This window comes from Sturnira hondurensis, unplaced genomic scaffold (assembly GCF_014824575.4).
Source record: "Sturnira hondurensis isolate 20B ecotype Veracruz unplaced genomic scaffold, ASM1482457v3 Scaffold0006213, whole genome shotgun sequence".
Taxonomy (NCBI): Eukaryota; Metazoa; Chordata; class Mammalia; order Chiroptera; family Phyllostomidae; genus Sturnira; species Sturnira hondurensis.
The window spans coordinates 3,136,433-3,274,181 of NW_028078844.1; the positions used below are offsets into that span (position 1 = coordinate 3,136,433).

At 39.9% G+C, this 137,749-nt stretch overlaps 1 protein-coding gene across 4 annotated transcripts; it reads right to left on the reverse strand.

Moving 5' to 3' along the window:
* Positions 1 to 32,030: 32,030 nt before the first annotated feature.
* Positions 32,031 to 119,844, reverse strand: ELMOD1 (ELMO domain containing 1). Of its 4 annotated transcripts, none has more exons than XM_037047723.1 (12): positions 119,634 to 119,844; positions 79,944 to 80,045; positions 73,470 to 73,522; positions 68,976 to 69,159; positions 68,810 to 68,838; positions 67,786 to 67,883; positions 64,618 to 64,747; positions 52,124 to 52,257; positions 49,058 to 49,126; positions 45,292 to 45,342; positions 43,656 to 43,789; positions 32,031 to 33,431 (listed from the first exon to the last, which is right to left on the reverse strand). In XM_037047723.1, exons 4-12 carry the CDS (start codon positions 69,118 to 69,120, stop codon positions 33,259 to 33,261), a joined length of 963 nt encoding a protein of 320 aa, XP_036903618.1. In that variant the 5' UTR covers positions 69,121 to 69,159; positions 73,470 to 73,522; positions 79,944 to 80,045; positions 119,634 to 119,844; the 3' UTR covers positions 32,031 to 33,258. The 4 variants fall into 4 exon arrangements, with proteins under 4 accessions (XP_036903618.1, XP_036903617.1, XP_036903614.1 ...); XM_037047722.1 differs by having other exon boundaries at positions 68,976 to 69,121; positions 119,634 to 119,843; XM_037047719.1 differs by lacking the exon at positions 73,470 to 73,522 and having other exon boundaries at positions 32,032 to 33,431; positions 68,976 to 69,121; positions 119,634 to 119,842.
* Between the last annotated feature and the right edge of the window lie 17,905 nt (positions 119,845 to 137,749).

Genomic DNA, 137,749 nt, shown 5'->3' on the forward strand with positions numbered 1-137,749 from the left:
GTTTGTGTGTGTCTCTCCCACAATTGCTGCTTGTCTATGGGACTCTCTTCAATGCTAAATTTTAGTTCCTAGCTGGCCCATCATTAGATAAGTATCTATTAAACACGTCAATAAATGCTTGGCTACAATAGACATGAGTACGATAGAGTACAAATGAGTACAATAGACATGTACTCATTTCTTTTATTTTTTGGATTCACACCTGAGCATATATATTGATTGATTTGAGAAGGAGGAGAGGGAGGGAGAGAGAAAGAGAGAAAGGGAGAGAGAAACATCAATGTGATAGAGAAACCTGGGACAACGCTCCTACCGACTGAACAACCTGGCCAGGGCACAGGTACTCATTTCCATGATTGGGTACATGATCTGTGTTGACCACAGAATAATAAAGAGGGGACATGAAATCCATAGTTCTAGAACTTCTATTTCATTAATGAGCAAACCAAACCTTGCAAACTTTAGGTAGTATAAACAGCTTTCCTGAATGCCGTCTGCCTCTTTATAAAATATGCACAGTGCTGATGTATCTCTATCACCACCCTGAGAAGTCTGACAATGTTTATGAATGACTCACCAAAGCCCAATGTGTTGAGCATACTATTTAGTTCATTTACAAACAAGGTGATACTGGAGAAATTTCTATTTTTTAAGCAGTGTAAAGTTAGGATTAAAATTCTATTTATAAAAAGACTATTTAAGCCCTGGCTGGGTTGCTCAATTGTTTGGAGTGTTGTCCCATACACCGAAAGGTTGAGACTTTAATTCTCAGCCAGGGCACGTACCTAGAGGCACATACGTAGGTTGCATGGTTCGATCCCTAGTTGGGGCATGTAATGGAGGCAACCTTTTGATGTTTCTCTCTCACATTAATATTTGTCTCTCTCTCTCTCAAATCAATAAATGTATGCTCAGGTAAGAATTAAAAAAATACTTAAATGAACCTTATTGTATACTTACTGTGTGTTAGAAAATGATGTCATTTTATTCTCTTTAGTCTTTTGAAGTGTTTATTTTTATTCCTATCTTAAAAGTTGGAAGATTAGGGCTCAGAAAAGACAAATGACCAGCCCCAAAACACAGAGCTAGTGAGCGGCAGAGCTGAGAGGCAAAGGCATTCTTTCCAACTCAGAGCAGACAGAGCTCTTTCCAGTCTCAGAGGCTGCTCCTCTGTGCTATTAGGTAAGTGATTCTAGGGCGCAAGAATGTTCCTTTACTCTGGGCAGAAAATGCCAAGGATATGGTCTGCATCAGAGGCCTGCAGGCAAATAAATACTTTAGTCTCTTCACGACTCAATCATATGGGGTGTGCAGCTTGAACAATTCTGTCTCTCAGGAGTTTGAAACAAAGCCCTGGAATCATCTTTTCTTTGTTAGTCAACTGAGCAGTAATAAGAAGGGACGAGGATGCTGATGGCTGATGGTAATTAAGCTGCTTTCAATGTGTCAGTTTTATCTGAAGGGAGGAATTAAGCGGAAGTGACAGCTCCATCTACAGCTTTGGCTAGCTAGTTATACATGACTGCAGGAATTTGTCACATGGAGATGTTTTCATCTCACACTTCTTAGAACATTTTCAAATAAGGCATTGAAAAAAAGCAGAGGCTTTGAATTCATAGACTGTATTTTGCTTATTAATATGTAACCTCAGACAAGTTATTAAATTTTTGTGAATCACAATTTAATTCACTGTAAAAACAGAGAATTAGTCCTGGCCGGATGCTCAGTTGGTTGGAGTGTTGTTCTGTACACCAAAAAGTTGAGGTTGATTCCCAGTCAGGGCATGTATCTAGGTTACCAGTTTGATACCTGGTCAGGGCACGTAAAGGAAGCAACCAACCAACCAACCAATGTTTCTCTCTCACATCAATGTCTTTCCCTACCCACCCCACTTCCTGTCTCTCTAAATCAATAATCATTTCCTTGGGTGAGGATTTAAAAAAGAGAGAGAGAATAATACTTTCTGCATAGGAAGAAAGTTAGATAGTAGATAGTATTTAGATATCCTGTGTTTAATTACATAACAGTGTCTGGCAATTATAAATACTCAATAAATGGTAGTTAATATTACTATAACATAAATAAAGCATCTACAACTTCCAGCCAAGATGAAGGCATAGGTAGAAATACTGTACCTCCTCACACAACCAAATTTAAAAACAACAAAGATTTAGAAACAAAAACACAACCGAAACAGACAGAAACTTGAACTGTACCGAAGTCTGACAACAACGAACCATTCATCCAGACTGCTAAGAGGGGTGGAGTTGGTGGCCAGGGGAGAGGGGTCGTGGCAGGAAAAAGTGGTGGCTGCCAAACTGATCCAGGGGTGCAGGCAGTGGTTGGCAGATCCCAGGCATGGGGTGGCAATGGGCGGACCCAGTGGGGGTGTAAGGCAGCTGGTTGACTGTGGTCACACATCCACGGGCAGATAAACCAGGCAGAAAAATGGACAGTGAGACAGACTGCACAACCCAGAGCCCCAGTGACTAGAATTAAAGCCTAAAAGCATTGATTGGAAAAACTTTTGGGGTTTGAGATGTTGGGAGAGGCTCTCAGTCTCACAGGAGAGTTTGTTGGAGAGACCAACGGGGTCCTAGAATGTACACAAGCCCACCCACCTGGGAACCAGCACCAGAAGGGCCCAACTTGCCTGTGCGAAGCAGCAGAGGGGACCAAAATCCGAGAGAGAGCGGAACAAATGCCATTACTCCCTCTCTGACCCTGCCCCCACATACAGTGTCACAGCCAAGCAACGTGGGCTGCCCCACCCTGGTGAACACCTAAGGCTGTGCCCCTCGTACGTAATAGGCACAAACAGACCAAAATATGGCTCAAGCAGAAGAACAGCTCAAAGCCCCAGAGCCAATACTTCTAAGCAACCAAGAGATAGCCAACCTATCAGATGCACAGTTCAAAGCACTGGTGATCAGGATGCTCACAGAATTGGTTGAATTTGGTTGCAAATTAGATGAAAAAATGAAGGCTACACTAAGTGAAATTAAGGAAAATGTACAGGGAAGCAATAGTGATGGGAAGAAAACTGGGACTCAAATCAATGGAGTGGACCAGAAGGAAGAAAGAAACAACTAAACAGAAAAGAATGAAGAAATGAAAATTCAAAAAAATGAGGAGAGGCTTAGGAACCTCCAGAACATCTTTAAATGCTCCAACATCCGAATTATAGGGGTACCAGAAGGGGAGAAGGAACAGCCATGAGTGGAAAACTTATTTGAAGAAATAATAAAGGAGAACTTCCCCAATCTGGCAAAGGAAATAGACTTCTGGGAAATCCAGGAAGCTCAGAGAGTCCCAAAGAAGTTGGACCCAAGAAGGAACACACCAAGGCACATCATAATTACATTAGCCAAGATGAAAATGAAGGAGAGAATCCTAGAAGCAGTAAGGGATAAGGGGACAGTCACCTACAAAGGAGTTCCCATCAGGCTGTCAGCTGATTTTTCAAAAGAGACCCTACGGGCAAGAAGGGGCTGCAAAGAAGTATTCCAAGTCATGAAATCTAAAGACCTACATCCAAGATTACTCTACCCAGCAAAGCTTTCATTTAGAATGGAAGGACAGATAAAGTGCTTCTCAGATAAGGTCAAATTCAAGAAGTTCATCATCACCAAGCCCTTATTATATGAAATGTTAAAGGGACTTATCTAAGAAAAAGAAGATAAAAATATGAACAGTGAAAGGACAGCAAACTCACAGTGACTAACAACCACACCTAAAACAAAAGCAAACCAAAAGGACAGCTAGATCAGGAGCAGAACCATAGAAATGGAGATCACATGGAGGGTTAGCAACAGGGGAGTGGGAGGAGGAGAAGGGGGGAGAAGGTACAAATAACAAGTAGCATAGACGGTGGGGAGAAAATAGACAGGGGGAGGGCAAAATAGTATGGGAAATGTAGAAGCTAAAGAACTTGTGATACATGGACATGAATTAAAGGTGGGGAACGTGGGTGAGAGGGGGTGTGAAGGTTGGAGGGGAATGAAGTGGGGGAAATGGGACAACTGTAATGGCATAATCAATAAAACATATTTTTAAAAAGCATCTACAATGCTTAGAACATAACAGGTCCAAAAAAGTGCTAAGGATTGTAGGTAGGTAATGCTACTGCTGATATGTCAAAACTATCTCTTTAAAGAGGGAAAATAAAACACTGTGTAAGTTGGGAATTCCTCCTGCCCCCCCTTTTTTGAAAGCAGGCAAAAGGGATAGAAGAATCTCAGATTCATTTTCTCCTGAAGAGGAGATTGTATTTCTCAAAATGCAAGGACCACTTTGATCACGATATTTAAAACATTTGTTCAATTGCAGATTCCTGTACCAACTACAGACCTACTGAAATGGAATCTCTCTGAGAGTGGGGTCTGGCTTGCGACGTGGTAAACCAGCTCCCCTGATGATTCTTCTACTCACTGAAGTCTGAGAACTACTCACCCACAGCACCCCTCAGCACCAGCCCCAGGATTTGCATTTCTAACATTGTCAAGGATTCCGGCACAGGCTGGACTGAGTTGACATATTTCTACTTTCACAGAATTTTTACCCCTTCCTTTTGAACTACAGATTTACATTCTTCTGCTTTCCCATCTCTCCAAGGAAAGCCTCCTCGTACCCTCCCTGCTACCCCGGTTCCTGGTCAGTTTCCGCACTGGAACCTCATGTTCTCTCCCAAAGCAGACTGCTCTGATTACAAGCAGATTCAGACCTTACTGATAGCTATCCTTAATAATAGTTAATTTTCTTAAACCTGAGGTTATACGGTGTTATTAGTTTGTACCCAAGAGTTCTATTTTGATATAATTTGCACAGAAAGTGTTGGAACTGTCATTCAAATTTTGATAGCTTTAAGAACATTAAATATTAATAGACTTTTCCAAGTCGTGTTCCCATTTGACTCTCACCTTTCTCCTAGCAGCAGGACTGCATCCCAAGATTGAAAATCAGCCTAAAGCAGTCTTTACTTTAGACCTCATTTTAAAAAATTCAGAACGTGGCTACTTTCTCCCTAGGTAGGTGGTGAAAATGAGTGTTTGCAGCAGCGGGGTCTGCATGACATGATACGGGCTGGCAGTCAGGCTCCAGCCCATACAGTCTGACCCAGGTCCAGCTGTGCATTGCTTCTCTTCCAACCACTTAACCACTTTATACTCCTCTGCCATTGCCTCAAAGGGACCAGAAGAAAAAAAAAACTATTTTCAACACGTGCCGCGTCTCCAGCGGTGGCGAGCATCGTGATACCCACCACCCACGCACACATACACATCCTGCCAAGTCCCACGGTTAATTTGGCTTCACAATGGCAAACTTTTCAACTCTTCAGAGGTTTCATGTGATTATCTGACAAATTAACATGAAAGCTGCTCCTGTCCTTTGCTGCACCCTCGTTGAACTTCCTGTCTCCATCAAGAATGACAAGGCACTCCACGTACCTTAAAATTAATTTTGAGATGTCTTTTGCTTGGTACAGCGCCACTTGGAATCAGGCGACACTGCAGAGCCCCTCTTGCGAAGTGACCGCTCCCAGCCCGCGTGTCAGAGTGACTGGATCGCACTCATGCTGCAGACTAACAGAATCTCAGTGGGCACCTCGGCTTGTGAGATTTGATTTTCTCACATGCGATAACACCACCAAACCTTGATTTCAGAGATGAGAGAGAGCCATATGCCATTTGAACAACTGCCAACTTGAGATACATAATGTATTGCACCATATGTCACCGACTTTAACGATGGTTTTGGACTAGTTTATTTTGAATGTCACTTATGACAAATTAAAATCATATCCAGCATTTAGTACTATTAGACATACCCAGACGGGGATTTATCATACTCTCAATCCCCCTCTGGTTCCACTTTGTACTTTAGATGAAAGCCACAAAGACTCCGTCTCTTGGTCTTTGTGCAGAGGACCGAATGCTACTATTGCTTTTCTCCCCAAAAGTCCTTTTGTAGTAGAGAACTGGGGAGCTAATTGGGAAGTACTGGCCAAGTTTGGCACAACAATAGTTTCGGCTCTGCCCGAAGTCCCATATACTAATATGTGGTGGGAGGTGCCCAGTACTGGGGCACCTGTAATCAGAATTGTTTCTTCCAACCACACTAGTCCCTGGCATTACAACTCATGGAAAATGGGCTTGCCTTTTATTGCTAGAAAACGTCTGTATAAAAAAATTTTTTAGAGCCTCTATCAGAATGGCCCTCTAAAACAAGATTGAGTCACAGTTTGTACCTCTCACCCTTACTTGTTTTTGGCAACTCCAGGGACAGCTCAAGTCTTTTATAGTGAACCAGCAAAAATTTATTCTTTGCCTGTCCCTGCAGGCTCCATATATGCCAGCCGTCTTACTCATCTGAATATTACTCAGTTAAGCCTCACTACAGTTTTTATGGTTAGAAGACAAACTCAGATATGGGTGCCAGTTAATGCAACCAGAGAATGGGAAGATCCCCATGGCATAATAGCGCTTAACCATGCGCTGGCCTCTTTAAGAGTCTGACGGTTTGTTGGCACTGATCGCATTTATTGTTTCTGCTATAGTTGATGTGGCTACTGCAGCCACAGCAACCGCTGTCCTCATTGGGTCAGTTCAAACTGCTCATACTGTTGATGTTCTCTTAATCAATTCCACTTTAGAAATGCTTCAACAGGTCCAGAGTGATCCTGACTCGACTTTCTGCAGTTGAACCAGCGCTCAACTGGATCGGTGAACACCAGATGCACTAGTGAGCCGTCAGCAGCTGACCTGTGATCCTGGTTTCTCCAAACTGTGTGTCACCCCACTACAATAGAATTCCAGCCAATATTCCTGGAGTGATATTCAACATCATCTAAGAGGAGCTTTTTCCACTAATTTAAAGGGACAAATCAATAAATTGCAGCTGGAGTTACACCAACAGTTGTAGGACATTCAACACTTAACTAAGCAGGAGATTCTTCAAACCCTTAATGATCTCTGTCGTTAAAGCAAAAACACTGGTTTGATGGACTCAATCTGAGATTGTGGGTGACTGGAGCCATTGGTTGTTTACTGATTTTAGTAATGTTTTGTATATTATGATGCATTTACAAATTATTTGCCGAGGGTTGCAATAGAGACCAGCAAGTAGCAAGTCTTGTGGGATGTGTCACCACAACAGCCTTAACAAAAAGAAAAAAAAGGGGGAAATTGTAGGGGATTGGTTTGTTTTGGTCTGGCAAATGTGACTCAGCTCTGTATGGAAAACCTACAGAAGCAAGGTGGTGGGCAGGAGCCAGACCTTCAAACTGAGTTTTCCCATGGGACTCAGGCCTAGAAAATAATACAGACTGTTATGGCTTGCTCTTGCTAAAACTCCATCACCCTGGTCTAAAACAACAAACGTGTATTTTCTATCTTCAAGGTAATTTCTAAAGCCTGTGTAAATTTTCCCAAGGACAGAGCTAATCAGCTCATTGCCATTCCTCTCTGCATGTTATTTTTATTTCCTTGATTGTACCTAAAATGTGGGCAATAATGTTCTATGTAATAGATAATAACTCTTTCTCTGATGTAAGACCGGAGGAAAACAATAAAAGCCTGTCTAGGCAAGGGTCGGGGCGCTCCCCTCTTGAGGGAGTGTCTGAGGCACCCATAGGCACTCTGCCCTTGAGAGAGTAGTCGTGCCTGTTCCCTTTTTCCACACAGGATTGTTGTCGCCTGTGCATTCATTCTCGCTGTCAGCCACAACAGGTAGACTCTGCTGGCCAGGGTCCACCACAATTGATGACTCGTCACTGAGTCATTAAGCATTCTCTTCCTGAAAAAGATGTATATAGCAAAATATATATTTTCTTAATATCTCTGCATTTGGTTCCATGTTCTCTTTTTCCTCTTTTCCTAGTATTTTTAGTGTCCCAAACATGCTTATTCCAATACCATAATGATTAAAATAGACACTCAGTTGAGGCTATATTTAGTCTGTAAATTAACCCCCCAACGCAAAAAGACATTCTGACGGTAGTAAAAAAGTCAAGCAAGCCTGGAACTTCAGACCTGGCTGCACAGACCACATGACCACTCATCGTGGAGATTATTTTTTCTCTGCTGGGAACAAATACTGTAATAACACCTGATGGCAGGACGTATGTTTTGATAAGCACTACTTTCTATGTGCAATTCAGAACTGGCAACTGTTCTTTTGAGTATTAGGTATGATGACTTGAAAAAATACCAGAAGTTTTTTTCTATATCAGTACCAATCAAGACAGAACTCCACTCTAAACTGTACATTTTTATGGTATTGTACCACTTTAATTACAACTGATGATAACCCTTTATTATAATGTCTTATATTTTCCCTGAAGAGATACACTTATTCAAGTTTTGTTTGGCTGGAGTTCCCCTGAGGCAGTTAGAACCCTTTGGTAAAGTGAAATGAGGTTCTAGTCATGTACTGTTTTTCTTTCAGCAACAAGAGAACTACAGAATAGAGGGTGGAAGAAGGGAGTCACAGATACCAGCTATGACTACGCGGCCAGTTACAGAGAAGTGGCCTGTAATTTTCATGAGTATCCCTCTTTATTTTGTGATGGAAATGATTGAGTGTCCGTACACATATACAGACGCACAAGGCCTCTGTAGCTATGCACGCAGGGTGGGGCAAAGTAGGTTTACAGTTAGTGCTGGAAACATTGGGTTTACTCTTGTCTTATTATTTATTGATTATTGCACTGTTTTCCATGTAACTGTAGACCTCCTTTTGCCCTACTTACGAAATGTACACATCTTGTATGTATGTGCGAAATACACAGAGTCAGTATATCTTATGTCTCATGAGGAAATGAGAGGGAAGAAAACAAAGGTGTGTAAAATCATGTATCTCCTTATTAGATATATATTATGTATTTATTTTCTTCCCTCTCTTATTCCTTCATCTTGTGACATAAGATATATTAACTTATATTAAGATACATTAAGATATATCTCATATTAAGATATATTAATATATCTTATGTTAAGATATATTAAGATAACTTATATTAAGATATACATTAAGATATTAAGATATATATTAAGATATATGGTAGTATTTAAGTGCATGTATTGTTTATTTTTTTCTTTTAAATATATTTTATTGATTATGCCATTACAGTTGTCCCATTCCCCCCTCACTCCCCTCCACCCTGCACACCCCTCCCCCACCATTCCCCCCCTTTCATTCATGTCCATGGGTCACAAGTTCTTGAGATTCTGTATTTCCCATAGTATTCCTGCCCTCCCCCCTGTCTATTTTCTTCCTTCCGTCTATGCTACTTATTCTCTGTACCTTCTCCCCCCTTCTCCTCCTCCCACTCCCCTGTTGCTAACCCTCCATGTGTTCTTCATTTCTGTGGTTCTGTTCCTGTTCTAGTTGTTTGCTTAGTTTGCTTTTGTTAGGGGTGGTTGTTAATAACTGTGAGTTTGCTGTCCTTTCACTGTTCATACTTTTTATCTTCTTTTTCTTAGGTAAGTCCCTTTAGCATTTATATAATAAGGACTTGGTGATGATGAACTCCTTGAACTTGACCTTGTCGAGAAGCACTTTATCTGCCCTTCCATTCTAAATGAAAGCTTTGCTGGATAGAGCAATCTTGGATGTAGGTCTTTAGATTTCATGACTTGGAATACTTCTTTGCAGCCCCTTCTTGCCTGTAGGGTCTCTTTTGAAAAATCAGCTGACAGTCTGATGGGAACTCCTTTGTAGGTGACTGTCCCCTTATTTCTTGCTGCTTCTAGGATTCTCTCCTTCATTTTCATCTTGGCTAATGTAATTATGATGTGCCTTGGTGTGTTCCTTCTTGGGTCCAACTTCTTTGGGACTTTCTGAGTTTCCTGGACTTCCTGGAAGTCTATTTCCTTTGCCAGACTGGGGAAGTTCTCCTTTATTATTTGTTCAAATAAGTTTTCCACTCATAGCTATTCCTCTTCCCCTTCTGGTATCCCTGTAATTCGGATGTTGGAGCATTTAAAGATGTCCTGGAGGTTCCTAGGCCTCTCCTCATTGTTTTGAATTATTGTTTCTTCATTCTTTTCTGTTTAGTTGTTTCTTTCTTCCTTCTGGCCCACTCCCTTGATTTGAGTCCCAGTTTCCTTTCCATCACTATTGGTTTCCTCTGTATTTCCTTTCATTTCAATCAGTTTAGCCTTCATAGGTTCCTCTAATTTGTGACTAAAATCAACCAGTTCTGTGAGCATCCTGATCACCAGTATTTTGAACTGTGCATCTGAAAGGCTGGCTATTTCTTGGTCACTTAGAATTATAGGCTCTGGGGCTTTGAGCTTTTCTTGAGTCACAATGTTTGGTCTGTTGGCACCTGTTATGTATGAGGGGCAGAGCCTTAGGTGTTCACCAGGGCAGGGCGACCCAGTCACTGGGTTGTGACGCTGTATGTGGGAGTGGGGTCAGAGAGGGGAAAAAAATGGCGCTTTGCTCCGCTCTGTTCTCTCTCAGATTTCTACCCCCTCTGCAGCTTCCCACAAGAAAATTGGGCCACTCTGGTGCTGGTTCCCAGGTGTGTGGGCCCGTGTACTCTCCAGGACCCTGTGGGTCTCTCCAATGCACTCTCTGTGAGCCTGGGAGCCTCTCCCGGCCCCTTGACCCTGAGAAAGTCTTTCCAGTTGGTGCTTTCAGGCTCTAATTCCTTTTGCTGGGGCCCTAGCCTGAGCGGTCTGTCTCACTGTTCACTCCTTTGCTTGGTTTATCTGCGTGCGAATGTGTGACTGCAGTGAACCAGCCTCCCTGTGCCCTCACTGGGTCCGCTTGTCACCACCCGACCGACGCCTGGGATCCACCAACTGCCTCCACCTTCACTCCTGGGTGGGTGGGACCAAACAATCTTTCTAGCCCAACCCCATTCCGCCCCTGACTCCGCCCCTCTTACCAGTCTGGCTGAGTGGTTCGTTATTGTCAGACTTCCGTACAGTTCAATTTTCACTGTTTTGACTGCGTTTTTGTTACTAAAACTTTGCTGTCTTTAAATTTAGTTGTGGGAGGGGGCACAGTGTTTCCACCTACACCTCCATCTTGGCCAGAAATCCTGTATTGTTTATTTTCTATTGTATTTAAGTTGCTGGATATGAAGGAGAAGAGTAATCATCACTCCAGGACTTTACTTTCTCTTTTTGGGGATAAATGATTGGTTCTGTTACTCTGGAAAACCCTGACTGATGCAGACATATTTCATTACTTTTAGTTTTAATGTTTTATGTCTTCAAATGTTTCAGATCCAGGCCTCCGTAGCCATATCTGTGTGGTTAAGTTTCATGGAGTAATACAAGGAAAGAGGGGGCAAGGGGCAGCTCTCTATGTTTTCATGTAGTGAAAACCTTTGACATAGAAAACATGGAATCCTTTCAAATGAAAGCTTTACATTGGATGGCACCCAGAGATGGCACGTAAACTTGACCCCATGCTGCAGGCATAAGGTTCAACAGAGAGGGCGGGAGAGATCATCCTACAACAATTTGGAGCTGATTTCAGATGGAGGATGTAATCGTCTCTTCCATACCAGGCCTCCAATAAGGTTTCTGGAATGTTTCAGCTAGAGGGGACCTCAAAGATATAAGATTCAACAGTGAATTTTATAGAGGGAGATAGGCCCAGAAAAGTTAAGCAACTACTCATGATTTTTATTGGTAATGCCGGGGAGAGGAACCGGATACCCGGATGTTTAGGCCAACATTTTTCAACTGGCAACTCTGAATATGTGGATTCCTTTACTGGAACCTCTCTTCGTAGCTCTCAGATGAGGGAAAGGGGGAAAAGTCTAATTCTTTTAGGCTGTGGCCCAAAGAGTTTATTTTATTTCACATGTATACAACTGAATGTGTGTTGTTGTGTGGTTCTTGCTGTCCAGGTTTCTCTTGCTATAAGCTGCAAAATATGTTGGCACTTTATTTTGGATAGATTTCCAGGCCCCTCTGCTTAAGATTCAGCTTTCTAATAGTGCAATTATCTGTAAAAGAGGGTTCAGAGGTGCTGCAGTCAGAAGCCTGTGGAATCTCTCAGAATCCTTCTTATGCTTATTTAATGATGAACACTTTAGCCTTCGTTAAGGCTGAATGTAGAAAGAAAATTTCAGCGAGGGTTTAAATTTTAGCTGCGGGGAGGAATAAATAGCACCTGTGACCTCTGAGATTTCCTGCAGTATCATTGGATAGTTTCCTTGAGAACTTTCTTTACAACACTCAGATGCTAAAACCAGCTGCTTACAGATATCTTTCCCACTCTCAAGGAATATGATCTAAATGTGAATCATCACAGGCACAAAGATCTTGGCTAGAAAATCTTCCTGGTGACACAGTGTCTTATTCCCTGAGAGGTGCCAAAGGAATTCTTTCCACGGCGTCTTCCTCAGAAGAGAGGCGATGGGCATAGTGGAAAAAGCACTGGCTTTGGCAACAATAAGACTGAATCTTGACTCAACCATTTATTAACTGTTTGACCAATGACAAGTAAACTCTTTGAGCCACATTTTTATAATCTAAAATTGGAGATAATATTACCTCAGAAGGTGGTGGAAAAGGTAGGGTTAGTGCATATAAAGTATCTAATCATAGTGGATTCTAGATATATTATAACATGTAGTTACGATTTTTAGGTTGAGTCTGATGACTAGAGTGAAGCATTGCCATCTCTATCTACAAGGTAAATTTTGAGAGTTTAATGTCTCATCATATCTCACACACTGATCACGTATGTGTGTGTGGGGGTGGGGTCTGAATGAGAGTCAGCAAGAATAATTGGCATGAATACGGTCCTTTTTGTTATAAACATATTTATGACCTAAACAAGGTATAAAATCTGAGCCAAAATATTCTGTTTCTTCAGAAAACAATAACATGCTGCTGGCATCTATAAAACAAATGACCCCATGCACAGCGATGGGGAGGAGAGGGATGAAGAAGCTGAAATGAGCCTTTCTAGCTTTGTTTGGACTCAGCCTCACCCAGATGTGTGAAGACTCATACACAGCAGAGGGCGCTCCAGTGTAACACAAGATCCCAGGGCCCCTGGACCCCTGGAAGATAATTGGATGTGTACTCAGTTCTTATACATCTGGTGATATCTGTTCAGCACACATCTGGTGAGTGTTTACTATGTGCTAGGCACATATATGCATTAAACACTTCAGGCATAATGATCAATTTGGCTCAGTTTCTGCTCTCAAGAAACTTACACGTAGTCAAGTGTAGGAAGTGGGACAACGGAGAGGAAGAGTTGAAGCCAAGTTCATTGATGAAAGTCAATCTTCAATCTGAGCCATTATATCTCCAAGATAGTATTTTCTAGAAACTAAATTTTATTGTTTATAAAAGTAAAACTAGTTGTCATGGAAAATAGATTGATTTATTTATAAATTCCTCACCTGAAGATATATTCACTGATTTTAGAGGGTGGGGGGTGGGGGGAGAGAGGGAGAGAGAGAGAGGGAGAGAGAGAGACATCAAACACACCCCAAACAGGGATTGAACGCTCAACCTAGTTACGTGCCCTAACTGGGGATCAAACCTGCAACCTTTTTTGATACAGGACGATGCTCCAACCAGCCAGGGCTTGTATTCATTTATTTTATTTTTTATTTTTTTTAAAGATTTTATTTATTTATTTTTAGAGGGGAAGGAGAGAGGGAGAGAAACATCAATGTGTGGTTGCCTTTTGTGCATCCCCTGCTGGTAGTTAGCCTGCAAGGAACCGGCCTGCAACCCAGGCATGTGCCCTGACTGGGAATCGAACCTCGATCGTCTGGTTCGCAGGCCCACGCTCAATCCACTGAGCTATGCCAGCCAGGGCGGGCTTGTATTCATTTATTGAACAAACAGTTAAGGAGTGTCTCCTATGGACCAGTCACTATTCTAGGCACTAGGGATATAGTAAAACATAAAATGATACAAATTACCTCCCTCAAAGAGCTTGCATGAGGAAAAGGGAGGGAAAAAAGTAAGAAAAATCTCCCAGATCCTCCATCCAGCCCCAACCTGCCATTGTGGAGTATCTTCAATCTCTTTCTCCCTCCTTCTCCTGCTTTCTCTGTCTTCTCCTCTCACTATCTATTTGTAAGTGTCTGAATATATGTTATGTGTTTAGCAGCCTTTGATCACTAAATAAAGATACTGCTTTTCTCATTGTTTATTAAATTATAATATAAAATTTTTCTTCCCCACGTTAGTACTTATTTTTCTCATTGTTCATAGTAGTTGTGTTAATGAACCTAGGCAACCTCTGTGCCTCAGTTGTAGAAATAACATAACGATGATACCCCCCTCATACATAGCATTGTTGTGAGGGCTGTCGATACATTTAAAATGTGGACAACAGTCTATATTGCAGGGTAAGTACTTAATAAATTTAGCTATAAATATTATTTTTTCAATATTTTATTTTCATTAATATTTTAAAACATTATTATTTACCACTATACTGTTTTTAATTATTTGTATTGCTTTCATTTTAAAGTAACAATAAATGAACATCTCTTGTTATGCAGCTTTTTCTTTTTTTTCAGATTATATCCAGGGGACTGATTCCCAGAAGGTGAGTTACATGCTTAACCATTACAAATGGTTTTGGGGCTCAGTGGACTTCTGACTTGATGTTTTGGGGATGGCTGTCCACATAGAGTAAACTGACCCCTTACAAATTTCTGCATTACTCTGAGGAATCACAGAGATTCCGGCCTGACTCTCGGCAAAACTGAGGTGAAGATGAAAATTATTTAGTTTTGTTTCTATACCCTTTTCCTGCTCTTCTCTTCACTCGTTCAACTCTTTTGCAGAGAACTTGTGTAGTAGACACTGTGTGGGGTACTGGCAAGGTGAGAAAGTCCAGCTCCAGCTTTGAATGAGCTTGAAATTCAGAGGCACAATTACAGTTCAGTGAAAGCACGATGGCAGGACAGGACAGGACCTGAGCCCCCACAACCCGGATGTGTGGCTTCAAGGCTTTCTGGAGGAGATGAAACTAGAGTTGAGGCAGGCAGTAGGGTCAGTCAGAGACTGACATGAAATTGATTCTTCCATGTTACTTTGGTGCAACCCAAAGCAAGCTTTTAACTTCTCTGAGCCTGTTAGTTTCTGTATCTGTACAATAGGAATGATTGTGGCTACTTGATAAATTGTTGTGAAAGACATAGAGGATTTTTTTGTAAAGTACTTGGGTATATAATGACAATAGTAAACAGTTATATACCCTTTACCAGACATTATTCTTATTCAATGCATTACTGAATTTCTCAGGCAGTTACCCTCAGGCAATGTAACTCATTGATCCTCTTAACGACTCTCTGATGTGGATGCTTCTATTATATTCATTTTGCAAATGAAGAAGCTGAAGCCAAAAGTGTTAACAACCAGCTTGTTATATATTTTATAAGTGGATATGTAACAGGGCACAGCAAAGAGGGGGGCCCCAAAAAGGGATTTGGAATGGGGTCCAGAACTCAAAGTGTGTAGGAAATATTAGAAAGACATATAAGATGTCCTCAGCCCTTCCCCCACAACAGATGTGAGTTGGGGAAGGGACAAATGGAGCAGGGCCATCGAGAGATGTTTTGTACAGCAACAGCTTGGCAGCTAACCTCTGGCATGATCATTTTACTTATCTATAACCTTTAACTGGTTTCATAGATATGCTAAACAGCTGTGGCCAAGCTTTGAGCCAGGGAGAAGGGAGGGACTTCCACCCAAGATGTAACTGGGGGCAGGTCCCCCAGGTGACAGCGCCTGAGNCTGGACACCATTCTAAATCTTTTCTGGGCCCCCCCCCCTTAGCTGCACCCTGTATCAGAAAGACATATAAGATGTCCTCAGCCCTTCCCCCACAACAGATGTGAGTTGGGGAAGGGACAAATGGAGCAGGGCCATTGAGAGATGTTTTGTACAGCAACAGCTTGGCAGCTAACCTCTGGCATGATCATTTTACTTATCTATAACCTTTAACTGGTTTCATAGATATGCTAAACAGCTGTGGCCAAGCTTTGAGCCAGGGAGAAGGGAGGGACTTCCACCCAAGATGTAACTGGGGGCAGGTCCCCCAGGTGACAGCGCCTGAGTGAGAGCTTGGACAAGATTGGCTCCGTGACATGGGGCCACAGCTGCCCAATCTCACTATGGCACAGCCCGGTGGTAAAGCTGGAAGGATACGGGAGTCCTGGCAAGTGTAGCCGATTGTAGGAGGAGTCAGAAATGGGGCTGCAGAGGAGGATTGTTGCGAGGGTTTAAAGACTCAGCAGGGTTGAGGAGAGGACCATGCCACTGTGGCAGTGAAGAGAGAGAGAGCCACGTGGTCTGGGCAGAGTGCAGACCCCTGCAGCTGGGGTGGAGAGAAGCACCATATGGTTTTGGCCAGAGTGGGGACCCTTGCAGCTTTGATAGAAGAGGACTGTGTGGCTTTGGGGTGCTCCCTTTGGCTGCATGGCCTGGGAAGCAGGAGAGACTTTGCCTGGAAGAAGGCAAGTGAAAGAACTCTTGCCAGTAGGCTATAAGAAGGTGCCACGTGGCTTTGAACTAACTGGAGATCCTGCCTGGACGGCAACACAGCTGATGGTGCCAGCAACCTGAAACACAGACGCCTGCTTCTTTTCCGGAGTTACGGTACCCCGAATTAGGGCAGGGGGAGAAGGAAACTCTGTGGGTGTCTGTGGGTATCCAAAAGGACTTTGATATTTTGGTGAGGACGTTGGGTCACTACTTTAGGTCTGTATANCTTTGGCTGCATGGCCTGGGAAGCAGGAGAGACTTTGCCTGGAAGGAGGCAAGTGAAAGAACTCTTGCCAGTAGGCTATAAGAAGGTGCCACATGGCTTTGAACTAACTGGAGATCCTGCCTGGACGGCAACACAGCTGATGGTGCCAGCAACCTGAAACACAGACGCCTGCTTCTTTTCCGGAGTTACGGTACCCCGAATTAGGGCAGGGGGAGAAGGAAACTCTGTGGGTGTCTGTGGGTATCCCAAAGGACTTTGATATTTTGGTGAGGACGTTGGGTCACTACTTTAGGTCTGTATAGCATAAATAAACATTTCCTTTCCTTTTCACAAATTTCTGGCATTGAGAGATGTCTTTCCTGTCTGGTGGCGGACATGAAAGGGGTCCTTTCAGTAATAGTATACCACCCCCCCCTTGTGCCTGTATGTGTGTGTGTATCTGTTTGGTAACAGATAGACTGGAATTTTAACCTGTGCTTTAAACTGCTTCCCTATAGACTCTCCATAAAAAATGCAAAAAATACTCAATTATTATTTAAGGAGGAAGAGCACATGAGACAGAGGACAAAATATGTAAAGGGGCAGGAAGTAAGAGACAGTATAACACTGACTGACGTACAAGACTGGTTCTGGTGGAGCATAATTGTATCAGTCAGGATCCTCAGTTACTGACCACAGACACTGATTCGGAATAGCTTAATCTAAAGGGAATTTATTGGTAGGACGTCAGGGGGCTCACGTAGTAGATGAGAGGCTGAAGAACTGGCTTGGAGACATGTAGAATCGATGAAAACCCATGGAAATCTCAATAGTCATGTGGGGAAGGATGAGTTAAGTGGGCAACACTTGGAAGGAACAACACCCCACCCCTACCCAGCTGACTCAAATTCAAAGTCCTCAGAATGTGCCTTATTGGCTGAGCTCAGTAACCTGCACCACATTTGCCCCCACCCCCAGGGCCAGGGGGAAGGAGGATCTGAGTCCTTCATCTTCTATTATGAGAAATGGTTTCCAAGAATTTTCCTCTTTCCAAGACTACATGTGGGTCAGAGTTATTTTCCCACAAGAAAATTGGTGTGTGATTAGGTTGGGGGTGGGTGTTGGACGCTAAATAATGTGATCCCCTGCCAATGGTAAGAGAGCAATGACAGTTGATTTTAAGGTAGCATTCCTTACACCATCAGACACTGAGACATTTATTTGAATGCTGAGGCTTTGTGTTCCAAGGAGAGAAGCCACTTGATCATTTTCACACCTTTGGAAAGGTGGACAGAGGCCTCATTATACTTAGGAGACTCAAAACATTTCTGGAAAAAGATAGTAGCCAAAGATTATTCTTTTTCATTCTACATTTGAAGCCTGACATGTATCTCTCCCCCATTCTCAGCTTTTAAATGACTATTAGCTACCTTTTTCTCTTTTAGCTTCTTGGTGAAGAGCTGACTCTTGGACCAAAATTAATGTAGACAAACTATTTTAGAAATCAGTTTCTGTTTTTTAGTTGGGTACTTCTCTCATATAGAGTTGGAGACTTTTAGAAGAGAAGGAAATGTTAGAGATGACCTAATGTCTTCCTTTTATAAAAGATGAGGAAACTTAGATGCAAAGACATCCTGTGTCCTGCCCAAGGTCAAGCGGAAGAAAACCCATGTCCCCTGATTTCAACTCTGCTTTTCTCTTCTAACACATAGCCATTAGATAACTTTTCCAGATTAAAAAAAAATGGTTTGCAATGTGACTGCAATTTTGCAATGTAAATTTGAACTTCTAAACTTCTAGGGATTATATCCTTCTCATTTCATGGAAAAAGATGGCTCAGTTTTCTCCTTCAGTTTTTCTGCCCCCCAGTGCTGTCTCCCTCCTCCTGTTTCTCCCATGCTGAGCTCCTGCCCCTCTCCAGTGGGCACCTGGTCATATCACACGGATCATTACGCTCTGCTCATTTCTCCCAGGATGAGTCTCCTCTCCTCAGTTCCTTTATCTTTGCCCAAGGGTCCAGACCGTTGCATTACCTAATAGATTTCAATGAATGTGTGAATGGAAACTTGTAGGTTGATTGGTTTCATTCATCAGCCTCTGTTTTTTGCAACTTCTGCCTTTCCGTACTTCTTGCCTCTGCTCTCCAAGGCCTCAGGCTGCCAGCACGCCCACTGAGTAGCAACCTGAGTAGCAACCTACTCAGGCCGCAGTCATGTGTCCATCTCTTTCCTGTTATCTTCCTAACTACTCAGATTAGCCCATTAGTGTCTTGGGCTTTGTTGCCTTTGTTAACTTCAATGATCATATTAGACATAAATGAAGCAGGTGTGATATTGTGATTTATCAGAAACACATGTGGGTGTTATGTGATCAAAATATACTTCTCATGTGTATTTGGTTTTCCTCCACGATACCTGACTCCCAGTTCTGGGGACTCTTGGAATTTCCTAAGTGTTAAGAGTGAAAAATGTGTCTTTTGTTATGTTAATAAGGTGACTTTTGGAAAGCATCTAGGGATGGGAGCTTTTTGCCAAGGGAACCAACCAAGTGATTAAAGTTCAGTCCCACTCCTGACCCCCAGGGAGGTAAGGAGCCTCCATAACAAGCTGGGGGATGCATTTCAGAGAGCTTCCGGACTGGTGAAGGTGTGGGGAGTGTGAGGCACCTGGAGAGGGCGTAGAAGCTCTGTGCCCCTTTCCCCATACCTGGTCCTGTGCTCCTGTCCCATTCGGCTGTTCTTGAGTTACATACTTTAACAATAAACCAGTGATCTAGTGAGCAACATGCTTCTCAGAGGACTCTGAGTCTTTCTAGGAAATTAATCAAACCCAAGAAGGGGCCTGTGGGAACCTCTGATTTATGGCCAGCTGGTCAGAAACACAGGCACCCTGGGTTTGTGGCTGGCATCTGCAGTGTGTGTGTGTGTTCCAGGGGGGCAGTCTTGTGGGACTGAACCCAATCTGTGGAACTGATGCTGCCTCTGGGTAGTGTTGAAGTTAAGTGTCCAAGAATTGTTGGTTGGTGTTGGGTGAACACCCACCCATATTGAAATCAGGTACAGGAACCCTAATTTAGTCTCAGACACCTATTGCTAAATCATAAACCACCGAAGAACTCACTGGTTTAAAACAGCCATTTGTTATTTCTCATGAATCCATGTCTGGGTTGTTTTGCTGATCTGGCAGATCTTGGCTGGGCTTGTTCATGGATCTGCTGTTGACGGGCTGATCGCTTGGGTGGGCTGGTCCGGGACAGCTCACCTGGGACATCGGGACTTTCCTCCGCATTGTCCGCCAGGCTCGTGAAAGCTTGTTGTCCTGATGGTGGCGAAGTGAAAAGTGGGGAGGAGGCAACTCAAAGGTCTGCAAACCTCTGCTTGTGTTGAGTCTGATATTTTCTCACTGGCAAAAGCAAGGCCCAAGGCCAGGCCCAGTGTCAATGGGGAGGGCAGAGAGATCAGATTCAGGGAAATAAGAAAATTTGGGCTCCGAGTGCAATAAATCTAGGACAACATCCAACTTAAAGTAACATTGAAACCATCCATTCTGGTTGGTTGTTACATATATATTTATATATTTAACATATATGCAAATGTGTAGGGGTGTGTGTGTAGTTTTAATCCAAGGTAATAATGGTGATTGACAGAATGGTAACCAATGGAGGAAACACTGGCTGCTCTTTACTACCTTGCCGCTGTGTCCATTTCTCCTCCTTGCAAGAATACCTGCTTTTTCTGGGAGTGAATGACTCCTCCCCAGTTCCCTGTATATGCAGTTTTGGCAGAGAGGCACATGACCATGTCTAGTGAATCAAACACCACTTACCCTACTAACAGTGATGGGCGCATGTCTAAACTTGGGCTAGTTAAATACTCAGTATCTCGGTTTTTTGAAGCAGGCTCCCTCCTAAGTCCCTCCTTAGGTCCTGAATCTAAAAGTATACAGTGTGGGGGCTGGTTCAGTAACGGCCACTGGAGCCCAGAGACACAGACAAACTCGATCCCAGGGATGATTTCTGAGCTGCTGGATCCATCTGCAGCTGAAGCCAGATATATGACTCACTTTTTCATTTACAGGAGCCAATACTTCTTTTAAATGGATTAAAAGATTAACTCATATGAAGCGCTTAGATCAACATCTAGTAATAATAAGCACTCAACATATACTACTATTTGTTTATGACAGATTGAGGTAGATTTTCTGCCAATTGCAACAAAATAAAACTTAACTTGATGCAACCAATGAGAAAATATCATGTAAAACAAACCCCAATTTACAGTAAACAGGGAAATAGGAAACAAATCTCTATGTATAAACTTAGTCAGAAATAAGTGAGACCTATATGAAGGAAATTACAAAATGTTATTGAGGGGCCAGAAAAAGATTTGACTATTTGAAGAGAAACAACAAGAACCTGGATGGGAAGATTTCATATTTTAAATTGATAAAGTTTCCATAAAATAGTCTAGAAATTTTTGATTTATTGGTGCCTTCTTCTCCCACTCCCATACTCTGATACTCCCGTCCCAACTTTTCCAGACGCCACGCTCTCTTCCTCCTGTAATCAGGTACCGATCCCTTCTCATCTAATATGGGAAATAGTTTCTGAGTCTGTTTTCTCTTCTGATACCCACCCCACAACTTTACTTTGGTCCCCCCAAACGTGTCTGTTACCTGGCCCGCACTACCAGTCTCCCAGTAATCCTGCTGTCCTACTTTTGACTCCTCAAGTCCCAGCTCTTTAATAAAGCCTTTGTGGCCATTCCTATTCCCTGCCCACTGCTCTGTGACAACACCGATCTGCTTGTGACGCTCTCCCCAGACGGAACTCTTTTCACCTTCGTTCTCGTGCTTTGTTAGTGGCATCTCCCACAGCCCCTGAGACTTAGTGCCAACCATCAAACTCTCCCCGCTGTCGGGAGGTAGACTGTTTCCGTGTCTACCTCCTGACGAGACTTGCAGGCAAGGAGCAGGGCTTACTCTTCTTTGTATCCTGGCAGCTGCGCATGGACAGCAGGTTGTCAGTGAACATCTGCTGGTGAGTGGGTGAGTGAATGCCTGGTTCTCTAGCCCCCTACTGCATACAGAGGGAAAAAACATGTTTCTGAGGGGTATTCCACCTTAGTAACAGGACCACAAGCAAGCCCACTGCAGGGCGTGTGGAGCTGCTGAGTTGGAGGAAACAGAAACGGCACACTGAGGGCTGAGCAGTGAGAAAGAAGGAGACAAATACAGTCACTTGTGCTGGAACTGTCATTCCCTGCAGCAGTGATAATGAGACATAAATATTCATGGTGCCGTTGTTCAGAGTTACGAAGTGTTGGCAGAGGATGCGCCTTCTGGAATTTTTGCTTCAGTGCCTGAAATTATTACTGATATGAATTTTTTAAAAAGACAAACCAACAAAACTACTGGTCTCTGAGAACCAGTGAGATGATGAGAAACTCTAAGGTAATGGCCAAGCGAAATGAGGGTCATGGCCAGCACCCGCCCATAGAGCCGCTATCTGACAAGACCTTTATCGGGACGTCCACTAGGGCTGGCCCTCACTCCTCGGGGAGACCAGGCCTGATTATTCAAGACAAGCTCCTCTTTCCTGTCCCAGAACAGCTGTGAATTTAGACTCCCAAGGCCATTCTTTGGGTCTCATAGGGTGTTATTTTATTATTTAAATAAAAGCATTTATTATTTTCCTCAGATTATGCAGTAGATATCATGCACCCTCATGGGAGAAAATCTAGACACACAGGTATGTATAAAATAAAAATAACATAATTCTGCTACCCAAGGGTAACCATTTTGGCATATTTTCTTTTAGATTCTTTCCTGAAAAATATAGAACTTAAGGCCTGAACTGGTGGGATGGAGCACAGGGTTGTATGGTAGAGAGAACTGGGTCGTCTCCTGTGTCTTTTCCTCGTAAAGGCTCTAAATCCATTCCTGAGGGTTCTGCCCTCACCACCTCATCACCCTCAGTGGCCCCACCTTCTAATGACAAGCAGATTAGGGGGCAGGATTTCAATGTGTGATTTTGGGGGTCACAAACATCCAGTCCATACTAGCTCTCCAATTTTTGTTTGCCCCTCTGGGTGGATGACAACAGACCATGCTAGAAATGGCTACAGAGTCAAATTATACTGACAAAGTAAGCTGAGGGAAAACAAAGGAATGCTTGATTTATTTCTATACCGTTGGCAGCTGAAGCTAAACCTTATCAAGTTTCAGTGGAGGGACCAGATCAGTACCCTGCAGAGCACTGCTTCTCAGACTGTAATGTGCCCACGAATCATCTGGAGAGAGTGATGACACGGAGGTTCTCCTTCAGCAGGTCTGCGGTGGGGGCCGCAGTGATTCATTTCTAGCAATGTCGGGACACAAAGACCAGACCTAGAGCAGCAAGGCGGATTTACACGGTGAGGTCCGGGACAAAAGGACCCTGCCTCCTTCTCCATTTCATCCCCAGACTTGGCATGATGACTGGCACAAAAGTAGTTCTCAATAAATATTTGTTGAATTAAATTGATGAGGGATGTAGGCTACAAGGATGAATTTTGTAGCTGAATTTTCTATTAAAGATCATAGCCACACACCAAATGGATAAAAAAATCATAATCAAACATGTGTGTATCTAGTACTCTGGAGTTTCCTAAGTGCTTTGATTAGTGATTGCTGATTTGACTTTTACGCTTACAATAATCCTCTGAAGAGGAGCTGCTATTGTTACTCTTCCATTATGGACGGTAAAAGCAAAGTTGGAGAAGTCAAGTCACTGACTCAGGTGCGCTAGCAGCACGTACGCTGGAACATACGCCATCAGGCTGCTGGCCTCGCCCTGCCATACTCTAAAGAAGCAGTAAAAACCTGACCAAAAGTTATCTTTGCATCATGTAGCTTGAGGCCACTGATGTGCCTATTCCTCTGTAATTGCTACACACTCGGCGCAGAAAAGCTACTACCTCTAAAACGTAAGTGTATGGGTGTGATATGAGATTTGTCAAAAAATAACTCACAAGCTTTCTCTGGGCTGCTGGGGTAAGCCAGCTGTGTCTGAAGGCCCATTTCTAACCCTTCCCAGCGGAAGGGTTACACCCAAGCTCAGCTCCCCCGAGGACCAGAGATTTCCACCCCCATGGCAGCATCCCTCAGACCCCAAAATCTGCGGGGCAGGGCAGTGAAAGCTCCCATGGGGCTTCCAACCAGCAGGCAGCCAGATCCCGACTGCCTGGCTCCAGACTGGGCCCATCGGATCATCACCCCTCTGCTAAGCTTTCTTTCAGGCTTGCCCTAGAAGAAGGGAGAACAACAGTGGGCCGGGGCTCCCCCCTGACTCAGACCGTGTGTGTAGCCCAGCACCCAGGCCCGGGTGTGCCTTGGGACAAGGGCAAGCATTCACACCTTCTCTTCTCTTGCTGATCCTTGCTTTAGAAATTCCCCTAGTGAAGTCTCCTCCCAAACCCATGCCTTGTGATGCTGTGGAATTCATCTGGGCCCTTGCGTGGTAAGTGGCAATCCTGAAGGGATCTGCCTTGACTCACCTTGTATGATGGAGGAGGTTTGGCTGTGGTTTTACAGGTTTAATTTTAGCTTTCTCTTCTCTTTGGCACATTGTTTCAGTTGCCACAAACTTTTCTGCTGGGGTCTGTCTCCTAAGGCAGACCATGTTGGAGATTAAATACATAAGAGATAAAATAACAGAAAGGTACCGAGTCAGTATTTTATTTTCTGTAACCCTGTCCTGACTCCCCTTCTAACCATTTATCTGGGGTTCCTGGAGAGCACCCAGGCTGGTCCATGGATGGTACCCGGTCTGTGAGCAGCGGTGCCCTGGAGGCTCAGCCAGGCCGATGCGGCACGAAAACCTCAACCATGAAAGGGATGTTTTATTTAAGAGTTCACATGTCCAAAGTCCAACATATATCTCTTTCCACTGAAATGCCCTAAAGCTTCTTGCCTGAGAAGAACTCTAAACAGGCTCTTTACCTTGAGGTAAAGGCCCATTACCTTGAGGTTTCTCATAAGCCAGCGAGAAGAGGGAAGGCTGGGTCCCATGGGCAGCAGCTTAATTCTAGTGGGATCTTTCAACTGCTGGGGAGATCCCCCTGTGAAATGTGGGGTCTGAACCCCAAGCTGGGCTCCCCAGCCTACAGCACCAGTACTAGGGAAGGAACCTAAACAACATCAGGCTTTGAACAACAGCAGGGTTTATGTCTACCACAGACAGAAGACTAGAGATGCAGAAAGCCTCTTTAAAGGGCCAGTGTACAAACTCTTGTTTGTAGCTACTTACTCTGGGCTCTGGCAGAGGAAGGTAAGAGTGGACTAGAGATGCGTGTGGAGAGTCTGGGGTTGGTGGCTCTGAGGAGAGAGCTGAAGGGTCAGCCACGAGAATCTCTGTGCTGAGTCATTCCCCATACTGCAGAAGCCATCTTTCTCAGGTACTCCTCTCCAAATGGCATCAACCTGTAGGGTAGCAATAGCCCTGCCCACAGGAAACACTCTTGTCCCACCTTGTGGAGCTTAAGCCTGGCTGTTAAGGAGTAGAGCTGGAGGCTGTTCCAGAGACAAAGCCTAAAACAAAACCTTTGGGCAAAGGCAGATCTCTGGGAGCTTGGAGACTTTAGCTGACCCTCCCCTAGGCCTAGTGCTGGTAAAAGCAACCCTTGTTGCACAACCTGGTTCTTTCTGCACACACCAAGGCCCAGCAGAGGGAGCCACAAACTGTGGATCATTAATAGCTTCAAACAGGTTGCACAGGGTCAGTCACAGGCAGTGTCTGACATAAGTCTGAAGCAGTCTTTGAAGATCTACCTAATACATAGTAACAAACACAAAGAAGCAGCCAAAATTGGACGACAAAGAAACAAGCCCCAAATGAAAGAATTCTCCAGAAGAACTAAATGAAATGGAGGGGAGAAACTAATCAGATACAGAGTTTAGAGTAATGGTTATAAGGATACTCAACAGCCTGAAAAAAGACACAGAAACAGTAAAAAAAAAAAAAAAAGTCCAATCAGAAATAAAGAATGCTATACCTGAAATAAATAATACACTGGAAGGAACAAACAATAGGTTAGATGAAGCAGAGGATTGAATCAGCAGTTTGGAAGGCAAGATAGAAAAAAAAACATCCAAGCACAGCAGCAAAATGAAAAAATAGTTTAAAAAATGAGGAGAGCTTAAGAAATCTCTGGGACATCATGAAGTGTAACAACATCCACATAAGGGGATACCAGAAGGAGAGAGTGAGCAAGGGACTGAGAACCTATCTGAAGAAGTGACCAAAAACTTCCATAGTCTGCTGAAGGAAAAAGACATACAAATCCAAGAAGCTCAGAGAGTCACAAACAAGATGGACCCAAAGAGGCCTACAACAAGATACATCATAATTAAAATGACAAGGCTTAAAGACAAGGAGAGAATCCTAAAAGCTGCAAGAGAAAAGCAGGTAGTTACCTACAAGGGAGCTCCAGTTAGACTGTCATCTGATTTCTCAATGGAAACATTTTTGGCCAGAAGGAAGGGGCATAATACATTCAAGGTGATGAAAAGCAATGACCTACAACCAAGGCTACTTTACTCAGCAAGGCTATCATTTAAAACTGAAGGAGAAATAAGGGGCTTCTCAGACAAGAAAAAGCTAAAGGAGTTTGTTACCACAAAACCAGTATTGTAACGAATGTTAAAAGATTTGCTTTAAGAAGAAGAAAAAAATGAGGAAAACAGTTTAAAAATAAAATGGCAAAATAGGTATCTATCAATTATGAGCTCAAATGTAAATGGCTTAAATACTCCAACCAAAAGACACAGGATAGCTGAATAGGTAAGAAAACAAGACCAATATATATGCTGCCACCTCAGCTTGAAAGATAAAGACTAAAAATAAAGGGATGGAAAAAGATATTTCATGCAAATGTAAAGGACAAAAAGGCTTGGGTAGCGATACTTATATCCAAAAAATAGACTTTAAAACCATAGTAAGAGACATAGAAGGACACTACATAATGATAAAGGGAACGATCCAACAAGAGGACATAACTCTAGTAAACATTCATGCACCCAACATCGGAGCACCTGAACATACAAAGCAAATCTTGATGGACACAAGGGAGAGACTAACAGAAATAGTCAGAATTAGGTATTTGAACACCTGATTGGCTTCAATGGAGAGATCTTCCAGGAAGAAAACCAACAAGGAGACAGTGGCCTTAACACACTAGATCAGATGGATTTAATTGATGTCTTCAGAGCATTTTGCCCCAGAGCAGGAGAGTATACATATTTTTCAAGTGTAAATGAAACATCTTCTAGAATAAACCATATGTTAGTACACAAAACAAGTCTCAATAAATTTAAGAAGACTGAAATCATATCAGGCATTTTCTCTGATCACAGTGCTATGAAACTAGAAACCAACCACAAAAACACTGAAAAATACACAAAGACATGGAAGCTAAATAACATCTTATTAAATAATAAATGGGCCAACAATGAGGTCAAGGAATAAGTCAAAAGATACTTTGAGACAAATGAAAATGAGGACACAACCATCCAAAATCTGTGGGACACAGGGAAAGCAATCCTAAGAAGGAAATTCATAACATTACAGGCCTATCTCAAGAAACTAGGAAAAGGTCAAGTAAACAATCTAACTTTGCACTTAAAGGAACTTAAAAGAGAACAAACAAAGCCCAAAGTGAGTAGAAGGAAAGAAATAATAAAGATCAGAGCAGAAATAAACAAAATAGAATCTAAAAATAATACAAAAGATTGACTAATCTGAGCTGAGTCTTAGAAAAAATAAACAGGATTAACAAATCTTTAACCAGAGTCATAAAGAGAAAAAGAGAGGGGACACTCCCAAAAAATAAAGTCAGAAATGAAAGGTGAGAAATAACAACTAATATCAAAGAAATATAAAGGATTGTAAGAAACTATTATGATCAACTATATGCCAACAAACTGGACAACCTGGATGAAGCGGATAAATTCCTAAAATCATACAATCTTCCAAAACTAAACCAGGAAGAATCAGAGAACCTGAGTAGACAGATTACACCTAGTGAAATTGATACAGTAATCAAAAAAACTTCCAACAAACAAAAGCTTTGGCCTGGATGGCTTCATAGGAAAATTTTATCAAACAATCTGAGAAGAACTAACACTTCTGTTTTTCAAAGATTTCTTTTTTTTTCAAAGATTTCAACATATTCAGGAGGAGGGAAGATCCCCAAGCCCATTGTATAAATCTAGTGTTTTCCTAATTCCAAAACTAGATATAGACACACGCAAAAAAGAAAATCATAGGACAAAATCCCTGATGAACATAGATGCTAAAATTCTCAACAAAATATTTGCAAACCAAATACAGCAATACATCAAAAAGATCATACATGTGATCAAATGGGATTTATTCTGGGAATTCAAAGTTGGTACAACATTTGAAAATCAATAAAATGTGATTTGCCACATTTTAAACAAAATGAAGGCTATAAACCACATGATCATACCAATAGATGTAGAAAAAGCATTTGATAAAATCCAGCATCCATTTATGATTAAAAAGTCTCAGCTAAAGGGAACATACCTAAACATAATAAAGGCCATATATAACAAACCCACTGCCATCATCATACTCAACAGGCAAAAACTACAAGCACTCCCCTTCAGATCAGGAACAAGACAGGGATGCCACTTTCACCTCTCTTATTCAATATAGTACTGGAAGTCCTAGCCACAGCAATCAGACAAGAGGAAATAAAAGGCATTTGGAAAGAAGTAAAACCATCTTTATTTGCGTAAGACATGATTCCTTACATGAAGAACCCCAAAGATTCCACCAAGAAATTACTAGAAGTGATAAATGAATTCATCAAAGTAGCAGGATACAAAATTAATATCCAGAAATCAGTTGCATTTTTATATGCCAATAATGAACTAACAGAAAGGGAAATTATGAAAAAAGTGCCATTCACAATTGCTTCAAGAAGTACAAAATACCTAGGAATAAATCTAACCAAGGATGTAAAAGAAAATTATAAGACACTGAAGAAAGAAATTGAAGAAGATACAAACAAGCAGAAGCACATACCTGGACAGGAAGAAATTAACATAAACAAAATGTCCACACGACCCAAAGCAATCCATAGATTCGATGCAATTCCTATCAAGATTCCAATGACATATTTCAGGGTGCTAGAAAAAATAATCCAAAAATATATATGGAACCACAAAAGGCCCGGCATAGCAACAGAGAATCTGAGAAAGAAGGTGAAGGAATCACAGTACCTGGTATCAGACTGTAATACAAGTCCATGGTCATCAAAACAGAATGGTAGTGGCATAAAAGCAGACACGCAGATCAAAGGCACAGACTGCAGAACCCAGAAATAATACCATATCTTTACAGTCAATTAATATTTGACAGAGGAAGCAAGCACATACAATGGGCTAAAATATAGTTTACTCAATAAATGGTGTTGGGAAAATACATGCAGAAAAATGAAACTTAGACTATCTTCATATACCACACACAAGAATAAATTAAAAATGGATTAAAGACTTAAATGTTAGACCTGAAACTATAAAAATCCTAGAAGAAAACATGGGCAGTAAAATCTCAGGCATTACTTATAGTAGTATTTATCAGATATATCTCCCCAGGCCAGGGAAACAAGAAAAAATGGACAAATAAGACTACAAAAGACTAAAAAGTTTTTGCACAGTGAAGGAAATCATCAACAGAATAAAAAGACAACCCATGGGATGGGAGAACATTTGCTGATATATCTGATAAGGGGTTAATATAAAAAATTTATAAAGAATTTACAAAACTAAAAACAAACAAGCAAACAATCCAATTAAAGAATGGGAAAAGGACCTGAATAAACACTTTTCCAAAGAGGACATACAGAGGGCTCATACACATATGAAAAGATGCTCGACATCAATAATTATCAGAGAAATGAAAATGAAAACCACAGTGGGATATCACCTCACACATGTCAGAATGGCTACCATCAATAATCAACAACAAGTGCTGGTGAGGATGTGGGAAAGGGGAGCCCTTGTACACTGTTGGTGGGAATGCACACTGGTGTAGCCACTGTGGGAAGCAGTACAGAGATACCTCAGAAAATTAAAAATGGATCTCCCTTTTGATTCAGTGATCCCACTTCTGAGAATATGTCTGAAGAAATGCAAAACACTGATTTGAAAGAACATAATCACCCCTAAGTTCACTGAAGCATTATTTATAATCACCAAGATATGGAAGCAGCCCAAGAATCGATCAGTAGACGAGTGGATAAAACAACTATGGGACATTCACACAATAGAATACTACTCGGCTATAAAACCCTTTGCAACAGTATGGACAGCTCTGGAAAACATTATGCTAAGTGAAATAAGCCAGTCAGAGAAAGATAAATACCATATGATGTCACCCATATGTGGAATCTAATGAGTAAACTGAACAAGTAAAATAGAGACAGACTCATAGATAGAGAGCAGGATGATAGCTATGGGTGTGTGTGTGGGAGGGAGGGAAGGGGCTGGAGAGACTGAGCAAAAAGGAGAAAGGACTCGAGGACATGGACAACAGTTTGGTGATTTCAGGGGGAGGGAGGCATAAGAGGGCTAAATGGAATGGAAAAATACAAAATATTAGGAAAATATTTTGGGTAGTATCCTGGTTATCACAATGTCTATGTCCCTATGGTGTATGTACTTCTGCAGAGGTTAGAAAGTGAAGAAATTGGGTTGTGTTCACCTGAGTTGTGGGTAGGTTATCCCTACTTAAGTCTCTAGGTCTCTCTTAATCACCTAACATCTCAGTTTCCTCAAACTGTCCCAGTTTACCCTGCTGTCCTAAAGAAATTTTAATAACATCCTCTTCCTCTCCTAAGTGTTCCGATCTGGAAGATACATTGAAAGAGCATCCTAGCATTTGGAATCGGCATATACAGGGGTGTGCAAAAGCAGGTCTACAGTTTGAGTATGCAAAACACAGTTTATTCTTGTGTTATTATATATTACTTATTGTATTACTTGTATTACAACTGTAAACCTGCTTCTGCCCACCTCATATTTAAGCTTCTTTTCAAATAGAAAAGATGGTGGGTTATCAGACAAATGATAATTTTCAATACAATAACAAGACTGTAAGAAGGAAAGTCAGATTGAAGTCATAATTTTCAGAAATAATGGTGCTTCAGTGAGGTTTTTTCCTGTAGTGTGAACTGGAATGTGTGTGAATGGGAATGTGTTTTCATGGTAGCAAGCAGTGTTTTGGAAAACTTGGAAGAGGCTTGCTATATCATTTACATTTTAAGTGGTCAACTGTGGTTTAATGGAATACATAAAAGCAAGCTAAGAATGCTCAACACATCACACATTTTTAATGCTTTTTAAACCTTCTCCTTTACTTTTTCTCATCTCACTTCGTGTTACTAGTTAGAATGCATCTTCCACAAAGAGGTGTGAACAGATAATCTAATAATACTCTGAACTAGAAGGGACTGGCAGAGTTTTTTTTAATCCTAAAATTGTGCGGCCATGATCAGATACACAGATAGAAATCAGCCAAGGACCCGGAAGGGAGAACTCCCAGTGCCATCACTGCCAACTCCGTCTACACGAAAAGGAAAGGCATGTGCTGGTGTAGATGCTACACACTGTCAAGCTGTGTCAGTGACGAAGGGCCACAGCGGATAAAAAGAGACGACGTGTGCACACATGGCTGGCAAAGGCTGGCTGCACGTGGAACAACGCTCTCCTCTGTGGCAGTCACAGCTGCAGTAGAAATTCAGGGTTCCCAAGATGGGCCATTTACCTGGTTCACACGTTCTCACCTCCTCCAGAGAGGAACAGATATTCTTGTCATGACCCATGGTGCACATCACGAGAGAACCAACCCCTTCCCTGCTCCATTCTGAGGAGGGGCAGAGGGCTATAATGGAGGGGATGCAAAATGCTGCCGCCTGGTACAGAGCCAAGAGGGAAATGACAGCAAAATCCCCAGAGGAGCTAGAATGGACAAGGAAATGACAGGCAGAGTGTTTTCTTTGTCAGTTGTCTAGCAGCAGACAAACCAGTCTTTACAGGAAGCTACAAAGAAAAAGGTGGGTATTACTCTTTCGTTAAAGCAGCACCAGGCCTCAAGATCAGTTAAATAAAAGAAGTTTCTCAGACACGGCACAATCTAATTTATTCCTGATTGCTCTGAATGATGACACGATTTATATTCAGCCTTAGGTTGTCTGTCTTTGATAGTCTACCCACTCACATATTTGCATATTCAGAAGCTCTATTAACACTAAGATATTAAAATGAAATCCACTGCACATTAAGGGTAGAATGACATGTAATTTATTCATATAACTGACAGGCAGTACTCAAATTCATTTAAATAAGCAAGTGATTACACAAATATCTAATAATACTAAAAGTGATAGAAGGTATAAAATACCATGGGTATGAAATGCCATGGTAAATACTATTCAACAGACTACAATCATAATTCCAAACAAATCATGGTTTTTTAAATGATTTTCAGCAGTTTTGGAATGGTTTGGTCCTTTCCCTCTTCCAAGCAATTTACTTCTTCTATCAATACAAGACAAGGTCATTATTTCCAAGAAATATTGCAGAATGACATAGCTTAGATTTCTCTCTTGCAATACATTTTCTTACAAATTGTTTTTTTTTATTGCCTCTTGACAGAGAAAACAAACCAGTCAGCACTCAAGTTCCCCAAGCAAAGCTGCTTGGATCAGAACAGTGCCAGGGTGTAACTGTGTCAGCAAGAGGCAGGCAGTGAAAGTCCTTTTGCGGCTTTTGAAGTACGTATGCACACTTCTTTTCGGAGGCTTTAAACATCATAGGCATATTTAGGCATCCAAGCCTGTGAAATTACGGGAAAAAATAATTTGATGTCTAAATGACTATGACAGACTTGGGGGTAAGGTACAATATAATTCAAACAAACAAAAGGACATGTATCTAAATTTGCTCCTTATAAGCCTCGTTACATTTCCGTGAGGTGCAGCTATGTTTGCAGGAACGGTTTGGCTTATCATGTGTCTGTCTGTCTGTATTATTTTAAGTCTTACACATTATTGGAATGAGTCCCAAGCACGAACCTGGCTTGAAAAGCTAGCAGCAGTGGTCATGAAACATGTCAATAAATTAAAAGGCTTCCACAGAATAAAATTCAGATAAATCTCTTACATACAAAATACAGCTACAGAAATACAGTTCTTCAATGCTGAATTATGAGAGGGAGGAAAACAACCTAAAAAAATAGAAAACTCTCTCCACACCTGGTGTCGAGGCAGGATGGAACACTGCATAATGCCACAACGTGGGCAGTCACCGGCTGACGGGTATTCAGAAAGAGTAACATCTGGGGATCTGGTAAGTATGACTGAAAGATGAAAATACTGTACCAAAAGGCATGCATACAATCACCGTGTGCATTCAGTGTGTGAGCTGGGACAAAGCAGAGGTCTAACACGACAATGAGGCAGTGTTCCGGGGTATCCATTAAAATCAGTGTGGGCGACTACATGTTGATTAAACCTTCTGAGGCAGCAAAGTGTGGGCATAACGCCATGTCTGGGTTCTGCAGCTGTTTTACGATCCTCTTGCGGAATTTCTCCCGCACGCGATTAAATTCCATTATGTCTATGGGGTCCTCTTCAATCCAGAACTTATGAAACTCGTGCATCAAATAGCCTGGTAGAGATAAAACAGTGGTAAGAATGCAGGAGGAAAAAAAATTTTTAATCACATTCAAAATCACCTTGAATGGAGATTCACCAATGGTGATTCTTCTCACCTCAAAGAGAGGTGAGACCAAATAACACCCATATGGAGCTCAAAGGAGTGATCAGAGTATTTAAATAAAAGCATTTCACTCAAATACTACTGTCAAAATTTTTTCTTTGAAACCAGGGCAGTAGGAGCTACTAATTTGCAAGATTTTTGCAATTAGTCCTGGAATTATTCTCACTCCTTTGAAGCAGGAATACAAATCCATTCCGCGTGTCTTGAATATGAATCACATCTGGCACATATTCTGAAAGGCTGACAGCAATCACTTCATCCTTCCCTTTTGATTACATTAACATAATGGTCTAATTTTTCAAAATTACTCCACTCAGCCTTTTTTCTCTTGATATTTGACTTAAGTTTAAAATTACTCTCACAAATTAAACAAATACATTCTGACAATCTATTATGAGAAAATAAAAATTGTAAGTCAACTCTAAACAACACAGACTGGTCACTAAATTACATGAAATTGTTAATAAGACTTCCTTGCTCAGAAGCATAATTTCATATTCAAATACTTCTATGTTACTTCTAAATGTTATCTATGAATGATCTGCGTTGGGAAATTTAGGAATAAATGTTAAATGTTTTATATGAGAATCTATTCATTGTGCTGTTTCTCCACTGTGTTCTCTCCCTCTGCCCCATTCAGGATGGATACGTGAACAGCTTTTTAAAAAGACAGTAAGAAATATCTGTATGTAGTAAACCTATTGCACGGTCAAATGTCTCTATGTATTACAAAAACTATCTGAGGAAATAACCCTAGTTAAAAAAAGAAAACCCAACATCACACAAGCTTTTCTTTGTGCTAATATTAGAAGGCAGTAGAACATAGGAGCAAGGATTCTGGAACCAGAAACCTGGTTTGAATCCTAGCTTTTTCACCTCCGTGAGAAAGGAGTGGGCAGCAGAGATGACAGGGGGCATGGGAAGAGAATTTTGGAACAAACATACTTGAACAACAATAACAAATAATAATAAAATTAAATACATTTTGTTTTTCTGGTAACTACTTACAAGAAAACCTTTAACAGTTTCATAAGCAAAATTTTAAAAATCTTTCTTCATATCTTACTATAATATAAAATTAGAATTGGCCTTTGCTCCCATTTATCCCAATACACACTGCCAGATGTTGGTCCACTTTCACAAACTCACCCGATTACTCATTCATTACACTGTCAGATGTTTTCATATGTCTTTAAGCATATGGTCTCTCCACAACTATAGGAGGTAGGGCACTAAGGAGAGAATGAATTTACATTGCTTTTTGTTTTTTTTTTATTTTTATTTTTTAGATTTTATTTATTTATCTTTAGAGAGGAAGGGAAGGAAAGAAGTATTAATGTATGGTTGCCTCTCGTGAGTTCCCTGCTGGGAACTGGCCTGCAACCCAGGCATGTGCCCTGACTGGGAATCGAACCACAATCGTGTGGTTTGCAGGCCCAAGCTCAATCCACTGAGCTACACCAGCCAGGCTTTTGGGGGGTTTTGACTGCTCCATTTCTTTTTTTTTAAAAGATTTTATTTATTTATTTTTAGAGGGGAAGGGAAGGAGAGAGGGAGAGAAATATCAATGTATGGTTGCCTCTCATGTGTCCCCCTGCTGGGAACCGGCCTGCAACCCAGGCATGTGCCCTGACTGGGGATCGAACCGTGATACTCTGGTTCGCAGGCCCGTGCTTAATCCACTGAGCTAAACCAGCCAGGGCTTGACTGCTCCATTTCTTTTAGGATTGGACTGTCTTTGGCCCCTCTGCACATATTACTATGTTATGTTAATTAGTGTTAATTTAACATAACCATCTCTGACAACACTCATCCAAACGCCTCTGGGCTGCACAAGATGCTGTCATGAGAACCTGATGCCATCTGAGGAGACCCAGATCAGAGATGTCCTGAGGTGACCCCAAGACCTCTCCCGTCCATCCACCTCTCCTTCACCCGGTGCTTGGATTCACTGAGGTATCATCCAGCCTTGAACTCTTCTGGTGGCAACACTGACAGCAGTCTGTTCCACAGATGGAGAACCTGACTCTGTTTTTCTTTTTCCCAATGGATTTGAGAAATTTGTTTTCCGGAAAAAAGTTCAGATGAGAGTAAAGTTATTTGAAACCTACCAGTTCCATCTAGGTGTATTATCTCTCTCTGTGGGCCCTAAACAGGACCTCTGGGATGGATGTTTCTCTCGCTCTCTTTTTTCTTTCAAATTTATTAGGGTGACATTGGTTAATAAAATTACATAGGTTTCAGGTGTATAATTCTATAATACACCATCTGTATACTGTACTGTGTGTTCACCACCCCAAGTCAAGTCTCCTTCCGTCACCATTTATCCCCTCTATACCCTCTTCTACCTCTCCCCAACCCCCTTTCCCTCTGGTAATCACCATACTGTTGTCTGAGTTTTTTCTTAATCTCTTCACCTTTTTCACCCAGCCTCCCAATGCCTCCTGCCCTCTGACAGCTGTCAGTCTGTTCTCTATGCATCTGTTTCTATTTTGTTAGTTTATTTTGTTCATTAGATTCCACATATGAGTGAAATCATATAGTACTTGTCTTTCTCTGACTGGCTTATTTCACTTAGCATAATGTTCTCCGGGTCCATCCATGCTGTTGGAAAGGGTGAGATTTCCTTCTTTTTTAAGGCTGAGTGGTATTCTAAGAACTTGATTCTTTAAAGGCTCTTCTCATGGAGCCAAACTATGTTGCCTGTGTATATCTTGGAACAAATCCCATGAGTCTCCAATTCAAGTATTTGAAGTGCCCTTTATACCCTCTGCTTACTTCTTTTCCAGGTTAAGCATCCTTATTTCTCCTTACCATTTCTCACATGCTACAAGTTGGTGTCTGTTTACCATGGTGGTTGTTTCTGTGTACACCAACAAAAACTTGTTTCCTCTAATTTCAGTATCTTATTTGTCCCAAACAATGCAATCATTCATCCATCTCAGGGACTGGGTGAGTTCTTAAAGATATCCCAAGAATGGTATGAGGGTCCCTTTTAAAAATCTAGACCCTCCCGGATTCAACCAGACATCACAGTTCAGTAAGATGAGTCTCATTCATGTCACTCAAGTGTGAGAACCACTGGTCTAAAAAACACCCTTTTTCACAGTTCCCTTGGCTTTTTAAATAAATAAAATTTTTATGTTTCTAAATGAAATCTGTGATCATTTATAATTTCTTCTTTCCTTGCTATATAAAATAAACACATAATTTTCCTGACTTGACCTCTGAGCGCAAATAAAGACATCTGTGTTGTATATAGAGTCAGGTTTCCAGTATCATGAATTAAAATCATCCATGATGAATTGAAGGCATTTCATTAGCCCTGACTGGTGTGGCTCAGTGGACTGAGCATCAGCCTGTGGACCAAAGGATTGCTTGTTCGATTCCCAGTCACATCACATGCCTGGGTTGCAGGCCAGGTCCCCGGTAGGGGATGCTTGAGATGCAACCACACATTGATGTTTCTCTCCCTCTCCTTCTCCCTCCCTTCCTCCCTCTCTCTAAAAACAAGGTATTTCACTAGTATCTCATGAGTTCTATTCTTATTGACAATAATAAACAAGCACTGTGCAAAGTTATCTTTTAATGAAGGGTTCCGTTTTTCACAACGTACATACAAATTTCTATTCTTCCACAATGTGCAGGTAAACTGGCAACTCACTCTAAACATGATCTAGTGTAGCACAGAGTTTTAGAAGAATGTAGATCCATCTGGTTTCCCTGTTTTCCTACCTTACATGCAAAAATACACATACAGGAAAACCACTTGAAAAGGTTTAAAGACAGATGAGGGTAAGAGTAGAGGTGAGGGTGGTTAATAATCTGACTCCATTCTCAGGCTCCTTCCCCTCAGGCTACACAAGTCAAGCTGTAGGGCTTACAGACGGATTTCCTGGGACTCTGACCCATCAGGAAAATAATTAGAGACTGTATAACATGATTTTAATCAAATGCAGAAATCGTGGTATGGCTTCCAAGGTACATATTATAATCATAAACCTCCACTCATTTATATAATATTACAGACTGTTCATTAATCTGTTTGGTCATTTGGTCATTTGGCCCATCTTTCAATGAACAAATATTTAAAGATACAAGAACAAGATAGGATTTTTATGCTCCTCAATTCTTGGTCTTTCAGAGAGAGGGAGCCAGGTAGACAATTCCAGATCATTACTGATTAGTGAAGGAAGCTAACAAAATAGTGTGGAATGTAGAGGGAGGAAACAGGCCAGGCTGTTGTTTGTAGTCTCTTACTTAATTCTCTAAACAGTTTTATGGAGTGGGTAATGCTGATATATCTTCATTTTATAGATAATGATGCTTGCCTTAAAAACTACTTGGATGGGGCACAATGAAACGGTTATAGTTGGAGGCTGGGAGCCAGGACCTGACATCAGCTGGCTTTCCAGTTTATTCTCTTCCTCTGGTTCTCATTCCTACTGAATAGTTCCTTCTTTTGAAGGTCAAAGAAAAAGAATTCTTTTTCCTCTTCTGGCCATTATACTTTCCTTCTGCTCATTACACCTAACTTATTTCGTGTCAGTGAAGCTGTGTGTTCAGTGGGGCTTTAGATTAAATGCAGTCTTACAGAGCACTGCCTTGGCAGTGCAGTGTTCGATGAGTAACTGTAAAGACAGACAGAGCTATTATCTTCTTACATTCTTTCACCTGGACAAAATACCTGTTCTGAATACTAATCTGGCCTTCTAATCCAAGCCTGCAGCGTATTTGTCATTGCTTGAATGTGTCTTGGTTTTGCTTCCCTGCATTCAGTTAGTAGACAGCAGAGACATTAGCAAGGACACAGGTAATTGCAAGCACATCACAGAAGAAACAGGCAGAACTGATCATGTCTGAAGGAGAAACAATGAATTCAAAGCCCTGCCTTTTCCCACTACAAAGGTCTGAGTACCTCTGCCTACATCTCAATCTATTGGGGGATTTCTGCTCTTTCTAAAATCTGGTGAAGGCCTTGGGAAAAGTAATTTAATTCTGTCCATTTCATATTCTTCAAAGAGACTCTCCCAGAAACTTCTGACCTGCTAAGATCTAGATTTATTATTCTCAGACTATTGCATAGATTTCATCTTGAGCTTTCTCTTCACCTTCACCCTGAAGATTCTCTTCACTTCTCTTCGATGACATTTTATGCTTTCTGGATCTAATACATTTCTCTTAGGTTTACACTTTTGCTTTGTGGAAACATATTTTAGGACCTTCCTGATCAAGTTACAAGAGGGTAAAATGTTTTAAGACCTTGCATTAAAAATATGTCTTCATTATACTCCTATACTTAATTGGTATAGGAGTACACATATACTGGGTATACTGGTAAGTTAGACTGGGTATGGAATCCTAAATTGGAAATCATATTCCTTTAGGGTTTAAAAAACAGTCTCTTAAATATTTGAAGAAATTGTTTATTTCACTGTCTTATAGAATACAATGTGGCTGTTAGAAAGTCCAATGTCGTCTTGATTCTCAATTCTTTATATAGTAGTTTTGAAGATTTTTAAAATAATCTTTTTCCAGTGTCATAATTTTACAATGATATTGATCTTGGTGTGATATTTTAATCTATTATGTTGCTGCTTATTAGTTTAAATATAAAGGGTCATCCTTTACTTCTGAAAATTTTCTTTATTTCTTTGATTCCTACACTTTAGCTCCACTCCTCTTTTTCTGGCACCTCTATTATTCAGCTATAAGGCTTCTTAGACAGGTCCTTAAATTTTTCAACCCTTTTTTTCTATTTTTAAAGACATTATTTACTTATTTTTAGGCAGAGGGGAACAGAGGGACTGAGACAGGGGGAGAAACATCGATGTCTGGTTGCCTCTTGAAAGGCCCTCAACTGGAGACCGGGCCCCCAACCCAGGCATGTGTCCTGAGTGGGAGTTGAACTGGCAACCCACTGGTTTGCAGGCTGGTGCTCGACTGAGCCACACCAGCTAGGGCTCAACCTTTATCTTTTACTTTTTCATCTATACTGTTCTATTACATTCTAGGAATATTTTCAAATCCTTCCTGATGATTTCATTTCTGATATGTGAGTTTTCATTTTTAAAATTATTTATTTTTAATGATATTTTATTAATTATGCTATTATAGTTGTCCTGATTTCTCTGCCTTCGCACCCTCCCCCCAGCATGCCCTACACTCAGGCAATCCCCCCACCATTGTTCATGGCCATGGGTTATGTGTATAAGTTCTTTGGCTGCTCCATTTCCTATACTGTGCTTTACATCCCCATGGCACTTCTGTAACCACCTATTTGTACTTCTTAATCCTCTCACCTCTTCACCCATTTCACCACACACCCCTCCCATTTGGCAACCATTAAAACACTCACTGTATGCATGACTCTGACTCTGTTCTTGTTTGCTTAGTTTGTTTTTTTAGATTCAATTGTTGATAGACATGCATTTATTGGCATTTTATTGTTCATATTTTGATCTTTTTAAGTAAGTCCCTTTAACATTATATATAATAATGGTGAAGATGAACTCCTTTAATTTTTTCTTCTCTGGGAAGCTTTTTAATCTGCCTTTTGACTCTAAATGATAGCTTTCTCTAAATGTAAGTCCCTTTAACATTATATATAATAATGGTGAAGATGAACTCCTTTAATTTTTTCTTCTCTGGGAAGCTTTTTAATCTGCCTTTTGACTCTAAATGATAGCTTTGCTGGGTAGAGTAATCTTGGCTATAGATCCCTGCCTTTCATGACTTTGAATATTTCTTGCCAATCTCTTCTAGCCTGCGGTTTGAGAAATCAGCTGACAGTCTTATGAGAACTCCCTGTAGGTGACTAACTACTTTTCTGTTGCTGCTTTTAAGATTCTCTCTTCATCTCTACCTTTGGCATTTTAATTATGATGTGTCTTGGAGTTGGCCTCTTTACATCCATCTTGTTTGTAATTCTGTGCTTCCTGAACTTGCACTATCTATTTCCTTCACCAAATTAGGGAAGTTTTCTTCATTATTTTTAAAATGGATTTACAATTTTTTGCTCTTTCTTTTCTCCTTCTGGCACCCCTATGACGTAAATGTTATAAGGCCTGAAGTTTTCCCAAAGGCTGTTTATTCTAACCTCATTTTTTGAATTTTTTTTCTTGTTCTGATTGGTTGCTTTTAGCTTCCTTATGTTCCATGTCATTGATTTGATTCTTGGCTTCATCCACTCTATTGTTGTCTGCCTGTAAATTGTTCTTTATTTCAATTAATGTATCCTTTGTTTCTGACTGGATCTATTCAATGCTCTTGAATTCCTCATTAAGTTCCTCGAGCATCCTTATAACCAGTGTTTTGAATGCTGCATCTGATAGATTTTTTATTTTCATCCTGTTTAGTTCTTTTTCTGGAATTTTGATTTATTCTTTCATTTGGGCCATGTGTCTTTGTCTCCTTGTTTTGGCAGCCTCCCTGTGTTAGTTTCTATGTATTAGGTAGAGCTGCTTTGACTCTGTGTGTTGGTAGTGTGGCCTAATGTAGTAGGTGACTGTAGGGTCCAGTGGCACAGCCTCCCGTATCACCTAAGCTGGGTACTCAATGTGTGCCCTTCTTGTGGGCTGAGTACACCTTTCTCTTGTAGTTGAGCCTTGACTGCTGTTAATAGGTCAATGGGATGGATTTCCCCAGGCCAGTAAGCTGCAAGGATTGGCTGTGACCACTGGCCATCAACCTCTGCCCTCCATGGAGGATCAGCTATGTGGGAGCAGGGTGGTAGTGCTCTGACATGGTTGGTAGCTGCCACTGGATGGGAAGGCTCTGGGATTTTCTGGGTGGTACATGGCAAGGTCAATCCTACCTATGTTCTTCCCAGGGCCACCCTGCCTGAGCTATAAAGCAATCTGAAAAGGCTGTCTAGTCTTGGAGATTTCCAGGTGAAGCCAAGCTGTGAAATCTAGGCTGGTTGCTGCTGGTGCTATGCCTGGGACTCACTGAGGCCAGCGGTTGCTTGTTTGTGAGGATTTAGGAAGCTGTGGAGCATGAACCAAGACCAGCCTATTTGTATGGATTAGCAGCTTGGCTGGGCTGGTAAATTGGGTGGGGCTGAGTCTCTGGGGATCTTGAAGGTATGCCAAACAGTGTTAGCCAGGTTGATAGAATTTCATGTATGACACCAGCTTGCCGGCTCTGTGGCTCTGTAGGGTGAGGGTTCAGAAAAGGGACAATGGTTTATGCTTGCCTTGATGGCAGACACGTGAGTTTCTCCCTGTATATTACTGGTGACTTTCAAGCTGCTACCCTGGTGCTAGAGCTCAGAGGAAGTGAGTCTGAATAGGGGAGTCCTTATGTGGGTTCTTTAAGGGGAACTGCTTGGAGTTTCAGAAGTTTTTTCCACCAACTCAAGTTGTGGGGACTTATCTTCCTGGCATTTGATCCCTAAGATGGGGAGCCTGGTATGGTGCTGGGACTCCCTGCTCCTGAGATATCACTCCTGAATTTTCATCTACCACATGTGGGTATGGGACCAACCTGTTCCCCACCTCCACCTGTCCTACCAGTCTGGGTGAATGTGGTTTCTTTAATTCTGTAGTTATCAAACTTCCATTGAACTCGATTTCTGACAGTTCTGAGTGATGGCTGTTCTACACTTTAGTTCATTTTGATGTAGTTGTGTGAGGAGGTGAGCCAAGTCTGCTTACATCACCATCTTGACCAGCAGTCTCATGATTTTTAATTTCTAAGTGTGTCTTTTTTTCTTGGAATGTTCTTTCTATAGTATCTTGTTCTTGTTTCATAGTTACAATGTCTTATCACTTTGGAGATATTAATGATACAGATTTTTGCCTTTTTTTCTCCATGTATATTTTCTATTTCCTTCTAGTGGCTTTATTCCTGCTTGTTTTGTGCTCTCTTTCATGCTTGAAGTTTTCCTTACCATTCCTGTTTTCAAGTGCTGCTTAAGAAATTATTTCAAAATCCAATGTTTTAAAACAGCCATTTTAACATACTCATGAATTCAGTGGGTTAGGAATTCAGGAAGAGCATCAGAGGGGATCTTCCACAATGTCTGGAGACTCAGCTGGGGAGGCCTGAAGGTTGAGGTGACTTAACAACAAGATGGCAAGAACTATTTCGAGACATCTTTACTCACATGTCCCGTGGTAGATGCTGGGTATCAGTTGGGACCTCATCTGATGCTGTCAGTCAGATCACCTACATAGATTGCTCCACGCGTTGTGCCCTGGACTTCCTCACAAGAGGAATCAGATCCCTCTTACAGTGGCTCATGCCTCCATGCCTCCAAACGCAGCCCAGTCCCAGAGAACTGGGCAGAAGTCTTTTCTGATCCAGTCTCAGTTCTTCTATACGCTATTGGTTAACCAAGCAGTCAGCCCAGCACCAAGTAGTGAGAGGGACAAATAAACCTTACTTCTTAGTGGGAGGAGTGTTAAAGAAATTGAAGATATATGTTTAACCATCACACTCAAGCATCTGATAATCTCTGGCTGTCTATAAATATTTTTGACTGAATAAAAAGCTGGTCAGACTAGGAGCTGACTGGGAAGCTCTCGGCACACAGGTAAGGCTTGGCGACCACAAGCATGACTGTAGAGTGATACTGCTGGACAGTTTTACTGGGGAGACCCAGATCAGTATCACCCACTAAACCAATACTTCCTCTTTCTAATATTCACTGAACACTAACTATGGGGCTAGCTAAGGAAAATATTTCATCGATCATCTCATTTTATCCTCATAGCAGGTATATAAGGAAAAAACTCATTTTATAGATGAGATAACTGAGGCTCAGAGAGGTCAGTAAACATAGACCTAGGAGTCAACTCAATTTGTTGTCAAAGTCTGTACTTGAGTGCGAGGCCATGCTGGATCAAGGGGAGACACCCATAACGTCTCTAAGTCTAACCAGAAATAAATACATTGGGTATCATTCAAGGGCTGGGAAAGATGATAGATCCACAATGCCTGAAAGTATAAGTGTAGGCTTTCAAAGGAGAAAAACAACAAAAAATCAAAACCATAGGAGCACATTTAAAGTCCCCAAAGCAACTAAATCACAAAGATTTCTTAGCTTCAACACTTATCTAGAGTGTTCCATAGAAAACTACATTGATAAGTAAGCAACAGGACACTTACAGAATGTTTGCTGGAAGTGAGACAGTGTTGGAGCTTCTGGGGCGATGTTATAGAAATGAGTTTTTAGAGCTCCGCTCACCAGTAGATTATATGTCAGATCAGTTATATTGATGCCCACGATCGCAAAGGAGTACCTGTAAAGGGTAAACCACAAAACCAATTTTGTGTCACATATGGGAAACAAGATTTAAAAATACCATAATCTGATTTTTAATTACTAGATTATTAGAGTGGCAGGTTTCCCTTCCCTCTCTACCTTATTGAAACCCTGAATTTTGGAATTTATCAGAAAGAGAATTTAGGGTTCATATACTTTGACTTAGTAATTCCATTTCCAAATATATAAGAGTAAAAATAAAAACCTGACAAAGCTTCATATGCAAGGATATTCATTACAGCAGTATTTATACTGGCAAAGACATAGAAACTATTCAAATATCCTAAAACAGCGGTTGGTGAAATAAATTATTGCAATCTCATGTAACATATTTAGCCAATAAAACTATATTCCTAAAGACTATTTAAACAAAATATAACACATTATGTATTGAAAAAAAGTTTTATTATATAAACACACAAATGTGCACAAAAAGTAGGCTAGAATGAAATGACACAAAATATTAATACATGTTAGAGTAACAAGGAGTGATTTTTTTGTTTACCTTCCTATATTTTCTAAATTATCTATAATAAATCATATACTACTTTTAGATTTTATTTAATTATTCTTACAGAGGGGGAAAGTGAGGGAGAAAGAGAGGGACAGAAACATCAGTGTGAGAGAGAAACATTGACTGGTTGCCTTTCATACACTCTCCAACCAGGAACTGAACCTGCAACTCAGGCATGTGCCCTGACTGGGAATCAAACCAATGACCTTCTGCTTTACAGGACAATGCCCACCCAACTGAGCCACACTGGTCAGGACATGAATCATATATTATTGTAAAAAGGAGGAAAAATATAAATAAGTATCTTAACGATCAAAGTATATTTTCTACTCCCTTTTTCTACATGTCTACTATGGTAGCACATTAAAAAAAAGATTTCTGTTCAAAATGTTTTAGATGAAATGGGTATTATAAAAAAAAAACAACATTTCTAGCTCTGGCTGGTGAGTGCCAGCCTGCAAACTAAAGGGTTACCTGCTCCATTCCCAGTCAGGGCAAGTGTCTGGGGTGTGGGCCAGGTCACCAGTAGGGGGTGCTCAAGAGGCAATTACACATTGATGTTTCCCTCCCTCCCTCCCTTCCCTCTCTAAAAATAAATAAATAAAATCTTTAAAAAATATAAAATTAAATAACATCTAAAGTAAATTTTTTATCTAATAGCCTGATAGTTGATAGAAATCCTTAAAAGAAAACAAATAAATTCTAAATGAGGACTTCTGAAAATGATTTCCATATGGTTATAATTTTCTAAATCTTGCAGTTGGTGACAGGCAAAGTAGTTATACTTAATCATACAAATACAAAGATATCCATAAACATAACAGATCCTTTTAAAAATGTAACTGGATTATATATTTTCATCAGGACAAGTGGAGTTTCATTTCTGTCATCTCTCACAGGGCTCTTGGGACATTTCTGTCCTGGTTCAGACTGACAGAGTCTTTATTATGAAATCCCACACTCACCCAATTGCTTTGTCCATCCTTTTCTGCTCCCATTCTGCTTTGCTGAATTTGCTGAATGAGTGAATAAATATTAAGAGTTAATCTCTAATTGGTACTTGTTCTTTTTAATATTCATGTTAAAACTGTTGAGTAAATGCAAGGATGTTTGTAACTCAGTTATTGAACCCAAACCAATGAAAATCTTATCAATTAAAAAGCTACAATACAATTTATATGGAGCTCAGAAATTGAATTATTTAAAGCCATGCTATTTATCGCCTATTCACTTTAATTTAGCAGTGGGAGTCAGCCCTAAAGACCAAACATTATGGTATTATTTTATACTATCATTACTTACCAAATGACATTGCTTCCATGAAACCTTTTCTGGTATCCCTCCCCTCCAACGAGGTGCCACCTCACTCTCCCCTGATTCCCCATGTTTGGTTTTATCTCATGGCATTTATCCTACTCACCACTATTTGTCTGGCACACAGTAGATGCCAAATAAATATTTACTGATAAATGAATAACTGAGTTAGTGAACAAAAGGAAAGGATGAAAGAAGAAAGGGAGGGAGGAAGGGATACTATATGGGTTTAAAACATTCTGTTTCAGTAAGTGCTGTGGTATTGCTTCTGGTTAAGGTAGGACAGTTACACCACAGCAGTTCCACTTTTATTACATTTTATAATTTGAGCTTCTGAATAAGCCTGTTTGAAGAAAGGGTTATATCACAGAAGCATTCTCAAAATAATGCCTTGCATTTCATTACTGCGTGTCCTTGTTCATCTCCCCCTCACCCCCCCTCTGTACTGCTAACGTCTTGTAAGCAGAAACCATGCTCCACTCTTCACTGTGGCCAATGGGGCCTTCATTCAGCATAACCAGACTAAAAAATGTGATTGTTACTTGAACTAAATAAAATTTAAAACTAGAGCATTTAGCTTCCATCCAAATAGGAATTTCCTATAGCACACTGCGTGTGCTATAGAAACATGCAAACACTGCATGAAAAAACAAACGTAATACACACAGCACAAGACCACAAAACACACACACAGTACAAAGCTTATATTTAACTATGTGTACTTTCTACTCTGTAAATGATTACCTTATAATTCAAAGTAACTGTCTTTAATTCATGTTAAAACATGCTGCCTCTTTTCAAAGTGTAACTGCTAACCAACAAACCAACTAACCAGCCAAAGAGGCATCAGGAAATTTTTACCTTAAAAGACTCATATTCAAATTAAAATGAGTTGTGTTTGAAACTTTGCATAAACTAATTTATAAGCACCTATTTTCTCTTCAACAAAGCTTTGTAAATAGATAATTTCTCCATATTTGCCAAATCTCTATATCTTCATTGAAAATAGAAGAAAAGGCCAAACGACCTCCAGTCATCTGATTATCAACACAATATCTTGGCCCCAAAAGAATGAATTCTTCTCTTCAGGAAACACACACATACAAACAAACAAAAAACCAAACAGTCGAAATTCTCCTTTTAAACTTGAACCTACTTTTATCCCTCAGGTTACTTCAGGACTCAATGGATGGATGTTCACAAAAACAATAATACATAATGCTTGCTAAAGGACAGACAGGAAAGAGTTTTCCTAGTATACATAGGCTTCTCCCTGTTGAACACCTGAAATATACAGGGCCTGACAGAACCTATGTTTATATCACAATCGGTCAATGTATACTTCTTGCAGGGGTTAGTGAAGTACAGTAACATTTTCAAATCACTCTGATTTGTATTCAGTGACATTTACTATCTAATTGAAGTGATCATTGCTTGAACTCCATCTAGTCAATTTTATTGTAGCTTGAGGGACAAAGCATGGTAGTTTTATCTACATGCCTTGTGTGCATGTGCACACACATGCAAATGCTAGTCTCTTCTTAAATAGGAGTAATCACACAAACCACCAAATCCTCTCTGATGGCTGACACAGGAGATGAAACTATAAAGCCTTTCTCAAGAATGGCTGATAGACAAAAATCAATCCCTCTCCAATGCTTAACCAAAAATATTTTAAGCTTATTGTTTCTTCCCAAGGACCATGGAGGAGTCATGACTCTTGGCTGATGCTCCTCCAGGAAATGCCACCTGATGGTGCACATACACCCTGAGGTCAGTTTGATCAGAGGGAGTTCAGAGTCTCTGCATTACAGAAACACGCAATGCAGAAAACCTCATTAAAAGTTAAAATAGCTCGATTTTAACCATGTAATATATCAAGAAAGAGCTAAGTGGTTTTAGTGTTTTTCCAAAGTAAATGAAAGATAAAAAAATAATTTAATCTTGTGAAAGATTATAAATATAAATTTGAGAAGTATAGTATAATTAAATGAACCTTAGTCAACAGAAGCTAGAATAAGTATAATAGTAAGGTGGGAGGGGGACCCCAAAGTCAATATGCTTCTGAATTTCTGAATAATAAAGCTTAGGACTTAGTTAGACAACATGAATACTAACAAGGAACTTGCCTCCTGAGGTGAAAAAAGTGATACAAAACCATGATCGCAAAATATCAGAACTCCTTATGAGAAGAATGAGTAAAGCATATATAACTATTTTATTTAATAATGAAATGAGAAATACATTAATAGAAGAGCAAATTTGTTCTCTGGGGAGAACATAATTCCCAAATAAAATGTCACTCTCTGGGGAGTAGATGGGGTCAGAGCATGTGTGGAGATGTGATCAGCCTTTAGATATGTTCAAAATGTTTCTCCAACCATGGTATAACCATGGTTGTAGAAAAGGTTTTTGACATTTTCTATCAGGTTGGTCTAATCTGGTTTTTCTCTCCCTAAAACAGAGCCCAAATATAAAAAAAACTACATTAAATTAAAAGATAGAAAAGACTTGCTTTGGAAAAATTTTCATGAATTTATATTTCTTTAAAAATTATTGTTTATACATATTTTGAAAGAGAATAAAAGCAACAAAGCACAAAACCAAAGAAAAAATACCTTATTTCCTCATTAGTGATATCCCTTCATGTAACCAGTTAAACAAAAAAATGTATAAAAGTAAATGAAAATGCAAATAATTTAGAATCTAGAATTTTATTTTTTAAAAAGCCTCAGCAACTCCAGACTTTTTCCGTGAGCACCTGACTTCATGACTTTCATGCTCCCATTCCACTCCCCCATCATGCTCTTTTGTCTCTGAACTTTTTCTTCAAGACTCTCCTCTCTCCTTCTTCTATGCTCACCTCCTTCATTAGTCTTCCTGGACACCAGTGATGTTATCAGTCCCTTTAAATATGTATCTAACTCTAACAGCTCCATTTTATATCTTCAATCCCATAAGTACATGAAGGGTTTTTTTGGTAGGTTATATCAGTTTAATTCACAAAGAACAGCATGTTTCAGGCCTACAATTTCATTTAATATCAACAAAAAAAATCTGTACAGAGAACCCAAAGGCAACCATACGGCATAATGTATAAATGTGCAAATACACTTTAAAAATGCAAGTCATTCCATAGTATTTGCAAGGCAGAACTTCATAGTAATTAAGGGAACCTATCTCATGCTAGCTAAATTAATAATCCTTTGCATATATAGCCAATGCAATTAAGTACCTGAAGTTTTAACCATCCTATTCTGAATTTGTCAGAGGGTTTGCTTGAAGGAGCTTTAAGCCTCACTTCTGGTGGGTTGACTTCTAAGAATTTCATCAGAATTTCAACAGACCCATGTAGAAGATGAAGTTAATTCTACCTCATTGACAAAGGGTAATCCACCTTTTATTTTCAAGAATTACCTGCATTTTGGATGAAGAGAGTCAGAGAGGACCTGCTGAGCAGCCATACTGTCCCTTTCTGCAAAATACCTGCAGTTGAAGGGAAAGGAAACACACATACATGTATTTTAATATGCATTGAATACACACACTGAATACACACGTTCTAATCCAGTTTGGGGCCATTTGGATTCAGAGATGGACACTAGCATAAGATTATCATGTGCCTCAGCTTCTCCAGAGAACAGCTCTCCCTAATAGAATTTTCCAAATATAATGACAGTATAATAGAGTAGTTGTAAAACTCAATATAGATTTAGGAATGATTCTAGTAGGTCTGAAATTTTAATTATGAACTTTGCCATTCTCCAGAAAGCCAAACATATTATTAAGAGGGGTCATCAATGAGGGGGCAGAAAGAGGCCCCTCAGAAGGCAGAAAAGACTGTATGAAGGGATCTGATGAGGGGCAGTGACAGCCAAGGGCACAGAAAAGAGACTAGAGGATAAAGGATGTGTTTCAAAGGCATTTTTCTTGGAGAGTATTCATGGGCTATTTGAATTGTGAAAACAATGGAAAACATAGAGCTCAGAGATGCTATAAATAAAATTTTATTCTAGGAAAAAGGGGGAAAATAAAGTTTTCTAGAAAATAAAACTATAGCATGTTATTTAATTTGATGTGAATATATTTTCTGCACAAATCTAAATAATAAAATAAGCTCTTGAATTTTGTCTCAGAAAATTTGAAACCAAAGTCAGCAAATTTAATTCACATTGTTGGGAACCGCCCTGCCTGGTTTCAGAAGCTGTAACCCCCATGGCTAAGGCTGAGTAAAAAGACCTGGGACCATAAGCCACTAAGGAGACAAAACTTATCCTCCTGGCAGGGGTGCAGCCTCTGCCCCCTTTACTTCATCTCAGTTGGCCCCAGGCAGATGACTGGTTAGCTAACGACAGATAAGATTCCTCAAGGCAGGGATGACCTAAGACAGGCATGGTCATGAAGGGGCCTCATGGAAGGACTTAGGGGACTATAGAAATGGGGTGATGGACCCTCACCCCTCAGCTTTGTCATAGCCTGACTCCTCTTTCTATCTGTAAAAAGTCTCCTAATCTCCTGGCTGCCCGAATCCCCCACCTGACTTAAGCCTGAAACAATGCCAGAGGTGGGTGTGGCCCTGTGCTGGAAAGGGCAGTTTCTGGGGCAATCAGACCTAAGACAAATGCATAAAATCCTGTGAAACCTGCTTTGCTAAGAATACCCTCAATTTAAATGATAAGGGTCCAAGCATAAAATGAGTTTATTTCCCAAAGTTTTATGGCCCTTTGGCATCACTCTATCTATCTGACCCTGACTCCAAATAAGCCCTCATAGTTCTTTGAATGTTATCTATTGTTTGATCATTACTGCCTGAAAACGATTGATGAGCTTTACATATATGCCCGGTATTCCTATGCAAATTAAACCCAATAAAAGCCCACTGAGGAACAGGATTGAATCTGACCCAGGCATTGAACCTGAAACATTATGGTGTATGGAATGATGGTCCAACCAACTGAGTTACATGGCCAGGGCACTAATAGTGTAGCATTTAAAGGATTTCATAAAATAACGAGTGATTATAAAACTTCTTAAATTTAATATAAAAGTAAAGATCTAGGGGGGAAATGGGGTGCCATAAAAATGAGTAAGACTTTTAATTTCTTTTAAAAAAATAACATCACTAGTATTGCTAATAGGGTGCGTCAAAGGATACATGAACCAACCTAAAAGGACTCCCTTTGGCTTGAAAAATAATGACCACAAATGACTCAATTTGAGCATGAAAAAATAATGAGCAAAATTAGTTGAATCATAATAAACATATAAGAACCAGAATTAAAAATAATATTTAAAACATAGAGAAATAAAGCCTTAAAAAGTTTTTCAATTACTAACATGGGAACTAGGACACCAAGTCCTCATGCTAAAAAATGGCAACTTATATAGTGAACATCTGTCCTGCCTATATTTTAGAGAAACCAAATAACTGTAGTTGATAAAGGAAACTGAATCTCCACAGAATTCCAGTCAACAACCATGGGAAGAAAAATGAATTAGAAAAAGTTTTTGCATAAATAAGTAATTGGTTCAGTGTTCAGTGAAGACCACTGAAGGAGGACATGATTAGACAAAGGGCTAATGGGGACTTTACAACGCAGCCCCCAGACTGCGATACCTCTGACCCATCTCAGCCTGGGAATGAGAATGGGAACAAGGCAGGCCTCTCACTGTGACGCCAACCTGATTCATGCCTTTCTGAATACCGACTATTTTCAGGACATATAAGGGATGGGCATAAATGAAAACAGACACATCTAGACCATGGGACATTTTACAAGACGACTGACTGGAAATCTTGAACAAGTTAACGACAGGGCAGAGGGGGCAGAAGAGAGGGCAGAGTTAGAGAAACTGCTTGAATTTAAAAAGTCCAAGAGACATAATAATAAGTAAAATGTGGAGATCTTGTTTAAAATTGGATTAGAACAAACCAGCTTTAAAAAGAGATTTTGGGAGAACTGGTCATTTGAATGTGGACTGAACAAAAAGGACACCAAGGAATGTTGTTAATTTTGTTAGGTGTGATGGCATTTGGGTCAATGTAAGGTAATATTGATGGTTTTTACAGCTTAAGAGTGAAATGTAAAACAGTATAAATTTTCATTAACATGCTTCTACCTTCCAAAAAACAAACATGACAAGTATTTCCAAACCTTGATAATTACTAAATCTGGGTGATTAGTAGAAGGGGAGTTCTTTAATAATCTTCTGGGTTTTTTGTAAATACTTACATTTTTTCACAATAAAAAATAAAATAAATAAATTTGAGATTTGCTTAAAAGAATCCATGAAGTTTTCCACATAAAAGTAAGATGGTAGTAGCTTTTTAAATTTTCTAAACCTGAGTTATCTCCCAGAGCACTTGGATGTTTTCTTGGAGTCTTTCTGGCAGTGGCTTTTGGACCTAATAATTCAATTTTGTCATTTCAGTACAAGGAGACAAGATCACTTTAATACCTACCCACTCTTCACTTTACTTACTGCAAATTGTACAGTCCCAGAAGTCCCATTCCTCGAAAATCTGTTTTGGGATCATCACCTTGGAAACCAATTTCACACCACTGCTTAGAAATCCGAGATTCCAGTGGAGTATTGGGCTTCAAGAATTTCCACAGCTGGAAACAAGAAAGAAAATTAGCTTGTTGGTATGCACGCATAAATATTCTTTTCCACTGGCTCAGATTTTGTAAACAACATTATTAGGAGGAACTTTGCAAAAGTTGAATACATGCAAACATATTACAATTAAAGATTTGATCATCTTTCAATTCCCTGTAACAGCAGTTCTCAAAGTATTGTCCGAACAGTCTTGGAGGGACACCACGACCTTTTCTCTGGGTGTGGGAGGTAAAATTTATTTGATAATAAAACTAACAGGTTTTTGTTTTTTCCTTCTCATCTTCTCAGGAACACACAGTGGGATTTTCCAGAGGCTTTATGACCTGTAACCATACCACCCCACTCACAGCAATGGGATGTGCACTTTATATTTTAGTGTTTTAAATATTTCTGTTTTAATTTCTAATCAGATATTTATCTACCACAGAAGCTGTTTGGAGACCTCTAAAATACATAAAAGAGTAAAGGGAAGGAGAGAAGAGGGAAAATTTTGAGGCCATGCATTATTCAAATCCTTAGAAAATGCTTATCTTACTTTATGGCAAAACTTTTAACAGCATTACTAACAAAAAGTTAGGGCTCATCTAGAATGAGGTGAGAATAAATGTCACATAGCTAAACAAAAGGTCAGGAATGTTCATGAATGACCTCAAAATATATTATTATCTTTAAGAGTTACCTAAAAATGTTTTAATTATAATCAATTTTATATTGATGGACAAGAATAAATTCAAAACACCATATTCTTCACTGCTTAAGAAATTGGCTCTATTTTTCTAAGTTTTCTACAGAAATATATGTTTAATAGATATCGTTACTTGAGAAAGTGAGACAATCACAGCTGTACAAATATGTAATGCTCTATTAGTTCTTTCTAATAAACAGAGATAAGCATGGAAGCAAATTTGCATTTAAGAATATTAATAATATTTTATATTTTCACTAGAAATAAAAATAAATGTAAAATTTCCTTATTACTATTTCAACATAATTTAACTTCCAAACTGCTTGTTCTGTGTCATGTAGATTTTAAAATTTAAGCACAATAGGAATACATAAACACCTTGTCTTACAGTGAACTGTCACATATCTGACACAGTACAAAACAATGTTCAATGACAGAAAATACTAACAAAAAATTAATCAAAGTTATTTTAGGTACTAATCCAAAATTATGTGTTATTCAAATGATACAATATTTTATCTTAGTAGCATAACCAGTAAATTCAATCTAAAGAGTGAGAGAAAAATTTCAGAGTAAATTATGTCATACTTGAAAGCAAAATACAAAACATGGGCACGAGAAATCTCTTTTTATATTATCCACATAAGAATTTGCCAGTGCTGTACATTCATCAAAACAGGAAATATTTCTGAGTTTGTCAGAAGAGTACTTAAAAAATTAGAAAAAAAGGTCTCTTATAAATGTTCCTTTAGGAACTAATTTGGTTAATGCCACAATGAAAAATTAAATAAAAAGAAATGTTTTTTGTATAAAGGACACATGGACAAAGCTAAAGCAGGGTAGGATCAAGGGTAGGAAGTGGGGGTGGCTGGGGTGGGGGGTAGTTGTGGGGGAAAATGCACACAACTGTACTTGAACAACAATAAATGAAAAAAGGAAACATTGTAAATCCCATCACATTCATGTGGATAATAATTTGAAGTAACCTCAGAGCCCTACATAATTAAATATAGCTGGTTTCATCAAGTGAATGAAATAAAAGAGCAAAAGTAAGCATTTTATTTCTACAGGTAATAAACCTCATTTGTTGGGGGAATACTTAGTTTGAGAGAGTGAAAGTTTAAATAATAAAATGCTTTTAAAAGAAATTTCATTTTAATAATTTCACATATTAAGACAGACTAGACTGATGGTTAAAAAGTGTCCTTTGTTAAATTCTCAATCTTAACTGCTTTAGTAATGGTACTTTCTTGGTAAATGGAAGTTGTTTATGCTAAAATACTCATATGAAGTGCTACCATGTATATATTTCCTGTAAGAATGCTTGAATTACTGGATTCTCTTCTGATGAACAGGCCAGTACCTGAAAAAATTAAGAGTAAGAGGCCACGTGCTCCTGAAGTGTAAGGTGATTTCTTACACGTTGGAAGTTGACTGGAAATCTGAACTTAAGTGGTGGGCCTCTGGCCAGGGCCTCAGAGGAGTTGGCCGTCTAAGACTGAAATGGGCGTGGAGTTATTACAAAGCCATCTGCCAAGTGCAGGAGATGAGAGTTACAAAGGGTGATTTTCTGGCAGATGACAGGCTACAGCGTGGAAGCAGCATGCTGAATCAGACTATTACCCATCCAAGGGCCCATGCTCTGTTTAATTTTGCTCTCTTTTGTGCTGAACCGTTCCTGCAAGCTTATTTGAACACTTCTGCCTTGTCTTGGGTCTGCCGCAGAACAGAAAGGGCAAGGCCATTCACCCATCCAGTCATTCAAAAGCAGCTTTTCACTGAAGTCTCCAGGAGACCATATCTTGCCAATAGGAGAGCAACTTTTAATTCTGGGTTATATTTTTCCTATTAAGCCATGAATCTCCATAAAATCTTTCTTTTATTATTAATTTCATTATAAACGTAATAAAAATGTCCATTTGAATAACTCATATGGATAGTGCTACATGAATATAAAGTGATTATTACTTAGTATCATTCCAGCCTATGTTTAAATAATCATAAAATCCAATTTCTTTTATCCTTTAAGTAGAAACAGTGCTAATGGTCTCCTATGTTTACAAATCAAAGCACTTAAACATTATAGACACATATGAAAGTTTTGAAACCAGGAGTCAGCAAACTTTGTTTGTAAAGGAGCAGATAGTAAATATTTCAGGCTTTGGTGGCCCTACTGTCATTTCTACAACTACTTAATTTTGCCATTGTAGTACAAAAGTGGCCATAGATAATATACAAATGAATAAATGTGTTTCAACAAAACTTTATTCACAAAAATGGGAGGCTGGCCAGATTTGATACACAGACTTTATCTTTTAAAAAAATCCTCAACTAAGGATACTTTGATTGATTTTTTTAGGGAGAGATGAAAGTCAGGGGAGGAGGGGAAGAAAGACCAAGAGAGAAACACTGATGTGAGAGAGAAACATTTATTGGTTGCCCCCCAGGTATGTATCCTGACTGGTGATTGAAACCTAGGTACAGACCGAGGTTATGTGACGTGACTGGGGCTCGAACCTCCAACCCTCTCGTGCATGAGACTACACTCCAACCAACTGAGGCATGCCAGGGCTGGCGCACAGACTAATTTGCTGACCCTTGCTCTAAACAGTTTTATAAAGTAGATAACAAGGTTATTATTAGCCATTTTAAAGATGAAGAACCCTAAGCTCAGACACTTAAACACAAACTATGGGCTGGACTCTGGAAATACAAATGTGAACAAGACATGGTGTCTCCCTAAAGAAGTAGTGCAGTACAGCAGTGTAGAACCCCGCCTAACTCTGTGAGCCTGGGTAGTCATGTAACTGCCAAGCCTGCTTCCTCACCTAAAAATGGGGTTCATACCAATATCTCGTCATAAGGTTACTGTGACACTTACTGACATGACTAGCACATACTAAACATGCAATGAATATTTCATTATTACTGATTTTATTATGATCATACTTGTAATTTACATAAATTGAAGAGGAAAAAATGATCTCACAACAACCCAAACTTATGGGACACAGTGAAAGCAGTCCTGAGAGGGAAGTTCATAGCAATACAGGCTCACCTAGAGAAGAGAGAAACATTTCAAACAAACAACCTAACCTGATGTCTACAAGAACTCGAGGAACAACAACAAAGACAGCCCAGAGCAAGTACAAGGAAAGAAATAACCAAGATCAGAGCAGAATTAAATGACATAGAGACTAAAAGCACAATTCTGAGGATCAATGAATCCAGGAGTTGGTTTTTTGAAAAGATAAACAAAATAGACAAACCTTTAAGTAGGCTCATCAAGAAAAGAAGAGAGAGGACCCAAATAAACACAATCAGAAATGAAAGAGGAGAGATTACAACTGATACCACAGAAATAGAAGGGACTGTAAGGAATTACTATGAAGAACCATATGCCAAGAAATTTGAAAACCTAGGTGAAATGGACAAATTTCTAGAAAAATATAATCTTCCAAAACTCAATGAAAAAGAAGCAGAAAACCTGAACAGGCCAATAACAGCAGATGAAATTGAACAAGTAATCAAAAAACTCCCATCACACAAAAGCCCTGGACCAGATGGTTTCACAGGAGAATTCTACAAAGCTTTTAAGAAGAGCTAACCCCTATACTTCACAGACTATTCCAAAAAATCCAAAAGGAGGGAAAACTCCCCAACTCTTTTTATGAAGCCAGCATCATCCTAATTCTAAAGCTAGATAAGAGACACAACAAAGAAAGAAAACTACAGGCCAATATCGCTGATGAACATAGACGCTAAAATCCTCAATAAAATATTGGCAAATTGCATCCAACAATACATCAAAAAGACCATACACTACGACCAAGTGAGATTCATCCCAGGGATGCAAGGATGGTTCAATATCTGTAAATCAGTAAATGTAATACATCACATAAACAAAAGCAAAGACAAAAACCACATGATCATATCAACAGACACGGAAAAAGCTTCTGATAAGGTACAACACCCATTTATGATAAGGTACTCAGAAAAATGGGAATAGAGGGAGCATTCCTCGATATGATAAAGGCCATATATGAAAGACCTACAGCCAACATCATACTCAATGGGCAAGAGCTAAAATCTTTTCCACTGAGATCAGGAACAAGACAAGGTTGTCCACTTTCACCACTTCTATTCAATATAGTATTAGAAGTTCTAGCCACAGCAATTAGACAAGAAAAGGAAATAAAAGGCATCCAAATCAGAAAGGAGGAAACAAAACTGGCATTGTTTGCAGATGACATGATAGTGTACATGGAAAATCCTCTAGCCTCTACCAAAAAACTGCTCCAACTAATAAATGAATTTGGCAAAACAGCAGGTTACAGAGTCAATATCCAGAAATCAGAGGCATTTTTGTATACTGACAATGAAACAGCAGAAACAGAAATCAAGAAAAAATTCCATTTGATATAGCAAAAACAAAAAAAAACACCTAGGAATAAACCTAACCAAGGAGGTTAAAGACCTGTATGCAGAAAACTACACAACACTGAAGAAAGGAATCAAGGAACACACAAACAAATGGAAACATATACCGTGTTCATGGATTAGAAGAATTAACATCATCAAAATGTCCATACTACCCAAAGCAGTTTACAGATTCAATGCAATCCCTATTAAAGTACCAATGGCATATTTCACAGACATAGAACAACCACTTCAAAAATTTATATGGAACCATAAACAACCCCGAATAGCAGCTTCAATTTTCAGAAAGAAGAACAAAGTAGGAGGGATCACAATACTTGATATCAAACTGTATTACAAGGCCACTGTAATCAAAACAGACTGGTACTGGCATAAAAACAGGCACATAGACCAATGGAAAAGAACAGAAAGCCCAGAAATAAACCCAACTCTCTACAGTCAATTAATATTTGACAAAGGGGGCAGTAACATAAAATGGAGTAAAGATAGCCTTTTCAACAAACGGTGTTGGGAGAACTGGACAGCTACATGCAAAAAAATGAAACTCGAGCACCAACTTACACCATACAAAAAAATAAATTCAAGGTGGATAGCAGACTTAAATATAAGCCAAGAAACCATTAAAGCCCTAGAGGAGAGCATTGGCAGGAAAATCTCAGATATTCCACACAGCAATATTTTTACTGGTATGTCCCCTAGAGCAAGGGACATAAAGGAAAGAATAAACAAATGGGACCTCATCAAAATTAAAAGCTTCTGCATGGCTAAGGAAAACAGTATCAAGATAAAAAGAGAAGCAACAGCTTGGGAAAACATATTTGCCAATGATACCTCAGAGAAAGGTTTAATCTCCAAAATATACAAAGAACTCACTCGACTCCACTCAAAGAAGACAAGCAACCCGATTAAAAAATGGGCAGAGGACTTGAACAGACATTTCTCCAAGGAGGACATACAGAGGATCCAGAGACACATGAAAAGATGCTCGATATCACTAGCTATCAGAGAGATGCAAATTAAAACCACAATGAGATACCACTTTACACCAGTCAGAATGGCTATCATAAACAAAGAAACAAACAACAAGTGCTGGAGAGGTTGTGGGGAAAAGGGGTCCCTAGTTCACTGTTGGTGGGATTGCAGACTGGTATAACCACTGTGGAAAACAGTATGGAACTGTCTAAGAAAACTAAAAATGAACGTGCCTTTTGACCCACCAATTCCATTGTTAGGAGTATATCCTAAGAACCCTGAAGCACCAGTCCAAAAGAACCCCGGGGTGCTATGCACCCCGATGTTCATAGCAGCACAATTTACGATAGCCAAGAGTTGGAAGCAACCTAGATGCCCATCGGTAAATGACTGGATCAAAAAACTATGGTACCTCTACACAATGGAATTCTATGCTGCAGAAAGGAAGAAGGAGCTCCTACCCTTTGCAACATCATGGATGGAACTGGAAAGCATTATGCTGAGTGAAATAAGCCAGGCAGTGAAAGACAAATACCCTATGATATCACCATTAACAGGAATCTAAACAACAAAACAAACAAGCACGCAAAATATGACTAATGACACTCAAATACGGAACAGGTTGACAGGGTCCAGAAGGGAGAGGGGAGAGAATCACAGGGGAAAAGGGGATGGACTCACATGAACGAGTATAAAGGACACATGGACAATAACTAAGGTGGGGGGCGGAAATGGGAGGGAGGTGGGGAGCACTAGGGGGGCAGGGCTGGGAATATAAGACAGAAAACTGTACGTGAACAAGAATTAGATAAAAATAACAATAAAAATAAAATAAATTGAAGAGGAGAATAGAGACCGTACTAATAAGTTTGCTTGGGGAGGATAGAAAAGATTTCTACATTCAATAAATAAGGACTTAAAAAGTTGAGCAGCTTCTTCTGTGAAAATAATAGGTAACAGGGGCGACAGCAGGAACAAATACCTGGGCCCAGGGGATGGCACAACCTATTCTAGGCCAGGGTGAATGACAGAGCCTGGTGGAAATGTGCTGCATGATGGGGATGCAGGAAAATGGCTTAAAGAAATAAATTGAAAAGGGTTCAAAATGCGTGCTGAGATGCATGGGCTTTCTACTATTTAGACATAGGGAACCTGAAGTTTTTAACATAGAGACATGACATGACTGGATACTTTCTCCAGTAGCATTTAAGGAGACGGGAGGAAGGAAGTGTTAGTGGCCCAAGTTAGAGATAATGGCTACAATAAGGCAGTTGGCATGGAAAACACTCGAACAGTATTTGTGGGGAGCTCGATAGTAAGATTTAGTGGTATTTGTAAATGTGTCGTAGCTCCCTAACTAGACTGCAAACCACTTAAGGGTAGAAGAGATGCTTTTTCTCAAAGTGCATAACACAGAAGTGGACCATCCTGACTTATAATTTGCTGTGTGAATCAGAGCTGGATTAAAATGATCACTGTTTGCTCGCCTCTGAGGTTAACACGAACCATCACTTTCATTACATCTTATAGCAGTGACAATAAAAAATGGTCCCATCCATGCTCAAATCATCATGACAGATAAGTCATATCACAGAAGTTCTTGACTATCTAATGAACTACAATAATTCATGCATCTAACCATACTTTTAAAGACCTACTATGTGCCAGCACACATACAACAGATCAACTAAGATGGTACATGGCAAGTACCCAAATGTCATCGAATCAGTGGGCATCTCAGCCATTCTAACAAATTGTTCAGTGCTTATGGTTAGTCTGTTAATTATACTACTTTCTCTTTTTTTCTCCTCAAAAAAGATTTTATTTACTTATTTTTAGAGAGAGGGGAAGGGAAGGAGAAAGAGAGGGAGAGAAACATCAATGTGAGAGAGAAACATCTATTGGTTGCCTCTTGCACACACACTGACTGGGGACTGAACTTGCAACCCAAACATGTGCCCTGACCTGGAATCAAACTGGGGGCTTTTCATTTTGCAGATGACACCCAACCAAGCCAAAATAGGTTAGGGCTCTTTCTTTCACCTCTTAACTCCCACTTTGAGATTATTTTATTGAACTCAACTACTTGTATTATTAGAAATGAAAAAATGAAGCAATAAAAGATGAAGTTCAGTCAATGGCTTAGCTAAAATTAAGCAGATAAAAGGGAAGGAGAAAAACTATTGTTAAGAATGAGGCTTCTTTAATTTTTTTAAAGTACTTCTTCAATTTATTTTATTTTATTTAAAGATTTTATTTATTTATCTTTAGAGGGGAACGGAAGGAGAGAAATATCAATGTATGTTTGCCTCTCGTGGATCCCCTGCTAGGAACTGGCCTGCAACCCAGGCATGTGCCCTGACTGGGAATCGAACTGCGATCCTTTGGTTCACAGGCCTGCGCTCAATCCACTGAACTACACCAGCCAGGGCAAGGCTTCTTTAATTTTTAATGCTTCCCATCATATCTAGTACTAATTAGTAGACACAAATGAGTCATCTGCTTAAGTGCTTACATACACAAAAACATGTACGTCTTCACACAAAAGAAACAACAAGATACATTTTCAAAATTACAACTTCTATGACATTTTCCTTTTTTTAAAAGTATATTTCATTGATGATGCTATTACAGTTGTCCCTCTTTTTCCTTTCCTTTTATCCTACTCTGCTCTGCACCATCTCTCCCTCCGATATTCTCCACCTTAGTTAGTGTCCATGGGTTGTACATGTAAGTTCTTTGACTTCGCCATTTCCTATACTATTCTTAACCTTCCCGTCTATTGTGTACCTACCATTTATGCTTATTCTCTGCACCTTTTCCCCTATTCTACCCACTCCCCCTCCCCACTGATAAACTTCCACGTGACCTCCATTTCTGTGGTTCTGTTCCTACCCTAGTTATTTCCTTAGTTTGTGTTTGTTATTGTTTTTTATTTTTTAATTTAAATTACTTTACTGTTGTTCAATTACAGTCTGAATTTTCTCTCCACCCCTCCCCGCCCACCCCCTGCAAACCCACCTTCCTCCCTTGCTTCCACTCTCCCCCTTGGTTTTGTCCATGTGTCCTTTACAGTAGTTCCTGCAAACCCTTTTTCCCACTGTCCCCTCTCCCCTCCTCTCTGGCTATTGTTAGATTGTTCTTAATTTCAATGCCTCTGGTTATAATTTGTTTGCTTTTTTCCTTTGTTGACCATGTTCCAATTAAAGGTGAGATCAGATGGTATTTGTCTCTCACTGCCTGGCTTATTTCACCTAGCATAAAGCTCTCCAGTTCCATCCATGCTGTCACAAAGGATATAAGCTCCTTCTTCTCTCTGCTGTGTAGAATTCCATTGTGTAAATGTACCATAGTTTTTTGGTGCACTCATTTGCTGATGGGCACTTAGGTTGCTTCCAGCACTTGGCTATTATAAGTTGTGCTGCTATGAATATTGGGGTACATAGGTTCTTTTGGATTGGTGTTTCAGGGTTCTTAGGGTATAATCCTAGCAGTGGAATTGCTGGGTCAAAAGGCAGTTCCATTTTTAGTTTTTTAAGGAAATTCCATCCTCTTTTCCACAGTGGCTGCACCAGTCTGCATTCCCACCAACAGTGTACTAGGGTTCCCTTTTATATGCATCCTCTCCAACACGTTTGTTGATTTGTTTATGATGGCCATTCTGACCCATGTGAGGTGGCATCTCATTGTGGTTTTCATTTGCATGTCTCTGATGGCTAGTGATGTTAAGCATCTTTTCATGTGTCTCTGGGTCCTCTGTATGTTCTCCTTGGAGAAGTGTCTGTTCAAGTCTTTTACCCATTTGGGTTTTTTGTCTTCCTAGAGTGGAGTCCTATGAGTTCTTTATATATTTTGGAGATCAAGCCCTTGTCTGAGGTATCATTGGCAAATATGTTTTCTCATATAGTTGGTTCTCTTTTCATTTTAATGCTGTTTTCTTTAGCCATGCAGAAGCTTTTTAATTTGATGAGGTCCCATTTGTTTATTCTTTCATTTATGTCCTTTGCTGTAGGGGACATAGCAGTAAAAATTTTGCTGCATGGAATGTCAGATTTTCCTGCCAATGTTTTCCTCTATGACCTTTATGGAGTTACCACTTATATTTAAGTCTTTTATCCACTTTGAATTCATACTTGTGTATGGCATAAGTTGGTGCTCAAGTTTCATTTTTTTGCATGTAGCTGTCCAGCTCTACCAATATCATTTGTTGAAGAGGCTATTTTTGCTCCATTTTATGCTTCTTCCCCCTTTGTCAAATATTAATTGACTGTAGAGACTTGAGGTTTATTTCTCAGCGCTCTGTTCTGTTCCATTGGTCCATATGCCTGTTCTTATGCCAGTACCAGGCTGTTTTGATTATAGTGGCCTTGTAATACAGTTTGATATCAGGTATTTTGATCCCTCCTGCTTTTTTCTTTTTTCTCAAAATTGCTGCAGCTATTCAGGGTCATTTATGGTTACACATAAATTTCTGAAATGTTTGCTCTGTATCTGTGAAATATGTCACTGGTACTTTAATAGGGATTTGTATTGAATTTATAAATCACTTTGGGTAGTATGGCCATTTTGATTATGTTAATTCTTCCAACCCATGAGCATGGTGCATGCTTCCATTTGTTTGTGTCTTCCTTAACTTCTTTCTTCAGTGTTGTGTAGTTTTCTGAGTACAGGTCTTTTGCTTCCTTGGTTAGGTTTATTCCTAGGTATTTTATTTTTCTTGTTGCTATATCAAATGGGATTTTTCCCCTGATTTCTCCTTTTGGTATTTCATTGTTGGTATACAAAAATGCCTTTGATTTCTGGATATTGACTTTGTAAACCACTGTTTTGCCAAATTTATTAGGTTGAGTAGTTTTTTGGAAGAGTCAATAGGATTTTCTATGTACACTATCATGTCATCTGCAAACAGTGACAGTTTTGTTTTGTCCTTTCCAATTTGGATGCCTTTTATTTCTTTTTCTTGCCTGATTGCTGTCGCTAGGACTTCAAATACTATGTTGAATAGGAGTGGTGAAAGTGGACAACCTTGTCTTGTTCCTGATCTTAGTGGAAAAGATTTTAGTTTTTGCCCATTGAGTATGATGTTGGCTGTAGGTCTCTCATATATGGCCTTTATTACGTTGAGGAATTCTCCCAGTATTCCCACTTTGCTGAGTATTTTTTATCATAAATGAGTGCTTTACCTTATCAAACTGCTCCTGCTTTGAATCATATCCTCTCCACCCTAGCTGCCCTTCTCTGCCCCTCCTACTGGTCTGAATGAATGTTTCTTCTTTGACTCCTTGGTCATCAGACTTCTACATGGTTAGAAGCTCTAGTTGCTTCTTTGTTTTTAAATTGGTTGTTGTCCTTGTTTTAGTTGTGCAATGAAGCAAAATATATCTACCTACACCTCAGTCTTGGCCAGAAGCCTTGGCATTTTTCAATAAAATAAAGTTAGGGCAGCTAAACAAATGCTTTCTTCCAATTTTGTTACTGCCTTTTTGAATTTTAGGCACTGCTTTGAACATGGGGTTGCAAAGATGAATAAGACACGGCCAGTGAATTAGTTGGTAAAGCCTACTTTTCTTGCTGGTTCACATGTTAGAGGTAAAGTTTTCATTAGAAAATCCATGTAGACTTTAGATGCAAAGCCAATTTTCTTTTGCAGTCTGAGTCATCAGAGGTCATTTTTGTGGGCTTTCACATTTGCCTCAAGTTTAGATCCTTTAACTGTGTCAGAAACCATAGGAGAAACAGCATTTGTCAAAGAGTGACCTGGGATTTCCATTTATGACTTTTAATAGACATCAAAGAAGATGAAGTTGGTTGCTGCTTCAGTAACAGCCCTCTTGGGAAATTACCCAAAGCCTTAGTGATGATTATTTATTCATGTAACTTGTAAAGTATTAGAAGAGGGGGTAAAGATTTATATCCCGTGTATTAAAACTGTTGAAAGACTAATATACAATTATAAATATTCATTCTGGCTATCAAAATAAGACCTCAGGAATCTTATATGACCTGATGGTATATTATGAAACATTAATATACCATCAGATCATATAAGATCATAACATTAAAATGTTACCTCAGAACACTGAAGTTTGAATTAAAAAATTAAGAGAAAAACTTTAAATCAACCTTTAGAACTAAACTAGTAATCTAAATTTTCTAAATTAACTTTTGAAAATAGATGATGGAATGCCTATCACATAGCACGTGCTTGGCAGACATAAGCTGACCCAAGCAAAGGCCTAGAATGTGCTTGAGGACTAACCTTCAAAAGCATTTCCTCATGTTGGGGATTATCAGAATCATAGGGTTCTCTGCGCAGCTTTTCCACATCTGCAATAAGGTTTCTGTACCCAACAATCTGCAGAAGGCAAGCCTGAAGAGAGATTCCCAACCTAAGGTGTTCAAGAGAAGAAACACACATGAAGAAAAACAAAACATACTTTGGCATTTGTTCACTTGATGTACGCAAAACAGGACTTTTCCTGTTCATTTAACATGTAGGGAATTGCACAAATAGAATCTAATAGAAGCACAATTTCTTACTGAAACTCATGGACAGTTGTAGAACTTGGCTGAAACTTCCCTCTCATTCTGGCCTTTTCTTAAGCCATGTGCAACAATGTGGTTTAAAAATAATGGAATGTTTTATGCAGGTGACTTGTGAAATGTAGAAAGTACAGGTGATAATGAGTTCTTAAGGACCAAGTAGCCCCCACTAGGTGGGTATATCAGCACACTTCAGAGGGGTGTGTGTGGGTTTAAAGAGTAGCAGAGGGAGGAAATAGCTCTCAGGGGCTTAGGAGTAAAAAAATTTCAAAACAACAACAAAAAATACCTCTGGGAGCATTCCTGAACAGATGAGGCAATTCTAAGAGAAAGAACTCACTACTTTACAAGATTCCCCATTCCATTTCAACTCCTCTAGTTATCTGAACACTTTTTTAGACTGAAACAGAATCTGCTTTCCTTATGACCAAGTGGCTCAAATTCTGTTCTCTGAGCAAATGTAGTTCCACATTTCCCATGTCTATTTATTTTAAGATAGTGATTCTTCTGGTTTCATCTACAGGGTTAAAAAAAATCCTCTGTTCCTCCAATTCCTTCTCATGAAGCATGGTTTTGAGATGTTTTACTACGTTGCTCAGTCTTCTCTGAATGTACATGTTTAACGGTCCCATTACACCACATGACTGGGACAGAAAGCAAGCTGGCAAGCGTGACACACAGAGGATCATTAATTCCTGTGGTCTAAATGCTGTTTCTTGCCTATAACTTAGAAGATAAAACAGGATCTCTTTTAGCAGTCACATAACAGGTTTATTAAACAGATGGCTAACGAATCACCAAGATTCCTTTTTCATATAAACTACAGTCACATAAATTATTCTCCTGCATTCATTTGCTGGCATTTTAAAATCTAAAGGAAGTATTTATTTCACATTTACTTATCCCTGCTACATTCTTTACAGTAATTAGCTTTTGTGATTCAAAATAGTTGAATGTTGGCAATTTTATATGATTTAACCCGACAGTTACTCTCCCATATATGCCTATCCCTAATTCACTCACTAAATTTGAACATTTTTGTTGTTGTGATGGTCATTATAATCACAATGACAGTGTCAGCATCATCTTTTTTGGGAGGGGGCAGGGAGGGAATAAGATGCATAGAAAATTAAGACTAAAGTAGGAGCAACAGAAAATTATGTCTCAGGATGTATACTTACTCCTGATTTAGAGGGCAGTGTCAGATAACCCAGAATACTACATTTACATGAAACTGAATGTTCAGTTAAATGACCCTTACCACTACTTGTTACCATAGCATCAAAAAACTGAATCAGGTATTTTAATGTAGGAAAAATGAACAGTGGCACTGGTCATCCAGGAAAACAGTGCAGGACTGAAAAGAGTTAATTCTGAGGAAAAGAGGAAAGTGGGGAAAATGAAAGAAGATGGAACAAGAGAATCCAATTCAGTTTTTACTGTAGTAATTCTTACCAGCAGCATAAGCAGCACTTGGAAAAAAAATGTAATTAAAACAAAGTGAGGTTAATAGTAGTAATGGCCTGATAAATTATAAAATATTTCCCCTTGCTCTCTGTTTCTTGATTTTTTCCAGAAAGTTATTTAAATTAAAAAAATCATATTTTGTGAATGTTGGTACGGGAAATAAAGTAGCAAAATACAATCTACTACCTATAAGGTTTTATTTTTCCTAAAGACAATCAAAAGAATAGGTGGTAAGGAAATGCTCTTGAATGAAACATATAACTTTCACAGAAGGGACAGAAAAGGTCTGCTATTAAATTAATACAATCTCTAAATGTGATTATAAGTCTCATATATCCTTCATGCCTAATGGTAGTCTTAAATTTTTCGTTCAACTTAATTTAAAATAAATTGTCTTATTATCACTTTCCCAGAGAAAAAAAATATATGTCAAAAGGATTCAAAAAGACTTTTACTGCATAACTAAATTACCTTTAATGGCTGAATAAGAAAAAGACAGCCAATTAGCTGGCATGTGCAGAAGAAGGCCATAGAGACCACACAGAAATGGAGTTTTGTGATGAGACCCAATTAGCTAGTACCTAGAATCCTTCCAAGAGACAGACATATGCAAAGTGAACTCTGTAATTCCCTTTAACTATAGCTCCCAGTCTTTGGCAATTAAAAGCCTTTATTAGTGACAACACCTGAAGTTCTCATGAATATCTAAAAGACAGTTTGTTACCTACTGAAACTGTCTCTAAATATATCCACATGCAGAATTTACTCTACCTAATATCCTTAGCCTAATTTTTTACTGAAAAATTCCTCTTCCCAATGGAAAATATAAAGCTAATTTTAAATGTCATGTACATTGCCAAGTGCATTTTAATACTTTCAAGATGAGATGAATAAAGTACAAAGTTCTAAAGTCTTCATATAAAAACCATCTCTCCCTCCCACACATGCCTGACTTCTTGACAGGCATGTAGGAACTGGCTCCAAGATTTTTAGCCTGTCATGAACTGATGGAGCAGAATCAGCCTGGGCATATTTACAATTTGAACTTTTACGTAAGGTAACACACAGGCATTGCATGAAGTGGCTGTTGATGAAATAGGCTCCCTTTAATTCATCTGATACCAGAGGCATCCATTCTATTTCTTACATTCATTGAATCTCAAAGCATAAGCATGAATCACAAAACGTACAAAGTTGCTGCTATTTACAAACATGAAAAAGGCACCCTTTTTCTTTATTCTTCATCTGAAAGTCAAAACATTGCAGATGATTTGGGACTGGGGAGGTGGAGAGACTGAGAGAGAGAGATTGAAAGAGAGAGGCAGACAGACTGAGAGAGACAAGTGCATTACATAAATAATAAATGCATAGCCATGACTTGTGTTCTATATTTATGAAATAATAAAATAGTTCTTACTGTGGATTTATGTCAGGGTTAATCTTTTTCAGTTCCATGATGTCTTCTATGGTTTTTTCAATAGCATCAGGGTGAACACTCACTGAAGTCTGCAACAGCTGGAAAACATGTCTCAATCATTCTCCTTGTCACGAACACCAGAGCTTACGTGGGGTCCATTTAGGGTCTATTTAGATAGGGGCTTCGGGTATTTGTTTGAAGCTTCTCTATGAAGATATTAAACTAAACTAAGAGCAAATATTGTTTTAGTATTTTAATTCTAGTAAATCTGACATTTTCATGATGATGGTAGTGCAATTGTCCTGATTAAAGTAATAACATAAAATAGAAATAATAAGTTTTTTTTATCATTTTCATCTGTTTTAAACTACTTACATTAAAATAGTTTCTTTTTCTCTTTCAACATACCTAGTTTCCATTGTTACTGGGCATTATGCCTATGACTAAGTGAAGTTCATGGGGGATACAGTCTTAAGGATGCCAAAATTAAATAATAATATTCAAGAATCTTGAAAAATAGGTTTTTTCTCTTATGTGAATGCTTAACTATGTGCTATAAAAACTAGAATAGTGGCCTCTTTGATTTCCTTGGAAAATCCTGAGTATAAAGTTAAATGATTTGGATATTGAGAGTTAATGTCACTCTTATTTTCAAGGAATATTTATTTTATGATTTGGGAAGAAGTATAAAAAAGGATGATTCGACAATGGAGAATTAAGTACACCTTACATCTGCCTAAAAAAATTCACATGCACTGGCTATTTCCATGTTAAAAGCAAAGGCAATTCTTTCTTTTCAGATTTTTTTTCCTCTTAGGGGAGAGAGAGGGAGGGAGAAAATGGCCAGGGGGAAAAAGGGAGATAGGGAAAGGTGTGGGTGTACTCCATAGAGAGAGCCACCTCAGTTTTTATTAGTTTTTATAGCTAATGGTACATTTTGTTTCTTGGAATTTTTACTTTTTGATGATGGAGGGAAGCTTCCAAGTGAAAAGTTGCTGAAAAATATAGAATCAATTTTACTTACCTTACTTTTTGAATCCTTCAGTGATGTTTCTATAAAAGAGATAATTTTAAAAATCATTCAAAAATTATCCTTTACGTGTGGTTTAAAATTACTATGCTGAACTAAAACACTGTACCCTCAGTGCCACCAAGCCTACATCTTGCTTACTTCCTGGTTTCATGCTTACCGATCTTCATGGTTCTAGAAGCTCCAGGCTTGGTGTTGTAACAGATCCGCTGTAGTTCACACCTTCCGGTCAACTTCCTCATTACAAATTTCAGGCAGCGCCACAAAAATTTACAGTAAAAATACAGGAACACCTGGATCAGCATTCTGTCAAAAACAAAAGACAGCACCCTTCCACTAGAACTCTGGAAGAGAAGAGAAAGCAGCCACCACCAGCCAGAAAAGAAGCCCAGAAGAAAAACAGCCATTAGATTTCTGGTTTACACACTATTCCTTTTGTCTGACCCCATGTTATTTTATTTGAGGTAGCTACAAATTCACCCTTGGGAGGTAAGCCCAGGCCTGTGAGGACGCACTCACTATGACTGCAAGCAACTCCAGAATGCCCTGTTCTAGTAAATATGAATTCCAACAAACTAAGTGCAAGGTCCAGGAATCCTTTCCTTTCCTATCTTTGCCTAAATACAATTTAAAAATATACTGATAGCTTTAAAATAGTATCTAGAAGTTATTGCTCCCTTAGATGTTGGGAAAGAATGTGCCACAGCAACTGTCCTTTTTCTGCCACTGTGGACAGCCTCTCAGCTCACCCTGGTTCATTTCCAGCGCATCCTTAGTGACCCCCCTTTGGTCATTATTTTATTTCTTCCCTATTTCCATTCTTTTCTCTTTCCCTCTGCTCTCCTTTACTGTCGTCCTCCTTGAGGACTTGTTTGTGTGGCTACCTGTCATCTCTGCTGACCAATTCTAACACTTCTTGGACTTACTAGAAGGCCTTCTTACCAGTCCACTGACAAGCGTGTTGACCTTTGGTTCTTCTACAGCCTCTGACTTAAACCTTCCCCACATTCCACCTTTTGACAAGTTTATTTTTGGCTCTTGGAAACAAAGTTGTTTTTTTTTTAATTGCACACCCTATCTGACTTCAATAATACATTAACAGACTATAAAGTATATCATCACGATCATGCATATTTTCCCAATGTCTCTGGCATGTGAATTTGTGTTTTATGTTGACTTTTATTTTTAATATGTCAGTGCCTAATACTTCATGGTACTGTTCAAAGTCTCAAAATGACTCAAGCTATAGAAATAAAGAGGACTTAATAGCCCCAAACTTATATTTAACCCACCTTCTCTTAACACTACACATTCCTAGTAGGCAGAGTTATTTATATTACTTCCTATTGGTGTCATTTCTAAAAGATGTTTCTTCTTCTAAAACATTCACTCATCATCCCTCCAGCTCTAACATATGGTGATCCAGGGTCATTCAGGTGAGTTAGGGTAGTAATCAATAGCCTCAATGATGTGATCCATCCCTGAATATGAACCAACACCTTTATAGTTTTCCTTCATTCAAATTGCTGTGGCTCTAATACCTTGAACAGCCTGTGTTAAAACCACAAATTCCCAAAGGCTAACTTGAACAAAAGCATAGGATCTGTATCATGTAAATGTAAAGGGAATGGAGGAAACAGTGTAAGTAATCAAACTGCTACACTAAGATAACACAGTGGAATTCTTTGTGGGTGATAAAATGATGTTCTAGAATATGTAATAACATGAGAAAATGTTCATAATATGCTTATCAAATAAAAAGAAGTTAGAAAGAAATTAATATGGGATGATCTACATTTTATTAAAAAATTAAACAAAAAATGTTAATGGTGATGTAAAAACAAGAAAAAAAAAGAATGGCAGGATCACAACAAAAATGTTAACAATGGCATTTGGGGTAATAAAATTATAAGTAATGTTTATTTTTTAAAAAAGTTTCAACAATTAAGGTATATAAAATGATCAAGGCCATTATAAAATATATATATATACAATATCTATGTGAATAAAATCAGATTCTGAACAACAAATTTACTATGTTGTAAAGTCTGAAGTTCCACCATTTTAGTCAAATATGTTCCAAGATCAATTAGAATTTAGGTTATCAGGCTCCAAAAAATGTAATTTAAAAATATTAGTGGAACATTTTAATTAGCTGAGTGAGAAATTTTATTAAACTTCAACTAGTTTTCTTCGAAAATGTTTTCCATTTTTCCAACTATTCGATAGCTATGCCAGAGAAAACAACTGAGCACTCTCTGAACTGGTCACCAGCTCAACAGCAATGATATTAATTACTGCTTGGCACTGTTCCAATTATTAAGTCAAGGATAAAAAGCTTTCCATGATATCCACCCTGATGATGTTGTGTGCTATTTCCAGGGAAGCCTGCCTGGCATGTGGGCTAGTTCCTCACATGAAGCCTCTCTTAAGTCAGGACTCCATGACAATCAGGTTCTTGTGGTACTAAATATTCCAAGAGAAGATGGTTCTGATTAACATTTAAGGTAAATCCTTGTACTTCCCTACTAAGGGTATAAACAACCAGATCCTATTATAGCTTAAACTACAGAAAGCTTTCCTCATACAGCTTCTCCATCACATCTATACAAAGATGTGGCTTGAGACCTCCAAGTCTCATCCTAGGTGGCAGGAAGTATCCAGATGGGATGACTTGGAGCCCATCTGTAATTTCTCCCACTGGCCTTCATGTATATGAGGAAAAAATGTGTGGGGAGCTATTTTGCATCAAGATAGCCTTATATAAAAAGAGAGAAAAGACATCACATTCTATTTGTTTTTATCTTTTTTTCAACTCCCCTGAGGATGTTCAAACTGTCAAAGACAGGGAAACCCGGTGGAAAGCTACAGGGAGGGGTTAGATATGCTGCTTCATTTCTCAGGACTCATCACTCTACAAGGTGCATCACATACATTCCTTTCGCATAGTCACATAAACAATGTCACAAATCATGAAAGAGAAACTCCATTTCAACTGTGAAGTGACATTTATACACTGCGTCTTTACCCTTTTGTAATTTCTGGGCCAGTTGCCCTGATAATGCTACTTATTATCAAGGATATATTTTTCCCTTGTTTTTCTAATGGGCCAACATACCCACAAATATTTCATTTAAAGGCCAGTTTGCTATGCCAGGCACTATATTTTCCTGCTATGCTAAGAACTACATATTTTTTCAAGTCAGATCATGAGATTGAACAATGTTTTGACAGATATGATTTATCTTGTATTTAGATCATAAACCTAAAGCTTGGTCAGAGGTGAAAACACCAGCACTACTCCCTTTCTTTAAAGGGCTTATTTTGATGTCAGAAACAGTAGCTTCCTCACGGAAGGACCAGAGCAGCTAAACCTCTGTATGAGTGCCTCCGAATGGCTGTTCTTCACCATCAAGTGCTGGCAGGAGCTCACTTCTTATGTTTTGGCATGTGTGTAAGACCCTACATTGTAAAGCTTATGGAAAAACGGCTGAAGGTCCAGAGGAGAGCAGTAAACAATAATGAAATATTTTGTGAGAATGTTAAATTGGTTTGGCATGTCTACCCTGAAAAGGCAGAAATTAAGAAATGAATCTTTATATGCTCCTAAGCTAATCAGTGGTTGGTGTAGAAAAAAGAAAGGGAAGGAAAGAAGGAAGGAATGGAAGGAGGAAGGGAGGGAGCAAAGGAGTATGTTTCTTATCTCAGTTTAAGGACTTTTGGACTTATAGTACCTTTCTCCTTTTAATTTTGTTCATCTTATTCTGGCGTTGCTTAGAGTGGAGGCATCTGAAATGTACCTATGAGGCAGATCCCATTTGCTTTCTTTAATCCCACCCTTCTGTTCCTACTCTTAAAAAAAGGATTACAGCCTCACCCTCTACACCATCTGAACCCTATGTTCAGGAGGTTTGTAGCTGCATTTTTAACTCCTATCCTGAATCATCAAACTAATAAGCTTAGTTTTAATTAGGAGAATATTTTGCTTTTTCCCTTCATAACACTAGACTTAATTTTCTTAATTCTACTGGCAGATTCTCAATTCACTACTGAAAAGATGTATTACATTTGCTAGAATAACAATCAAATTTTCAATACTGTGAGGAGAAAATACTGATCACCATTTCTTATTTTTAATAACTCCTTGAATAGGCAGAAGTTTTTTGTATTTGTTTCCATTTGTTTAATCATAGCTTTTTTTTTTTTTTGATAGTGTCCCAAAAGGAGTTACTGCAGGAGGACCTGAAGAGTCTAGTAAGGAAAATGACAGTAAGTTGAATGACTTGCTCCAGCACTGGGAGATTCTCACACAATCATAAGAGCTATTTACACATTTTCTATTTCCAATATTCTCTCTTACTGCCATTTACTAGTGTGCTGCAGAGTGAAGTTTATGGCTGAGTTCACAGCAGTATGCTTCTTAAAGACAATATGATCGCTTTTATTATTTACCATTCATTCTCTAGCTTAAACCAGAATAGTCACCCAGTATAAATTATTCAAAATGGATCATATCTCTGCTACCAAATAAAAACGAGTCCCGTGCCTTATGCTTTGTTAGAAGAATCCATTCAGCAGGGATGGAGCCTCTGAAACAGGAGATGCACCTAGAACCGTGTGGCCTCCTGCCTGTGGGGTGAAGGGGTGTGGATACCTGCAATGCAACACTACTCCGTCATCTTAAGTTTGTGACTCTGACATCTTCTTCTGGAATAATAAAGAGAAAAGTGGTTTATTTTGAACAGTTTCAATGAATTTGCTAATGAATATTAATTCTTGCTTGAAGAAATCCTGTAATAAATAAGAAATGTACTATTGGCAAGGAAGGAAATATACAAAATAATCACAGTTCTTTGTTCAAACCACAGTTTCCTAAGCAAAATACTTTTCATCCAAATGGCCATGAAGAACAATAGAAAACTGCTCAACATTTCTAGCATTTCATTCACTTTTTAAAACGACTTTTGAAAAAATTTCAGTTGCTTTTGATGAGAGCCCAATTTTGGTTTGTGGTCAAATATATCGATATTTTACCTTTAACACATTTCATTTGCTCTACTGAAGTTTCTAATTAGAGGCACTAGCCTACATGTGGAATTTACTTGCCAATTGGCCTAGTAAATGGGACCCTTTCTATAATGAGCTTCCTAATGTAACAAGACGCTGCAGAACACTTGATACATGAACTAGAATTGTGAAGTCACACAAGAAACTGTGGGTCTCTGGAAAGATGAGTATATTTTCTCCATTGTGCCCAGGTATGTAGGGGCCCTGCAGTCTTTTCCATCATTCTTTAACCAAAGAGACGACACTGGCTTTGAAAAGTTCTGGGTGTAAATCTATCAGGGATACGATTCCAAATTCTACTGCTTTAGCAAAGGGCACTGTTTTTACATTCTAGGAAATTTTTTTCTGAGGAATTAGAGAGTACTAAGTGACTGTAAAAATCTAATTAATGGCTTATATTTTTTCTTTTGAAAAAAGGAGGCACAGGTTTATCTTAATTTATTAATTATATCAGAATTCAATGAGAATTTGATGATTAAATACATATATTTTCTAAGTTTTATTTTTAAAAATCAGATTTTTTGGTATTTGGATAATATTTTTATTGACTTCTTTATAAAGGAAGTAGCAAACATGTTATATTTAGGCATTTAAAAAGTATTTAAATGTAACCTGAAATATAAACTTTTATTGTAAATAAAAGTACTTTAAAAAAACAAAATTAAATAAATCCATAAATAAAATAAAGTAATTATTCATAATGAGCCCCAAAACCTCTATTGGGGAATAAGGAATGGGCCTTTATTTAGTATCATAGATACACTATATAATATAGTTAAAAATACATGAGTATACATACATACACACATATATATAATCAGGACCAGATTAGAAGATATTCTCAGTATTATAAATAAGTTAATTTCTGTTGAGTTAAAGACCTAGAATAGTTGAAGGAGATAGATTTTAATCTTTACTACATTTTTTCATTACCATTTAGTCCCCTTATAATCCCCTCCTATGTATTGTGGAAAAAATTAAAAGTGATCATTGTAAAATATTTTACTCATTCCTTCACTAAACTGAACAAATACAAAATGAAAAGACTGGCTGTAGTATAGGAGGAAAAAGTGTGAGGATAATGGTGAGGGAAAAAGCAAACATGAGTCAAGAACTTAATTTTATCACAACCACATGCCATCTCTGTCTAGAGGAATTTATAGTCTAGATAGAAAAATGACAAAAAACCCTAAAAGTACAAATACTGGGATAATTCCATAAAAGAAATTGTTTAGAATGCTAGAGAGGCAGAGGAGAGCGCGCCTTCTTTTGAGATTGGACAGTACAGCCAATCCTCGATCATCCTGACAAGGAGGCAAGAACAAGAGGAAAATCAGCATGCCTTACTCATTTCAGAATGAAAATGAAAAACACAGTAGTTAAAGGAGTGAAATTCAAACCAACATTTATTGAGTGTCCAGGGCTTTCACTTATCTCATGCTCTGTGGGAGGGACTGAGCCATCAGTGAAGTGTCCAGGGGCTGTCCCTGAAAAGCTGAGGGAAACCCAAGGAGCAGCAGAGCTGGGTGCTGGTGATCAAGCTCTAAATAAATCAGTCTCTCATGGCAGCTTGACGGCATGGGCAGGCTGTGGTGGGGTCACCTACAGAGTTTTGCCTAGAAAAATATTCAGGGTAACGTAGTTCAACAAGAGTGTGCAAAGTTCTTGTTTAAATGCAGGGAACAAAATAAGCTAAAATATGTGTATGTGTAGATATATGTGTAGTTGTGTGTATATAGTGTGTATTCACATACATATACATGTTGTATGTATATACCTACATATACATGATCTATGTGTATATCCTAAAAAGAAAAAGTTATGAATAAATGCACCAGTCTAGAGTGAGAGTGGTACTTGGATGCTGGGACTATAACCCCCTGTTCAGGGTTTAGCTGCTACATCTCACAAGCTCAGTTAATGCCTCGAGTAATGCTAATAAAATTCTGGAACAACTATATGACCCTGAATCTTCTGCTCCTCAAAAGTAATGGAAATTGGTGGGTGCTAACTGGAAATAATGCCTAACTAAAAAGGGAAGTGTCTGGAAGTCTGACTTTTAGTCTAGGGTCAATTTGCCACTGTGAGCTGTATGACTATGGACAAGCTACTTTGATTCTCTGAGCCTCCCTCTGCCTTCCCATTTGTAATGTGAGGGGAATGGACTAGATTTCTAGCTCTGTGGGAAGGCTAGATATATGTTGGAAGGGAAAATGATTTTTCATCTGACTCTCCCATCTCTTAAAGGTCTACCTTAGATTTCCTGTGCTTACAAAGGTGTCCAAGAACTGCCCCTACTTGATCTTTGCATCATATCTTCTACTCACCCTCACAGGGTCTACAATCAACAAACCTGAACCACTTGCTGCTGTGGCAGCTGGTCACACTTCCTCAGGCTTTGCTGACTGTGTCTTGTTCACCTCCCACACCTTCTATTCTTATTTAACGATATGAACATCCTAGTCCTTCTTTTCCCTGAATATCACCTCAGTGAAGCGAGGTGATATTCCTGTCACAAAATGTCTGCAGACTGTCACTAACCACATTCCTTTTCATATCTTAGTTCTGCATGAGGGCAAGTGTGTGCCTCATCTTCTTACCAGGAGGTGTGTTGCTCTGGTGCAGAGACCACCTCATGTTCATTTTCGCATTGCCCACTAAAGCTCACAGTAGACACACACTGAAGACGTAACAATGTAGAAAAAACGAGAAACAGCTTTGAAGTCAGAAAGGCCTACATTCAAATATTAGTGTGCCCTTGGGTGAGTAACTTAACTTTGCTAAGCCTTTGTGCCCTACACTGTAAGACGGGATATTAATTCCTAGTTTCTTACAATCGTTATTAATAGAAAGTAAAAATTTAAAATGTGGCACAGTACTGTTAGCAGTAAATGCTTACTGACTGAGTCGGTGGACTGAGATGTTAAGTCAGGGTGAATGACTTATAAAACTCAATTTACAGATATTTTTGCTCATTGAAAGCCTTTATTTACCTAATTATAATAGTAAAATACTTTTTTCCTTTCAGTTGCTCACAGCCAGAACCTGGGTACAAGTCTGCTGTACTGCTCAGTGTCTGCCTTGGAGGTTGGAGTTTGGCAGACGCTTCCCTTTCTTCTCTCCTGCCTCAGGAAGAAAAACAGGCAGTGAAGTCCACGGCCAAGAAACAGATGCTGAGGCCAGGACTGTCGGAAACAATTATTTACATGGGTGACTTAAACGATTCCCTGTATTAGAAATTTTCAAAATTAATAATGTCTGATGGCTTTAAAAATATAACCTCAATAAGTAAATCCTATCAAGGGGAAAGATCTTCAGTACAAGTCTTAGGACTTCTTATTATATACATCAACTGAGTTAAAATTAACAAAATATATAAACTAAACCCTAAGCCTCAGTTCTATTTGGGGCATAAAAAGAGCCCTTTCTTTTTCTGATAACATCCAGACACACTTTAAACACTGGCTAAACACTGGCTATTTCTTCCCTATTTAAACCCTGATTTTCTTTTAATGCAGACCCTGGCTCCAGTCGTATTGGAGGACTATTGGTGTACTTATCTAATATCCTATCTCTACTGTCAGTTCAAAATACATCCTTCAGCCAGGGGTACTAATCTACAGCATTTATTTCTAATATCTCATATAATTTTTAAAAAACAAACATTGAATATTTTCTCACTCCTTTATACTCTGAGTAGCTATACCATTAATATAGCTATGGTAACAATAAGCTGCAGAGAGCAGAGTATGGGTACCATGTACTGTAAATCTGGATTAAAATCCATTCTTTCCCACAACCTGGATTCTTTATGATTAACCTCATTTCTTCTGTGGCTAAATGTGGAGCATTTCATTCTTGAGCAATTCCAAAGCTGACAGGTTAATCACTCTGTGGGCTTTTAAATAATGCTGAATTTTTCTCAGTGAAAGTCAATTCCTAATAATATATTTGCTGAGCTCAGGAATGAACACCTGATTTATCCAGGCTATGTCTGCAGAACCTTCTCTTTGGTTCAACTAAAAAGACTGCCAAATTGTCCAACATCTGTAGGGATGGACTACAGGGAATACAAGGCAATTTAAATGACCTGATACAACTTGTAATGCAGGATTATTACTCCTTGCCCTCTTAACCTTCCAAATTCCATATAACATAAAATGAATACACAAACATTATAATTTAATATAATTTAATTAATTTTGTTTTTAATTGAAAACAAAAACTAAAGCCAGAAGTAATAATCATCCGAGGGGCACGATTGCATTTCCTTACCAAAACCAATGCTCAATGAAAACCCTCAAGTTTCTTTTCTGATGTGCAATCTATTACTGTCGCCTCAGTTTCACAGAAGCAATGTCAAGTAATATTTATACAATATATGTGCCAAGTTAAAAGAGAAAAATTTGCATCAAAACACACAACTGATAGATGTGTTGTTTCCATTATCCTTGAGGCTAGTCTATGTAAAATTACAGTGGAAGATTTTCCCCATACCAGTCATCAAATACATCAAATACAACTTCATTTTAAAATGCCATCATCTACACCAAACACAGTGCTACACCTATGCAATTTAACAAAAAACTAACAGAAACAAGTGCTCCTATTCCTCCTAAAATGGCTGATTTTGGAGGTTGCTCGAATTTTTCTAAAGCCAGTAAGACACTGAAGAAATCCATTAGCACACATCTTGGCACAAACCTGACCACCACCATCTCCCCCTCAGGAAAGGAGCTCCTGATGTCTAAGCTCCATCTAACACTAAAGTTTTCAGTTAACATTATTCTGTGACTAAAATGTACCACGTTTATATGCGGGTGGGATTCATCCATACCCATTTTTCATGAATGTGTAAACAGATGGGTTTGTTACCAGGGCAACCAAACCCTATCAGATCAAATTCTTTGCTGGAAAATCTAGTGATTTTTTCAAATGCTCTCCTTTACTCAGGGGAGATAAACAGGCTAAAGAGTATGCTTATAAATGCTAATATCTACAGATAGTTGTTTAATAGCAACCTCCAGGGAGGTTTTCACAACTGCGAGATCCAGTAAACACCAGTAGTTGCACCAAAACACAGTGAATCCCACACAAATTGATCTAGTTGCTCCAGAAACAATGGTACAAACAAAACTGGTGGGGAAAAGAAAATCTTAAATTTCAGCCACTGAAGGAATTAAAACATCACCTAAAAGAAGTAGGTTCGTGAATTACTTGCTGAGAAAAGAAGCCAGTGCAAGGGACAAGAATGCATAAGGGGGACAGGCCTCTGTCTTGGGGGAAAGAAACTCAATGTTCTGCAAAGTGTGTTTTTTTCCTATAATTTTATGGGCAAGACTAACTTTATTTTTGTCATATTTCAGTATAATTTAAATTTCTTTGACAATTTCATTAATATATTGTGAATAGTGGTCAGTACTCTTAAAATAATTAAAATTATAGGTCCAGCCAAATGGCTTTCAAAACAAAACAAGATCACCCCAACATGTACCGACATACACAGTACTACTCAACACAGCAGTGTTCAGGGAGTCAACAGTTAACGCAAGTTTCAGGGACATCACTGAGGCAGGAAGAGCAGAAGCTTGGAATGTCTACTGTTCCCAAAAAGGAACATTTGAACATACCTGCATGAATTGGCCAGTCGACGAAAATCTAAAGGAATATTTAAAATGACTTATTTCAGGAAAATGATTCTACACAAGTGATATTGATTCTCAGACTACTAATCCTCAGACCTCAACTTTGAGGCCAGCGGCATGCCACTCTTCAGAGACACACAACATCAAGGTCACCGGAAGCACTCCCTGCCCTGTGCTTTTGTGCCCATATGCTTTTGTAATCGCTTGTGATCTGTCACTTGCAAGTGTTCTCTTTCGGTATCCATGTGCACATGGAATTAGCAGTGGAACCTCCTGACCAAATTATTCTTAGCCAAAATACAACATGAGACTTTGGTTAGTGGACCACAAATAGTGAACAGAAATATTACCATGATTGGCAAAGAAGTAATTTCTCCATTTTAGAGGGTTCACCCAGGGGACTAGAAAACACTTACCTCAGGAAGTGCTTCATTGTGCCTGTTTCGATTATCCAGATGTTATCCAAATGGTCCTCAAGTAATTACTTTTAAGTTTGCTCTTGTCAAAATAAGTGCAAGCTGTGGGAAGAAATTAGATATATTTACTATTAGGGGGCTTAGAAATCCCAACTCCCAAATTTCTGTTTACCTTAGTAAGTGGACAACGTTACTTATACGGCATTAACAACCAAACTGCCCATGAAGCAAACTCTATTCTATGAATGGAGATTAGAACTAAAGCTTTTTACTTCATAATTAACAATTAGCCTGTCATTCTTTTAAATAAGAAATTGCTATTTTTAAAGATTTTATTCATTTATCTTCAGAGGGGAATGGAAGGAGAGAAGGAGAGAAATATCAATATATAGCTGCCTCTCGTGTGTCCCCTACTGGGAACTGGCCTGCAACCCCGGTGTGTGCCCTGACTGGGAATCGAACCTTGATCTTTTAGTTCACAGGCCTGCGCTCAATCCACTGGGCTACAGCAGCCAGAGATTAGCCTTTCATTTTAAGTAACTTGCTGGAGAAATTATGTTTCATGAGCAAGCTTTTTGATAGTAAGTTTTTTTCTCTATTTGGGGCATTACTAGATTTGGAAGAAGAGTATTTATTAAAAAATAAAATTAAAATAAAGAACCATAAAATTAATGATCCCAATTTCGAGATACGCAATGGTCTTAAATCTGTCAGCCCCAAACTTTCAGAAATAGAACCCAAAATACCTAGAAGCAGCTGCTAATGTCTTTGAGCTAAAATATGCTATTAAAGAGCCAACTACTCCAAGCAAACGAATGATGTTTCATCCCTCCCACCATTTTTTCTGCATTGTGAATAGAACAGTGAAGTTTTGTATTTGTTTAGCACTCTTCAGTGTAAGTTTTCTTTGTAAAAAGTTATTACAAAGCCTGTAATGCCAGGTTATTTGTCTTCTCTCTTTTGATGAAGAGGACACCAGAAACTGCCCTCAAAGCGGGATGAAACAGACTCGAGAAGAGAGAGGCTGGAAACAATAGCAGAGACAATTTACCACAGGAGAGAAGTGATAACCACAGGAGAGAAGTGATAAATGGAACACCAGCTGCAATGGCAACACAGGGGACTGGTGTATGGGCAAATGACAGAGACAAAATTATCAACTAGAACAGCCTAGAAAACGCTGGCCACTCAACCCCAAAGCCAGGAAACCCCAAAACATACTTGTTTTTTGTAAATATTCAATGCATGCTTTAAGAAAAAGTGTACACATCAATTTAAGACTTGGGAAAAGGAAAACTGGCTTTTGACCTGATAAATTTAGGCCTGGTGCCCAGTGCTGGCACTGGGTCCATCACGGACTCTTTGGGAGCAGTGGGCCTGCCACAGAGTCCTTGGGAGAGAGCCAGGTCAACTGCTCCCTCCCTCCCCGGACACGCAGGGTTTGAGCAGCACCAGGAGAGACCTGGTTGTAGAAGTTGCTGAGAGGGGAGTAAGGACAAAGAGGCAAACATACAAGGGCTGTGATCACTCGTGGAGTCTGCGGCCGCTGGCTTAGGAGAGTTGAGAGTCACAGTGTCGGGCTCTGACCCCGATAGTCACGGGTCTGGCTGGAGAATTGGGCTGTACTGAGTGGCAGGCTTGAGTAGGAGAAATTTCTCAAAAAGAAAAACTGTTTGGGTAATTCTCCTGCAATAGCCGCTCAGCTTACTCCCCTCTCAGCCAGGCAGTGATCCCCAGGTTGGGGGGAAGGTCCTGCATTCCCCCATAGCACTGGGAAGGTTTTGGGCCCAAACCCGAGGGACTGAGGCAGCCTGGCCGAGCGCACATTCAGACACCAGCTAATGGTGATGACCCCAGAGAAAGAACTCTCTGAAGAAGACCTGGATCCCCCACCTAAGGCGCTGGGGAGAGGTGCCAGACTAGCTCTTGGGAGAGTGCTCCCAAGAGTGGCTGAGTACACACTGGGAAGGGAGAAACCAATTGCCCCTCAGCTTGCTGCAGACAGCAAGACCAGAAAAACCGGTTTGGCCAGTTTGAAACCAATAAGAGATGTTTTTTGCTTGTTTGTTTGTTTTAAAGTAATCTTTATTTTTTAAATTTTTATTATTGTTTTTATCTTTCAATACCTTTTTCCTTTCTTTCCTACTTTCTTGTTTTATTTCTTCTTTCCAATTTTATCTCTTCGTCCACCCTTCTCCTGCCTTTTTTTCCTTCCTTTTTTTGATACCCACAAGTGAGACAAAACACTTGGAACTGTGAAAGGACCAGAGTTGAACCCAAAGAGGAGGCATCCCAACAGTTGAGACAGTGAGACAAATTTCACTTTGCTATTGCAGACAAACTACAAGTTACTGAATACTTGTATTATTATTTTTTCATTATTCTTCCATCTCTTATTTTAATAGTATTTTTATATTGTATTTGTGTAATAGTATTTTTGTATCTTCTTTCTGTATAGCCTTCTTTGCTTGGCTGGTTATATTGTAACATTTCACAGGTTTCCCCTGTTCTGTCTTCCACAGTGTATTGCTAATTTCCTGTCCTTCACATCACTTGTGTTCCTTTAGCACACTGCTCAAAGTTCTATACACCCCCGATTCATGTTATCCAGATCACATAGATTCTGTCATATGATTGTTGCTCTTATATTATTGTAAATAATAGCTGTTCTATATTATTGTAAATACTACACAACACGCCTTCCAGATCTTAGCCCACTTCACAGTTTCCTGAACTCTGTTACTGTAGTGGTTAACTCTACTCTCTCACATACTACACCTATTTACTATCCTTTACTCTCACCTTACCTCAGAATCTGACCTCTGACAACCTTACTGCTTCCTAGATCCAACTAATAATCCTTCCCTCCCCAACAAGAGTCTTATCTTCTGTCCATCCTTTCTTAAAAGTGGCTAGTTGGGTTAAAGATTACAGTTAACACTATACATAGCCTAAAGATCTCTTATCTCCTCTCTACTGGCTATTACTGCACATATCATAGAATACTCTCCTGCTGTCTTAAACCATTTTCCCTTCCCCTCCAACTGATCACAAAAAAGAGTAGGTGGAAGCAGTGAACACCAGGATACCCACTGGAAGTGGAAACCCCAAAACAAAGAAACTACCAACAGATAACAACAGAAGAAGGTGAAGGAGGGAGTGGAAACCACACAAACCTCAATGCAGTACCTATCTGGAAATACAACCAAATGGCAGAGAAACTACCCAGTACAAACAACTGAACAAGAGCAAAAGAGAATCCTCAAAACCTTGTACACATGGAAGAACTAACTTCAACACAACCTGCCCTCACCAGCACAACAAATAACAAGAGGTGGTGGCCAGAGTGACCTTCAGTTAACCAGCTGGAGGGAAGGACCCACCAAAGAAAGACCCCGAAACAATCAAAACCCAAAGACAAACAGAGTCAACTTAAAGGACAGCCCAAGACCAGTGAGCTCAGGAGATCAAGGAGACTGCACCACTGAACCTCACAGGCATCCTACCACAGAAGTTCACACCATAAACCCAGGGAGCCAGAACAGATCAATTTAAGAAGCTGAAGCTAACAAGAAGAGTCTCATAAACAATGGGAAGACATAAAAACAATCCCCAAATAAAAGGGGGAAGCCTCAGAAAGAATGCTAGATGAAATTGAGGCAAGTCAGCTATCAGATACTGAATTCAAAGCACTGGTTATCAGGAAGTTCAAAGAGATCACAATGAGCTAACAGAAACTACAGGGGAGCTACAATGAACTCACTGCAAACTATATCAACATGAAAAAGGAAATAGAAACTATCAGCAAGGGCCAAGAAGAAATGAAGAATACAATTTCTGAACTGAAGAACATAGTAGAAGGAATCAAAAGCAGGATTGATGAAGCAGATGATCAGATCAGCGAGTTGGAGGACAAAGTGGAAAAAAACAACCAGAAAGAGCAAGAAAAGAAAAGAAGGTCAGAAAAAATGAAGAGGGAGTAAGAGAAATGCAAGACAATATGAAATGTAATGGTATCTGTATGATAGGAATACTAGAAGAAGAAGAAGAGCAAGAAATAGATAACCTATTTGAAAGAGTAATGATGGAAAACTTTCCTAATTCGATGAGAGAAAAAGTCACACAAATCCAGGAAACACAGAGAATCCCAATCAAGAGGAACCCAAAGAGGCCCACTTCAAGACACATCATCATTAAAGTAGCAAAATTCCAAGACAAAGAGAGAATCTTAAAGGCAGCAAGGGAGAAAAAGGAAGTAACATACCAGGGAGCCCCAATAAGGTTAGCTACTGACTTCTCAATGGAAACGCTCTAAGCAAGAAGAGAATGGCAAGAAATATTCCAAGTAATGAGAACCAGAGGACTGCAACCAAGGCTACTTTACCCAGCAAGACCCTCAATCAAGACAGAAGGCCAAATAAAGAACTTCCAAGATAAAATAAGTCTAAAAGAATATGCCTCCACCAAACTAGCTCTACAAGAAATACTAAAAGTAGTGCTTTAAGGAAAGGAAGGAAAAGAGAGAGACAGAGAGAAACACAGGTACATAAATGGCAATGAATAAGTACCTATCAATAACAACCTTAAACGTAAATGCTCTAATCAAAAGACACAGAATAGCTGAATGATCTAATCAAAAGACACAGAATAGCTGAATGGATAAGAAGGCATGACCCACATATATGCTGCCTACAGGAGACCCACCTCAGGACAAAAGACCAACACAGACTGAAAGTGAAGGGCTGCAAACAAATTTTCCAAGCAAACAGACACGGGAAAAAAGCCAGGGTAGCAATACTCATATCAGACAAAATAGACTTCAAAAAAAGGGCCATACAGAGAGATCCAGAAGGTCACTTCATAATACTCAAGGGAAGAATCCATCAAGAAGACATTAATATTGTAAATATACATGCACCCAACATAGGAGCACCCAAATGCATAAAGAAAATCTTTGAGGACTTCAAGAAAGATATTGACAGCAACACAATTATACTAAGGGATTTTAACACCCCACTGTCAGGAATGGACATATCTTCCAAATAAAATATCAACAAAGATAGTGTGGCACTGAACAATGCCCGAGATCAAATTGATTTAACTGATATATACAGAGCCCTTCATCCCAAAGAAGCAAAATATACATTCTTTTCAAATGCACATGGAACATTTTCAAAGACATACCACATAATAGGACACAAAACAAGCCTCAACACATTCAAGAAAATCGAAATCATACCAAGCATTTTCTCCGACCACAAGGGACTGAAACTAGAAACCAACCCCAAAAGAAAAAAGCCAAAACATTCAAAATCATGGAGATTGAATAGCATACTATTAAACAATGAATGAGTCAAGAATGAAATTAGGGAAAAGATAAACAATTTTCTGGAAACAAATGAAAATGAACTCACAACAACCCAAAGCTTATGGGACACAGGGAAGGCAGTCCTGAGAGGGAAGTTCATAGCAATACAGGCCTATTTAAAAAAGATAGAAACATTTCGAACAAACAACCTAACCTTATGCCTACAAGAACTTGAGGAACAATAGCAAAGACAGCCGAGAGCAAGTAGACAGAAAGAAATAACCAAGATCAGAGCAGAATTAAATGACATAGAGACTAAAAGCACAATTCTAAGGATCAATGAATTTAGGAGCTGGTTTTTTGAAAAGATAAACAAAATTGACAAGCCTTCAAGCTGGCTCATCAAGAAAAAGAGAGAGAGGATCCAAATAAACCCAATCAGAAATGAAAGAGGAGAGATTACAAGTGACACCACAGAAACACAAAGGATTGTAAGAAATTACTATGAAGAACCGTATGCCAAGAAATTTGAAAACCTAGGTGAAATGGACAAATTTCTAGAAAAATATAATCTACCAAAACTCAATAAAGAAGCAGAAAGCCTGAACTGACCAATAACAGCAGATGAAATTGAAGAAGTAATGAAAAAATTCCCATCACATAAAAGCCCTGGACCAGATAGTTTTACAGAAGAATTCCACAAAGCATTTAAGGAAGAGCTAACCCCTATCTTACACAGACTATTGCAAAAAAATCCAAAATGGTGGAAGATTCTCAAATTAATTTTATGAAGCCAGCGTCATCCTAATCCCAAAACCAGACAGAGACACAACAAAGAAAGAAAACTTCAGGCCAATATCGCTGATGAACATAGATGCTAAAATCCTCAGCAAAATATTGGCAAACTGCATCCAACAATACATTAAAAAGATCATACACCATAACCAAGTGGGACTCATCCCAGGGATTCAAAGATGGTTTAATATTCACAAATCACTAAATGTAATGTATCACATAAACAAAAGCAAACACAAAAAATTCATATGATCATATCAATAGATGTGGAAAAAGCATTTGATAAGGTATAGCACCCATTTATGATAAAAACACAGCACAGTGGGAAGAGAGGGAGCATTCCTCAATATAATAAAGGCCATATATGAGAGACCTGCAGCCAACATCATACTCAATGGGCAAAAACTAAAAGGTTTTCCACTAAGATCAGGAACAAGACAAGGTTGTCCACTTTTACCACTTCTATTCAATATAGTATTAGAAGTTTTAGCCACAGCAATCAGACAAGAACAGGAAGTAAAAGGCATCCAAATAGGAAAGGAGGAAACAAAACTGTTACTGTTTGCAGATGATATGATAGTGTACATAGGAATCATATAGATCTACCCCAAAACTGTTCAACGTAATAAATGAATTTGGCAAAATAGCAGGATACAAAGTCAATATCCAGAAATCAGAGGCATTTTTGTATACCAACAATGAAATAGCAGAAGCAGAAATCAAAAAAAAAAAAACCCATTCGATATAGCAAAAAGAAAAATAAAATACTTAGGAATAAACCGAACCAAGGAGGTAAAAGACCTATATGCAGAAGACTACACAATACTGAAGAAAGAAATTAAGGAAGACACAAACAAATGGAAACATATACTGTGTTCATGGATTAGAAGAATTAACATCATCAACATGTCTGTACTACCCAAAGCAATTTACAGATTTAATGCAATACCTATTAAAGTACCAATGACATATTTCACAGATAGAACAAACACTTCAAAAATTTATATGGAACCATAAATGACCCTGAATAGCAGCTGCAATGATGAGAAAGAAGAACAAAGTAGGAGGGATCACAATACTTGATATCAAACTGTATTACAAGGCCACTGTTATCAAAACAGACTGGTACTGGCATAAAAACAAGGACATAGACCAATGGAATAGAACAGAGAGCCCAGAAATAAACCCAAATCTCTACAGTCAATTAATATTTGACAAAGGGGGCAATAACATAAAATGGAGTAAAGATAGCCTTTTCAACAAATGGTGTTGGGCGAACTAGACAGCTACATGCAAAAAAATGAGACTCGAGCACCAATTTTCACCATACACCAAAATTTATTCAAGGTGGATAAAAGACTTTAAATATAAGCTGTGAAACCATTAAAGCCCTAGAAGAGAACATTGGCAGGAAAATCTCAGATATTCCACGCAGCAATATTTTTACTGATACATCCCCTAGAGCAAGGGATATAAAGGAAAGAATAAACAAATGGGACCTCATCAAAATTAAAAGCTTTTGCATGGCTAAGGAAAACAGTATCAAGATAAAAAGAGAAGCAACAGCTTGGGAAAACATATTTGCCAATGACACCTCAGAGAAAGGTTTAATCTCCAAAATATACAAAGAACTCACTCGACTCCACTCAAAGAAGACGAGCAAAACAATTAAAAAATGGGCAAAGGACTTGAACAGACATTTCTCCAAGGAGGACATACAGAGGATCCAGAGACACATGAAAAGATGCTCGATATCGCTAGCTATCAGAGAGATGCAAATTAAAACCACAATGAGATACCACTTTACACCAGTCAGAATGGCCATCATAAACAAAGCAACAAACAATAAGTGTTGGAGAGGTTGCGGATAAAAGGGGTCCCTAGTTCACTGTTGGTGGGATTGCAGACTGGTACAACCACTATGGAAAACAGTCTGGAATTTTTCTAAGAAAACTAAAAACAGACCTGCCTTTTGACCCAGCAATTCCACTGCTAGTATTATATCCTAAGAACCCTGAAGCACCAATCCAAAAGAACCTATGCACCCCAATGTTCATAGCAACACAATTTACAATAGCCAAGTGCTGGAAGCAACCTAGGTGCCCATCAGTAAATGAATGGATCCAAAAACTATGGTATATTTACACAATGGAATTCTATGCAGCAGAGAGAAAGGAGCTCCTATCCTTTGCAATAGCATGGATGGAACCAGAAAGCATTATGGCTGAGTGAAATAAGCCAGGCGGTGGAAGATAAATACCATATGATCTCACCTTTAACAGGAATCTAAACAACAAAACAAACAAGCAAGCAGAATATAACCAAAGACACTGAGGCCAAATGAAAGAAATCCTAACAGCCAAAGCTGGAATGATTTGAGTTCCAAACAGAGTAGTATCGGGCTATAACTCAAAGTATAAAATAAGTATCTATGATTCCATACTGATATAAATAAATGTCTGAATAAATAAATAAGTGGAGAATAATACATTGGGTGTAAATGACCTGTACAAAAGACTTTCAAATAATTTATGTAGATACTCTGCCCTCAAAGAAGTGGAACATAATTTGTAATCCCTTAAATGGAGTATGGACAAAGTGACTTTCTGAGTACAGTATAGAAGAAGGGAGGGAAATGAGTAACTTTGTGGTACAGAAACTTGACAAATACTGTATCAAGTAGGTGATCAAGTATAATATCACAGTGATGTCATGGTGACAGAATGTATTCTTCACGTGCTGTGATGAAAATGGCACTTTACCTCCATGGTCTTCCTCTTCCCAACCCATTACACCAGTCTAATTATGATCAAAACATCAGACTAAATTCTAGTGCAGGCTATTCCATGAAATTCCTAACTAGTACACTTCAAAATTCTCCAAGACCATAAAAAACAAGAACAGTCTCAGAAACTACCACAGCCAAGAGGTGCCTAAGGAGGTATGACTACTAAATGTAATGTGGTAGTCTGGATGGGATCCTGGAACAGAAAAAGAACATTAGGTGAAAACCAGGAAGTCTGAGTTTCCAAAATATGGATTTTAATTAATTAGGTATTAACATTGGCCCATTAGTTGTGATAAATGTATCATATTAACATAAAGAACTGCAAGCCAATAAAAAACTCTCTGCACTATCTTTGTAACTTTCCTATAAATCTAAAACTACTTAAAAATTAAAATTTTACTCTAACATGTTAGTGCCTACTATACTCTAGACACAAAGTTAGGCATTAGGGACATAGGGTGAATAAGAGAGGTGTTGGTTCCACTCTCTAGACCCAAACGTTTTGAAGAAGGATTGTAGAGAAGATGATACAGAGAAACAAATAGGTACTTAAACAGTTTTACAAGTGGAAATGGGTGCTCTCATAGTGAGGACAAGAGGTGCTTATCTTAGATGTAGGGATCAGGGGGTTCCCTAGCACATGCAAAGTACTAGAAGCAAGAGAATACAGAATGTGTAGAGTGAAAAATGTTCAACATGACCTAGTGACCTCGTGTTTGATAAAAGGGACAGGTATAAACAGGGATGGCACAGTATGGGAAAGCAAGAAATGGTTTGATTATAAAAAACTCTGTAGACAATATTAAAGAAGTTTGGATAATGAGAAACTACTGAAAATTTTCAAACTGAGATGTGAAATGATCCAATTTCTAGTTTTAAAAATACACTCTGCCTTGGCCAAGTAGATCAGTTGGTTGGAGTGTCATCCCAGTCACCAAAATGTTTTGGATTTGATTCCCAGTCAGGGCACATGCCTAGCCTGAATGCGATCCACCCCCGGTCGGGGCGCACATGGGAGGCAAAGGACCAACGTTTCTCTCTTCCCTCCCTCCTTTCCTCCCTCTCTCTTCCTTCATCTCTCTCTAAAATCAATAAACATATCCTTGGGTGAGGACTTTAAAAATGTACTCTGATTGTAGTATGGAGAATAAATTGGGTTGTGGCAAAATTATTGGAAGAGACATCATTTAGAAGGTGGTTACAATAGTTTTGGCAAACATAATATGCAGGAAAAGGCAATTTACAGAGACAGAAGTGTGATGGATTTGAGAGATATTTAAAAAGTAAAGTCAGTAAGACTTTTGTTGATTGATTGGGGAATAGGTCGGTGAAGGTAAAGGAGGAGCCAAACGTTATGCCCATGTTCATGGCTTCAAGAGATGAGTGAGCCAATAGACTCTCTCAGTAAACTGCATAATTCTGAAGGAGCAGATTTGGGGTATGAGTGTATCTGGGCGTCTTTGGGAGTATTTCTAATTTACAGGGTCAAGTGGTAGTATATGGATCTAAAGGTCAGGATAGAAATTCCCATTGGAGACAAAGATTTGGACTTCATTTTCATAAAGATAGATGGTAATTAAAACCACAGCCCTGGGAAATAAAGAAAAAACAAACAAATGGGATTACATCAAATTAAAAAGTTTCTGCACAGCTAAAGAAACCATCATCAAAATGAAAAGGGAACTGACTGTATGAGAGAACATATTTCCCCATGATACATAGGACAAGGGTTTAATCTCCGAAATACATAAAGAACATATATGACTCAGCACCAGGAGAAAAACCACCGAATTAAAAAATGGACAACGGAGCCCTGACAGGTGTGGCTCAGTAGATTGGGTGTCATTCTGCAAAGCAAAAAAATGGACAAAGGACCTGAATAGACACTTCCCCAGGGAGGACACACAGATGGCCCATAGACATATGAAAAGATGCTCAATGTCAATAGCCATCAGAGAGAAGCAAATTAAAATCACAATGTAGCTTCTGGCCAAGATGGAGGCATAGGTAGACACACTGTGCCTCCTCACAAAACCAAAAGAAGATAACAAACAAATTTTAAAAAACCCCAGAAGTGACAGAAAAATCAAACCATATGAAAATCCGACAACCAAGGAGTTAAAGAAGAAATATTCATCCAGACCTCTAAAGGGGCAGAGATGGGCAGACAGGTGGAGAGGACTCCTGGAAAGGCCACAACTGGTGGACCTGGCAAGGCAGTAGAAGGAGCTCCTACCCTTTGCAAGGCAGTGGCTGGTGGTGTGGGTGGTCCCACATTTGCATGCAGGTAAACTGGGAGAAACAACTGGGGAGCAAGAGAGATGGCACAACCCAGGGTTGCAGTGCGGGGAAATAAGGCCTCAAAACCTATGACTGAAAAAACCTGTGAGAGGGTTGAGGCAACAGCGGGAGAAACTCCCAGCCTCATGGGAGAGTTCATTGGAGAGACCCACAGGGTCCTAGAATGTACACAAGCCCATCCACCAGGAATCAGCACCAGAAGGGCCCAATTTGGATGTGGGAAGTGGCAGAAGTGACTGAAAGCCAACAGAGAGCAGAGCAAGTGGCATTGCTCCCTCTCGGACCGCTTCCCCACATACAGCACCACAATGCAGTGTGAGGGTTGCCCTGCCCTGGCAAATACCTAAGGCTCTGCCTCTTACTAGTGACAGGCTGTGAAGACAGAAAAAAAAAGGCTCAGATGAAAGAACAGATCAAAGCTCCAGAAAAAATACAACTGAGGGATGAAGAGATAGACAACCTATCATATGCACAGTTCAAAACACTGAACTGTGCATACAACAATCAGGAGGCTCGTGGACTTGATTGAGTATGGTCACAAAATAGAGGAAAAAGTGAAGGCTACGCTAAGTGAAATAAAGGAAAACGTACAGGGAACCAAAAATGATGGGAAGGAAACTGGGACTCAAATCAACAGTTCGGACCAGAAAGAAGAAATAAACAGTCCACTAGGACAGAATTAAGAAATAAGAATTCAAAAAAAAAATGAGGAGAGGCTTAGGAAACTCTGGGACAACTTTAAACTTTCCATCATTCGAATCATAGGGGTGCCAGAAGGAGAAGAGGAAGAGCAAGAAATGGAACACTTATTTGAAAAAACAATGAGGAGAACTTCCCTAATCTAGCAAAGAAAATAGACTTTCAGGAAGCCCAGGAAGCTCAGAGAGTCCCATAAAAGTTGGACACAAGGAAGCACACACTAAGGCACATCATTATTACATTACTCAAGATTAAAGATAAGGAGAGAACCTTAAAACGAGCAAGAGAAAAGGAGGCAGTTACCTACAGAGGAGTTCTCAGGAGACTATCAGCTGATTTCTCCAAAGAAACCTTGCAGGCAAGAAGGAGCTGGAAAGAAGTATTCAAAATAATGAAAAGCAAGATTACATCCAAGATTACTCTATCCAGCAAAGCTATCATTTAGAATGGAAGGGCAGATAAAGTGCTTCCCAGATAAGGTCAAGTTAAAGGAGTTCATCATCACCAAGCCCTTATTATATCAAATGTTAAAGGGACTTATCTAAGAAAAAGAAAGAGATCAAAACCATGAACAGTAAAATGACAACAAACTCACAACTATCAACCACTGAACCTAAAAAAAACCCAATAACAAACACAAACTAAGCAAACAACTAGACAGGAACAGAATCACAGATGTGAAGATCAAATAGAGGTTTATCACCGGAGAAGTGGCATGAGGAGAAAGGGGGAAAAGGTACAGGGAATAAGTAGCATAACCAGTAGGTACAAAATAGACAGGGAGAGGTTAAGAATGGTACAGGAAATGTACAAGCCGAAGAACTTATATGTACGACCCATGGACATGAACTAAACAGGGGCAAGGGAGGAAGCAGATAGGAAGGATGTGGAGGGTGGAGGGGAATAAGGAGGGGAATAAGGGGGGAAAATGGGACAAATATAATAGCATAATCAATAAATATGTTTAAAATGATAATTAATTAATTAATTAATTCGGGGGGGAAAATGCAATCAATACCTGTCAGATACCTTATTCCTGTTAGAATGGCTATCAACAACAGGTCAACAAACAGCAAGTACTGGCGAGGTTTCGGAGAACAGGGAACCTTAGTGTGCTGTTGGTACGAATGCACGGTGGAGCAGCCACTATAGAAAACAGTATGGAATTTCCTCAAAAAATTAAAAATGGATCTGTCTTATGACCTAGCAATTCCATTGCTGGGAATCTAAGAATTCCAAAACATCAATTCAAAAGGACTTATGCACCACTATGTTCGTGGTAGCACTATTTGCAATAGCCAAATTTTGGAAACAGCCCAAGTGTCTGTCAGTAGATGAATGGATTAAAGAACTGTGGTACATTTACACAATGGAATACTATGCAGGAGAAAGAAAAAGGATGTCCTACTTTCCAAGACAGCATGGATGGAACTGGAGTATATTATGCTAAGTGAAATAAGCCAGTCAGTGAAAGGCAAATACCATATGACTTCATTTATAACTGGAATCTAATGAACAAAATAATGAGAAAAATAGAACCAAAGACATGGAAACATGGAACGGACTCATAGCTTAGGAGGGGAGGGGGGAAAGGTAGTAGAAAGGTCAAGGGATTAATCAAGGAACATGTGTGAATGACTCATGGACACAGACAACGGAGAGGGGACTGACTGTAGGAGAGACGGGTGGGCTGGGTTGAGGGAGGCAAGAGGGAAAAATGATTAGGACAACTGTAACAGAATAAACAATACAAAAAAAAGTAGGAAAACAACATAGCCCAGAAGGAAATACTAATGACATAGCATATACACACTCGTTCACAACACTAGTTCCTTGTCATTAAGATAATATTAAATTAGAATTGTCATACTACTAAGGCAAAAGAATGGAATACATTTCAGGACGACTTTACCAATGTTTTAAGAAAACTCTTTAAATGATTTAAGTTTATTTAAAAAGAAAACTTCGTTTACCTAAAAATAAAACTTCATAATGAGGACTTCTGCCAAGATGGAGGGATAGGTGGAAACACTGTGCCTTCTCCCACTCCAAGTTTGAATACAACAAAGGTTTGGAGAACAAAGACACAGCCAAAGAACAGAAAATTGAATTATACAGAAGTCCGACAACAACGAACCCTTCAACCGGGACCGGTAAGAGGGGCGGAGCCAGCAGTGGAGCAGGGTCGGGCAGGAAAGATCCCCCGACCCAGTCGGGGTGCGGGGGCAGACTGACCGAGGTCGCACAGCCGCGCACAGTGAGACGGACCGCACAGGCCCCAGCGGGCGAACCCAGTGGTGGAGGGCTGACGGTGGTGGCACATTCGAGGGCAGTGGGACAAAACACGCGGGCCCCGGTGACGGTGGCAGCTGCGGCGGCAGTAGCGGGAGGTGGCAGACGGGACCACCATTGCTCCTCTTTGACACCCCCCCCCCCACATACAGTGTCACAACCCAGCAACTGAGCTGCCCCGCCCTGGTGAACACCTAGGGCTCTGCCCCTCATACATAACAGGTGTGAACAGACCAAAATATGGCTCAAGAAGACTCAAAGCCCCAGAGCCGATAACTCTAAGCGACCAAGAAATAGCTAGCCTCTCAGATGCACAGTTTAAAACACTGGTCATCAGGATGCTCACAGAACTGGTTGATTATAGTCACAAATTAGAGTAACATATGAAGGCTAAACTAATTGAAATGAAGGGAAATGCACAGGAAACCAACAGTGATGGAAAGGAAACTGGGACTCGAATCAATGGAATGGACCAGAAAGAAGAACGAAACATCCAACCAAAAAAGAATGAAGAAATGAGAATTCAAAAAAATGAGGAGAGGCTTAGGAACCTCCGGGACATCTTTAGATGTTCCAACATCCGAATTATCGGGGTACCAGAAGGGGGAAAGAAGCAGCCACAGGTGGAAAACTTATTTGAACAAATAATAAAGGAGAACTTCCCCATTCTGGCAAAGGAAATAGACTTCCAGGAAATCCAGGAAGCTCAGAGAGTGCCAAAGAAGTTGGACCCAAGAAGGAACACACCAAGGCACATCATTATTACATTAGCCAAGATGAAAATGAAGGAGAGAATCCTAGAAGCAGCAAGAGATAAGGGGACAGTCACCTACAAAGGAGTTCCCATAACACTCTCAGCTGATTTCTCAAAACAGACCTTGCAGGCAAGAAGGGGCTGGAAAGAAACATTCCAAGTCATGAAATCCAAAGACCTACAGCCAAGATTGCTTTATCCAGCAAAGCTATCATTAAGAATGGAAGGGAAGATCAAGTGCTTCTCAGATAAGGTCAAGTTCAAGGAGTTCATCATCACCAAGCCCTTATTATATGAAATGCTAAAGGGACTTATATAAGAAAAAGAAGATGAAAAATATGAACAGTGAAAGGACAGCAAACTCACAGTTATTAACAACCACAACTAAAACAAAAGCAAACCAAGAGGACAGCTAGATCAGGAGTGGAAGCATAGAAATGAAGAACACATGGAGGGTTAGCAACAGGGGGGTGGGAGGGGGAGAAGGGGGGAGAAGGCACAGAAAATAGCATAGACAGTAGGTAGAAAATAGATAGGGGGGAGGGCAAGAATAGTGAGGGAAATATAGAATCTAAAGAACTTGAGACACGTGGTTATAAACTAAGGGGGGGAGAATGGAGGGGGAGGGGGTGTGGGGGTGGAGGGGAATGAAGGGGGGGAATAGAACAACTGTAATGGTATAATCAATAAAATATATATATATTTAAAAAATAAATAAATCAACAGCAACAAAAAACTTCATAATGATGGGGAATAAAGGAAGTAACATAATATTTCAGCTTCTTGCCTTCTACATAGAGATTCCTGGGTCTATACATTAAAAAAATACTTTCTTGACTGCTTATGTGCATGGCATTATGCTGGGTAATGCAACATATTTTATACCACAGGGGAGCCTTACAATTTAAGAAAATTGGTGAAATATGGCAGACAGTGTGCATGGTGGTTAAGAGCACAAGCTTTGGAGACAGAGAGTTCACAGCTGGGACGCAGTACAAGCCAAGTGGCTTTAGACAACCTGCTTAACCTCTCTCGGGTCTCATTTTCTTCCTGTTAAATGGGAAATAATTACAACCACCTTGGAGCGTTGCTCAAAGAATTACAGTATGTAATATACATTCAGTGACTCATACTGCTCATTAATTTACTATTTTGCCATTCTTATTGTATGCTTCTCTAAAGTGAAAGGTCATTTTCTTAAGTGAATCACTTAGAAAACTTAAATTTTAGCAACTTATGACTTAAAGAGGGACAATGATAGTGGTGATGGAGAGAAGTGAACAGAGGTAGAAAATACTTGGAAAGTAGAATCACTTGAACTTGCTGATTGGATGGGAGAAGTGATGGGAAAGAAAATAACAATTAGTTCCAATTTACTGTCCCCCAAACAGGAAACAAAGACAACAATTAGTTCTAATTGTCCCCCAAATAGAACACACCAAAAATGGGTTTGGGTGTTAGACAAAAGCCTGTGCAAATACTATTTAAGTCATTGCTCACTGCGCATTAAATAACTTTCTCTAAATATTTTTAATATAAAAACAAAAAGAATTACTGCTTACTTTATTTTAAAATATAGCTTTGTTTTAAAAGAAGCACTGTTGTGCCCTGGCTGGTGTGGCTCAGTTGTTTGGAGTGTTGTCCAGCAACCCAAGGGCTGTGGGTTCCTTGCCTCGTCCAAACGAGAAGGCAGCCGAAGTTTCTTTCTCATGTTGTTTGTTTCTCTCTCTCCACTTCCCTCTCTCTTTCCCTTCCTTCTCTTTAAAAGCAATGAAAAAATGTTCTCAGGTGAGGATAAACAAAATCTGGCACACTTGTTCATGTCCTATTTATTGCTAACTAGATAGTAAAAGACAGGAACATGTAACCAATCATAGTTTGTGTGCAACGAATGATACTCTGAGCCACTCACTACTGATAAGAAATGTCTTCTGAGCTGTTTTTCCAGGAGTGGTGCTGAGTTCATTTACTCTTTGTGAGAGCTCCTTCGTAGCCAAAGCAGCATTCCTCAAGTGGCTGTGCAGGGCCTAAGTTCAGAGAAAATTTGAGTTTGCTTCTTGCCTGCCCAATGCTCTAACAAGACAGTAGCCCTGATAGAATGCTCAAGTATTTTACACAGAGCCTGTTGATATTAACTGGATTAAATGTAAGTTACTTGCCTGGTTTATATCTGTCTCATTAATTGAAAAATGAGGGAAAGAAGGGGAAGAGTTGTCAAGGAACAGGTATAAAGTACCCATGGACAAAGCCAAAGGGAGGTAGGATTGAGGGTGAGAGGTAGGGGTGGGTGGGGTGGGGGAGGGTGGTGGTGGGGCAAGTGGAGACAACTGTGCCTGAACAACAATAAAAAGAAATAAAACAATTTTAAAGGAAAAATGTAGATATTAACTTTGGGGCTAATTCAGCTTTACTGAGGTGTTATTTACATAAAGTTTAGCTCTTTTGTGGTCAGACACGAACTTTCATGCCACCTGTTTCACAGCATGCAAGGAGAACATGAAAGTATTCCAACTGCTGTCCCTTCCCTGTAACTGACTCTCCAAAGGGTCTGTAACCACGCGGACATCAGAATTACCGACTGTGTTTAAAATCTTTCCTACTGGTCTACAGTGATCTGTTTCATGTTTCTTTTCTCTCTGCACTGCAACCTCTACAGGGTACCAGGGAAGCCCCAGGGACTTATACAACGTCCAGCACACTGAGGGCTCAATTCAGATTTGTTTAAATGAACTCTGCACACTTTTAGAGAAATGCACTTCTTTAATAGCACTAATAGAGCCAACTAAAAATCTCCCCACTGAAAGGAAAAAACAAAACCAAAAACAGATGGATCTCCCTTCTAACCAAAAGAAAGAATGTGATTTTAAATAAACCTGGATTTCCTGACTCAGCCTATGTGTACTACTTTCTTTCTGTGTGTACGGGGACACTACCCTGACCTATTCCCAAGGGAAGGATCAAATGATGGTGCTTGATGGATCAAACACCTCCAGAGATCAATGGACACTTCAGGGCCGTGTGTGGGAGGAAAGGGGCAGCAGGCAGTGGTCTGCTACTTCTGAAAACGCCATCTGCCTGGCCTCACGGAAGTTGCTCTGCCTCCTTTGAGCAAGAGGTCCCCTGCAGCTCCTTTGTAAAGTACCACAGGGTGACCCCATGTTTTAGAAGCTGATCTATCTATTGAGCATCCCTGGGAATAAATTAGAGGGGAGAGAACTCCTTTCTTTAAAATCTTAACCCCTGCAGGAGACGAGAAAAGCTATTTTCTATGTAGCCCTTCAAATTCTAAATGACTGCATCCCCAGTATTAAGCAAAATGCTTTTGGACTCATTATAATGTTAATATATAAATAAAAGACAACCCATGGAGTAAATTCTATTCCACTTTTAAAATGTGCCTAATGTGCCTATTTATTTTTAAAAAATGTTTCATAGAGCATATTTAAAAATAAAATTTAATTAGAAATTATTCTCAGCTTAAGGTCTTATGAATAATAGCTAATATTTACAAAGTGCTTACTATGTGCCAGGCAATGTTCTATGGCCTTTATTTATCACTCACTTAATAGTCATCCTATGAAGTGATTAAAAATTATCTCTGTTTTATAGCTGAGAAAACTGAGCAAGCTTCCAAGGTCACATAGCTAGTGCTGGGCAGGACTAGGGTTCAAACTCTTGAAGCCTGGCTCCTGCGCGGGTGTTATCATTTACTCTCCATTTTACCTCTGGAAACCACAGAGGTAAAATTTGGAACTAATTTAAGAACAAAGGGAATAAATTATGTATTCAGTCCAAATTAAACTGCACTGCTGGGAATAACCCAGGCCTGGGTGTATACCTGCTCTTCAAAACCTATGAGCATTCTTCTGGGAGGTAGCTGGAGGACTCTCGTCTGACAAGGGTTACTGTGTCTGAAGGGCTAATGGAAAATTAACCTCTTTCCTTTCCTGAAGCAAACGTACTAGAGATCTGAATTTTTTTAAATGATAAAATTTCATGGGAAGAAGTTATATAATAGAGCCTAAAAGTGTGGGTTTTAAATATTCTTATTGAGGCCACATTTCCAAGGAGATAAGAATCCTTGGCAGTGTAATTCTGAAATAACTAATAGTAAAAATATTACTCTCTTGCCCCATGTAAATCTATTGTTCCCTTGGATTTAGAAAATCTAATGAAATGTAAGCTCCTGGTCCACTCTGCTATTACTGTGGTGCATTCATTCTCCCCAAATTACTCCGAGTCATGAGTTAGAGTCACAGGGTCTTCAAGTCAGCATTTTCCCTTGTTTTTCTTTCACTTTACCTCTATGTTTTAACTTTCATTAATACATTACACCTCTTCCTTTGTAGATAAAAAATATTTGTTTACCTCTTTTTAGCCAAATATAAACTATATCTACCAGTTGTAAAAATATTCCAAATCTACTTAGAAGACATATACTAACTTGAATGAGTTTTCTTGAATTCATTGAAAAGCAAAATAAGTTCCACTTTCTCTTAGATTTCCCTAATTTCTTCTTGTTGTTATTGTTTTCTTTCCATGCTACAACTCCACAAGAAGAAAATAATTCAATTAAATGGGTCAACTTCAAAATACAGCTTAGTGTGATTAATAATAATTGGATGATGAAAACACTCTCTAGTCCCCCCCCCCCCGAAATCTAGATTAAAAAGTAAAAGTTTGGGCAGCATTTTTTAGCAGTAGTGAAACAAAAAAACTTTACTGAGCAGTTCCGGGAGATAAGTACACACAACTTTACTCTGCAGATGATAAATTCAAGACCAGCAATATTACAATTACTTGCCATTGATTTAATTTTCTCAGTTTGGACTAGTCTCATTTCATATGGAAAAGAGAACAATNTCTTCTTGTTGTTATTGTTTTCTTTCCATGCTACAACTCCACAAGAAGAAAATAATTCAATCAAATGGGTCAACTTCAAAATACAGCTTAGTGTGATTAATAATAATTGGAAGATGAAAACACTCTCTAGTTCCCCCCCCCCCCGAATCTAGATTAAAAAGTAAAAGTTTGGGCAGCATTTTTTAGCAGTAGTGAAACAAAAAAAACTTTACTGAGCAGTTCCGGGAGATAAGTACACACAACTTTACTCTGCAGATGATAAATTCAAGACCAGCAATATTACAATTACTTGCCATTGATTTAATTTTCTCAGTTTGGACTAGTCTCATTTCATATGGAAAAGAGAACAATGATATGTGGAACCATAAAATCCATAAATGATAATTTTTATGGTTTTCTCCCCTAAAAATCAGATTGATCCAAAGCTTCTTTGAGTATCAGAAGAAAACTTATTACTAATTTGGTTCGATTCCATTTATCCTGTGTCTTTACTATATTATGACACTAAATATTTTCTAAAGGCAACTGAGAAAACTTCTTGATTATGATAATAAGCTCCAAGTAAATTGCCTCAACCTATGTGGAAATTTCAGTTTTCCTTTTGAATGGCCTCAGTGTATGTACTTGTGCCCCGCTGGAGTCTAATGAAATCATAATAGTGACATCCCTGTCAGTCAGGCAGTGATTTGGGACTAGTGAAAAAACTGATATATGCTTCTCTTTTTCCACCCTTTTTTCAGCTATGGCTATATCTAGGTGGAGGAGGTAAAATGGAGGAGAAAGGCAACTATTCTGAAAAAGGCCAAAACTTACTGATAACCGAAGCCAAGGTCATTTAAGATGTGATGAATTCAAAGACATACAAGGACTTCTGGCTAAGACGGTCAGACGTGTTGGTAGGTAGACACACTGTGCCTCTTCACATAACCGAAAGAAGGACAATAACAAATAAAAACAAAAACAAAAAACCAGAACCGACGAAAATAGAACTGTATGGAAGTTCAAGAACCGTGGAGTTAAAGGAGAAACATTCATTCAGACTAGTAGGAAGGGTGCAGACAGGCAGTGGGCAGAGGACTCATGGCAAGGCAGCAGCTGGTGGACTGGCCTGTCCCCATTCCTGGGCAGATAAACAGGGAGGAACAACTAGGAAGCGAGGCAGACCTTGCAACCCAGGGTTCCAGCGCAGAGAAATAAGGCCTCAAAACCTCTGACTGGAAAAATCTGTGGTGGGAGAAAAACCTGGGTTGAGGTGGCAGTGGGAGAAACTCCCAGCCTCACAGGAGAGTTCAATGGAGAGACCCACAGGGTCCTAGAATGTACACGAGCCCATCCACCAGGAATCAGCACCAGAAGGGCCCAGATTGACTGTGGGAAGCAGTAGAAGTGACAAAACTGGCAGAGGACAGAGCAAATGGCATTGCTCCTTCTTGGACTCCTCCCCCACATACAGCACCACAACCCAGCGTGAGAGTGGTCCTGCCCTGGCAAATACCTAAGGCTCCCTTACTATGTAATAGGCACAATAAGACAAAAAAATGGCCCAAATGAAAGAACAAATCAAAGCTCCAGAAAAAATACAACTAAATGATGAAGACATAGCCAAGCTGTCAGATGCAAAGTTCAAAACACTGGTAATCAGGAGGCTCACAGAATTGGTTGAATAGGGTCACAAATTAGAGGGAAAAATGAAAGCTATGCTAAGTGAAATAGAGGAAAATGTACAGAGAACCAACAGTGACAGGAAGGAAACTGGGACTCAAATCAATGGTGTGGACCAGAAGGAAGGAAGAAACATTCAACCAGAACAGAATGAAGAAACAAGAATTCAAAAAAATGAAGAGAGGCTTAGGAACCTCCAGGACATCTTTAATTGTTCCAACATCTGAATCATAGGGGTGCCAGAAGGAGAAGAGGAAAGCCAAGAAATTGAAAACTTATTTGAACAAGTAATGAAGGAGAAATTCCCTAATCTGGCAAAGGAAATAGACTCCCAGGAAGTCTAGGAAGCTCAGAGAGGCCCAAAGAAGTTGGACCCAAGGAGAAACACACCAAGGCACATCATAATTGCACTACCCAAGATTAAAGATAAGGAGAGAATCTTAGAAGCAGCAAGAGAAAAGGAGACAGTTACCTACAATGGAATGCCCATAAGACTGTCAGCTGATGTCTCAAAAGAGACCTTACAGGCAAGAAGGGGCTGGAAAGAAGTATTCCAAGTCATGAAAGGCAAGGACCTACATCCAAGATTACTCTATCCAGCAAAGCTATCATTTAGAATGCTAGGGTAGATAAAGTACTTCCCAGATAAGGTCAAGTTAAAGGAATGCATCATCAAGAGCTTATTATATGAAATGTTAAAGGGACAAACCTGAGAAAAAAGATAAAAAATATGAACAGTAAAATGACAACTCACAACTATAAACAACTGAACCTAAACAAAAACAAAGGAAGCAACTAGAGCAGGAACAGAATCACAGAAATGGAGATCACATGGAGGGTTAGCAACAGGGGAGTGGGAGGAGGAGAGAAGAAAAAAAGGTACAGAGAATAAGTAGCATAGATGGTAGGTAGAAAATAGACAGGGGAAGGTTAAGAATAGTATAGGAAATGTACAAGCCAAAGAACTTACATGTATGACCTACAGACAGGAACTAAAAGTGGCGGGAATGCGGATGGGAGGGGGTGTGCAGGGAGGAAGGGAGTAAATGGGGGGGGAAATGGGACAACTGTAATAGCATAATCAATAAAATATATTTTAAAAAGATGTGATGAGTTCAGCTTAGAGCTCCCATTAATTTGCTATTGTGCTCTGCATGTAAGCATGCCTGTGGATGGTTTTCAAGAAATTAGGGAAAGTTCTCTAGAACAAGCCTGAGCTCTCGTCAGGAAGCATATCGCTGGGGGAACACCAGGCAAGGGCACAGGGGCTTGTGAATAAGGAGTAGCTAGTCAACTACCTGCCGTGTAAGGGGTGGGCTCTGGCTGAGTTGGCCCACAAAATAACCAAAGGAGATCAGTCTTTTTAAATAGGTAGACCACATATCAGATTCAAAATTTATTTATTTATTCAAAAAATAAACAAATCTGAATTAGCAAATTCAGATATTGGTTAACTGTGCATCATGCTTCATATTTTGTCAAGACCTAAGAACCACAGTGTTAGTGCAAGGAAAATCTAAACAGATTAGGGACTCAGTCTTCAAAGGACATAATGCAACCAGATTTACCCCATGAAACAAGAAGTGAATAGGAAGAAATGGGAGGGAAGGGAAGAGAAGGGAAAGAAATATTTCTAAGGCTTTTTATGAGCATTTGAAACATGTATAAAATATATTTAATACAGCAATGATTTTCAACCAATGTGCTGCAAAAAATTTTAAAACATGCAATACCTTGCTAGTCAGGAGTATTGGCCTCTTTTTGCTTAGATTGTCAAATAAAAAAATGACAACAGCCAGCACAGCAATAGCCATCTTGTATAATTACATCAAAATTATATTTTGTCAGATTGACAAAAATATAATATATTTTTGGCATGTTGTAGAATTTTTACTAATTAGTTTATGTGTGGCATGAGATGAAAAAGGTTGAAAATTGCTGTTATAAAGGTATGCACATGAGGGGAGAGAAGAAACAATACGTAAATTTGCCATTCCAGAGAAATGAAAAATCTTTCAAATTATGCATTCACATTTCACACAAGCTATCCAACATGTCATATTAGAAGTATAATGCTCATGTATAACTATCTCCCTGAGGCCATATTCCAGAACTTTCCTTTCTTCCTTCCCTGGTGATTAGTTTGAACAATAATTTATAGACACGAAAATGACAACCAAGAAGGGTTTTTCCCCTTCTTCAGGAATAAAACACTCATCCAGGGTTTGTTTTTGTGATTTATAGCAATGGAGGTCCATGTCAGCCACAGAACTCAGGACTGCCTGCAAATGTATTTATGATCTGCTTTAAAGGTACAGTGACCCTCTGGCCTTCACTGTGTTCACCTGCATGAATGTACTGTTTTCATGGTGGGAGCAAAGGTGGGGAGAGTAGGACTGATGAAATTTGTCTTTATAAAAGAATAAGAAAATTTCAAAAACCCACATATTGATCCTTTTTCACAAAAATACTTAATCTGGATGTTATACCTTCTCAATGATAAATTTTAGTTTAACAATGGTACTTATGTTTGCACAAACAATACATGAATATGGTTTTACCAATCTAAACTCATTCTTTCTGCAAAATTTTCACTTTCATAGAATCAGAACACAGTGAGGGCATCTATCTTAAAACATTTGACAGAAGAGTCCAAGCCAACTGTCTCATTTCCAGGGGCCTGGAGGCAAGCACAGTACCCTGCTCATAAGGTAACTACTGACCCTGACATGACAGATGAGATAATAGCATTCACTTGTGAGAAGCAGACCATTTAGGTTGGGCCTCTGCAAAAAGTCATACTGTAAAACAAATGAAAAAACAGTTCTGAATTGAATCAATCTTATTTTACTCTTTCCAATGGTATTCCATTAGTGTCATCAATGGTAAAATGCACCACTATGTCATGTGCCCTCAAGGAAGAATAAAATAGTGCTAATTAAGCTATGATGCATCTTGTTTCAGTGATATTAAAAAAAGCACCTTCAAATTTATGGAATATAGTAAGACTGAAGCCTATTCATTTCCAAATTCCAGGCTATAATGTTTCTCCAGAAAAATCCAACGGTTGATGACAAAGAGAATGGAAGGCCTGCAGCAAATCACACTGAAAGATTCTTATTCCCTGACTCAAACATTCAGGTCAAACCAGGTTAATTAAGTAATTCCATGATACGCTATAGATTGATTATATATGAGCAACTCACGTCCTTCTTAGCCTCACTGGAGATCCTCCCAACCGCTTACTGCGTAGGCTCTGGACTCTAGTTTCCTTCTCCTGTCACAACATCTTATTATACACACAACATACACAATTCACATACATACACATTCTCACATATACACAGGGCTGAAGCCAGCTTCCTTATACTACAAAGACAGCTCTGACAATAGACATCTCAGGAGTGGTAAGTACTCAAAGAATGAGTATGTAAATGCTTAGTTGAAGGCTCAGTATGGTCTAGTCCAAGCTGCATTTTCCTGTTCTTATCTTTTTAAATCCCCATCTGAGCATATGCTTACTGATTTTAAAGAAAGAGGAAAGGGCAGAGAGAGAGAGAGAGAAACACTGATGTGAAAAAGAAACACTGATCTATCAGTTGCCTGACACATGTACCCTGGCTGGGAATCAAGCCCACAATCTAGTGGGAGATGGAACCCACAACTTTTTTGGTGTACGGGACAATGCTCTAACCAACTGAGTATGGGCCTTGACCTTATTTTATTTGACATGATCCCATGATTCTATGATTCTATGTTCTCTTGGTTTTTCATCTATCCTTCCACTCCTCCTGTTCCTGCCTTTTAAATGTCATCATTTCCCAATGTTCTGTTGTCTTTTTTCATTTTTTAAAGTATATTTTAATTATGTTATTACAATTGTACATTTTTCTCCCCTTTATCTCACTCCACCCTGCACCCCACTCCTTCCAGCATTCCCCCCAGCTCCTTAAGTAACAAAACATCCTCACCAAAGTATGTCATGATGAAATTTCCCAATGTGGAAGTTTCCAGAGGGGGAAAGAAACAAAGAAGCTAAGAACCAGAAGCATCCAATTTGTCAACAAGAACATGGAAGCAAGAATAAAAACTCTGAGAAAAATTCTTCCCAATATAGATTTCCACACCCAGTCAAAATATCGAGTGTAAGGGAAGAATGATGAAAATTTCACACATACAAAGCCTTCCATATACCTTCCAAACACACCTTTTCAGGAGCTTCTGAGAGAAGCATTCCACCAAAATGAAGGTAGAAAATGAGAAAGACATTGGACCCAGGAATCCGAAGATTCCATATTGGAGAAAGGTAAAAGAGATTCTCACAATGATGGTGAATAAGGCTTAAGGAAAAAAATGTCTCCAGGAAAAAACTGGCACTGACATTATTTGTCATGTATGAATGCACAGAGAAAATATTTACAGTTCTATAGATTTGGGGATAATTTTATGATATGTGTAATAGAAAAATAAGCAAATGAGAACAGATCAATTACTAATTATTGGGAAGACAAAAACTGTACAAAAAGAAAATATAATCAACCATAAATGAAATTTACATTGTCAAATTAAACATCAAATATTTATTTAATCAGAAGAGTACTACTGAAAGAATTTAGGAAAGACAAGTATATGTGTATAAGGGAGAGAGATTAGGAATAAAAGTTAAGATTTCACTTCTATAATAGAAAAAAATCAATGGATTTGATGCTTAAAAACATTGGGAAATAGCAGCATAAGCAGATTATTTAGAAGGAAGGTACAAAACACCAGATGAAGCAGGTAAAAGAGTTAAAGTGGGTATTTCTCAGAAACAAATCTGGAATGGCAATGGATTAAAGCAAGAGCACTGCTATTTTTTTGTTAAAATGGTTTTTAATTACATGCTGTCTTAAATGAAGTGTAAGTATTACCTTGCTAAAAACAAGAACTTAAATTTAGAATAGATTACACAGATAGGATGGCACTTCTGGCCTCCTGAGTTCCAGTGCCCTTCAACACTGTGAACCCACACTTTTAAAAAAGGAAAAGAAACTAAGGCTCAAGAAACCAGAGTCATGCTTGTGACAAGTGGATAGACTCAAAAGCACACACTACTTCTAGAACAGTAACAGACCAAGCTGTGCATTGCAGGTTGTGTGAATTTGACATAGATGAAAATGCACTGGGATTATTTTTAATAGGAAAGTGTGACAGTTGAGTTAACAAATGTGGACCGCTCTGCCTGGTTCTAGGAATTGTAACTCGACCCCCTGTGGCTAAGGGTGAGGGACGACTTTTGGAATTCGAGCAGCAGGAGATGAAGCTTGTTTCTGGTAGCAAATGCTGCCTCAGTTTCCTCCCTGCCCCCAAAGCATGGTCGGAAGTCCTTGATGAGTAAGACCCCTCAGAGGAAGTGCAACTTAGGCCAGACACGACCACTTGGAAGGCCATCATGGAAGGACTCAGGGAGGCTGTGACAAAGAGGGACAATAGACTCTTGCCCCCCTGGCTTTGACAAAGCCTGAGTCTCCATGTCTTCCGGGAGAAGCGCTTCCTGGCTCTAATCCCCTTAAACCTGAATACCTGTTAGGGAGGGGTGCAGCTCCTTGCCTTGCTAGAGTGTGTTCTGGGGAAAAATTTGGCATCACAAAGACTTCCTGATAAACCTGTGAAATCTGCTCTGCTAAGAGTGCTTTCATTCATATGTTAAGGGTTCGAGCAGGAAACTCTAAAATTCTGTTCCTGACAGACTCTGACTTGGACTAAGCCCTCAGATTTCTTTGAAAAGTTATCTACTGTTTGATCCTTGCTACCTGTGTATTTGATTCCTGTGTATTACAACCCAATAAAACCCCTTGGAAGAAGGGGCTCAATGCCTTTTTCCTCTGGGAAACTGGCCACCTCTCCTCCCCAAGATCACATCATGTCTCTGTCATGTTTACTCTCATCCATGGCACACGGGGAGACTTGTGAGGAAAGTCGCTCCCACAAACAAATGTTGACATAGTTCAATGTGATATGTGCTCATTATCTAATGGAATGCCCAAATCAAATGATACTGTAATTATGAATCCTCCCTTTGTGAACAAAAATAATAAAGGAATAGAAATGACCTTTCTGAAGATTGGTTTGGAAATGGGAAGAACAGAAGCATATTCTTTATGCAAATCTTCAACTATAGAATATAATCTAAATAAATCTGTAAAATGGGAAATTAAGGTAGATATTACAGAGCTGAGATATGACCTATCAGTGTCATATAAATTTCTTAAAAAGAAATCAGGAGACACTGGAGTAGATATAAGCTGGGTTTCTTTTTAAAAACTTCCAAATACTTAATAAAAGTGAAGGCAAAATTTATTTCTAAAAGGTGCCACAAGTTACAGACATTTTCTCAGGAAGTAATAATGATACTGTGATTATGTGTCTTTGAAATGTCACTATACTTTAGAGATACATAGTGAAATATCTACAAATCATAGTATACATATCTAGAATTTGTTCCAAAATAAAATAGTGGTAAATAGAGAGTATGATTAGAAATCAAAAAGCACTGGTCATGCATTGATGATTATTGAATATTGGGATCCATCATACTATTTTGTCTAATTATGTATATTTTTGAAATTTTTTCAAATAAAAAAGTTGTCCAAAAAGGTGACATCCACAAATTTGATAATCACTGTAAGAATACTAAGGTGTTTTTATAGTCATGCAAGGCCATGATGATCAGCATCTGAATATGTTCACTAACAAAAGTTAGAGGTAAATCTATTGCTGTTTAACAGCTTTGTTGTTTAAGAACAACAATGAAAAGGTATTTGGTATTTAATTGACAGTATTTCTATGACTCTGTAGTTCTCTGTAGGGTCTTTTTAAATTTTCTGCTCTAGAACTCCTAATATGATGTTAGGTGTCATCATTCGTAAAATATTACTTGCCAAGATTTTTTTCTTACTGATAAAAAAAATGTAATGGTGTATACCAGTGACACGTAGATTTGGTAAAATACAATGGATGGGATGAGGAGAAGAGAGCAACAATTGAAGCAATACACACTCTGCCCTGGCCGGTGTAGCCGAGTTGGTTGGGTTTCATCCCACAAGGTGAAAGGTTGCCGGTTTGATGCCAGGTCTGGACACATGCCAAGGTTGCAGGTTGGGTTCTGGAGAGACTACCAATCGATGTTTCTCTTCCTCTCTTTCTCCCTCTATTCCCCTCTCTCTAACAAAATTCTTTTAAAAAAATACAAGACATACTCTAAAAGTGTGTTCTAATTTTATAAGTGTTAAAACACAAATATTTGCATCTTGAAATTGATGAAAGGCAGTATTTCCCCAAAAAGTATCCTTTCTTTTTTAAGGCTATTTACATGTTAGGTTTGTGTAACACTTATTTCTTTACGTTTTTTAAAGTTTTTAAAATCACATTATATTGATGGTGCTAGCTATTACAGTTGTCTCAATTTTTTCCACTCTGCCCCCTTCAACCCAGCACCCCCTCTTCTTCAGGCAATCCCCACACCATTGTTCATGCCCATGGGTCATGTGAATGACGTCTCTGGCTGCTCCATTTCCTGTACTGTACTTTACATCTCCATGGCTATTCTGTCACTACCTACTTAATCCTTTCATCTGGCAACCATCAGAACCCTCTCTGTGGCCAAGATCTTTTTTTTTTAATTCAACTGTTATAGATTGGTATCACTGCCATTTTATTATTCATAGTTTTGATCTTCTTTTTCTTAAAAGAGCCCCTTTAATATTTCTTTTTTAAAAATATTTTATTTATTTATCTTTAGAGGGGAAGGGAAGGAGAGAGGAAGGAAACATCAATGTATGGTTGCTTCTGGTGCATCCCCTGCAGGGAACTGTCTCCTGCCGGAAACTGGCCTGCAACCCAAGCATGCGCCCTGACTGGGAATCGAACCGCGATCATCTAGTTCGCAGGCCCGCGCTCAATTCACTGAGCTACACCAGCCAGGGCCTTAATATTTCATATAATAATGGTTTCATGGCCCTGGCTGGTGTAGCTCAGTGGATTGAGTGCGGGCCTGCGAACTACACAATCGCGGTTCGATTCCCAGTCAGGGCACATGCTTGGGTTGCAGGGCAGTTCCCAGCAGGGGACTCACGGGAGGCAACCATACATTGATATTTCTCACCTTCTCTCCTTCCCTTCCCCTCTAAAGATAAATAAATANCCAGGGCCTTAATATTTCATATAATAATGGTTTCATGGCCCTGGCTGGTGTAGCTCAGTGGATTGAGCGCAGGCCTGCGAACTACACAATCGCGGTTCGATTCCTAGTCAGGGCACATGCCTGGCTTGCAGGGCAGTTCCCAGCAGGGGACTCACGGGAGGCAACCATACATTGATATTTCTCTCCTTCTCTCCTTCCCTTCCCCTCTAAAGATAAATAAATAAAAAATATTTGAAAAAAATAATGGTTTCATGATGATGAACTCCTTTAGTTTTTTTCTTCTCTGGGAAGCTTTTTATCAATCCTTCCATTCTAAATGATAGCTTTGCTGGGTAGAGCAATCTTGGTGGTAGGTCCCTGCGTTTCATGACTTTGAATATTTCTTGCCAATCCCTTCTAGCCTGCAAAGTTTCTTTTGAGAAATCAGCTGACATTTTTAGGGAACACCCCTGTAGGTTACTAACAGCTTTTCTCTTGCTGCTTTTAAGATTCTCTCCTCATCTTTAACCTTTGGCATTTTAATTATGATGTGTTTTGGACTGGGCCTCTTTGCATGCCTCTTGTTTGGGACTATGTGTTTCCTGGATGTGCATGTCTATTCCCTTCACCAAATTAGGGAAGTTTTCTTATTTTTTTCAAATGGATTTCCAGTTTCTTGCTCTCTCTCTTCTCCTTTTGGCTCCCCTTTTGATGCAAAATGTTAGAATACTTGAAGTTGTCCCAGAGGCTGCTAACACTACCCTCACTTTCTGTATTCTTTGTTCCTCTTATTCTGATTGCTTTTTCCTTTCTTATGTTCTATAACATTAGTTCGAGTCTCAGCTTCATTCACTCTATTGTTGTTTCCCTGCAAATCGTTCATTTCAATTAGTTTACCCTTCGTTTCTGACTAGGTCTTTTTTATGCTGCTGAGGTTCTCACTAAATTCCTTGAGCATCCTTATAACCAGTGTTTTGAACTCTGCAATAGATTGCTTATTTTCCTTTTCTTTAGTTCTTTTTCTGGAGTTTTGATCTGTTCATTTATTTGGACCATGTTTCTTTGTCTCCTCACTTTGGCAGCCTCCCTGTGTTTGTTTCTATGTATTAGGTAGAACTGCTATGACTCCATATGCTGGTAGCATGGCCTAATGTAGTAGGTGTCCTGTAGGGTCCAGTGGCACAGCCTCCCTTATCACCCAAGCTGGGTACTTGTGGTGTGCCCTTCTTGTGGGTTGAGTACACCTACTGCTTGTAGTTGAGACTTGATTGCTACTGGCAGATCAATGGGAAGGATTTCCCCCGTCCAGTCAGCTGCAAGCATTGGCTGTGACCACTGACCACCAACCTCCACCCTCTGTGGAGGATCAGCTGTGCAGAGGCAGGGTGGTGGTACTGTGTTGTGGTCTGGAGCAGTCTATTGGAGTGCACTGGCCCTGGGGTTTCCTGCGTGGTGCAGACCAAGGTTAGCCCCTACCTGTGTTTTGCCCAAGCCTACCCTTCCTGAGCTATAAAGCAATCTAAGATGGCTGCTACTTCTGCTGGGCTTGGAAACTCCCAGGAAAAGCCAAGCTGTGACTCTAGGCTGGATGCTGCTAGTGCTAGGCCTGGGCCACTTAACAAGAGGTATGGGGGCTGGGAGCTTCCCAAGGCTAGCTGTTACTTATTTGAAAGGATTTAGGAGGTTGTGAAACACAATCCAAGACCAGCCAGTCATATGGAAAAGCACTGTAACACCAGTAATTTGAATGGAATGGAGCACAGGGGATCTCCAGGGTGGGCAAACAGTGTTAGCCAGGTTGATGGAGTCTTAGATACTACACCTGCCTGCTGGCTATATGGCTGTGCATGGGGTAGGTCCAGAAAAGGGACAGTGGCCTCTGTCTGTCTTTGTGTCTGGGAAAAAGCTGTCCCTCAGCTCTCACTTTAATGCCTGATACTTCCATTCCTTCCTGTGTGCCACTGGTGCCCTTCAAGCTGCCTCCCTGGTGCTAGAGCTCAGAAGGAGAATGTCTGAGTAAGTCCATGTGTAGGTTCTTTAAGAGGAACTTCTTGGGACTCAAGCAGTGTCTTCCCCTAACTCAGCCCTTGCTGGTTTTTACAGCTCTAAGTTATGGGGACTTATCTCCTGGCAATGGAACCCTGGGCTAGAGGGCCTGGGGTGGGGCTGGGACTCCTCACTCCTGAGATATCTCTCCCAGATTTTGATCTACCACATGTAGATGTATGACCAGCCTGTTCCCCACCTCCACCCCTCCTGCGAGTCTAAATGGATGTGGTTTCTTTAATTCCGTACTGGTCAGACTTCCGCTCAACTCAATCTGATGGTTCTGAGTGATGGTTGTTCTATATTAATTTTGATGTGGTTGTTTCATGTGCAAAGAGACAAGCCATGTTTACCTCTGCTGCCATCTTGACCAGAAGAGTATCCTTTCTCATCACAATCCTGCATCTCCACACTAAATCAGGAGATCCACATAAAGATGCATGCCTACCTCACAGTTTGCCAGTGGTATTCCCACCATTCCCACCTCCTCCTCCTTGTCCCCATAGTACGAATTTGGAAATAGCAGCTCTGTGTGCCTCACCCTCTGCCTACTGCCAAGCAGAGTGACTTGTTCAAGAAATACTCAGAGGATGAACATTTCCTTTTGTGCCTTTCAGAGTGCTTTGTACTCAACAGGTCCTAGTGAGTAACATGTCAACGTGACCAAGGACTTACATCCTGTACTAGTCAGGGTTTATAATCACAAAAAAAAACCCCAGAAACCAGCTCTGCTTATTTAAGCAGAATAGACTTTGTTCTAAAGGTAACCCACAGAATCTCCAGGGGGCTTAGAGAAGTGGGTTTAGAGATTATATAACCAAAAATAACTTCTGGAATGATGACACAGAGCTGGTCCAGTATAGACACTTCTCCTGCTGCCACCAGGCCCAGACTCTGCAGCTGGACCCACTGACTACCCACCTGCCCTCAGCACTGGTCAAGGGGCATTGCTGACTAGAACATTTGGGGCACAGTCTGGCTCATGGGCCCATTGGTATGATGCAAGGATGTCTGGGAAAGAAAGCATCTGGCAGTTGTAGTTCCTATAGTGGGCAGTGAGCTCAGCCTCATAATGTGGGAGAGCCCCCAACATGGGAAAGGGGTTCAGAAGGAAGTGTTCAAAAGGAATGACAAGTGTCCACTCAATGCTATGAACAACTGCATTTGAAAGCCACAGTACAATGCAGAGTAACGAGAGAATAGAGTACACACAGAGCACACAGAGTGAACACATTTGCCTTTCATCTTTGTCTAATTTGATTAGGTGTACTATGCAAATTTATTTTAGAACATGGACACCTATGTTATGGCTATTCAAAATACATATTGTTTTGAACTAATTTCAAGTATGATCTGAGACAGTTAAGGAATAACTGGAAATAGCTTGTTTAACTATTAATTTAACCCAGAGTAGATGCATTTATTGATGACTGATTAATTATCTAGGGAATAATCATTAAGTAAGTCAAGAAAAGTTGTAAAATAGTTATATGTTTCATAAATGTGGCTAAGCTGAATTAGACATTGGCAGAGTTGTGTATAAACATAGGAGCTCACTCTAAACTGCATAATGGATTTAGGAGGTATTTTTAAGGTCATATGAGCCAACTTCCCACCCAGTAAAAGCATTCCCTCTTATTATATTCCTGACAGGTAGCCCAAAATGCATTACATTCAGGACAGTTTGTTATATTGTTTGTTTCTGATCTTTTTGATATTGACTCTGTTCATCTGTGAATCCAACCAAAGATAGCTTAATTTCCTCTGTACTACTGTTTAATACTCAAGTGAACTAAAATTATTTTTTATAGCCCAAACTGTTGTTAAGCTCCTGTCATTGGGAGTGGATCTAAATGAAGTCAACATGTATTCTCTTTAAAATATAATCTTAATTTTAGCCCTTGCTTTGGGATATGGGATAGCAAGTTTAATCAAGAGTGCCATCCAAATTTATTAGTGCTTTGAGTGTTGCAATATCAATAAACCTGATATATATATATATGATCTAAGTGTACCTGAATTGTTAACCAAATGGTAGACATGTTAAGGTCAAGGGAAGAGCTTTGACTCAGGCCAACAGCAGCCACCTTCTAGACTGGCCTCCACATCTATGAACATCCTCTGGGTACAGCGGATCAACCTAGCTATGAGAGCACATCCCAGACCTCATTTCTGCAAGTCACCCACAAAGATGACTCAATAGCCTAGGTGACAGATGTGTCCCAGAAGAATTGTGTAGATGTAAAAATTGGATTTGTCTAGCTCTATTCTAAATATCCAGGGTTATCTACAATTTAAAGGAATAGTAGGAGAAATTTTTGCTACAACACAGAACTCTTTAGTGAAGCAAATACCATAACCCAATCCTTCTGTTTTGTAAGTCTTCACTTTCATATACTTGATTTACATATGGGCTACATATACAATATACATGAGACAGAATACGAAAAAATTCTATGCTATGTATTTTAATATTAGCTTTAAAATTATGACTAGTAATATACACTTTAATTAAAACAGCTTTGATAAATGTTTACCATTTTAAGAAAATGTATGATTTAACTTCTTGATTAGATTCAACTGTTTTAAGCTTCTTTCTAATTTAAATGGATTCTAAGACCAAAGAAAATCTGAAATTAAAGTCTAAATATTCTATTGGAATATAGAATCTTCAGGAAATCTGGCTTCCAAATTCTGAAGGGTAAAACATTTATTCTATTTCTAAAGGGAAAAGGAAGAAATGTACTTGCATAGTAAATTATTCCAGTGATTGATTCACACGATACTTATAATGCCAACTGGAGACACAAAAATAAATTAGGGAACAGAGTTTATGATGTCATAGATAATATTTGCTAAACCAAAAAACAGCTGTGGGATAAACAAATTATTGGTTTCATCATGAATGAGACCTTCAAAATACATGGCAGCTTTTCCCCTTGTATAGGAAGGGAAATAGGAAGGGAAGTTACAATATCTGAAGTAGGCTCTGTACCAAGCATTCTAATTAACCAAGTCCTAATTCCAATAATTAAAATGGAAACTATGTTTAAATTTACATAAAAACCTTTGAATCTACAGGCATTAGCTTGCTTGAGACTGATTTTTTAAAGGTGCTTAATGAGCTCTCCTTAAGCATTTACAACAATCTTCTTGCTTTGCACTAAAAAAGCAAAAAAAAAAAAATCAAACGCAGCAAATTGTGATTTATTCCTGGCATCTGAAACATCATAGAGACTACACAGAAAAGATAAAAATTGTCTAGTTACATTGAGAATGAAGTTATTTATCCCTTAGAGCAGTAGTAATAACTAAAGTTTATTTTATAGACAGAGAATTGGAATTGCTGGCACGATATTATTTTTTAAAGTGTGCATATCTTCCATTTTAGAGCACAGAAACTGATGTATAATGAAACTTCCTCATTGTTAGCATAAGTAAGCTGAAGGGTTAAAAGCTCCTGAGATGCAAGAACATACTGTCTTTAGATTCTTTAAATTCAGAGTATTTACTGAGGACTTAGAATGTGAATTGAGCACACAATTTCGGTTAAAGCTCTCTTGGGTGACAGTCCACAAGCTGTTATTACAGATCACTGCAGTAAGCCTTTCTTTAACAAATCATATCCAGGTGAAATCCCACTGAAAATAAAACCTAGAGTCTAATGCCTTGAAATTTTAGCAATGTCAATGTCCTTGATCACTTTTTTTCTTATAAACTACCAGAATTATAAGGCAGGACATGTTTGGCAGAGACTATAAGGAAGAACAGCACAAATACCTGAAATAGAACTGTTTTCTGTCTTGGTTGGTGTGGCTCAGTGGATTGAGTGCTGGCCTGAGAACCAAAGGGTTGCTGGTTCAATTCCAGTCAGGGCACATGCCTGGGTTGCAGGTCAGGCCCCTAGCTGGGGGTGTGTGAGAGGCAACCACACATTGATGTTTCTCTCCCTCACTCTTTCCTTCCCTTCCCCTCTCTCTAAAAACCAATTAACCAATCAATCTATCTTTTTAAAAAAGAACTGGGTTTTTTTGCTGTATTTTTAAGGATAATCATTTGACAAGAGACCTTAATTAACTACTTCATTATACATTTTATTACAGAGTAATTTTCATGATTTTAAAAACGTATTATAAAACACAAAGCAGAAATTTAACCATACATATAGATACGAGGCTCTTCTGTAGATGGCCCCTAAGGATTTGTTGGCCGAAGTGCAATCTAGAATGGCATTCAATCATTTGCTTGAGATTGGCAAACTGGAATATTCAAGGAATGAGGAACGGTTCTCCACATGGACTGCACTGGTTTGATTTTCCACTGCCCTGGAAACTTCCTATGCTGATTAGTAGTGAAAGGATCTGCTGGGTCCTCAAAGACACAAATGTAACTGGTGTGAGATTTTAAAAAAATTAATTGCATTTGGAACATTCTCAGTAGGTACTCTCTGGTGCTACAAGCATACGGTCATTTTTACATAGTGCTGTTCCTATAAAATCTACTTTCCTTCCATTATCGGAATCTTCTTTCTTAAGAAAGCTGGGCAAAATCAGTAGGTTATTGCAATTTAATATCTTTTTCTACTTGAAGGAGTAGGTTTGCTAAAACCAGAACATTTGATTATTTCAGAAATTTGTGCCACAAGCAACTAAATATCCATCAACATCTCAAATATTACATTTAACTATCTACTTTAATTTAAAAATAGTAAGACTTTAAAATACTGTTTTTCAGTATTCTTTGGCCTTTTACCTGAGGAAACCAGGATGGTAGCAAAATGGTAAAGGGACACCTTGGGTATCAGCCAAAGGGCAGAACAGCTGCTTTTTAAAATGCAGTAAGACACATTCATTCAAGTACCACTTACCAATCCCTACACTTGTCCCTTTTCAGCTCTCTTCCATTCCCACCAGCAACCATTCAAAACCTTTGTTTTAGAATCCCCTTCTCACTCCCCTCGTTCTCAGTGGGCCACTCTGTCCTCTAACTGAAGCCATCAGGTAAAATCCTTCAACTTCTAGCTCCACTCCATGAAGTATAAATGCATGGGTCTGTCCTCCTCCTTTCCTTGCAGGATAAGATGTCACTTTCCTATTCAAGACCAAACATGTCAAAAGCTGCCCAGCAGCAGTCAATGTCCCTCTGACTCCTGTGGACCCACAGATACTTGGCATAGCAAGTCTCACATCTCACGATGTAGACTCCTCCCTTTTTCTACTCATTTTTGCATCTTTGGCACCTCTCACTAAGCCTGGCAAACAGAAGTACTCAAGAAGAATGCGTTGAACTGAAACTACTTACTCTTAAGCATGAGCTATTTTCAATAGCTTGAACCAGCACTGAGCTTGTCCCAGATTGCAAAATAGCATATCATTTCTGCTCCACTTTATTTTTCAACCCATAAGTGGCCCAAAGAAGAGTAGTGAGAAATTTCCAGTGACAAGAATTGCCAGGAAAAATACAGGCTACCCAGTAAAAGATGCATTTTAGATAAACAATGAATAATTTTTTTAGTATGTGCAAGTATCAAATAATGCATGGGTCATACATATACTAAAAATAATTATTTACTGTTTTCCTGAAATTCAAATTTAACTGGAAACCTGTATTTTTTAAAATTTATTATTATTATTTTTTATTTATCTTTAGAGGGGAAGGGTAGGAGAGAAGGAGAGAAGTATCAATGTACGGTTGCCTCTTGTGAGTCCCCTGTTGGGAACTGGCCTGCAACCCAGGCATGTGCCCTGACTGGGAATTGAACCTCGATCGTGTGGTTCGCAGGCCCGCACTCAATCCACTGAGCTACACCAGCCAGGGCCTTGGAAACCTGTATTTTTATTTGCTAAATGTCACAGCTCTGCCAGTGACTACAAATTCTCGGAGAACTCAAGTAATACTGCTTTAGAGCTCCTGGAGGTTTGTATCCAAGCTCTGCAAACTTCTCGAATGGCCCGATTTTATTTCTGTGCATGCAGCTCGGTATCTCTCTGAGCATATCAGTCACATCTTTTAGGAAAAGCTGTGTATTATGTAAAATTTTCATTTATTTTTCTATTTCATAAAATTCCCTTCTAACACCATCTATCAATAATTTTAGCAAAACAGAATATCTCTTGAAAAGCTGATACTCATAGTTATTACTATGCATGAGTTGAGTCCTACCTACATGTACTAGTAATTAACTGTTTTTGAAAATGTCATATTTTTAATTAAACCAGCAAAACACAATAAGGGAAGTAAATAAGTCTTTCACTTTGGAATTTCCTTTCTTCATTAATCAAGCACAGGGATATATGCAGTCCACACTAACAGGCTGGGGAGAAGCAGCCTGCCAGTTGGAGGTGGAGCCTGTGATGTAACCGCAATCGTTCTTTGTTGGAAAAAGCCTTCCCGAAATGCGAAACATCTGTAAATCCAAGCGCTTCAGCTTTACCATGTATGGGCTGGCAATAGGAAAGAGCTGTCTCCTTTAGAATCTTGTAAATTTTGGAGGCTTGAAATCTTGGTCAACAGAGAAATTCCTCACAGGTTGTTTGGAGACATACCTGTCTCACTAACGGAGAAAACAAGCGGGTTTCTTCTGTAAAGGAGTACCATTTTAGAGTAAAAACTGCTGTGTGCCAGTTTACTTGCTTAATGGTGATGGTGCAATGGAAGTTAAAACCCAGAGTGGAAGGAAACAGGCCCTACGACTTGCTCCAGTCCGGAAAGTTGCCTACATTAATGTGTTTTCCTTTCAGTGTTCTTTACAGTGATTACAGAAAAGACATTCACTTCTCGTTCCCATGAAAGAATCAAGGAGAGATAAATATCTGCCAATGTAGAGGGATACAAGAGAGTGTGCCTTTCTCAAAATTTTAACTGGACTAGTCTCAGAAACAAATTCTAGGGAAAGAATGGCCAGGTCCCCTGATACCCTAAGACGATAATGAATTAAGGCCTTTATGCCAACACCAGCACACTACCTGCCTGCCACCATATTGGCAGCTCGAGTTAAGGACGGCTGTCAAGCTACCGCACACACGCACACACTGCAGAGATGCAGAACAATGTCTGGATGCCTGCCCCAAACTGGTCTCTCCAAATGACACTCAATTTGTTTCCAATCTAAAACTCACTGGGGGCTAGTAGCGTCATTGCCTAGTTGCTGGGGGAAAGGGATGAAATTTGGAAAGCACGGGGCTTCCACCTGCATGTGTAGAAGAGAAAGGCTGACAAACATATTCCCTTAAACTTGATCTGAAGCTAGTGAGCCTGGGAGATCTTCCCTAAAATATTCATAAGGTGTGTTACCGGACTCGCCACTTAGAGGTAGAGCAGAAACCCTGTGAGGAGCAGCAGCCCGCACGCACACCTGGAAAAAGGGGCACTCAACAGCACACCCCACCACCGCACTCCACTGTTCCGCTTTTAACAGCGCTAGGGCAGTCGCCCCCCGTGCGCCCGTTCAATTCTACCAGCCCAGGAAAGAGATGCTAGAATTATTGAGGAGTTTCCCAGCACTTGGAGCAGGAACCGCGCGCCGGCCCCTCGGACAGCTCCTCCCGGCTCGCAGAGCGGAAGACCCGCAGCCCCGGCTCGGCGACCCGCAGCCGCGCCGCCCCGAGGGCCGCGGGGCCCGGGCACCCCAGGCCCCGGCAGGGCTGCCCTGCGTCCCCGCCTCCCATTCTGGCCTGTACCAAGGATGCTTTCTCAGAGCCCTCGGCGTTCAGTTGCTAGGTGACCCGCTCCGGGGCCGAGTAGCAAACAGGCTCTCGCGCCAACCTGCCGCTCCGCGGGAGTTAATTTTGGGTACAGGACGGAGGTGTTACGGTCCTAGGGTCCCAGAGACCCTGCTCTAGGAGAGGGTGCACTTTCATTCAGGTCTTTCCGTCCACAACCCCACGTTTCTGCTTCGCCCCAGACGCAGCGCAGCTCGAACGGCGGCGCCTCGCGGTCGCCCCACCTCTCTCCTCCCCCAAGGGCGTTTGCCCCCTCGCCCCTCGGTGCCTCTGGGGTGGGTTGCAGGCTCCGCCGCTCACCTGGACCCCGGCGGCGGCGGCGGCTCAGCAGGTCCCGGCACGCGGCAGTCGGGTCTCCATCCCCGCCTTCCTCGGACGCTCCGGCTGCGCGCTCCGCAGCGGCGGTGGACCCGGTCGGTCCGCGTCGCGGAGGCTGGACACCGGTGTCCGCTGCTGCCGCACTGGCTGCGGGCGCGGGAGGGGCGGGGGCGGGGCAGGAATCTGGGTCGCGGGGAGCGGAGCAGGCCGGGACGCGCCCGGACGGCTGGCGGCGAGGAGGCGACCGCGGGCAGCCGGGGAGCGAGGGCGCGCGGAGGGTTCCCCGGGAGCTCGGCGCGGGCGGCCACTGAGCATGCCCAGTCCGCGAGCCGGGGGCGCGGGCGCGGGGCTGCGGCGGGGAGCGCGAGGCCCCGCGTGAGGTTCTGTGGGGAAAGGGTTAAATCTGCGGTCCCGTCGGCCAGGGGCGGAGGACCGGGAGCTGGCTGCAGTGGCCCAGTTTAATTGCTCCTGGGTCGACCCCCCCAGAGCCGCGAGGGACCTAGGACGGTGAACCTCAAAAGACTTGCCAGTGGGATTCCAGAAGAGCCCTGGAATGAGGGCAAGGTGTATGCCTCGCTCTGTCCCCAGAGAACTGTATGAAAGTCAAAGTTGTTTTTTTTTTTGTTTTTTTGTTTGCTTGGTCCCAACCTCTCTGCAGATTTACAGAGTGATTCCCCTAATCCAGACACCCACCCATCCGTTTTCCTGTGCCTGGGGACCTCCCTGCGGGGGTGTCCCGCCAGCCCCGCCTTGACCGATGCCCGGACCAGTCGGGTTGAGTTCTCAAAGAGCCAGCTCTTTAATTAGGTGTAATTGAGAGATCGTGTCAGCCTTCCCAGGTCACATATCTGCATTTCAACTAGGGCTTCAGAAACAATACCTTAGCCCCGGGGTTAATTATAATGGATGAATTATAGACAAGGTGGTGTAGGGCTATTTGGGAAACGTTGCTTCATAGTGCAGTTGGCCTGGCCCAGAACTCAGGTACTTACACACACACACATACACACACACACACACACACACACTTGTGTCTTTGGTATTGTATTTTATCTTTGATGAAGAAGGTTTTCCCTAAATAATAACAACAACAACAATAATAAACACCTTCTTAGGGCAACACAGGGTTGGGGAAAGAGGGTGAGTTAGAGGTCAGCCTTGATTTCAGTGCCATTTACCACCTCATCAGATTACCTAGCTATTCTGCACCTCTGCTTTTCTGTAAACCTGTCTCTCTGGGAGGGTGGAAGGATTAAGTGAGGCAATGTCTACAAAGCACCTGTTACACAGTAGATATTCACTGAATAAAAGTCACTGCAGGTCCCATCTCCACTATTCTGTTTTTGTGAAAGGTTGGGTTAGTGATAATCCTTAAAGGGTGAACATTATCATGTTCCCTCCTTGTATTAAATAACCTTAAACCCTTGATCTAATTTTTATCATTATTAAAAGCATATGCCACTATTACCTTTTCTTTCAACTCACCAGTTTCTTCATACTTCCTCCCTTGAACAAATCTCTTGGAAAAAGCTAGACCAAGACCATATGTCTCTCCTCTTTGGAGGGAAAAGCTTTTCAGGAGAGATTCTTACTGGGCAATTTTATCCACATGACAAAACAATTTCACTCCACAGTCTTTCAAAAGCAATTTAATTTGCACACATTCCCCTGTGGTCCTTGTTTCACAGCTATTACAAAAGTAAGGTATGTTGGTATGGAAGGAAACTTACTGCCCACTAATACCATCTACATTTTAAAGTATCAGAATTCAAAAAATCAGGTTTTCACTCTCTGCCAAATATAACATGCCCTTCATATACATTGCCTTTATTTATGATGTTACACCCTTTCTGGAATACTGTTCTCTTTCCATTCTACCTCACAATGTCCTACCCACTCTCCAAGCACAAGTGCCACCTTCTTTCTGAAGGTGTCCCCAAACCCCAAGGCAGAGTTCATGTTCTACTGCCGTAACACTGGTGCATACTGCTGTCACAGTCCTCATCACAATCCTTACTATTGTGTAAGCAACATAAAACCATTTACTGAACAACTATTATGCACAGCAGGTACTGTTCTAGGTATTGGGAAACAACAAGGAACAAGGCAGGCAAAGTCCCTGCCCTTATGAACTTAGAACCTAATTTGAAGAAGATAGGCAATAAACACCTAAATAATAAATAATCACCAAGCACACAAGTCAGGCATTTCTTTTTGGCCTTCGTGTTATTCACCAAGTTAATCTAGATGGTCTTGATTCATCCTTCCAAAAACATCAATAAGAATATTAATAGTGGTCCTATGGCAGCCACACTACGAGGACTTGGGTCCCTGCCAGTTGGTTGCTGAACCAAGGGTTTTGATCCTTTCATTGACTCCCTCAGCTCAGTTGACTCCTCCAGGTAGGTACCTGTAGTCCATATAATGAATGTAAGCTGACGGAAGAAGGCTCTAGAGTTTATGCCCCACATCGAATTACAACCTTTCTCTATCCTCAGGGAATAGCATTTCTCTAGTGGCCTGATTGAAACTGGACTCTCAGATCTCCTGCATCCCAAACATCTCTTCCAGAATCATGCACTGCTCCCAAGCCCTCACACTTTTTACCACCTTTGGCCTTTATTTGTGTCAATAGTTATTCTCTGTTGTATAGCATTTGATTGTTTGCATCTACCTACTGTCTGATTAACTTAAGCTTTTCTCTATTTCTCTTATTGCCCAAGTGTGAGACAGACTTGGCCCCACTTAGAGCCTGCTCTTCCAAAGCGTATTTGTACACATGTATTCCATAGCAATTAGTGATGACCTTGTTGCTGTTTAATGTTTAACTCCAGGGCAGATTCTCATTCATTTATATTACAGAACTTAGCAACAACCAGTAAGGAATAGATTCACAATAAAAGATTGTGAAATGAATGAATGAATGAATGAATACAGGTTCTCAACCCTTCTTGCTTTCTCAGACCATAGTTATTTTCTAATTTGTCTTCCTACCAATCCTAGGATTTTCTCATTTTTGTCCTTTCCTAGTCTGCTAATTTCCCTCCAGCTATATATCCACAGATTTCTACATGTCAGGGCCCACTGTGGAAGAAAATCGTAGCCATAATTTATTACAAATTTGTGTGTTCAGCTGAAGCCGCAATGTATCATCTACAAGTCAGTGCCATTATTGCTTTCTCCAGTCCACAACAACTACCTTCATTTTTTCCCTCTTTTCCATCTCCCCCACCCACTGTGCTTTTAACAATGTACATTTGGCTCTCACCACTGCACCAGAGAAGAAACCATCAAGTAACACCACACTAGGAATTAGCTTGTTATTATAAATATATTCCTTTTTATTAAATACTTTTGAATTTTACTGTTGTTCAAGTACAATTTTCTGCCTTTTTACCCCACCCCTCCCCACCACCCTAGTCTTCCCCGCTATCCCTCCCCTGTTTCCACTTCCCCTGTTTTTGTCCCTGTGTCTTTTATAGTTGTTCCTGTAAATCCTTCAGCATTTTCCCCCCATTATCCCCTCCCACCTTCCCTCTGGTTACTGTCAGTTTGTTCTTAATTTCGATGTCTTTGGTTATATTTTGCATGCTTGTTTGTTTTGTTGAAGAGGTTCCACTTAAAGGTGAGATCATATGGTATTTGTTTTTCACCACCTGGCTTATTTCACTTAGCATAATGCTCTCCAGTCCAATCCGTGCTGTCACAAAGGGTAGGAGCTCTTTCTTTCTTTCTGCTGCATAGAATTCCATTGTGTAAATGTACCATAGTTTTTTGATCCATTCATTTACTGATGGGCACCTGGGCTGCTTCCAGCACTTGGCTATTGTAAATTGTGCTGTTATGAATATCAGGGTGCATAGGTTCTTTTGGGTTTGTGTTTTAGGGTTCTTAGGATCCATTTTAATTAGAAACCTGTGACTAGTATATCTTTGGATTAATCCAGGAAGTCCTCATAGGCTTTCAAACTGGCAGGGATCCTGTTTGGAACTAATACTTTGGGAGCAAAGAGTTGTTTGTATGAGGGAAATAAAGTTTTTGGTGACATTGCTAGAGCAGTATTGCATAATGTTAAAGCACCAACCTATGAGTTAAGGGATCTGGGCTTAACTACTTTTAGTTTTATATCTAGAGACGGTAATAGAAACATTTACCTGATAGTATTGCTGGCCGGATTAAATTAGTAATGATTTGTAAGATGTTTAGCATAGTGCCTGGCCCATAATGCTCAATAAATGTTAGCCATGAACCTATCTGCATATTTCTGGATAAAAAGTCTGTTTAAGAGAATACTATGAGATCAACAGATGCGGTGGTTAAGAAATTGAACTCACCTGATGTAGCATTTAGGCGTAATGAGTGGAGAACCCATGGAGGAGGAACGCGTACCTCTAAATTGTGCCCAGTTGCAGCAGTGGAGCTGAGGAAGAGGGAAAGATCTAGGAGATACTGTACTCTATCTACCCAGACTCCTCAGGGCCCATTACAAGTGACACAGGGTTTGGGGCTTTTCCAGACACGTGGAGGTGTTGTTTTGCTAAAGAGATCTCTCACTGAACATCATCCCTAGGAATTTATTTGAATAAAAACTTCCCCACCCAGAGGTTTTTTTCTTTTGCAAGGTTAGATTGAGCAACAAGCAGGTAGGAATTTCCTGCCTAGATCGTTTTGTGGGTGGGGTAGAAGTCATGACCCATTTATTTATTTTTAATTTTGTCTTAGGTGTCTGACTTGAAGAATGGGTGGTAGGAGATGTATGTATTATAGGAATTGGCCTCATAGTGAAATTAAAAAGGAAACCCCAGGGCCTAAAAAGTATATTAGGCCTTGTCTCATTTTACTTACTTGTTGTATAAAGTTTAAAAATTAATATATAAGGCCACTCTGTTTCCAACAGGATGAATTTTATAGGCCTACGGAGTTCTTTGTACAGAACTGAAGTGGTGATTGGATCCAATATGTCTATTAATATCTATGTTGATACAATTATGACTGGATTATGTAAGAGTTAATCATCGTGCTGGAGAACAAAACCAAAACAAAGACTCAGACATGCAGCTGAGGCAGTAATCTAAAAACGTGACCTAGAGAGGGCTTTCCAGTGACTTAGACTGGTCCAAGATGCAATTCATTTAACAATCATTTATTGAGCAACTAGTATAGTTGCTGCACTACAGATACTGAGCTATGCTAAATACTGGGGATACAAAGATGGGTAAAACACTGACTGCGATCTTGAGGAACTCATTTCTAGATGGAGGTGCAAACATACACACACATTGTGCTCTTTTTCTTCACGTTTGTTTCCAATATAGAATTTATCATACAGATTTGTCTGTATGAAGCCTCCTCCTCCTACCTCAACCACCTAATCTGACTTCCACATGCCTGGTGTTTAAGATGTTGTTTCCCCACGACAATGCAGGCCAAAATCATCTGAGCGTTCTGGTGTTCGGAACCCCAGTTCTGTCAGCTAAGCCAAGGGAGCTTTAGTGGCCTCCCAAATATGTGTGATTCTGCAACAATCCAAGTGCAAGAAAGTGATGTCAGACATCAAGGTAAAAGTTCACATTTTTAATGAGCCCACCCTGTAACGGCCTTTACTAATGGACAGTTTGTGCAGGAGGGAATTGACATTTGATGGGTGGCAGTACTGTAACAGAATACATTTTTTAAGGAGCAAGTTTTACATTTTTGAGAGCTGTTTTGAAGAACAGTCAGGTTTGTAGATGGAAGAAAATTTAGGCTTCTGTGTGTCTATAGAAATCAAGCTGTGAACCAAACTAAGAGGCTATGTAATTCCTACCTCGAAATTGATGTGACTTAGATTGAAGTGAAAGGCTTTGGTGAAACTTTGGAAGGACAAGTTATCTGTTTTGATACCAAGATAAACTTTGAAGACAATTTAAGATAATTATAAAGCCATATTTGCTATGAACAACAAATAAAAATAGATCAGTTGAAAATGAAGTCACCAGATATGACCTCAAATACATAAAACTAAATGGGAATACCACTTGCTTTGTGAATGGTGCTGGATTAGACATAAACCCCTATGGCACAAGTTCCCATAATGGTCCAAACCCACCCAACTTCTTGGGTCTCAGTAGTTGTGTAAGGGAAGTGCAGGTGCAGTAAATGTTTAAATTGTGGCTGACCCTAATGTTGAAACCACTTTCTGCATTGTGTTAGGTGGGACAGGTCCCATCATCGCTGACTGGCAGCATGAGAGACTGCTGAAAATGAGGACTCATGGCCCTGGGGGTCAGAACTTGAAGGAATCAGTGTCTTGAAGTCTCAGGACATACTCAACGATATTCATCTCCCTGTCACTTCTGGCATTGACTTAAAAAATGTAGTCAAGAGGGCTGTGGCCAGCAAGGCAAAGGTGTTTTTTTTCCTAATCCATTGGGGATAGAAGTCTCCATTCCCAGAAAAAGGGATAGTTCCCATTATTAGGGAAAAAAGTAATTTCTGTGACTATGCATATATTTTAATAAGAAAAAAGCAACACAATCCTCCTCCATTTTGGAAGTATGAATTGGAAGTGTACTTTGGATAAATAAGAAGAGGAATGGATTTATGAGTGGCTACGTAAGTGTGGATGAGTGGACAGATGGAGGGGAGGAAAGGATGATGAATAAATACCATGAATAGGGCATTTATCTGTTCTGAATTTTCTGAGACTACCCATATTTCAAATATTTACTCTCGTTGCCAAATTGTGTTTCATATGATGTGTCAGTTTTTCCCCCAGAAAATATGTTGCCATATATTTGGAGACATTTCACCTACTAACTTAATATGCAAACTAAAAAAGATGAAGATTACCATAACATCCTGTCTTTATTCAGCACTTACTGAATGCTATGTGCTAGGTTCTGATGAGCAATGACATTATAAAGGTAAATGATGAGGAGCCTGCCCTCAAAAGCCCACTGGCCATTGGCAGAAAAGGTCATGAGAACAGATAAATTTAATGCGAGAGAGTAAGGAGTACATTAGAGATATAAATAGATTTCTGATGGAAGCCAACTAGAAAGCCAGTTTTTCCTTAGAGCCAGTATAGAAGGAGCTGTTACAGATGGCAGAATTAGCAACAAATGTTAAAGGCAGAAAAGTAGCCAGTAATAATTGGGAGAACTTTTGGGGCTCAGAAGTCACAAGAACTTTCCCCCCCATGTTTCAATAAAACTTTATTCATACTAACAGGTGGCAGGCTTGATTTGGTCCCTTATTGTTACAGGTTTCCTCTGCTATCTGAAAGTAGAGCCTTCCCATGAAATCTCTTGTGAGACAGTTCAGCTGTCTGGTGGCTTGATGTTGGGATGCTGAGTGTCGTTCTGGGGGAGGGAGCCTGGTGAGGGCACTCTTCTGCTCTGGGTGCACTCTGCCCTTATGAAGGCTATAGAGGAGTGGAGGTGGGCAGGCAGCCAGGGTGGAGAGGACCCACAGCAAGGCATTGACTGGTGGAGCGGGAGGTCCCACATTTACGTGCAGATAAACCGGGAGGAACAATGGGAGAGTGAGACAGACCACTGGTTCACAGGAAGGTGAACCAATGTCTTTCTTATTTATCACATCTATCCTTTTATGAAATTAGAAAAGCATGCTTTAGTTAAACAGAATAGGATTCAATTATATTTTTCTTGTTCCCTGTTCTGCTCTTGTCTTTAGATTTACGGATAAGTGCTGAGTGATTGGGACACCTATCATATATTAAAGTAGACAAGTATTCTAAAATAGGAAAGCAGGGGGAAAAGCATTCAAGAGAAAAATAAAAATTCTACCAGCCATGCCATCATGCTTTCAACATTCCAATGAAGAGTCAGCTTCAGGTGAATAAAGTGAGTTGCAAAAGTACACACAAATGTTCTTTTTGGCTTTATTTTTCTCATTAAAACGGCAGAAAAACCCACTAGGAGAGTTGGTGGTAGCTCAGTCCTGATGGAATGTAATTTATAATTTCATGGTTATGTTATGAGCATGAACTAAAGACATTTTCTTCTGCAAGTGAGGAATATGAAGACATCTCTAGTATACCTAGTTATGTGGATGGGCAGTGTCTTCAAAACTGTGGGTGATTGTTTACATTCTAATTGAAACTGGTTTTCACCAATGGGAGGAACGGGGCCAGGAATACTTGGAACAGTTGCTTTGCGTAAGAATCACTTGGGTAACCATTTCCCAAATAAACATGCCAAAATATCACCTAGGTCTAGTGAATCAGAATCCTCGGGGGATGGGGCCTATATATGTATACATTTTCTGAAAACTCTCTCAGGTGATTCTAACATGCACAGCTAATTAAAAACCACAGACTTAGTAGGTAAGCCAAATTCTATAAAAACATCTCCTGCAGCTCATTTATTTCATATTTTAGTGTGTTCTTGCAATTAAGTAATAAAATTTGTACCTCAGGCTGACCCTTCTAAACAGGACTGTTGTGAATAGGCTACGATGTGGTTGTCTCTTTTCTTTGCCTAAATGAAACTAAGTTCTTTATGAGCCCAATAGCAAGAGCATTTAATAGGCACAGAGACAAACAGTGTTTGCCATTAACATTTTTTAGGCTATGGTAGATATGGTAAGGCCATAAGAGACTGGGCCGAACAAGATGTATCAGACAGTGATGAAGGTAAAGTCCTAAAAAAAGACATTTTTAAAAAGAATAACAGCCAACACTTATAGAGCCTTGCTTTGTGCTAGGCTGTCCGCCAAACACTTTGCTTGCATTATCTCATTTCGTCCTCACAACAACCTTAAAGGTGGGTTCTATCATTATCTCCACATTAAAAATGAGAAACCCGACATGGAGGGGTCAGGGTCACAAAGCTAGACACGAAGGTCACAAAGCTGTCAGGGTTCCAGGCAGTCTGACTGCGGAGCCCACATTTGAACTACTACGTGGTAATTGTGTCTCAAAGTTATAGTAGCTGACTGGTATTTGGTGAGAAGGAATAAAGAGAGCAAATTTTATTATTTTGTTTTTTTACTAGATTGTTAATCAAAAGCAGCCTCAGGCATAGTGGCATTTGGGATGTATTTTAGAAAAAGGGCAGGAGGAGTGGATATCGCCAGGGCCAAGGGACCACACACGCCTCCTTCCTCCTTCACTCCTGCTCTCCTGTCTCCTTTGATCTTTTCCTTTCCTTCTTCTGCATCACTTCTCCTTCTTCATTGCTTAGGTGATTGGTCTATAGACATCAGCTACAGAAATTTCGTAGTGTTCTTGGGAAACCTCAGGTATAGAGAAAGGACAGAAAAAGCTGAATGGTATGCCAGGCAAAGAAAGAATAGTAAGAAGTATGAGGTGAGAATGCTATAAGGGGAAAGGTAAAAAAAAAAAGCGAGGGATGTCCCCAAGCTGTGGGCAGAGAGGTGCCTTAGGTGGCTCTCCCAACAATTAGGCCACAAATTAGGTTCGTAGGGAACTGGAGGAAAGGGAGGCGGCAACACATTTGAAATGACTGAGCTGAGAAATATGAAAGAGGTATGCAGTTGGATGAAAACAACACTGCTATCTTCATTTCCTCTTTGCCCAAGTGGGAGATGTCACCGGAAGCTGGTAAAGATAAAAGGTCACCCAGTTTTTTAACTAGGAGGCACCACTACTTAGTAAGACACTTGTCCCATGTAAATGTCAATGGAATTACAAAATCAATGTCTAGCCATTATACTGTACACCTGAAACAAATATAAAATTGAATGCCAACTGTAATTAAAAAATAAAAAATGTATAATTATGTGGGGGGGGAAATAATGTAAAAGTGGAATTATAAAATCACATCATGTTAGAATGAAAGGGAGCTTTGAGATGAGTCAGGAAATTTTCTAAAATTTTGGCCACAGAACCCCTATAAATGACTTTCAGCTGTGAACCCCAAGATGTGAAACCGACAAAGGCAGACGCGCGCTCAATAAAGCGGTAGTGGGCCAGTGTCCCTCTCCTCTCCTGTTCCCACTGCATGGCAGCTACCTGAGACATCTCCAAGAAACCCTAAGGCTCCAAGGGACACAAATTAAGAAGCCACAGTTTGGGCCCTGGCCGATGTGGCTCAGCAGATTGAGTGCCAGCCTGTGAACCAAGGGTTGCTGGTTCCATTCCCAGTGAGGGCCCATGCCCAGGTTGTGGGCCAGTTCCCAGCATGGGAAATGTGAGAGGCAACCACACAATGATGTTTCTTTCCCTCTCTTTCTCCCTCCTCTCTAAAAATAAATAAATAAATAAATGAAGTCTTTTTAAAAAATCAACTGTTTGGTGCACCAGCCCCCCTTTACAGAGAAACAGTTGAGGTGCAGAGAGGTGACAAGACTTGTCAGAAAAAAATGCTCCTTGCTTATGCCCCGTGTAGTGTGTTCTCTGCAGTACCATCCTGCCTTTGAATCAGTGAACGGAATAAATCAACAAACGTGTGTGTGTGTGTGTGTGTGTGTGTGTGTATGCATTAGCAGTTTCTATGTGCTGTACTTGATCCTGGATGCTATAGTTTAGGATACGAAAGTATAAACTGTGGGCTTCAAAGAGTTTATAACTTAATTGGGAAAACTTGAATTAACAATGTAAATCCTGAATAGCTGAAAGAGACTATGAGGTGGGACCTAACTGACCACTGCAGGAGTGGCATACGTTAGAACTCACTGATGTCTGTTCCCTGAGGGTTCAGTTATTACCCACAGTGGAAACCTTTTGAGCACAACTGGGGTCCCTTGACTTCTTACCTGCAGGGTCAGACCACCCCAGCTGCTCCCCCAGGGAGGATTTAAAACCCCGCCAGGCCTCCTTCCTCCTGCTCAGTTTCAGGCTCAGTCTGTGAGCTCTTCAGAAGTGCTTTCTGCCCACTGCTTCTGAGCCCAGGTCATGAGAACCTGCCTTCCCTGAGAAGTGAGGCCCTGCTCTGCTTTTTTGAGTTCTATTCCTTAGGAGTGGACTTTGCCCTTAAACTCTTGTGGCTGAGGCCTTTACATCCTGGTGAACTTTCCTGAAGATGCTGGAAATCTCAAGAATTGTCTGTTCTTGGACCTCTCTCTTTTTCTTTTTTGTCACCGTATTTTGTGATGATTTTGTTACTTTATATTGCTTGTATGTCAAGTATAAGTCTGCTGCTTTCTGGGTGTACTGTTTTGGGGAGACAGTGTTAAACCTTTGGGTTTCAGCAGACCTTGTCCACAGTGGCTGAAGAGGTCCTGACTCTTCTTGCTGGTGACTTCTCCTGGTCTCAGCTGTTACCAGATTAATTGAATGTACTTTATCCTCATATGAGTGCATATGTATATTTCAGGTCTTTATGTTCACTAAGGGGTTGGAGAGTTGTTTTTGACAACCCGACTTGCAAATAGGAACATGAGTGAACTAACGACGTCACCCATACCTCTAGAACCTGACTTTGCCCTGGTAACCTGTGGCTATGTGGCGTCTAGATAGGGAGTTCCTGGAGGAGAATGTTACTCTGAGACCTTACATCTCCTTCCTCACTGAGGAGGACGAACTCTTGAAGACCAAGTGTGCGGGACATGTCACACAGGGTGGCCCAGCTCTCTGACAGTTTGACATGTGTAGAGGAGTTACCGAAGTCCTGCTTAGCTATTTGGTGTGGGGTTTTTTTCTAGTTTTCTAGAGTCTAGAACCTACTGATTGTATGAAAATTAGGCTGGATCATTTGACTTAAGGGGTAAGGAATCTACTGTGTGAGTAACAGACAGCACAGCAGCACTTATGGACAAGCCCTCGCAAATCTGCAGGGAGGAAAACAGTGTTGGTGTGAGAAGCAGTAAACTGTTTCTTTAATTCTAGGCTTGTAACATCTGCTCAATATTCCTAACCTTGGTTTTAGTTTTTAGACTCCTTTTTGGACTCTGAATGGGAGAAGCCTGGGATCACTTCAGTGACGAGGTACCTTCTCAAGGCTTCCGTGTGAGTCGGATGCCTTTGGTGATCTGTCCTCTTGAGACAGGATCTTGATTTCTTGGGTATTGGTATTGGTCCAGGATGCTTTTTTCTGGGAGTCGCTGCTTCCACTGCTGCCACCTCCTGGTCAAAGATCTCCCTGCATTGAAAGGAAAGTGTCTACGAACTCACTGTATTTCTTTGGGTCCTACACCCCCTGTATCTTTAACAGTTTATCCCTAACACCTTTTGTTTCCTGAATTCTCAGGGAAGGCTTGACTAACTGCCTCGCCTCACCCCTATCTCCATGGGTTAGATTAGAACCAATGAACACAAAGCCAACGTCACAATAACATTTATATTCATTGGACTGAAAGAGCATTTAAAACTACAGAGGAATTTGTAACAAAGGGGATGACAAAAGGCATCTGTTAGAAACTCAGAAGCCCCAAACAATTATTTTGATAGAGATGAAAAATATTTTTTAACTTGAGATCATGGTCTACCTGTATCACTACCTCAATAATTCAACTTCACCAAGTTTCTTATTTCAAATGATTTTTCAAAGCTATCTATTTCCATTATAGTGTGTTAAATTTCATGTAGAGTTCCATAATCAATGCTAATTAATTATTAATTCTTCACCCTGAGACTGTCAACAGGCTTCCTAAAGATGTTGAAAAGTAAATTCTAGGTGTAATTAATTTCCTATTAACCTCTTGGCCCCCTAAGCTATGATTTCAAATAGGAGAGAAAATGGTAACAGCCAATTTTATTCCTGACACTGAAAGCTGGAACAAAAGAAGAACATAAAATTAATGCTGTTTATCTTTTTAAAAATTAATAATATAGTACCTATGCTTTCAATTAAGACTCAGAACATATTATTTTATTGAAGGTTTAAAAGTTATGCTGTGTAAATTATTCTTGCATGTATAATACTTGCTTAAAAGATGCCACTATTTACTTAAAACATTTCTCATGTTTGCCATANCTTGCATGTCAAGTATAAGTCTGCTGCTTTCTGGGTGTACTGTTTTGGGGAGACAGTGTTAAACCTTTGGGTTTCAGCAGACCTTGTCCACAGTGGCTGAAGAGGTCCTGACTCTTCTTGCTGGTGACTTCTGGTCTCAGCTGTTACCAGATTAACTGAATGTACTTTATCCTCATATGAGTGCATATGTATATTTCAGGTCTTTATGTTCACTAAGGGGTTGGAGAGTTGTTTTTGACAACCTGACTTGCAAATAGGAACATGAGTGAACTAACGACGTCACCCATACCTCTAGAACCCGACTTTGCCCTGGTAACCTGTGGCTATGTGGCGTCTAGATAGGGAGTTCCTGGAGGAGAATGTTACTCTGAGACCTTACATCTCCTTCCTCACTGAGGAGGACGAACTCTTGAAGACCAAGTGTGTGGGACATGTCACACAGGGTGGCCCAGCTCTCTGACAGTTTGACATGTGTAGAGGAGTTACCGAAGTCCTGCTTAGCTATTTGGTGTGGGTTTTTTTTCTAGTTTTCTAGAGTCTAGAACCTACTGATTGTATGAAAATTAGGCTGGATCATTTGACTTAAGGGGTAAGGAACCTACTGTGTGAGTAACAGACAGCACGGCAGCACTTATGGACAAGCCCTGGCAAATCTGCAGGGAGGAAAACAGTGTTGGTGTGAGAAGCAGTAAACCGTTTCTTTAATTCTAGGCCAGAAGTCTTTCTCCAGTAGCAAGTGAAGTGCATCACATCAGAGAGGAGCTCGCGCCCCAGTTATTTATTGCAAACCTGTGTCAGCTGTGGCAGTGAGCATTTTCCAGCCATATATCCAGGGTACGCCAAGGGTGGAGGTGGCTAACTTCCATATTAAAGGCCTAACAGCCCTGCTTTACATTGTCTGCTTCCAGCACCTGCACAGGACCCGGGACTCTGGCTTCCTAGCCAGTGGTTCCCATGGAAACCACATTGTTTAGAGGGATGGGGGTTGCACTGTTCACAGCGTCTTCTAGTAGGGCTGGATGTTTATCATCCACCTTGACTAAGTTTTTAGTGATAAGACTGTTAGCTGTAGACTCAATATCCAGGTCCGTGTAGGACCTCACTGCAGGCACTTCCATTAGGCACATGTACTAGTGCTTATTTGGCTTGGCATAACCGATTTGAACCCGGCACACCTGAGAACTGGGCTTTCCTTTAAATGTTGTCTCTTCCATGGTCTAGGCCAGGGGTGTCAAACTCATTCTCACGGGGGGCCACATCAGCCTCGTGGTTGCCTTCAAAGGGCTGAAATAATTTTAGGACTGTATAAATATAACTATTCCTTAACTGTTAAGGAGGTGAAATTACATTTGGCCCTTTGAAGGCAACCTTGAGGCTGATGTGGCCCCCCGTGAGAATGAGTTCGACACTCCTGGTCTAGGCTCCTTCAGTGTGGAGGCCAGCATTCCACGACTGGTGGCAATATGCCCAGTCTCCCCATCAGTGTTTCTGGTGCAAGGAGTGTTCACGCCACGTTTTCTATGGCCTAGGGACTTAGGTCATGGTGAGTCCGAAGCCCAAATCCTTAAGAACCCCTTCATATCAGACTGCCCCATTTGGGTAAGAAAAACACCCAGGGTACTCTGGCTGTGGAATACTCTGATCTCACCTGCCTGCCATCCTTTACCTTGGGACAGTCTCTGCCAAACCCTTGTTACAAACCTGACCTGACCAGGAGAGTGTGAGCTTGGATCCTGACGTGAAAGAGGAGAGACCTGAGAGCACAGCTGTGGACCTGGCAGGACTGTCCTGAGGCTCTGCTGAGCAGCCTCTGATGCTGGGTGCTAGATCATCTTGAGACTCGGCCACACTTTCTCAAATGGCATGACCAAGAACGCAAGGCATTATATGGACGTGAACTTCTTCCCATACTATCTCTCCTTGTGAGAATTAGGTCTTACCCTTTCCTCCCTCCCCAAGTGCCTCTTCAAGATACTGGGAAAATCATTCATTAGACTTCTTTTTCTGATTAATTGACACCCTGGTTTCATTCATCACCACTGCGTTCACTTCAACAGCTAATGAAAAGGAAGGGGGCGTTTGTGATCCTATACCATTTCACTTTAGTTCCTCTCATAGACGCCTTCAGTGTGGCCCAATGACTGAACTGCCCCCAAGACCTGATGGTACTCCATTGCCAAAATACCTCCTAGAACAGACCACAGTCCTTGCAGGCTTCCTGCCAATGTGCTCCCCTCCACTACTTTATTAATTGGCAGGTCCAGGGGCCCATCTTAGACCTTTGGCACTGGCTGCAAAAATGTGCCAACGTTTTTGATTCCCAATTTGTTATTTGCTCTGTGACTTGTGGCTCTTTTAAGGTTTGTTCAATTTTCTCTATCTTATTGTAGTACTTTGGATTCTATAATTTCTAATTAATTTTTCTTGGTATAAAACTGGACTGATTTTTGAGTGACCCTTTGTTACCAAGGCTTGTAACATCTGCTCAATATTCCTAACCTTGGTTTTAGTTTTTAGACTCCTTTTTGGACTCTGAATGGGAGAAGCCTGGGATCACTTCAGTGACGAGGTACCTCCTCAAGGCTTCCGTGTGAGTCGGATGCCTTTGGTGATCTGTCCTCTTGAGACAGGATCTTGATTTCTTGGGTATTGGTATTGGTCCAGGATGCTTTTCCTGGGAGTCGCTGCTTCCACTGCTGCCACCTCCTGGTCAAAGATCTCCCTGCATTGAAAGGAAAGTGTCTACGAACTCACTGTATTTCTTTGGGTCCTACACCCCCCCATATCTTTAACAGTTTGTCCCTAACACCTTTTGTTTCCTGAATTCTCAGGGAAGGCTTGACTAACTGCCTCGCCTCACCCCTATCTCCATGGGTTAGATTAGAACCAATGAACACAAAGCCAGCGTCACAATAACATTTATATTCATTGGACTGAAAGAGCATTTAAAACTACAGAGGAATTTGTAACAAAGGGGATGACAAAAGGCATCTGTTAGAAACTCAGAAGCCCCAAACAATTATTTTGATAGAGATGAAAAATATTTTTTAACTTGAGATCATGGTCTACCTGTATCACTACCTCAATAATTCAACTTCACCAAGTTTCTTATTTCAAATGATTTTTCAAAGCTATCTATTTCCATTATAGTGTGTTAAATTTCATGTAGAGTTCCATAATCAATGCTAATTAATTATTAATTCTTCACCCTGAGACTGTCAACAGGCTTCCTAAAGATGTTGAAAAGTAAATTCTAGGTGTAATTAATTTCCTATTAACCTCTTGGCCCCCTAAGCTATGATTTCAAATAGGAGAGAAAATGGTAACAGCCAATTTTATTCCTGACACTGAAAGCTGGAACAAAAGAAGAACATAAAATTAATGCTGTTTATCTTTTTAAAAATTAATAATATAGTACCTATGCTTTCAATTAAGACTCAGAACATATTATTTTATTGAAGGTTTAAAAGTTATGCTGTGTAAATTATTCTTGCATGTATAATACTTGCTTAAAAGATGCCACTATTTACTTAAAACATTTCTCGTGTTTGCCATATCTGTATCTGTCTTATAAATGCTTGGATAGACTTCAAAATTTCCAATAAGACATTTTCTCTGCAGTGGTGTCCCTCAGCATAACACATGCAGTTGGGAGGAGGAGGGACCTTGGATTGGACTCCTGCCTGTAGTGCCTGTGTGAGCCTGGAAAAGCTGGTTAACCCCCAGAGTCTCGGACCCCAAGTTTGTAAAATCGAGAGCATAAAACTTACTCCTAGAGTTGTTTTTGTTAGGACTAAATAATAATGTATGTTAAGTGCTCAGGACTTTTATACCTCACTGATAGGAAGTAGTAGATCATTTTTAGCTCATAAAACAGAGCCCCTTTATTCGTGTGAGAACACAGACATCAATGTAAATCACTCCTAAAACTGCCTCCAGCTACGTTTGGCCCGAAAAGGCTTGTGTTAGCAAAACCTTGTCCTTCAGAATTTTGGCAAACAATTTGGTATGTTCTTCCAACTGGCAACATAGTGGGGTCCTCACACACACACGAAATGGTCCTTCCTGAAGAGATTGTGTCTGTGCGTGCACCTGTGTGCGCGTGTGTGTTCCTGTGCATGTGCCTGTGTGCGTGCGTGCGTACGTGCGTGCGTGCATAAGCACTAACAAGTATGTTTAGATTCCTTGTATAGGAGTGTTTAAATAAATTGTTATCTTGCCTTAAAAACGTATTTCCTACTTAAATATCTTGTACACTTTAAGTCACAATTGCTATATTTATAAATGGAATATGGACTTGCCAATAGTTAGAATTTTTGAGACATAAATTTATGCATCCTTTAATAATTTGATAATCTGAGCAGTGTATCATCTGGCTACTTCATCCCTTGTATTTTATAAAATTAAAACATTTCATGTAAAATAAAAGTTCCAAATATATTAAAAACATAGCTGATTGTTACTCTGGGGCAGAGTTTTAAAGAGCTCTATGTTGATGAATAATACAGAATGTGTTTATTCAATGGTTGAACACTTGCGAAAGCAGCAGGGTTGATTGTTCAGTATGCCAATCGCTGCACCCTGGCCTCAGGCATTTTGAAATGCACACTATAATTGATTGGGGTTCAGAGACCATTAAAATTTGTCATTGTTTTTAGTTGACTCATGTCCACCAGGGTCTAGAACTCTGCACTATAAAAAATCTTCACCTGAGGATAGGTTTTAGTGATTTTAGAGATAGAGGAACACTGATGTGAGAGAGAAACTTCAATCAGTTGCCTCTGGTATGCACCCAGACTAGGGATTGAACCAGCAACATGGGTATGTGCCGTGATAGGGGATCAAACATGCAACCTTTTGGTGTATGAGATGATGCTCCAGCCAAGTGAGCCATGTGGCCAGGGATGGAACTCTGTGTTTTTAACAAGTTCTCTGGTGACTTTAATGCAGCATGTCTAAGGACCGTCTTCTGAGAAACACGCGTTAGTGCAGTGGCCTCTAATGTGCAGTATGTACAAATTTGGTATCTGGAAGACTATGTTGGAAATTCTATTTATAGTTTTATCTAAAGCAAATTAATCTTCACTTACCTTTAGTATACTGAAGGCTTCATTGAGTCTGCATGTCTGATTGCCACATGTCACAGACTTCGAGAGGAACTCTAAGAGCAGAGTGGAGAGGGAGTGTGCAGGCAGGGAAATGGCCTCTGGCATCCTC

Bases quoted from the DNA above. Each gene is read 5' to 3' on its own strand.
- ELMOD1 (XM_037047719.1), bottom strand. The intron at 67,884-68,809 runs GTAAGTAAAATT...CATGTTTTCCAG, and splicing joins TGAAGGATTCAAAAAGTAAG to CTGTTGCAGACTTCAGTGAG. The intron at 49,127-52,123 runs GTAAGTAAAGTG...CTTCAACTGCAG, and splicing joins CTGGGACTGTACAATTTGCA to GTATTTTGCAGAAAGGGACA.